Source organism: Chanodichthys erythropterus, chromosome 1 (assembly GCF_024489055.1).
Source record: "Chanodichthys erythropterus isolate Z2021 chromosome 1, ASM2448905v1, whole genome shotgun sequence".
Taxonomy (NCBI): Eukaryota; Metazoa; Chordata; class Actinopteri; order Cypriniformes; family Xenocyprididae; genus Chanodichthys; species Chanodichthys erythropterus.
Genome location: NC_090221.1, coordinates 26,664,220 through 26,806,412, shown reverse-complemented (window position 1 = coordinate 26,806,412; position 142,193 = coordinate 26,664,220). Strand labels below are relative to the sequence as shown.

At 37.2% G+C, this 142,193-nt stretch overlaps 4 protein-coding genes across 9 annotated transcripts; 1 reads left to right on the top strand and 3 right to left on the bottom strand.

The window, feature by feature from the left end:
* Positions 1 to 28,602: 28,602 nt before the first annotated feature.
* On the top strand, positions 28,603 to 68,363 carry myot (myotilin). Of its 2 annotated transcripts, none has more exons than XM_067391044.1 (17): positions 28,603 to 28,685; positions 31,283 to 31,335; positions 34,119 to 34,266; positions 35,689 to 35,745; positions 35,851 to 35,992; positions 36,518 to 36,541; positions 36,653 to 36,772; positions 42,352 to 42,508; positions 56,587 to 57,333; positions 59,606 to 59,750; positions 59,839 to 59,940; positions 61,093 to 61,130; positions 61,761 to 61,896; positions 61,970 to 62,177; positions 64,004 to 64,169; positions 64,654 to 64,787; positions 67,412 to 68,363. In XM_067391044.1, the coding sequence occupies exons 2-17, from the start codon at positions 31,328 to 31,330 to the stop codon at positions 67,540 to 67,542; spliced, it is 2,463 nt and encodes an 820-aa protein (XP_067247145.1). In that variant the 5' UTR covers positions 28,603 to 28,685; positions 31,283 to 31,327; the 3' UTR covers positions 67,543 to 68,363. The 2 variants fall into 2 exon arrangements, with proteins under 2 accessions (XP_067247145.1, XP_067247136.1); XM_067391035.1 differs by having other exon boundaries at positions 59,836 to 59,940; positions 67,412 to 68,360.
* Positions 68,364 to 68,454: 91 nt separating this feature from the next.
* hdac3 (histone deacetylase 3) lies at positions 68,455 to 84,962 on the bottom strand. Its single transcript, XM_067391055.1, has 15 exons — positions 84,766 to 84,962; positions 83,148 to 83,230; positions 82,919 to 83,061; positions 81,868 to 81,949; positions 79,910 to 79,966; positions 79,730 to 79,785; positions 78,963 to 79,096; positions 77,425 to 77,505; positions 76,738 to 76,811; positions 76,600 to 76,664; positions 76,387 to 76,476; positions 72,965 to 73,023; positions 71,584 to 71,663; positions 70,075 to 70,232; positions 68,455 to 68,833 (listed from the first exon to the last, which is right to left on the bottom strand). Exons 1-15 carry the CDS (start codon positions 84,818 to 84,820, stop codon positions 68,764 to 68,766), a joined length of 1,287 nt encoding a protein of 428 aa, XP_067247156.1. The 5' UTR covers positions 84,821 to 84,962; the 3' UTR covers positions 68,455 to 68,763.
* Positions 84,963 to 89,383: 4,421 nt separating this feature from the next.
* Positions 89,384 to 99,529, bottom strand: rell2 (RELT like 2). The gene is made up of 5 exons (XM_067382614.1): positions 99,143 to 99,529; positions 95,833 to 95,895; positions 95,665 to 95,728; positions 95,035 to 95,208; positions 89,384 to 91,446 (listed from the first exon to the last, which is right to left on the bottom strand). The coding sequence occupies exons 1-5, from the start codon at positions 99,339 to 99,341 to the stop codon at positions 90,756 to 90,758; spliced, it is 1,191 nt and encodes a 396-aa protein (XP_067238715.1). The 5' UTR covers positions 99,342 to 99,529; the 3' UTR covers positions 89,384 to 90,755.
* Positions 99,530 to 110,974: 11,445 nt separating this feature from the next.
* On the bottom strand, positions 110,975 to 132,593 carry LOC137017854 (RING finger protein 148). 5 transcript variants are annotated; one of them, XR_010894653.1, is made up of 8 exons: positions 132,139 to 132,593; positions 119,698 to 119,945; positions 119,484 to 119,555; positions 119,295 to 119,377; positions 119,036 to 119,123; positions 118,812 to 118,941; positions 111,698 to 113,274; positions 110,975 to 111,203 (listed from the first exon to the last, which is right to left on the bottom strand). XR_010894653.1 is itself a non-coding variant. In XM_067382570.1 (7 exons), exons 1-7 carry the CDS (start codon positions 132,563 to 132,565, stop codon positions 113,144 to 113,146), a joined length of 1,179 nt encoding a protein of 392 aa, XP_067238671.1. In that variant the 5' UTR covers positions 132,566 to 132,593; the 3' UTR covers positions 110,975 to 113,143. The 5 variants fall into 5 exon arrangements, 4 of the variants coding, with proteins under 4 accessions (XP_067238671.1, XP_067238684.1, XP_067238693.1 ...); XM_067382570.1 differs by having other exon boundaries at positions 110,975 to 113,274; XM_067382583.1 differs by having other exon boundaries at positions 110,975 to 113,271.
* Between the last annotated feature and the right edge of the window lie 9,600 nt (positions 132,594 to 142,193).

The following is a 142,193-nucleotide window of genomic DNA, read 5'->3' as shown; positions in this document are numbered from 1 at the left end:
ACATGACTTGAACGCACCATGATAGTGGCCTGTAACGTAAGTCTTTTTTTTTTTTTTTTTGGGCTAAATTTAATGTTTTACTAAACTTGTTAAGTAGGCACACGTTATTTTCTCGTTATTAAAGTTCAGGCATATGCTGGTTTGGCATTAATGGCATTTCATACGCTCAATTTTTCTACTATTATTATTATCATTATTAATATAGCCTTAGCCTTACTATAATATAATTTTTATTCACTTTCTGCTGAATGACAAGCTGTTTTCGATTATCCAGTTGAGCCAGTGATTCAGTAAGTTGCTTGTAACAGAAGATGCTTATTTGTCACGACTTACAGGTTTACATGTCATTCATTACTGAAAAAATCTGCTTTTTATTTTCAGTAGCAGAAGCAGAGACGGTTTGTGCAACAGCAACAAGGTGAGAATGATGAGACACTTTAAGAAGTAGATTTTTTTTTTTTTTAATTAAGCACTGTTAAGCAAATTATATTATTTTATTTGTGTAATTTATGGATTGATATGTTCTCTGCACTTGTGTTAATATCTGTTTCTGTCTGGAACAGGTGCGGGTCAAAACCCATCTGTCAAGACACTTGTCCACTTGCTGTCCGCCCCACCAGCCCAACGATTGTGCTGGAGAACCACAAGTCACAGGTACAGGATAATGTTCATAGTCAAGTCATCTTCATTTCTGTGGCACTTTATACAAAACAGCTTCACAGTAAAAAACATGAAATAGTCAACATGACCCTAGTTGAAGTGAAACACTAGGTGTGTGTTAGAAAAATACTAATATTTTAAAGTCTGTACATGCAAATGATTCCTCAAGCTTTAAAACGCATCACAAATTACAACATGTTGACTTTGAGCCCATATTGGACAGTTGGCAAATCTGTAATGTAACAAATTTAACATAACAGTATTTTCCAAAGACACACCTATTGTTTCACTTCAGAAGAAGTTGATTAATCAACTGAGGTCATGTGGATTACCGTCATGTTCACTTTGGTTTTTGACCTTCTTGCGTGAACACAAAGAGATGGATTATTTTTCACAGCCAAGAAGAGATTTCCAAATGTGTCCAAAGAGGCTTTGAGGATTTGACATGGGGAAAGTGAGACTTCTTGAAAGCAAAAAAGTTATATTTGTTTGAATATTGTAATTTTTTGAACATTGTAAAGTATGTTCCTTGCTGATTTTTATTCAAATGTTCACGTGTTATAGACAACAAATAAAATTTTTTTCAAATGTGACATGTGAATGTATTTTCTTGGGTTGAAATATATGTAGGGCAAAATATATTTTTAAATGCTTTTGTAAAATATATTTTGAAAATATATTTTAAAAAAATATACAAAACATGGCCAAAAAATACATTTTAGGAAATTATATTTATATGTGAAAATATATTTATAGCGAATATATTTTTTGGCCATTTTTTGTATATTTTGAAATATATTTAAAAATATATTTGAAAATATTTTTTTTACCGTATGGGTCAATTTATTGCACATTTATTGGAAAGTTTGAATTTATCATAAGTCCGAATGTGCGAATATAAAACCAACTTTACCGAAGTCGTGCCGTCGAACTGTTGTATAAACGCAATATCACACTCGTAGCCGTGCGATATGGCTGTATATCAGCACGCAGTGATTACCTACGGACGAATCACAGCGTGCTGATATACAGCCATATCGCACAGCTACGAGTGTGATATTGATCATATATCTATGGGTAAAACATGACTGTTTTGGATGTATTTTTTGGAGAGATGTTTTGTTTTCTTTTTTTCAGACATTTTTTTAAAAAAATATATTTTTTATTTATTTACCGGTACGTTGTAAAATTTTAATTGTTAAAGATTATGTTTGTTGTTCAATGTATTATATAATGAGTGTATTTTGTATTGTATTTTTGGAGGGTTTTTTTTTCAGAGATTTTTTTAAAATATATTTTTTAGTTTACCGTATGTTGTGACATTGTTTTTTAAAGATAATTTTTGTTGTTCAATTTAATATATTTCTTGCAGTTCAAAGCATCAAGTGTCTTGTATTTATCTTGTACTTACATTCATTCTTCATTTTTAATTTTTCTTAGATTGTTCCCTTAAATGAATGGTTGGGCTTACCTTGCATGAATTGCCCAGTTAGGACCAACATAAGATCCTTACAGAGCCCACTTTAAGCCCATATGGGCATTCACGGTTGAATCCTAGTGCAAACCCACTTTAAACCCCTTTAGGCAGGTGGGGCCCAAATGGGTCTGACACAAATTGCCCGGTTAAGACCCACATAAGACCCTTACAGATTCCACTTAAAACCCACCTGGGCATCCATGGCTGGCCCCCATGTGGATCCCGGGTGCAAACCCACTTTAAACCCCTTTAGGCAGATGGGGCCCAAATGGGTCTGTCATGAATTGCCCGGTTAAGACCCACACAAGACCCTTACAGATCCCACTTAAAACCCATCTGGGCATCCATGGCTGGCCCCCATGTGGATCCCGGGTGTAAGCCCACTTTAAACCCCTTTGGGCAGGTGGGGCCCAAATGGGTTTGGCATGAATTGCCCAGTTAGGACCCATGCAGTACCCTTACAGGTCCCACTTTTAGTACGTCTGGGCTTCCACGGCTTGCCCCAATGTGGATCCCGGGTGCAAGCCCATAATGGGGCCCACATTTGCCGCCCATGAAGCCCTCATCTGGGCCCCACATGTCATTGCTGGCTGGGTATATATACTGTTTTGAGGTAATTTATTTATTTAGTTTGTTTCAGACTAAAAAGACTAAAAGACATCAGGCATCAGGTTTCCTTAAAAAAATCATGCTACCCAGCAGTACTTCTACAGACAGTGTTTTGCACTTGATTATATGCATGAGAGTGAAAGATCAACTGAGAGTTGACACAGTGACATAGCCTAGGCCTAATTCTATGAGAAGACAGTGTTTAGCCACCTTGCAAAGCCATCTAGCCTAATTCATTTCTTTCTAGTTTCTCTCCTGTATTTCTGTACAGGAATTAGAACCATGACTTCATGTGATACTGGGCCCAAACAACATTCAGATGCTTGACCTTCTACATCCAGACATCATCACTGGAGGAACTGGAGGTATCATCTGTCACAAACTTCAGATAACACGTGTGGTTTTTGTATATAACAAGATGAAATTAATGAATGAAATGCACATTCAGACTCTGACAGTAGGTGGCGCTCACGGAAAAGCAGAAATGGTGACCCCTGAACACAAGCAGCTCTTCGCTACTTTCTGCTTCTGAGATCCTTTTGTTGTCAGTTGTCACAATTCTCAAGAAAGAAAAAAAAAGTCAGAGTATTTACAACAGCCCTTCAGATGTTTTGTATTCGCTATGGTGTTTGTCAAACAATATAGCCTATAGGCTACTGTAAGGCTTGATTTTCCTGCTAAACAAAAACTGAGATAAAGCGTCCTGCAATAAAGTAATAAAACTTTAATCTGGAAAGAAGATCTCAAAGAAGTAGCAATGGACAACACCTTGCCCCCACTCCAAAAGGACAACGCCTCCCCCCACCACACCCACACCCACACACACACTCTCCTTCCCCCTGCCTCAAGTCACTGAAAGTTATTCAAAACATATAATGTAACTTTTGTATCTATTGTTTTTCCCTTTTCATGTTTGGTATCATTTAATTTGTCTCAGTGCGATTGGTAAAACGGTCTCAATTTCATAGCAGTCACTAGAATTATGAAGAAGATGGAAAATTAAGGAAAATTCTGTCCTCTTTTTGGGTGGTGTCTCTTCTCCTCTCCCCCAAAACAGGTGTTGGTGTAATAAACATTTACGATCCTTTTGCTCTGGTTCTGGTATAAAAGGGTAAAGAGCAAAGCAGTCAGGTGGGATCATCTGTAGGAGAGGCCCCCCAGAGATGGGTGAATGTCTGAGGACATTCACCCATCCCTGTGTATATGCATTTCTTTGAGGAATCGATGTTATGCATTTATCATTTCTGAATTGGCTTCTAATTGTCTAATTGTAATGTAATCGGCATGATATATTTTTACTTGACAAATAAAATGTTATATTTGGTTGATTCTGTATTATTCTTAATCCATTATTTCTAGTAGATCAAAGCGAAGGTATTACCTCAAATCTGTGTTCAGGATTGTTCATACGAAAGGTTTAATAGATGGAGCATAGGGCACGTCAATTAAGTCCATTTCGATTTCTGACAATCACTGCCTTAAATAAGTTGCAGTTTTTGTAAATATATCAAAACTATGCTTTTTGTTACGAGTAAGCAGAGCGCGACCGACTTAAAGGTAGATATTTACCCTGCATCCAATGTTTAAGGTCAGACTGACGAGTTTGTGTCCGGGAAGAGTACTCAAATCGGCCGAAGTAACTCTTCTAAAGCGATACTGGGACTGCAGTGAACGAAATAATTTAAGATATAAGGTAATCAGAATAATCGAATATCTAAATTAATACATAACAAATGATTAATTTCTAATTGGAGACACAACCAATTAGAATAAGAATCATTTGAAATTGGAGTCAGATTAAACGAGTGAAATTAAGTGAACTTCACAGAGACGCTGAAAAGGCATACACGCTTAAACCTTCCCCGTCCTTTGGGAAACCGTCATTGGACCTATTAGGCGGGCCTTACAAAGTGGTGACATTCCCTCCGTGATCTCCCATCTTGTTGGCGAGTGTCTTTTCAGTGGAAAATTGGGATTTGCAACAAGTAAGGGGCTTGATCATCTTCTTTTTCTTCAGCTGTGGTAAGTCCATTCTTATTTGCCTTTTAGAAGTGTTGAGGGAAAGATAATTGCATCCTACACATTTGTAGAATGGGTCGGCATACCCATAGATTTAAGACCGGAGACCGAAATCCGGTGGGGCTGGAGAATTAGACAACCACATGTTATCAGGGACATGATAGCGGCAGCGTAGATGAGAAATGATATCCCTTGCTTTAAACTTTAAAGATCTCCTTGTTTGCTCACGCAACAAGAGATTAACCTTAAATTGGAATAACATCATCCACATTTTATTCTGGTATTCAACAGAGGACTGTAAATTGAAACCTAAAATCTGAGGTAAAGAATGCTCAGCTACATGTTTATTTGCCTTGCTGCAATGACGTTGCAACACTGAAAATAAGCAAATGGTCACGTTGTGAAAAAATCTTGTAATTGGATAAGCCAAAAGATAACAAGGGAGAAAAATCTCTCACTGAAATCCTTTGTGTGTGGAATGTAAAGCTGGACAAAACAATGTTGTAAAACTAAAAAGTTTTCAAAATATAAGATTTGGACATAATTCTGTCTCAGTCCTGGAGAACTGCTGCCATGCAGAAGTCCTAGAGACTGCAACTGGGAAAATACACTAAATGTTAAAATTGATGTGTATAATGATAATTATGATGTCACTGAGAGATTTGTAACCAAGCTTGAGGGTTTCACCCAATCAGAGGACATGCCCAGCTTGTCTTTGTTTCATAAAAGAAATTTCAAGAGGTGCTAAGAAAGTTTACAACTGATGTCACAAATGGTGTAAACAGCACTGGTTAAGGCTCAGTCTTATAAAACATATATTTTACCTTGGTCTTATCAGACCTTAAAATTACTGCACTCTTGTACGTTGTTCAGTGTCTCAAAAGAAACTGAAAAAACAAACAGACCAACAATTAATCTTTGTGCTCTCAATCAAACCTGTGTTTGTCCAACCTTTCTTTTCATATCCAAATAGATTCACAGAGGAGTGTAATTGATAACATCTTAGCCCAAAAATAAGAAAATTGTGTCCAATTCTATATTGTTGTCACAAAAATCTTAAAATGGAGCAAATGATTTGACCCAATATTCACAGCATCAAAGTCTATAACCGTTTCCAGTTTAGCCTGTTGCTGTGAACACAATGTAATGCCATCACAGCTGTAGCTGCAGGGCCAGATGCCTTCTAAAAGATCAGTGAGGTGATAACAAGTCACTCTTCACAAATTACTCAGCCAAGACCCTCTTGATACCAGCAAATAAAATTATTTTTAATTTATACTATTTTAATATAATATAATTTATATTATGATCACATCATGATATATTATATTATGATGGCCAGGGATGGCCTTTAATCTCATGATGATTCAAGCAATGGTTTGGAAGAAGAAAGGATTTTGGGGAGGAGCAGAAGAAATTAGAATGTAGTAAGATGGAACCAGAATGTAGACAGAAGTTGGAAGCACTATCAGTGCTGAGAGAATTATGAGGAATCAATGGAAGGATTCAAATTTGTAATTGTGTTAGACACATTGTTCTCACAGAACACACACTCTAGTTGTTTGTGCTACTACATGTGCACCTAGACTAGTTGAGTTTATTCTTTAAAACACATGACTGCCTTACTGTAAGTGATGCGTTGACACACTTAGGTTTGAGGTTAGATGCTATGCATTCTAGACCATGTGTCTTGTGTAAGTTGGAATAACTAGTACTGAAATTGTACAACATGTGTGTCTGTGTTAAATTTGTTTGTCTCCTAAATGGAACACTCAGCTATCTTCCATATAGCTGCAGTTAAACCATGCACAGGAGCATAGAATTGCCATAAGGCTACAATGTGCTTCACAATTGCATTAAATAAGTTGTAAAGAAAAATGGAAGGAAGGAATCAAATTAATGGAAAATAACTTCTTTATCTACTATCTGTGCAAGAATCTTTAATGAGAAAATTACAACGCCCAATATTTATTAACTAAAACAATCAACCCGATTGTCATATCTTGAATAGGCTAAATCCATTCAAGATCAAAACCTGAATTAAAAAAAAAAAAAAAAACGATTCTATTGATCTGTAACCCAGTGACAAGAGGAAGTATAAGTTTTGATTTTCCTTTGCAACAAAACCACAAACAAAGTGGACAAAGTGTTAGCAAACTCCTCTCTGGGAGCGCTAGATCATGTATGGGATCTGATCAGGGAAGTTATTTTACTGGACATGTAATTAAAGCTGTGTGAAATGTTAATATCAGGCAGAAACTCTTCTGTTTTTACAGACCACAGAGGTCCAAATGGTCAAGTATTTGAATGACACCATAAAAGCCAATTGCTAAACAAACAGCACAGCACCACAAAAGGTGATCTGGTGTCCTAATCACAGATCTGATAAGTGTGAGATTCCCCCAGGAAACCCGGGTGTGATAAAACTCACAACACAACAGTGTGTGTAAGCACAGCTGCAATAGCAGCTCAAGGTGTAAGATTCTCTGACAACGCTTAACACCAGCAGTCAGATCTGACCACTAACATTCAGTTTATCTGGCCTTTTCTTTGCAGAAACAAAATCATAATAATGATCTATGTCTCTGTAATCTAAAACACATTTTCTTCTAATGGCATACAATCTTAACAGATTAAAGCCATTTGCAACAATTGCCTGGATAAGACCATTTAAGAAAAATTAAGATAGCACCATCTATCTTAACATAATTTGTTTAAAGGTTCAAGATAAACTGTTTTTCCTGTGTGTCTGTTTCCTTTTCAGGATTGACAGCTGCCATTTTAAAGGCCATAATACACAACTTCACACACAGGAGATGGGGGGGTGAAACTTCAAGAGGCTATCCACACCTCATAACACTCATAGATACATGGCCTCCCAGTGTAAAACTGGAACTAAATTATGCAACACAAATTATGGTAGGATAGACACCACCCATCTACACAAACATACAGAACACACACTACAAACTCACAACATCTCTACCTGGCATTCACATAATGCAAATCTAACATACATAATTTACCTTCATACATATAGGACAAGGGAAATTATTGCCATCATTTCTTTTCCTTTTAATTGTGTCAATTCTGAGGTATACTGGAAACACTGTAATATGCAGGACATGTGCATGGTTTTAGTCACACATCAATTAATAGAATTTCTGATCATTCAAATTCCAAATTTAAAGGAGACCTATTCAGTGATGTAACTGGTCTCCTTGGACAAAGCGTTTTGGCATTGTTGCAAACTAGGAGGGCCCCCTAGTTTCCAACACATGACTAATGACAAATTGAACTAAACAGTTAGAACTGAAATGCAGGCATTTCTGTAAATCAGTTACTCAATTCCCAGACCTCTATTCTTGAGTGTGACCTAGCCTGTACATCAAATGCACAGATAATGGTTGTAAAAGCTAAACAAGAGATTTTAAATCCCTGTTTCTGTAAATTCCATTCTCTAATTGACTTGATTGAAGCCTAAGTTCTGCATCAAGGATGTGCAGTTAAAACAACTATTATAGACAGTTTTATAATTGTAATTATGAAATTGTGTATTTCTATGTTTAAGTATGTGATATATTTAATTATTTATACCACTGGTAATATACTGGTTATTTAGACTCTTTGCTAATTGCCTTTAATGCATCCAGACCAAGTCTAAATTCCACTATCATAGTGAAGAATCTGGTGATTAAATGAGACCTGCTCACTAAAGATAGTACTCTGAAAGGGAGACCTTCTTTACCACTCGCACTTCTGACATGTTCATCATGTGTTATTTTGTGTTATTATGTTTTTCCAACAACCCTTTTCCTCATCTTATGATAACACATATCATCAGTGTTCAAGTATTGAATGGTCACTCAGAGGTTGTTCAGGTGTCCTGCACGCAATGGAGCATCATCAGATAAATGAATCCTTCACCCATGGAGATTTGACCTGCCCGGCAAACTAGACCTTCTACTTGAAGGTAACCGAGGATTTCTCACAGGATCAATTAAACCTGGGGCGGACACAGGTGTTTCCGCAAAGTGTAATGAGACTTTCCTGACACGTTCTGCTCATGCTGACCAACACAACAGACTTGGTACAACCAGTCATTCTACAGACAGAAAACCACCACAGCCAAGTGCAGGTGGAAGCAAACCTGACCAAGAGGATCACAGACATGTCCAGCTGCTACAGCATCCAGTCAGCACAGTACACATCTGAAGGGACTGTGTGCCACAGAGATGCATCCTGCTGTACTTTCATCTTAATGTTCAACCTGCCTTAATGATGTTATTTCAGGTGACGACTTGACTCCTGCACCCATCGACTAATGAGCATATGAAAGCATGCACCCAACATGTGGAAGCAGGAAATGTCCAAAAGTGGCCCCTCAGGGACTCATTGAATTTGCCCCAAGGGGCCAGGGGCCATCTGTAAGGCTTGATTTTCCTGCTAAACAAAAACTGAGATAAAGCGTCCTGCAATAAAGTAATAAAACTTTAATCTGGAAAGAAGATCTCAAAGAAGTAGCAATGGACAACACCTTGCCCCCACTCCAAAAGGACAACGCCTCCCCCCACCACACCCACACCCACACACACACTCTCCTTCCCCCTGCCTCAAGTCACTGAAAGTTATTCAAAACATATAATGTAACTTTTGTATCTATTGTTTTTCCCTTTTCATGTTTGGTATCATTTAATTTGTCTCAGTGCGATTGGTAAAACGGTCTCAATTTCATAGCAGTCACTAGAATTATGAAGAAGATGGAAAATTAAGGAAAATTCTGTCCTCTTTTTTGGGTGGTGTCTCTTCTCCTCTCCCCCCAAAACAGGTGTTGGTGTAATAAACATTTACGATCCTTTTGCTCTGGTTCTGGTATAAAAGGGTAAAGAGCAAAGCAGTCAGGTGGGATCATCTGTAGGAGAGGCCCCCCAGAGATGGGTGAATGTCTGAGGACATTCACCCATCCCTGTGTATATGCATTTCTTTGAGGAATCGATGTTATGCATTTATCATTTCTGAATTGGCTTCTAATTGTCTAATTGTAATGTAATCGGCATGATATATTTTTACTTGACAAATAAAATGTTATATTTGGTTGATTCTGTATTATTCTTAATCCATTATTTCTAGTAGATCAAAGCGAAGGTATTACCTCAAATCTGTGTTCAGGATTGTTCATACGAAAGGTTTAATAGATGGAGCATAGGGCACGTCAATTAAGTCCATTTCGATTTCTGACAATCACTGCCTTAAATAAGTTGCAGTTTTTGTAAATATATCAAAACTATGCTTTTTGTTACGAGTAAGCAGAGCGCGACCGACTTAAAGGTAGATATTTACCCTGCATCCAATGTTTAAGGTCAGACTGACGAGTTTGTGTCCGGGAAGAGTACTCAAATCGGCCGAAGTAACTCTTCTAAAGCGATACTGGGACTGCAGTGAACGAAATAATTTAAGATATAAGGTAATCAGAATAATCGAATATCTAAATTAATACATAACAAATGATTAATTTCTAATTGGAGACACAACCAATTAGAATAAGAATCATTTGAAATTGGAGTCAGATTAAACGAGTGAAATTAAGTGAACTTCACAGAGACGCTGAAAAGGCATACACGCTTAAACCTTCCCCGTCCTTTGGGAAACCGTCATTGGACCTATTAGGCGGGCCTTACACTACCAAATACTACTTAAAGATTCCTTTTTGTTTGTCAAATATTTGTTTATGATTAGGCTAGTCTATAGCTACATTATTGCACTTTAATCCGGATTAAAACATGACAGCTCATAAAAATAGTTGTTAAATTTATTTATTTATTATTATTATTATTATTATTAGTTATGTTCATTTGCAAGTTACTGATAGACTAGGCCAGAGCTTCCCAAACTTCAGAATGGTAAGGCCCCCCAAAAAATATAGCAAAAGCTCCACGACCCCCCCGCCCCCGCCCATTATAAACAAATATATAGATCAATAGTATATATATATATTTGTATATTAGATATATTTAATAAAGTCTCTTTGCACAAAATTATCAACATTTATTAACCAGTTTTAACCAAGAATTTCTTGTGAATTACGAGAACTACCATAAAATGTAATATTTTTATATTCCTGTGAAAGATGACGTAAACATTCTTTACAAATATATTTGAAGAGTTCATTTGGAAAAACAGATAACTCTCACAAATTCTCACAAATCATGTTTTTTTTATCAATCACACTGCAGTTTTGTTGTTTTGATTAAGTAATAACTCCAAAAAATACAGGTAACTTACAAAATTAAAGTTCATTAAAAGTATGGGTTTTTAAAAAAAAAAAAAAAAAAAAAAGCAAAAGCAGATAACTCCAACAGTCGTTTTTTGGCAAAAGCAGATAACTCCACATTTCATGTTTCAGAGTTAAACAAAACCAAGTAATTTAAAAACACACTCAAACACACGTGCACACAAACACGCTAACGTTGCGCATCCACGCACTGCTGCATACACGCGCGCAAAAGGACAAACAAGGGTTCAGCATGTAAGTCGTGTATGGTGTACAAGGACTTGCAGGAGTCGAAATTATAAATCCTCGATCACTTTTAGTCAGCTTTGACTAAAATACCGGCTTTTTGACAAAACGGATTTTGAGTTCAGAACGTGCTAAATGTGGAGAATAACGCACACGCACAGCAGTCAGTTATTTATTTATTTATTTTAAAGTGGCGTTTATCGGTTTTTGCAAATGAACTTATCAGGTTCATACAGGATACAGGTACTCCTCGCTGTACTACGAGTTTTTCATTTACTTGAAATGCAGGTCTGTTATTGGGTTATTGTCATCCTCTGCTCTTCTGACGGCAGTTTGAAAATAAGTAGGCTAATGTATCTCACCTCGCTATAATGTGAAAAAATAATGTTTTTTATATGTTTTATGTTTGTGTAATAAGGAGGGAAGAAATCATATTTCAGAACAATTAGAATATTTTAATTTTTTAAATTATTTTAATATCTTGATTTAGCCTATCCACGGCCCCCCTGCAATACCGCGACGGCCCACCGCGGGGCCGCGGACCACAGTTTGGGAAGCACTGGACTAGGCTATGTTTTTACTATACATTTTTATTGTGTATTTGTTTTAGGGTTCATTTTGTTATTTGAAAAAAAAAAAAGTTAATTAACTTCTTATTCAGAGGAAATGAAAACACTTAAGTTTGGTTATCTTTTTATTTATTTATTTATTTATTTTTAATGTAATTCAATTCATTGCGGTAAAAGTTTCAGTAATTATTGTAACTATCACATGCCCATTGGACTTGTCTGCTTGAGATATATGTTTTTGTTATTTATATATCTCTCAGTAATTTTGACATGGTTCAAATTTGCTTCACACTTAAGAGGTGATGATGGAGAGACAGACCAGGGGGAGTGTGCAATGTGGTCTCCTTGAGACTGAGGGATATGCTGAATGCTCAGAATCAGTGGACGGGGCTATGGTGAAAAAGATGTTAGAGTGCTCTTCGCACTGCTTTACATACGCTATAGGGTATTGAGCATGTACATAGTGGAATTCCTTCTTAAAGCTGTACAAATAGTCAGAAACACACCTAGCTGTTCCACATAGCTGATCTTTAAAAAAAGGGGGGTGGGGGTATAATGATATTTCATGTATTCTGACTTATTTACACTGTTAAAGAGACTCTTTTTTGGTATGGGCCTGTGTGATGTCACCGGGGTCGGAATTCCTTGTACGGGCACTTCTCCCTGAAGAACGCACACGTCGACCAGAGCGAGAGAGCAAGAGCACGCCCATCAAAGCGTGTTAGGCTTTAGGGAAGTCGTTGACAGCGTTGCACGTCACAGGAATCAACAATGTCACCAAAGAAGTGTGTTTTTGGTTGTGAGGGAAAGATAACCTTGCTTCCCAAAGAATTTATGCACGTTTGATATTTGTTATTAAAATAACCATAGAAACTGATAGTTGCAATCACTTTTTTATTGGTTAAAATGAATGCAGAATATCTTGTGTTTTCCGTGGCTGCTTACGCCCTCAGGAACGGCGCTTATGGTTTCATAAACAAGGCCCAGTTCTACGCTGGATTTTACAGATCGTTTGAAACTGAAAGATGGAGCAGTCACAGCGGTAATGATCCCAGTCATGAGTCGGAACTGCAGGTGGTGAGTAAAACTGCTTTAAATGTCTGTTTTGTCGGCAATAGTCGCCTAAGTGCATATAATGTAAACAGCACAAACATAGTGAATTCATAAATTCATTATTCACGATGCGCTATATTCATTATAGTGATTCAGCAGTTATCCAGGGATAATGCAATGGTGTATTGTGTGCGTTGTGTGTATTGTGTGCGTCACACGGCATGCCTCCAGGCGCTCGGCTGTTTTCGGAAAGACTCGTTACATCGTATCTTTTATAAATATGATAAAACTAAAGACTTTTTGGAGATATGAAGGATGCACCACTACTCTATAGGTACTCGAGATTAACATGAGTGTGACGAGCAGGGCGGGCGAGAGCCGTGAGGGAACGGCGCGAGGCCGGTGACGCGAGTGATAATGAGCGTCACCTGCGAGGCGTGCCGGCCTCGAGTCTCTCACGGAGGAGCTCCGGAGGCATAAAAGGAGGAGCGACTACAAAGAGACTCGAGGCCGGCACGCCTCGCAGGTGACGCTCATTATCACTCGCGTCACTGGCCTCGCGCCGTTCCCTCACGGCTCTCGCCCACCATGCTCGTCACATACCCCCAACGCCCCTCGCAGGCCGGGGGGGTACTCCCGTGACTGCGCTTGACTCATCCGATTCGTTCAAAATGCTGAATCATAACGAAAGAAAACTGTGTTGTCATGAAATGCGCAATTGTTCTGCTGTGAACTTTGTTTGGAACTATTTTTGCTGCTGAAACAGCCTATTGTCTTGCGTCTAAAATGTAAGTGATTTAATTTTAACTACTTTTTATAGTTCATTGAACTGTTGTATGAAATCAGTGTTACATTTTCAGTCGTGGTGTTTTATTCAGGATATTCAGGAAAACTATAGGCTTACTCTTGGTCGTGTAATGTTGCTTAAAGGAACACTCCACTTTTTTTTGAAAATAGGCTCATTTTCCAACTCCCCTAGAGTTAAAACAGTTGAGTTTTACCGTTTTCGAATCCATGCAGCTGATCTCCGGTTCTGGCGGTACCACTTTTAGCATAGCTTAGCATAGTTCATTGAATCTGATTAGACCGTTAGCATCGCGCTTAAAAATGACCAAAGAGTTTTGATATTTTTCCTATTTAAAACTTGACTCTTCTGTAGTTAAATTGTGTACTAAGACCGGCGGAAAATGAAAAGTTGCGATTTTCTAGGCTGATATGGCTAGGAACTATACTCTCATTCCAGCGTAATAATCAAGGAACTTAGCTGCCGTTCCATGGCTGCAGCAGGCGGAATGATATTACGCAGCGTCTCTCACAAGCGTCTCCATGGTTGCAAGGCACGTTCCCTGTGCAAGCAGGGTCTCACAGGCGCTGCGTAATATCATTGCACTGCTGCAGCCATGGAACGGCAGCAAAGTTCCTTGATTATTACGCCTGAATGAGAGTATAGTTCCTAGCCATATAGGCCTAGAAAATCACAACTTTTTATTTTGCGTCGGTCTTAGTACACGATTTAACTACAGAAGAGTCAAGTTTTAAATAGGAAAAATATCAAAACTCTTTGGTCATTTTTAAGCGCGATGCTAACGGTCTAATCAGATTCAATGAACTATGCTAAGCTATGCTAAAAGTGGTACCGCCAGAACCGGAGATCGGCTGAATGGATTCGAAAACGGTAAAACTCAACTGTTTAACTCTAGGGGAGTTGGAAAATGAGTGTTCCTTTAACTATCATATGTTTTAAATATAAAAACTCAAGTGTTATGCCGCGTTGCAGGCAACCCGTAACCCGTGTTTTTCCCAACTTCTACCCGTGAAAGTACACTGGAATCGTAGTCAAAGCTGTGACTTCCCACCATCTGGAAACGGTGAACTCGTACTAGACCCAGTTCCGCGCTCTGACGTCACATTGCCCGCGAAACAACAATGCGGTGTTTTATGCAAGTGCATGGTAAAATAACGTAAAATAAAAGGTGTAACAGCTTCTCTTGCCTAATGCGCCGTTTTTCCTCCTCAGTTTCCCTCAAATAAGCAAAGAGTATGCACCTTTGGCGATAGAAATAATTGTAAATGAGCATAAGCCCCATACTGTCAGCCATGCTGGTTTGTTTACACAGGCAGTTTGCCGTGTCTTGCCTGGAACGCTACAAAGTCGAGAGTCGTGGTTTTAAGTCACGGGCTCAAAAACCTGCCTGGAACGCAGCATTAATGTTGAGTCGTGTGTAACGGTTCTTTTCATTTTCTATTTTCTCTTTATATTTTGCACACTAGCTCCCTATCACGTGACAATGAAGCGCAGTGAAAGGGAGTGATTGATGGCTACTATTAACCAACCTAAAATCTTCTTTAAACTTAAGAACATAGAGATGAAGTTTAATTAGTTGTGTGATAGAATGGTGGACCGGCAAATCAGGCCCATGCTATGCTGTAATTAGCGAACGTTTTGTAGAGAAATGAAAACAGGTCGCACCTCAACAATTATTTGTATCCACATAAATGCTCCCATATATATTTTTTCACACACTTTAAATTGTAAGGGAGCGTATGCAACTAAAATGGTCACACTTTCGAGCCTTGTTCGGTAAGTTCCATCTCAAAATAATCAAAAGTCATAAAATCCGACCAATCAGGTTGTGAATGTATCCCTAATACAGATAATAAAAAAGATTTTATGACATAGTGATTATTTTGAGATGGAACTTACCGAACAGCCAAAACAATGCTGTGTGCTGAGGTAAATGCGCTTGTTGTATCTGTGCAGCCTGCATATGATGATATTTTGGCCAGCTGGGAACTCGCTTATACAATTTGTAAAGGAGTCAAAACAGTGGTGGGAATCCATCTGTCATGCACACAAATGATCTGCTGTGTGGAGACGTGCGTCTAATGCCTGTGATGGGCAAACATGGACTATGATGAGAAAAACCAATATGCGTGAGGATTGTGTCCTTTTTAGGGTCTTATCTTCCTGTTTTTGGTTCGTTTATATGTCTTTGGTCTGTGTTGCATTCATATGTCATTCGAATCACACCAGAGTTCGTTTGGAAGCGGACAGAGACCCATCTTTTCAGCGGTCTCGGTCCGCTTGTTTGGTGCACATCAGGGTTCGGATGGCAGCGTTCACACGTTCGAATGAACCGCACTAACAGAGCAATCTTACCAGGGATCATTTTAATCGAACCAAACATGCCAAGTGTGAACGCACCCTATAAATCTTACTAAATGATTGTGGAAAGCAGGGTGGTGCCATATGAACGGAGCGAGTGTTAATTAGCGTCACCCGCATGCCACCCCAGTCTTGATTGCCATGGAGGAGCTCTGGAAGAATAAAAGGGCTGCGTCCGAAAACTGGAAAATGCTGCCTTCTGAGGACAAATTTCAAGGTAGTAAGGCATCAAGGCATGTCCGAATCCAATGTTAGCTTCACTTCCTGTCTCATGAGATACCTTCATCTGATCGATTTTTGAAGGAAACATAGATGTATCCTTAGCTGCCTTTGATATCCCACAATCCTGTGCTTTCCATTCTGTGACACTTGAGCTAGAAAAATAAAGATGGCGTCCGAAAGTTGCGTCTGCTGCTCAGTTTGAGTGTAAATGTACGATTTTGACCAACATATTTCAATTTTGATATAATTTCTATCGAGAAATTACTACTGTAGTAATTAAATATTTGTTTAGTTCTCACCAAAGCCCGCACTATATTGCTGTAGATCATTAAACTGTTACGCTGCCTCAGAAGTCTGTCTGAAATCAGTTTTGTGAGGTACCTTCATGCACAAACGCTGCCGTACAAGTCATTCTCTTATAAAACAGCAAGGCAGCAAGACAGCTAAATAGGTTTCCGGATGCAGCCAACGAGTGACGACAGTGGAGGACGACAGAGGACCTGGGGCCCGTTTCAGTAAGGAGGTTCAACCAACTCTGAGTTAAAACTTGAACCCTGAGTTGACTTACTCTGAAAAGTTTAAGAAAAGCTGAATTTAGTTAGTTCAGTCGACGCGGTGTAGGTTGACACTGAGTTAAGCGCATGCACCACGACTATGAAAAGCCATCATCTCCGATATTACGATTCACCATGGCAACAGCACATGACAAAAGGACGTCCGGATACTTCTGAGTCAATGCAAGTTTAATTCTTATCAATGTTATAATATCAAAGTGAAAACTGGTAGAATGGTAAGTTATTGAACTAAGATTAATTTTTATGGTATCCCACATGCAAAAAAAGAAGAAAAAAATAATTTAACTGGATGCAATAATAAGAGTGTAAATGATTTTATCATTATTAAACATGATAACCCTTGTGAAAAAGAAGTGCACTTAATTGTATTGAAAGTGTACTTTGTGTGTACTTAGTATACTTTTTAAAAAGTGCACTTGCAGATAATACAATATAATTAAAATTAAAGGACACTTAAGTGTACTTAAATAGAATATACTTTAATGGCAATATTTATTATCATGCTTAAGTGCACTTTTTAAAAATGCACTTTGTAATAATGTCAAATTAAGTTGTACTTAAAGACAGTACACTTAAATGACAATATTTATTATCATGCTTAAGTGCACTTTTTAAAAATGCACTTTGTAATAATGTCAAATTAAGTTGTACTTAAAGAAAGTACACTTTAATGACAATATTTATTAATATGCTCGAGTGCACTTTTTAAAAATGCCCTTTGTAATAATGTCAAATTAAGCTGTACTTAAAGAAAGTACACTTAAATGACAATATTTACTAACACACTTGAGTGCACTTTTTAAAAATACACTTTGTAATAATGACTTATTAATTGTACTTACAGAAAGTAAACTTTAATGACAATGTTTAATAACACACTTGAGTGCACTTTGTAACAATGACTTATTAAGTTGTACTTGAAGAAAGTACACTTTCATGACAATATTTCTAAACATGCTTAAGAGCACTTTTTAAAAATGCACTTAATTTTTACCTAATTATGACTTTATAGTGTTTTAAATAAGTAAACTTATTCTGATGTATTGACTTATATATTAAAGCACATAATATAAAATAAAATAATTTATTTTAATTTCAACTTAAGTGTGTTGTCCAAGATGACATTTGTTAATGTATTTTAAATGTGCTTAGTCTTTGATAAATACTGTGTGCATTAATACACTTGAAATTTATTTTTCTGAATTTCAAAACACTTGCTTATACAGTGTATAATCCTGTACAACTTATTGTTGAAATTTTTATCACCAGCTCCTGCTCTAAACTCGACTAGTGTCAGTTTTCTACATAATATTTGACATAAAAAATGTTTATTTTTATTTATTTATTTATTTGTTTTTTTTACGGAGTGCTGTATTTGTGATACTTAATGCAACAGTGCTGTACTTTACATATCTGTATAATACTTATAATATCATTGTTGTTCTAAGTTGATTAAACCTATTTAATTGCAAGCAAAAGTTTAACAGATCTAAAAAATAATTTGAATTCATATTCAGTAAAAATACATTTAATTTTAATCAGACTAAACTATAAAATTATTTAATTTCAGATAGGTGAATGAGTCACGTTCTGTAAACTTACAGTCTAACTACAACAATGAATTAGAAAAACTTAAAACTTGAACAAATTTAATCATGCGCATGCGCCACAATACTACGTCATGACGGCGCATTACTTCACCAGAGTTTGAAAAATGCACCTTCAGCCATCTTTCTGTGATCGCGATGCGCGAGGCAACTTTGCTGATCAAAGAAGAAAACAAAGGAGCGCACGTTTGGATGACTACAAATGAGACGTTATGTATTACAAATAAAGAAGCAAGTAAGTATCTTGATATATGCTCCCTTTATCTTTATTTTTTCACCGGAACATAGCAGTTCTTATGAGTGTAAATTATTTAGTTTAATCACAATATGGAGGTGAATTAATCATGTTTCCTGTAATTTATTTATGATTGCATTATAATATTTTCTTATACAATATGAACGTGGTCGCGTGTGTGGGCGTGTTTAAAGAACACTGAACTCTGACTTTTTAAATCATTTTAAATGACTTTAAGTTAAATTTGCAGAACTAAATTCAAAGATCTGATCTTGTAACATTTAAAGACAATTATATACATTTAATCGCTATTATAACCACCATTAATGCTTATAATCTATTTTTCTTTTTGCATTTGAAAAGTTAGTTGTTCAATTACTGTTTGTGTTTGTAATATGTAATATTTTTGTGCTTATCTGTTGTTTTATATATATTCATTTTGTAGGATCAGTACAGATTTGTTATTGGAGATACAGTGCAAGCTGTGTGGAATCAAAGACCTGTATTGATGAGGTGATGTTCCATGTTTTTCCATTAATTAAGCTAAAACACTGCCATCAACTGTCCTTATAGCTTTTAAATGCTTTGAATCTTTTCTGTTTGCAAGTAATAAATTCTCACCTGTGCACTTACAAATCCCCATCTAATCATTATATATTTATATTTATATAGAATGATATTATTATATAATTATTTTCAAAGCAAAACCCCTCAATTTGCTTGGGCCTTGGGTTATTTATCTATATTTGTGTAATTGATAAAGTTATGTTTAATTCCTTGTAAAGTATAAAAATGTTTATAAAAATGTTCTCTATTTTGAAAGGCCAGTGTCAGTGAAGATGGTGTGGTCACTGGAATCCTGGTGTTTGTGGGAAATGTGAAGGAGCTTCTCCCAGGATTCTACATCAGTGTTGTCCTGATGACTGAGGTAATTCATCTTGGGTGATGCAGTTGCGGTCAAAAGTTTACTTACACCTTGCAGAATAAACTGCTTCATCAGGGAAGTACTAAATAAAGAAACAAATACAATGCTAATTTGTATGATTTGTTTGTTTTATAATAAAGTTATGATTAAGAATTAGAAACTTTAGAATTACATAATCATTTCTACTCTAAATTGTTTTTTGAAATATAAACATTTAAATTGTAACTGTCATAAATTATGTATTCAATCATTAAATACATAAATTAATTATAAAAAAAAATATTTAAAATAAAATTATAATGAATATGTAACGTGGTGCATATAATTAGCAGAACGCTCCTCTCTATAGCTGACTAATGAGTTTATGCTGAATATGATTTTTCTGAAGTAAATGTGATGTTACATGACATTGTTTACAAGCTGTTTTATTGACGTCTTTCTACGCGTTGAAACACTGATTGAGTGATTAAATGTGACATGTTATGGATCAGTTGTACAGTATCTTGTAACATACCTTCAGATGTTCATTCATATTTATTTCACACTGTAACTGGTATTAAAGTGGAGGACATTATCAGTACACAGTAAACATCTTGGCCACAGGCTTCAATCACTATCAGCAACTCTTTGCCTTTAGGGAATACCAAATGGGTTTTTATTATTTTCAAACCAATATATTAGATAACATTATCTAACTATGTGCATTGACTTTTTTTTTACAGTATTTATCAATATTTGTTAACATTAGGCAATATATTTTTTTTTTCTCAAGTTAATAAAATGTATAGTTATTGTTCCTGTTAGTTTACAGTGCATTATCTATTAACATATGCAACTTTTGATTTTAATAATGCATACGTAATATTAACTAGGATTTATAAATGCTTAAAGTATTTTTCATTCATAGTTCATGTTAACTAAAGTAGTTAACTAATAGAAAATTATTGTAGTGTTACCCAAAGTTTTGAATCTTTTCTTTACATTTTGTTTGTATTAATTCATGGGTGTTATCTTATTTATCATCTTATACAGAATGATTTTATCTGAAAATGTAAAAATGCAGAAAGATTGTGATGGTAGGTTTAGGTACCTTTGTATGTGATGGAGAAAATTATAGTGCATATAAGCCTCACTGTCCTCCAGACTCTTTCTAAATAAGAGTTAAAGTGTTGTAATTGTTTGTGATTGTGTATAGTGTTTCTTGGGTTTTTCTTGTGCATCAACAAAAAGGTTTTTGTGCATTTGTTTTAGAGATTATTTTGTCAGTAAATGTAGAGGGTTTCAATTTGCATTTGTGTTGATTGTAATATTTTGAAATATACTAAATTGTAACTTCATTATTATATGTACAAAAAATGTAATTGCAAATGTATGAAATTATATAATACTGTACATGTAAATTACATTAAAGTATATTTAAGTTCGCATTAATTGCTTGTCAGTACATTCTGAAGTATACTTTTACCATATTTTGAAGTACATAAATTGTATTAAAGTCCTACTTAAGTGCTTTAAAAAATCACTCAGAAATTCAACTTATTGCATTTAATATGAACTTAATCTGTGATATATTTGAAATTAATTACAAATAGAATGCACTTAAGCGGCTGAAAACATTACATTTAATTCACACTTAAGTGTATTGATAACTGATATTAAAATATATTTTAGTTCACATTAATTGCTTGTTAGTACATTGGGCAGTGCACCTTAACTATATTTTAAAGGTACTAGAAGCAATTACGAAGGTTGTCATAAAGTTGTATTAAAGTACCACTTAAGTTGTTCAAAAAAATCACTCTTAAGTTCAACTTATTGCATTTAATATGAACTTAATCTGTGATATATTTGAAATTGATTACAAATAGATTGCACTTAAGCGGATGAAACATTACATTTAATTCACACTTAAGTGTATTGATATCTGATATTAAAATATATTTTAGTTCACATTAATTGCTTGTTAGTGCATTGGGCAGTGCACTTCAACTATATTTTAAAGGTACTAGAAGCAATTACGAAGGTTGTCATAAAGTTGTATTAAAGTACCACTTAAGTTGTTCAAAAAAATCACTCTTAAGTTCAACTTATTGCATTTAATATGAACTTAATATGTGATATATTTGAAATTAAGTACAGATATAATGCACTTAAGCGATGAAAACATTACATTTAATTCACACTTAAGTGTGTTCTTTTAAAGTATATTATTTTTGCAATAAGTACACTTTATAAAAGTATACTAAAGTGCACTTTTTTTCCACAAGGGAAAAACCTAAACCTAACTCGTTAGGCAATTTACTTCCACTTTTAGAACATTTTCTTAATTTTTATTGAAAATAAATGCCTTTCTTATGTGATGGGAAAAGGGAGAATAGCAAGCTTGCCAGAAGGCAGATTCAAACCCTGTCAATCGCATCACAAGTTAATTCTCCGCACTCAACACTGTAGCAAATTAGCTCAAAATAAGTATGAATAATTAATCATAACTAGTTATAATTAATTATTAATACTTTAATCAGTCAATAAAATTAACTTAATGTAATAAAATTAATATTACAATCAATTAACCTGTTGTTCAATGAACACACAGTGTTAATTGTTTATTAACTAAGAAATGTTCATTTCCAGGTTATGGGAAATAACAATCTTATTCTACTAAAAGCCTGTAGTCAGGACCGACATGAATAGGGACTCCCGTACATGAGCGCAAAACACGGACAACCTTACGTTTGACATGAACAAGACTTTATTAACTAGACTAAACACTTAAACTACTCTAACATTCACACACATACATGCATACAGTTTACCAAGAGAGAGAGAGAAAGCAGAGTACAGGAAGCAAGAAGTTACAGCATTGTTGGACATTCAGCAGATCAACAGCCTTGAGCAAACCATCAGTTTAGTTTTAACAGGCCCTTCTTTAAAAGGGGTAAGGATACTCAATGTATCCGATAATGAGACTAAGTTTGATACTTGCATGTCTCTCCAAGTTGAATTAAAACTGTCCTGATGCAATTTGTGGAGGCTCCTGTTGAATCTTTGCTGATATTTTCTTGACGAAAGAGAACCGGCTGGATTCAGAGGATCTTTGGTGAATGGAAGGTCTAGGCCGAGGCCTGGCACAAGCTTGGGGTTCCTTAGAAGCTTCTAGCTTCTTAAAGCATCATCTTGACGTCAGCATTCATCAGTAAAAGAGAAGAAGAGGAGGAAGAGAGGGGGTTCCTTGTGATCAGTGAATATAAGGGGTGAAGATGTCACACCCTCTTGAGGTGTCTGAGCCAATAAGGAGTTCCCCTTTCAGAGGGAAGTTTTACGAGTTTTTGTTCTGTAGCAAGATATTAGCATAAGACACTGGATTGGATGAATGAGAGAATAACCTTCTAGATTCTTATAATACTAATGTGTCACAGAGTTAGTAACATGTGACATAAATTACCAAATAGGAAATGAAAGTTGGAGTCCGTAGATACCAAGCATGCTGCCAATGTGATCTCAGTTAACTATACATTTGCAACTATGGAACATTAATACCAAAATAGTTCAAAAGAGAGAATTAATACATAGAATAAAGCCTATAAAAGGAAAGTCATGAGATGGGAAACTTGGATACATGTTTATACATTTCCCAAGTGGTTATATAGAGAATACATAGGATTAAGAGAGTTTATTTGTCCTTCTCAGGAAGAATGAGTCACTAGTCTCTCCAGAATTCTTCTGGATCATAAAAGTACCATATAACTGTAACAGGACACCTAGGTTGGCCTGTGTGCTAGCAACATTGGGATGCTGGTTACAGTTTTAGGGGGATGAGTTCAGAGAACTTTGATAGGGAGAGTGAGTTTATGGGTAATTCATTAAATACAATGAATAATTGTGTGGCTGATTGGTCCAGACGTTACAACACACTACAGCCTACACCACTGCAGCTACAAGAGAGTATGTCAATTTTAACTTGGTTTGACATTGATGGGCAGAGCTACTGTAAATTTGCACTTAGTATTAGACACTCCGAATAATCTTGTTTTCCGTTTTGCATTAAGATTATTTTTATTACCACACTGGCAGATATTGATAATTTTACTTAAGTAAAATGCACTCAATTTAGATCCTCCCAGGAAACAAGACTAAATATCTTATATAATTTTCTTAGATGCAAAATCCATCTTGATTTAAGAATTTTTAGATAATTGTACTTGAAATAGGACAAAAATATACTCGGTAAGAAAAGCATTTTTGCAGTGTGAATGAATGAATGAATGAACTATTTAAACATCACTTGCACTTTAAAAAGGGGGAGGAGACCAAAGGAAACTCTGGGTTTACCAAAGAAAACCTGCTCCTGACCAGGTTAGGTTCAACTTGTGATGCAATTGACAGGGTTCGAACCCGCCTTCTGCAAAGCTTGCTATTCTCCTTTTTCCCATCACATATCACATCAGAAAGGCATTTAATTTCAATGAAAATGAACAAAATGTTCTAAAAGTAGAAGTAAATTGCCTAACGAGTGTTTAATAATAATAAAATAATTTACACTCTTATTATTGCATCCTGTTAAATTTTTATTATTATATTATTATTATTATTTTCTCCTTCTTTTTTTGCATGTGGGATACCATGAAGATGAATATTAGTTCAATAACTTACCATTCTACCAGTTTTCACCTTTGATATTATAAGAGTGATAAGAATTAAACTTGTATTGACTCAGAAGTATGCGGACGTCATTTTGTCACGTGCTGTTGCCATGGTGAATCGTAATATCGGAGCTCCATTAAAGGTGCTAAAGAGGATCTTTTCGTCGACTGAGAAACCAAAGACTGTTACTGAGTTTTTGAAATGAGCGCATGCGCAAGAACAACCCCCCCCCCCGAAGGAACGCCTCCCAAAACTCGTAAACACTCGTATTGGAACACACGTGTTTACCACCGGCATTCATTGTTGTGTTAGTGGATTCATTATGTCGGACTCACCGCAGGTAACTCATAATCTGCAGTTGTTACTCCTGTCTCCTGACAAAAACATTACATGCAGCGCCTGTGGAATGTGGAAAGTTACTGGAGCGCGCAGCCGCGCTCGTCTCTCACAAGAAACGTCATGGCAGTGATTGACAAGCCAGAGGGCCAGTCCGCGCATGTCTCTCACAAGGAACGTCACGGCAGTGATTGACAAGCCAGATGGCCAATCGTTTATGCGATGATCGCGTAAACGATTGGCTGATGTTTTTAAGGCCCTACCTCATGCACAGATGATGTATATTAATATTATTCCTTTCAGTGCACCTAATAAATAGTCTTTTATCAGTTAGTAAAGACAGTTTCAAGTAATATTGCAAAAATGTATAAAACAAAACATCCTCTTTAGCACCTTTAATGATGGCTTGTCATAGTCGCAGGTGTAACACGCATAACTCCGAGTCAACCTACTCCGAGTCGATTGAACTAACTCAATTCAGCTGTTCTGTAACTGAAAACTGTTTCCCATCTCAGAGTAAATCAACTCAGAGTTGGTTGAACCTCCTTTCTGAAACGGGCCCCAGCTATAGGGAAAAAAAAATAAAAATAGGATCTGAGCAATAAATTAATAAAGCATTAAGACTTGCATTTTGTGAAATGCCTTAGATAATACAACTCAGACAAAAGCACAGAGGGAAGAGGGACAGAGGAAGGACTGTCCCAGACCAGGACTCTGGGCAAGGCAGATAGGGAAGACAACAATGACTCTGGTGGTGAATGGGGAGAAGCCAGAGGAATCAGAAACCAGACTGGATCTGGGCAGCAGATGACTCAGGCGTAGCCAGAAGAATTGTAGACCAGATCAGAGACATTGGAACTGGAGACTGGGGCAAAGCTGGTGTAAGAGTTGACCCCAGGTGGAACCAGAGGAACTGAAGACCAGAGCACCACAGGGAACCATCAGAGCAGGTGGAGCCACAGGGATTTTCAATGGATCAGTGGACACTACAGCCTCTGCCTGAAAAGAAGGTACAGTGGATACAGCTAGGAACACTAGGGTAGTCTTCAGGCCAGGACACATGGGATTGGTGAATGATGAAGGTCAATGATCCTGGATGAAGGCTGGAGAAGTCTCAGCAAATGCCTCTGGGGCTGGAGTGGATTGGAAGACTCTGGAGAGAAGCTGGATTGGCTGGGTTAAGATCCTCTTTAACTTCTTCCACCATGAAAGATGAACTACTGAGGAAGATGGCATAAAAGATGTACTGATCCTGGGAGCAATTTACAAAGAAATACATGAATAAATAGGTTTGTTTAAACCTGCATGAAACCATCAGTAAGTACTCTGTCATTAAACTTCACTAAATAATACAGTTCACAGAGCTCCTCCACATAGTTATTTTCCAGACCTCTGGAGTTGTTTAATCTTCTGAACAAGTCAACACGCAAAGGAAGAGGTTAAACCCACCTGCAGGATCTTTATTGACAGTAGTGGTAAACAGGTAGTGAACAGGTTTTTAAGCTTAACCACAATTTTTAAGCAGAGATTCATCCAACAGTGGAGTCTGTTGATTAAGATGGATACAGTAGGAATGAAGACGCTGTGCTGCATTCACCCCATGTTGTAATTACCCTAAATAAAGCTTGTTTGCTTACAAATACGGTACTTTGATGTCATACACCATTTGGTCTGCACAGTGCTGGTTCAAGTCGAACACACCTTTGGCATTTTTGCACCCTTGAAGGGCACACCATTTGTAGGGGTGTTCCAAATGAAAGTGAACAACTGATTCCCTTCACAAAGGTCCTTTCCACAAGGCCTTTAGTGAAGGTTACATGCGATGGTCACTTCAAGGAAATCATTTATTATTTATGGTCATGTTACCCAGCAAATACTTGTGATTCATTCATTTTAAAGGTGCCCTCAAATTAAAAATTGAATTTATCTTGGCATAGTTAAATAACAACAGTTCAGTACATGGTAATGACATACAGTGAGTTTCAAACTCCACTGTTTCCTCCTTCTTATATAAATCTCATGTTTAAAAGACCTCCAAAAAACAGGCGAATCTCAACATAACTTTGACTGTTACGTAACAGTCGGTGTGTACGCCCCCAATATTTGCATATGCCAGCCCATGTTCCCAACATTATGAAAGGCACAAGATAAGGGCAGGCATTAACGTCTGGAGCAGCACAGCCGAATCATCAGACTAGGTAAGCAAGAACAATAGTAAAAATGGCAGATGGAGTGATAATAACTGACATGATCCATGATATCATGATATTTTTAGTGATATTTGTAAACTGTCTTTCTAAATGTTTTGTTAGCATGTTGCTAATGTACTGTTAAATGTGGTTAAAGTTACCATTGTTTCTTACTGTATTCACGGAGACAAGAGCCGTCGCTATTTTCATTTTTAAACACTTGCAGTCTGTATAATTCATAAACACAACTTCATTCTTTATAAATCTCTCCAACAGTGTAGCATTAGCCGTTAGCCACGGAGCACAGCCTCAAATTCATTCAGAATCAAATGTAAACAATATAACAGTATACAATACTCACATAATCCGATGCATACTCACATGCATGCCGCATGCATGACTAACACTTTGTAAAGATCCATTTGAGGGTTATATTAGCTCTCTATATATACTATATAGCTCTGTGGGCAGAGAGCACGAGAATTAAAGGGGCAGCAGCATAAATCAGCTCATATTTAATGATGCCCCAAAATAGGCAGTTAAAAAAATTAATTAAAAAAAATCTATGGGGTATTTTGACACATTCAGGAGACACCTTAGACTTATATTACATCTTGTAAAAAAACACTGATGGCACTTTAAAGCTAGATGGTGATAGAGTTCCAGTTATCTTACAAACATAGCTATTCAAGTTGTTTTGTTTTTTCGTGATATATTTCACACATTTTTGTCATGTTTTGTTTAAATAACACATTTCTTACATATGAAACATATGAAAGTAAATTAAGTCCAAATTCCCCACTACATGGGCTCTTCCCTTCAAAGGGAGTAGGGCATATAGGGATGCTCCCTTCCGTTTGGAATATGCCCCTTAAATCTGCTGTGGTCAGGTGGTACAGTGGCCATGTAGTACAAGTTGTAGAGGTGCATTCAAGCCATATCATAATTGCTGTAACTGCAAGATTCTGGCTCGTAAAAAGCATTCACGTCCTCGTCACGTGTTGTCATCTCAAAATTCTGTTAAATACAAGGTGGCATGAATGCAGCATAGCTCTCAGAAAATTACTAGTTTACATATTGTAATTACAAGTTCTACAAGCACGTGAAGGCTTTTTACAGTTCTGAATCGTTACGGTAATTACAACATGGCAGGAACACAACTATAACCACAAGGAAGATTGAAGAAGATCTCAGTGTTTGAAGAAGTGTGTGACAGGGAGAAGTGAGTCTTTAGAGAGAGTTTATGGTGAGTATATGTGCAGCCCCTGATTAGCAAGTGATGAGAAACACTGTGTGTATGATTTGCAGTCCAAGGCAGAGTTTGCACAGAGAGTGAAATGAGGTGATGAGCCCAATTGGATGATCAACTATTGGAACACACCCCACACCCAGAGGGTTCAGGTTAAATGCCAAAAAGATGATCATAGGGGCTTGATGGTTCTGATATCATATTACATTTTTCTTTCATGATTTGTGATAGTGGTAACTAACCAACCTTACCAATCCCCCTAGAAGAGGGCTGGACAATGATTAATAGAAGAGCTTCTTGCATATGCTATTTCCATCCCTGAGGCCGAGTGCATGAGTGTGGTCTATATTTGACACCAAAGTGTTTGGTTCACCCGTTTACTGTGGAGTCAGCTGTGTCAGATGGACAGACTGTAATGTGAGATGAGATTTGAATGTACTTCCTTACTTTTCTCTGCACCTTATACCTACCCAGACAACCTGTAGTTAAGCTTGTGAATCTCTTTACCAATTGCCCAGTCTGGTTCCTGTCCCCACTTCTCCATTTCTTTTACCGGGTAGAAGACATCCTGTCAAAGAGGGGGGAGGCAAAAAGATTTAAGGTGCACTCTCTTTGAGAGGGGAAGAGGGCAACAAGGTGGGTTTTTCTGTTCTTAACTTCCTTTAGCATTGGTTTTGTCAGCCCAGTGGAATTTTCATTGGCTCCTCCACATTTACAGGATACAGCGGTAAGGCTCCAGCTTGTGAAACAGGTGCACTGGTGGCACACATGCAAATAATGTGTTTTTCTTAGCCTGAGAGGTGGCTAATTATTTGCTTTGACAGAATGGATGTTTGTTGTAGTTAGACATATATGTTGATTTGCTCCAAGATGATTGCTAATGTTTGACAGACAGACATTACATGGTTGTGAAAAAACTTAATTGCTGATACTGAAACATCTGTTCATAAGTGTTACACTAAAACTCCACTCCACTCTTCAAAAGGCTATCCAGATGATTTTTTAAGGAATTTTTTGAAAAATGTAGATTAATCTAGTTGGTTAAAGTACTAAACAGACAAAGTGTATTAGAATGCAGTCTTTGATGCTGGACTACATATGTTTGATTAACCAAAAGGAAAAATAATTTAAAGGAACACTCAGTTGAGATTTACCATTATTGAATCCATTCAGCCAATCTCCAGATCTGGCGGTACCACTTTTAGCATAGCTTAACATAGTTCATTGAATCTGATTAGATCATTAGCATCTCACTCAAAAATGACCAAAGAGTTTTGATATTTTTCCTATTTAAAACTTGACTCTTCTGTAGTTACATTGTGTGCTAAGACCAATGGTTGAATGATTCGAAAACAGTAAAACTCAACTGTTTAACTCTAAGGGAGTTGGAAATTGAGTCTATTTTCAAAAAAAGGGGGGAGTGTTCCTTTAATGTAATTTTAATATTTGTAATATCATCCCATCAGGATACTTCAATTGCCATTAAATTGTTCAGTGATTCTTTGCAAGACTTTAAGAACCCTGTTCTTTTCTGTCTGTATGGGATCAGGAGTTGCTATATGGTTCTTTGGAGTTCTAGATGTTTCATTCTAGATTCTCCAGTGGTATAAGTTTTTTTTGTTCTTTAAGGCACCAGTACATAGATGATTTTTAATAACTAAAAAATAAATTTAAAGTTCTTTATGGAAAAAAAGTCCCCCCCCCCCATGACTTCAGGTATTGTAACTGGAACCTTTATTTTTAAGGTTTACCTCACTATGGAATGAAGGATAATTCTTATTAGTATCCATTGAAACTGACAGATTTTTTTTTCTGATTATTTATTTAATAAATCCTCTCACTCAAAAAAATATTTGAGCTGTTTGCTCAGTTTACTTAATTAATGAGCTAAAGCAACACAAATGTTTTACTTAATTATCATTTGTATTCAATTTTACTACGTCAAATGAAATTAAATTTGTAAAATCTTAAATTAACTTAATTCATATGTGTTACTTGGGACACACATGAATGCTGCGTTGCATTGACTGAAACTGAGCAGTGGATTTCTAGTATCCAGCATGCTTTGCATAGGGCTGGATTAGGAGAGTAAAATTTGAAATTAACTGTTTAATGTTTAGTGTTTAGTCTTTAAAAGAGTTTCTGTTGTTGATTTGTGTGGTTACAATTGTGCTGAAGAGCTTGTGGTTAGGCTGTGGGTGGATGCTGTACTCAATGAGCCATAACTGTACTAATGCCAGTGACAAGTAATAAACAAGTAAAAAAAAAATAACATTTACTTGGTTTTTACAACTCATTTTAAGCACAAGCTCACCTTTCACCATAATGGTAACAAAACAAAACAACAACAACAAAAACGCATAACTTCTATAAGCTCTTTTAAATGTCTAATATAACATTAAACACTGACAACCCATTAAACGCAGAAAACTCTACATAGCACTGGTTGATCAACAACAAGAGTGCGTTATGTTCAGGGAAAGCTCACAGAATACATGAAAAATGAAATTGGTATGATCTCATTGAATTAAGATGAATCTTACACATCAGTACAACTACCCTAGTTTAAGTTCAAAATATATATTCAACTGTGATTTTTGTGTGTATGATTTGAGATGGCACTTTCAAATCCAAACCAGGGTGAAAGATTTATCCTACACCATGTGTTTCTAAATGCAACACACAGAAGGCACAACCAAATTAGCCCAGGAGCTGCTCAGGTTTCGTTGCTTCACTCTATTGAGTACCAGTGAAAGGGCAGTAAAGGGGTTAGACTCATACCATTGCTATGGATAAAGTCAACAATCTGTTTACAAACTTGTTCAAGTATTCTTAAAGCAGATGAAATTAAGAGTGCAGAAAAGAGAGAAATATTTTTCTGAAACAAAGTTGTTGTTTTTTTGGTTTATTTATATATTGTGGTGCTCACTTGCAACTTTATTGTAACTCTACACTACAGGATGGCTCTTCTTGGTATTATTTTATTTGACCACTTCAAGTTTTGTTTCTGCTCTATGCTTGCAATATAGAAGGTCTACTTTATGCCACTGATTATGTATTGGATTTGTATCAAGGGTGATGTGTGAGACTTTCTCAAAAACTTATTAAAAATTCCACCACTAGTGCAAATTGCAATTGTCCATTAAGACAAAAATCTTCTTTTTAACAAAAATAAACATGATAAACCCTTCATGCCCTGTTTAACTCAATATTTCTCTTCTTGAATTTTCAAGTGTCTCCTACTGGGATCATCAACACGCTTTGGAGATACTGGAAACATGGCACAGTAAGAGACAGACAGAAAAAAAAAAAGCTGTTTAAAAAAACCTGACAACTCTGTCCATATTTACTCACCCACAAAATCTGTGTGACTTTCTTTCTTCTTTCTTTAACTATAAGTTAAAAAATTATTAACTAAATTATGAACTAGTTATTAATTAGGTTACTTTTTTATGCAGTTACAACAGGTGAACATGAACAGGTATTAAAGCGTTCATAGCACCAGAAGTAATTCATGTATTTCAAGATTTAAATTAAGTGTATCTCTCACGCATATCACTACTGATTTGAAATACAGTGCACAAGTTGGATGATTTCACATTCATATACTTTTATGGTGTTTGTTTGAATTGTTTTGGAAAAAAAAAAAGTTTCAGTTACAGACCAGAACTTCTGCAACAGTACACATTAAAATGTACCGTTAAGTGGTTCCTCACTTTGCATCACCATTTATTATATATTTAGTTCTGTAGATTTCTCCATCTTAAAGCTTTAAAGGATTCACCCAAAAATGAAAATTTTGTCATTAATTACATCCCCTCATATCATTCCAATCCTGTAAGATTTGTTAATCTTCGGAACACAAATCTTTTTAATGAAATTTGAGAGCTTTCTGTCTCTCAATTGACAGCCTCTGTAACTACAACTTTCAAGCCCCAGAAAGGTAGTAAAGACATCATAAAAGTTATCCATGTGACTCCATTGGTTTAACCTTAGTTTTATGAAATGACACGAGTGCTTTATTCGCACCAAAAAAAAAAAAAAAACATAATTTGCCACTTTATTTTCAAAATATCAACACAACAAAACATTACAGAATATCAACACAACATGCATGCATCATGGTGCTCTCGCGAATGAGCGTTGAAGATTAATTTTTAGTAAACAAAATTTGGGCCAAAGCACTCACGTTGCTTTATAAAATTGAGGTTAAACCACTTGGGTTACATGGATTACTTTTATGATGTCTTTAACTTTCTGGGGCTTGAAAGTGGTAGTTGCAGATACTGTCAATGGAGAGACAGAAAGCACTCAGATTTCAGGGCAACAGGCAGGGCAAAAAATTCTAAAAGGAAGAGTGACTGTACACTGAAAGACTGTGAAGGAAGAACTAAAGTAGTGACTCAAACTAAAAGTCTGTGATAACTAAAATTCATTGAAAACTAAACATAAACCTCGTTCCGTAACAGATGATGAGCAGAAGGAGGGATGGTGGGGGCTTTGGGGGGGGGCGAGGAGATGGCAAAGGGATGGTGAGAGAAGACAATGCTGATGGGATGATGGTGAGTGGACGACAATCTCCTGACGGCAATGGTGGAAATAGTCCGCTGACACAGAACGAGAGCCAAACAGTGCTGACAACCCAAGGCAGAGTCGAGGGAGGGAGGAGCCAAGATGGTGTTGTGGCTGATGACAGCTGGGGGACGACTACAGCAGACAAGGCCGATGGATCCATAGGGGTGGAGAGATGGAGCACAGCAGACAGCCCGCAAGTCCGTGGCAGAAGTAGAGTGATGACTGACTAAGGGGGAGCTGGTGGGACAAGGGAACCCGGTGGAGCCGCAAGGCTTAGGGTCTCCGGTGGAGCCGAAGGTGGCAGGTTGACGGGCCGTGATGGAGCGAACATATCAGAGGCATGAGGAAGAGTGGCAGGATCCTCTAGCACAGACGCTGCTGGTGGAGGAATGACCTGCGGCTCGACTTCACAGCAGAGCATCCCCAGAGATGGCACAGGGCTGTAAACATCCAGCAGCTGCGGGGCTGGAGGACTGGCTGAACTTTGCGGTGGTGGTGGCGGCAATACGAATCTCGACTGGATAACGGCTAGTATAACACAGTCCATGCAGGTCAATGAAATTAATAAATCATATAGTCTTCAGTGCTGTCTAGAAACAACGGTTTATGAAGGTGCCAGATGAGATAGGGTGGGAGTCAGTACCTCCTCACTTACGTCTCTCAGCCAGTCTTCATTCTCCATATTCACTATTCTCTCATCTGCTGATGTCCCGGGCTCACACCCTGGTCAGACTCACCATAGAGCTCCAATTCTGGGGCGAAGGTCACCCCTTTCCTCTTCTCCTAGGGCTCTGGCTGACGTGTCATGGCGGACTGTAGCTCCCTGTCTGCAGGGGCTCACACAAATTCTCCACAGTCAATGGTGGTGATTCGGGCTCTGGGTCTAGCTGAGTTCTGGACAGGGACAAAACACTCTCCAGACACCTTATGATGGCATTCCTCCAATTAAGTCCAGAGGTGTCTGGGAGGTTGACAACATGGTAATTGGCCCCAATCCAAAAAAGGTTCTTCAGGGTTTCATCGTCGAAAGGGCTGGTGAGTGCAAGAAGTCTGAAGTTAATTGTGAAAAATTAATAATAATCCAAATAACGGGCAAAAGAGGCAGGGCAGCACACACTAAATGTAAGCGTGACTGGACACTGAAATACTGTGAATGAAGAACTTAAGTAGTGACTCAAACATAATTAATGATATGCACCTGAACAGAATGAATTAATAACAGTAACCATAGAAACAAAGGAGTGGTGGGAAAATCAAACAAAAGAAAACATGAGAAGAATGAAAACAAACTAAAAGTCCATGATAACTAAAAGTCTGAAAACTGAACATAACTGTGACAGGAAGTAATTAATGACAGAATTTTTTTATTTTTGGGTGAACTAACCCTTTAATGGTTATATGTGCATTTTAAATGTTTATATACTTATGAATGTCTTAGAACCATTATTTTATACTTGTTTTGTCGTTAATGACGTTATTTTCTAACTCTTTCAGGGTTCCCAAAAAAACATCAACTATGTCCCTAACTATATCATCATGTTCCCGTGAAACATCCTCCTCCTCTTCATCATCATCTTCCTCTACAGTGGTTCAGCAGAGGCACTCCACTTTAGTACAGCCTCTCTGCATTAGTCCTCAAATGGTAAGAACATAAATAGATACAATGATTTCTGTTTTTTATAGTTAATCATAGTTGTTGAAGGAACTTGAACTTGAAGCCTAAAAAGGACTGTAGGCAGTTGTAAATGGGGAAAAAGTTGACTTTAACCAATCTGCCATTTTAGGGATGACTACTCTAACCTGAAAATGCTGAGATTTCTTTAATCTTCACTGAAACCATCTGTCTTCAACAAAATGTTTTAATTGTTGTCTTTGCATGTGTGATCCTTAAATGCAACTGTCACAGTGTTCTTTTGAGGGTTTGCTCTTTTATGTAATCCTTTGTGCTTTATAAATGAATTGCTTGCTTACTAATGTTGTGCAGTAAATGTTTGATTTCAGATTTCTTTCCCCTGTGCTAGAGAAAGACAGATCAGGGTCTATAGGTCCACTGTCCTGTAAAGCTAAAAAAAAACTAACTTTGTTCTGAAACCCATTTTGCCTGCTCATGTAATTTTTTAATGAAGAAAAAATAAAGTATAATATTTAATTTGTAGTCATAAAATTACATCTTGAAACTACAAACCATTTTGTTGCATAGTTACTGTACATGCATCCTGTCATCGTTAACGTCACAGTTAACATCCTCGTTTACACATTTCAGTTCATTTTAAATTACACTACTCAATAATTCTTCCTGTCATATTAGAGTGAAAAGAAGCAGTATTTTTATCTGCTTGTGTATGAGCAGATGCATAATGATTTTTATAATGATGCATTTAATAGTTAATACCCAAATGTTAATACCCAAAAGTTCACAATGTTGTTACAGATGATAACATATCTTCACTCAAACCACTTTCTATTCCTGGTCACTCTCTACATCAGGGGTGTCAAACTCAGGGTACATTTTAACAACAACGATGTACTACAAATGGAATAGGTTTTCCTTTGTACATACAAAAACGTTGTCTAAACGATCCCCTTTCACACGGATCTGCGAAAATGACTACAAACACTGTATTTTGCTGGCAGGCCAGTAGCTGATGTCATTTTGTAAAGAAATACTATGCACCTATAGACTGAACATGTAGTATGCATGCGCATGATGTCATGTTTTCACAAATTCATGCACTTTCAAAAACTTGCACTTTAAAACCCATTTTCAGACGTTTATGTTTTCAGGCCCCCAAATCATTTAATTCTGTTCCTAATCAAAGTGTAGTTCCAGTCCTAATCAAACATAACTGCTTGTAATAACCAAGTTATCCTGAAGACCTTAATTAGCTGGTTTTGATGTGTTTAATCTGTTGAAACTAAATTATGCAGCTTATGGCCCTATCAAGCATGTTGTTTTTCAACTGGAGGAAGTAGAGAATGTAGGAGAAAGTATATATTATAAATCCGTAAAACCGTACTTCCAGCCTAACACAGATTGCTGATCTGTGTTTTTGTCATGTTTCAGGTTCAGAACACAAATCAGGGTTCAGGAAATTCTGGAGTTTCTCCAACATATGTCAAGGTAATAGACAATAACATAAACCTGAAGTTCACTGGATCAGTATCAAGTTGTTATTTGACATTTCATTACCATGCTGTGAGCTCTGACATGGTTGTGTCTTGACAGCGCCTCCATGACGTGAGCACCGTGAAGGGACAGCTGGTGGTTCTGGAGTGCAGGATCAGAGGAACTCCTCCACTGCAGATCTCCTGGTTCAGAGAGAATGAGCAAATCCTTGATTCTGCAGACTTCCGTATTCTTAGAAAGAGTCAGTGGAAGATGTAGCATTATTCAACATATTCTCTGTTGTTTAAAGGAATAGCTCACCCCAAAATCTAAACGTGGTCAACACACAAGTAGAAATTTCAGAAGAATCTTTACACCGCTCTTTTCATACAGTGACAGATCATAGTGACCATATCTGTTAAGCTCTAAATGGACACATATAAAAGCACCATAAAAGTAGTCCATATGACTCGTGTGCAATATTCCAAGCCTCCTGAACCTGTACAATAGCTTTGTGTGAAGACCAAAATTTAAGTTGTATCTTTTTCACTATTCAAAAAAAAAGGGGCAGAGACAGAGGTTTTTGCATCAGTGACATTTGTGGACTATTTTTAACCTGGATAGAAAAAATTGAAAATACCAACATATATATTTGGATTTTCAAGAAATTTCATTTTAGTACGAACTGTTCCTTTAAAGTAATAGACACAAATCATCTTACTAGTTTCTGTACAAGTCAATGTATTTTATTAATTTTTGTTTTGTTTTGTTTTTTTGTTCTTGTCAGAGGCAAGTTCAGCTTCTGTTCCTGGTAAGTAGGCATCTCAATTGGATGGTACATAAAGGGATGGACTTATTTGTCTTTTGAAACATAAACATATGTCAAAATTTTGGCTTTTAACTCTTCTTTGTTTTGTTGCAGAGGAATTGTGCACCCTAGTGATCACAGAGGCTTATCCAGAAGATTCTGGAATATTTAAATGCACAGCATCAAATCAGTTTGGAACAACAACATGCAGTGCCTTGCTTGAAGTATACACAGGTAAATTGATTGTTTGCTTAAAGAGCACCTATTATGCCCCTTTTTACAAGATGTAATATTGGTCTTGGGTGTCCCCAGAATGTATTTGTGAAGTTTCAACACAAAATACCCCACAGTTAATTTATTATAACCATTTGAAAATGTCATTTTGGGGCCTTTTTTAAAAAGAGCTGTTTTGGTGTGTACCACCTTAAATATAAATGAGTTGCATATCCCCGCCCTGCCTTTGGATGAGGGCGTAACTTGCATACCTATGGCAATAAACAATGGCTGAGAGTGAGAGACCCGCTGTTTTGTATGGCATTCAGCCGTACATGTTTGAACCGGAATCAGACCCAGATGATGAAGAGACTCCGGCAGAAGAAACATAATTGAGAATGGAGCAGGACGTCTCTGAATGGTTATTTGATTCATTTATGTACTTATAGAGTTTTAATCGCGTCCCCTTTGCAATTATGGATGTGCAACACACACACTGTGATAACGTTCGCCCAATTTTTTGAAACTACAAACACAAATACTGTGATAACGTTTGCTAAGTACGTTAGATACACACTATACAAACAAGGTTTAAATTATATACACAGACATTCTACGACGACGACAACAACTTTAGACGCATTTGTTATTGAATTGGCTGACATCGACTGAAATGACTATTTGCTCAAAAAACAATAAATACACTTACTTCTTCTGGAGGTGTCGTTGGATCGCGAACAGTAGGCAACGATCCACACTTGAGGATTAACTTTGAGCAAGACCTGCTTTGAATTGACCCTCGTTCTCAAAACAGTCAGTCAAAAAATGATTCGCGCAAACATAAACATATTTTGGAATTTTGAGTGGCGCCTTTCCTTCGTAAATAAAATCCATCCACTGCGTTTTCAGTGGCTCTGATGTCGGAAGTAAGTGAAAACTACTATGTTCATTATTACATCCCACAACAGAACACTTATGTTTCTTAGGAGACATACCGGCTGTCGTTGAAACAATGGAGGATGGTTGACAGATCACCGAGGGCGGGGTCTATGCCAAAACCAGATTGTCAATCAAACCACGTGGGTGGGGCTTAGCGCAATTCTACGTCACAGTGAGAGCAATCTTAGAACAGGGCGTTCTGAGACAGTGCTTATGAATCATTGAGATTGTAAAAAAAACACTGGGTGGATTTTTCTCATTCTAGGGTGGTTTTGCTCACACACTGCCAACACACATTTATGGTCAAACACCATGTAAAAGTGAATTTTGCATAATAGGTGCCCTTTAAATGCATGGTTACAAATTAATCTAAATGAATGTATAATTTATATAATTCAATGATTATGGCATACATTTTACAGAAGTATATTATAACAGAATGGAAAAAATCCTACATAAAAACAATAGGTTACTGTTTATAACCCTGTTCTCTGAAACATCAAGTGGAGAGATATTCGCTTCTCGTGCAGCAAGTGGTGCAAGCTTGGTGGATCTCTCCACTCAATGTTTCAGAGGACCGGGGTTTTGAACTGTAACTTATTGTTTTTATGTGTTTTTTTAACCATTGTGTTATAATATCATCTGTTCGAGATCCACCTATGGGAGATATAGATAGCTCCCCCATTGCACCCAATAAACTCACAGTGAGGCTCTGAAAGCCAGAGGGCGGTCAACTGGAAAGGTGGTGCATGACATGTCACAAAGTAGCACACCATACAAAGTGAGCCCTTCATAAATCTACGAATAAGAGGGTGTTGCCCCACCGTAGTACTGTCAAACCAGTGGCGTGCAGTGGTGTTCTGAAATGAGGAGGCAAATTTTTTTTTTATATATGAATCTGTAAATTCATGCATTACTCTTAACGTTGACACATCTTCCTTGTTAAATGAACATTACTTTACATTACATCGAAAAAGAAAAAAAAAAGAAACCAAATACAATTCTATTTTGTTATTTTACATTAACAATGTAATGTTCTATTTATCAAAACCAAGTCAGTCTCATCAAGTTAGTGTTTTAAGCATTTCTACATTTATTCCAAAATAATAACCAAAGGCAATAATAATTTACAATATATTTTATTTGTGTATTGATGTTTTTCTTTTTAATAGCCAACTTAGGCTATTTTGGATCATCAATCATGCTCCGTAAACACCGTCTGTCACAGACACGAATTGTATTTTTAATTTCACCAACTGATTGCACTAAAAAAAAACAACAAAAAAAACGCAGTCATCATGCTTTCAGTCCATTTCAAGTTTGATTTTGACGTGACATAAAGCAGTGATATCTAACTGGATGATCTGTTTACTTACTTTTCAATTAGTCTTCCGATTGACACCATCAGAACTGACATGCAACCATATTAACAGCTTGTGAGATGATGCTTGGAGGAGCGCATCCCCAAAATAACAAAAATTATTCAGAGTCTTCCACACAGTTAGGAGCTCCAAATCATTTACACTATATTGCCAAAAGTATTGGGACACCCAATACACCCACAGGTGTATAAAATCAAGCACCTAGGCATGCAGACTGCTTCTACAAACATTTGTGAAAGAATGGGTCACTCTCAGGACCTCAGTGAAAGTGTGGTACCGTGATACCTGTACAATAAGTCCATTCATGAAATTTCCTCACTACTAAATATTCCACGGTCAACTGTTAGTGGTATCATTACAAAGTTGAAGCAATTGGGAACAACAGCAACTCAGCCACGAAGTGATAGGCCACTGGACTCTAGAGCAGTGGAGACATGTTCTTTGAAGGGATGAATAATGCATCTCTGTCTGGGAATCCAATGGACGAGTCTGGGTATGGTGGTTGTTAGGAGAACGGTACTTGCCTGACTGCATTATGCCATTTGTAAAGTTTGGTGGAGGGGGGATTATGGTGTGGGGTTGTTTTTCAGGGGTTGGAATTGGCCCTTATTCTGGTGAAAGGAACTCTTGATGCTTCAGCATACCAATACATTCTGGACAATTACATGCTGCCAACTTTGTGGGAACAGTTTGGGGAAGCCCCCTTCCTGTTCCAACATGACTGCGCACCAGTGCACAAAGCAAGGTCCATAGAGACATGGATGAGCAAGTTTGGGGTGGAGGAACTTGACTGGCCTGTACAGAGTCCTGACCTCAACCCAATAGAACACCTTTGGGATGAATTATAGCGGAGACTGCGAGGCCAGGCCTTCTCGTCCAACATCAGTGCCTGACCTCACAAATGCGCTTCTAGAAGAATGGTCAAAAATTCCCGTAAACATACTCTTAAAACTTGTGGAAAGCCTTCCCAGAAGAGTTGAAGCTGTTATAGCTGTAAAGGGTGGGCCAACTCCATATTAAACCCTACAGATTAAGAATGGGATGTAATTAAAGTTCATGTGCACGTGAAGGCAGGCATCCCAAAACTTTTGGCAATATAGTGTATATGGGCTGAATGAGGTGTGCTTGGCCGCAACACATTCACTGTTCTGCCCTCCTGGACAGCTGAAGCCATAAGACCCTGTAGCCTGAGACATGCAATATTGTACCCTCAATCTTTCTCTGAATTGTGAGAGGCAATTCATTAAGGAGAGAATGTGTTCTTTTAAATAGATGTGCATGCATTGTAATTGAATTTATCTTCAGACCCAGAACATTCTGAGTGGGAGTGAAATAGATTTTGCTCACATTTACTCTGAAGCTGAGCACAGTGATATGTGTCTTGCATCACTTTCTCTCTCGAATCGACTATAATCAGCCAGTTGTCTATATACAGTGCCGGTCCTCTCTAATTGCAAAGTACACAAGGGCAACCTCCTTGCTCTCAAAGATGATTTAATGACTTTGAGAGTGAAATTAATAGAATTTTATTTTCATTTTTTATTTTGGCTTCCAACTGTTAACACAATGCTGCATTCCATTATTTTCCTTAAAAACAGTACACTGTTGCCCATCCTACATAACATCTAAAAAAGTCAAATCATCTAATGTGTCTGTCTTAATATACAGTCTCCTGTCAGATGTGCTTGATACTAAAAAAGAGTAGAGTAGGGTAGGTAGGGTAGGCAATTTTGGAGAGGCTAGCAATAGCAAGCTAGATTTGAAAGCATAAGATCCTACCCTCCCTTCAGATCTCTTTCCAAAGCCACACCTCCTCCAAAAGACATGAACATGCACAACAGTCTGCAAAGCATTTAAATGAATCACACAAGGTAATTTATTTAGATTTGTGCTTGTCTATTTACTGGTATTTGCACCAGTTACCTCCCCAAAAAGCATGTTTTAAACCAGATATTAATTTGTGCTGCTACGATGTGCAGAAGGCTGGTCGCCCGTGAGCATGGAATTTGAGCCCCCCGTGGCTGTGCATCAGGCTGGCTGCTTACGTTTAGGGGGTTTCTTGGCCATGACAGCGACCAAAGACATTTTCCCCAGGGCTTAGCAAGAGGTGGTTACTCTGCTGGGCCGGCGGCTTGCTACAGGATATATTAGCCCCGCCTTCATCATGGAAATGGAATCCAGTAGCAGGGGTGTTAGGTGGCCACACAGAGGGGGTCTGCTGTGGCTCAGGCTTTCTTAAAAGGCAAAATTTGAAAGACTCATCCTTCTCTTTTTCATCGCAGTGCTGTTGCATTAAGGCGACATCAGGACTAAAGAGATGCTTTTGACTATCAGGGAGACCAGATAGACTAAGCCAGAGTACATGTTTTCAGACTTCCCATGTCCTACCATGTCGACCATGGACTCAGCCTGGTAAGCGGAAAGCAGGGAGGAGACGTTGAGGGTTCTTACAGCCAAGGCCAAGGCTTTATTAGAGGTCTGGTGGATGGTGGTCTCGGTAGCTGGAGTCTGGTGGAGGCTGATCCAAAAATGTGTGTCCTCCTATAGACAATGGTGAAGTCTTTAAAACCACAAGCTAAGAGTATATATTCCAGAGGTCAAAAGAAGCAAATGAGAAATGAGGAAATGTAGTGCGTGCAGGTGCTTTATGCACTTTGGTATGGGGCGATCCCTTACCTGGCACTGGGCCAGACTGTCAAGCCAAGTCTGCAATTGGATGCTTCTGCAGAGGTCATATACGGATGCCCGTATATGGGAACATAGGTTGATCTCGAACACAAGATGATAAAAGAGAACACAAAGCTTAATTTACTTGACACAACATGATGATGATGATGATTCATGTAGGCATACAAAACAAACAATTTATCTCAATGGTCCCACACAAACATAACTAAAACAAACTGTGAACTGTTATTCATTAAATTCTTCATCCCCTGCCACACTGAAAAAATAAAGTTGTAAATATTTCTTTTTTTTCTTTTTTTTTTTTTTTTAAGCGTGTGTTTGTATATAAAATATTTTGGCCAACTTGATAAAACTTTTCATCACCAATAAGGTAATACTGTCCACACTGTTTAAAACAATGTACCAAGTGTAAATCCATTCCATGGAATCCAGCAGAAAAACAAGGCAGCAGATTCTATTTGGGCCTACTGATGAATTGATGTATTTGATTGATACATATGTATATACTGTAATCATTAAATTTGTCTGAAATGACAAGGGAAAGAAATATACTACATTTAATGTTTAATAATATAATTCTGTTATTTCAAGACCTGGAGGAGGTTTTGGCAGATGAGGATGAGCCTTCCTCTATAAGCTCAGCTGGACTGGAGCAAGATGACCATCCCTTGTTACTACAAGACACACTAATTCCTCCTCCAGAATGGCCTGACAGTTCTGAGGAAGAGACTGCGATCCCTGCAGCACGGTAGGATATTTTTTAAATCATTTGAGTCATTGCTAAAATTTTAAGATGTTGAAGTAAACATGTAATAAAGATCAGATTTAAAATCCAGACAGACATTCACAAAAAGCACACAAACACCACATTTGGAAAGTAAAGTAATGCTAAGACATCTGTTTAAAAAAAAAAAAGAGATGAACTCTATTCTTGGTGCCTTGCTGTCAGACTGTGCCTTGTTGTCAAACAATGAGCACAGACAGTCAAGAAGTCCAGAAGAAAAAGCCTTGCAACCACTGTTCCCTGTAAGCTGCCTGTGTGCCTGGCTGCACACTTTAAAAAAAAAAAAAAAAAGAAAGTTCAGAGGGCAGACACAAAATGTGTTTGAAAAGCCATTTGATTGCATTCTAGTGAATGACAAATAACTGCAGTGTTAGTGATAATTTCATTATTATTTCATAGAAGGAGAATGATGTCAGCCAAATCAGTTGCTGTTGGAATACTTTATTGGTTAGAGTGCAAAAGAGCTCAATAGGAGAGGCAGGGCAAAGACATGAGGGAATTTTTTTTTTTTTTTTCAGGGTACGTAACATCTATGCAACAATGTACTTAAAAACGGAATACTTTGCCTTTTTGAAAAGTTTCATGTACAGATGACAACGTTGTTAAAATGATCCCCTTTCACACAAACTCACAAATACGATAAAAAACACTGTATTATGCATGCCAGGCCAGTAGTTGGCAAGGTCAGAATTAGAGTTAGTTGGCGACGAGAATTAGATTTCGGCCTATGTAAATAATGTGTCTCCGGTGGTCATAGTAGTGGTGCAGTAACTCTACACTTTGCTCGAGAAGCTTTAATAAACTCAGTATCTTGAGCAGCACAGACACAGTCCTGTAGTCTGCCGTTATTGTTTTGGTTGTCAAGTTGTGCATGCCTATTGACTGAACTCTAAATACGCATGTGCATGATGTCACTGTTTTCACAAAATCACGTTTTTGTAATTTACATCAAGATGATAACAGTATGTTTTTTTTTTTTGTTTGTTTTTTTGTTTTTTTAAATGTGCACTTTGGAACCCATTTTACCCAGTCAAAGTCCAACTGGATGCATATCAGGCAGAGGGGTCATTTTACAGATGTTACAGAGCCGACAGATTGGATCAGCAACATAGTTATTGTAAAGAGAAACAGACATGCTGAGGATTTGTTTGGACCCAAAATTCCTAAACGAAGCTCTGAAAAGCTATTAACGAAAATAGCATGAATTTTGGTGCTCAGTTTGGTGTTCTGTTTAGGCATTTTGCCTCCAGCTGGGAATTTGAGCATGTCACTCGTCCAAGCCACCTAAGAGGCTTGATTTGTAGCAAGTCAGGAATGCTACTGTGGCAGTTTAGGGAAAAAGAAAAGAACTGCTAATCTAACAAAGACTCAACACTCAGTAACACTTCAGGTCATTAGTGCCTGGAATTTGAGGTTTATTGCAGTTGCATTAAATGTTATGCAGCCTAAAGTTTATATTATAGTTTATATATTATTTTGTTATAACCCTTTAGTTCTTACTTGTTATTATTGTTGGTGTTCATGTTATGGAATATAATAGATCATGGGATCAACAGTCGATTGCTTTTGACATTTTATTCCTGGCTGCTTTGTTACTAAAATCTTCACTCGCGTGTTTGCCTTTTATTTTATTCTTAAAGTGCTGCATAAACAATGTTCTTTTAGCGCCTTCATGAGTGGCTGATTTATCTGACTCACATCTGCTGTAGATGAATAATGTATATGCCAACTGAGTCTTGTAACTTTAAAATGCTATTTCTATTTTATTTGACCCTTGATGTAACTTAGTGTCATTAAATCATATTTCTGAAGAAAAAAAAAAAAACTGTTAATTCAGAAGTTACTAAATATGAAGCACATTTTTATGCCAATTTTAGCCAATTTGCCTAAAATCATTATTAATTGTCTGTAACACTTTAGATTACAGCCCGGAAAGTACTGCGTAATTACAACAAATTTACAGCGTAACTTTCAATAATTATAGTTTAACTATACAGTAAGTATGTGTAAGTATTGGGGAACAATATGTGAAGTATTGGGAATAAAGGGGTAACAACCAGGAAAAATAACAAATTATTCATACTTTTAATATTTTATAACTAAGGGGTACGTATGACATAACTAAGGGGTAAATATGACATTACGGGCCGTAAATTAAAGTGGAGCTTGTTACCCTCTTATTTCATGTAGTTACAGGGTAAGTAATTAATAAAAATAAATAAATAAAAACGCAAACAGTCATATCACTTGGAAAACTTTATTTGAAAAACAACTTATTTCAAAACAGATTTAAAGTTACAACACTTCTTATTTGTTTCTCTTGCTTGGCTTCCTCCTCCTCTTGTTCCTCTTTTTCTTTCTTTCCACTGATGAATCTTAATAGCACTGTAAAAAAATTCCTGTAGAAATTACAGTAACTTACTGGCAGCAGGTTGCCAGTAACTTACTGTCAATTGAACTTACAGTAAAAATACTGTATTAATATTTACAGTACCATTTAACTTGCTGTAAACATATTTACAGTACACAGGGGCGTAGGGGCGCCAGAAAATGTCCGTTTAAAAACAGAAAAATACTGTCAGAAAAAAGCATAGATAAACTGTAAAAAAGATCCTGTGGAAAGACAGTACTTTACTGGCAGCAGGAGCGCCAGAAAATAATGTCAAATATCTGTTATTTTAAAACATTTAATAAGATATTTATTTTCCATTAGTTTACAGTATTTTTCAGACATCCCTGCTGTGCAGGGTTTATAATGTAGATGAATCAATAGCACAACACAGTTGTTAGATTCAAATGATGGTCCAGTTCATGATGCCCACAAAGCAATCAACAGACAGCCATCATCACCTGAAGTTATTTTGTTTAGCTTTCATTACTACTGCAAATGTGTTTAACAAACACACTGTCACAACAGTCAGAAAAAAACAAGTGAACATTAAGAGTGAAGAGCCCAACTAATGGAACAACTATTCACCATTATGGTGACTTCAAATGAAACAGAGTTAAAACCTCTGCTAATTCTCAATAACAACCTTTGTTGATGTCTAACATAAATCAAGTCAATCTGGTTAGTAATAAGTGAAGCTGGGGATTCTGTTTGCAGTGGCGTAAATTAATATGATAGTTTTTTCCTTACATCTGCTATAATACAATATGCCATTAGTCCCGAGAGTATGTACATTAGTTAATAAATACGAGGATCCGCAATTCTTATAAGGTTGTCCTGATAGACTCGTGGCAGCATTTTCATTTAGCATGCAAGAGTTTCTGGGTTCTAACCCAACCATGTATTTTTTTTTGCTCATTAAAACCAAAGATGTTCATTAAGATTGTATATCAAGAACAGGGATACGTTTATGTGTAGCTATTTTGTTTTGTGATTTCAACCTAACAAATAGAGAGTCTCTGCAACAGAGCGATAGATTGAAGCGCTCGTCTGTGTGAACACGGCTCAGTGTGCACGAGCGCCAAGAGAACACTATTGCGCCTCTGATAGCAGCGATAACGAGCACTCAACATGATTTCAAAAACAACACATTCTAGCGCCAGATCGCCTATTATTAACTCAAATTGATAACCAACTAGAGCTGTTTCTTTTGTATTACATATCCGTGCCGCGAGAGGTTTCAAAACGTGGTCGGGACAATATCGACCCTTTCAAAAAGTGGTACACTGTAAAAAACTTCCTGTAGAAATTACAGTAACTTACTGGCAGCAGGTTGCAAGTAACTTACTGTAAATTGAACTTACAGTAAAAATACTGTATTAATACAGTATTTACAGTACCATTTAACTTGCTGTAAACATATTTACAGTATAGTATTTTTTTGCTGTAAAAAATACAATAATTTTAAGGTCTTTTCTCTAGAAATATATTTTAATACAATCAAAAACATATAACTTTACACTGTAAAATTTCCTGTAATTCATTGTCCACTGTTTCTATTTACTATAAAGCTGTACAAATTGTAAATTACTGTATTTTAACAGGTCTCAGTAAACAATAAAAAGACAATGACAACTGTATAATGTTTATAATTTAGTTCAGGGATGGACAACTCCGGTCCTGGAGGGCCAGTGTCCAGCAGAGTTTAGCTCCAACCCTAATCAAACACACCTGAACCAGCTAATCAAGGTCTTTAGGATTAGTACACAGCAAAAACAGCAGTGTTAAATGAACTCTCCTGGGAGTACATGTGAGACCATACTCAAGAGTGTTAAAGTGTTAAAATAAGAGTGTTAAAAGAACACTGAAAAGTGTTAAAGTTAATGAGATAATTAAGTGATTAATTGAGTGATGATTGAGCATTATTGAAGACACCTGATGATAACAAGCAGAATCACCAAAGGAGAAAATCACAATTTTAAGCCACCATCGTGGAGATGAGGGTTTGCTTTAGTTGGGCTCTTGACCCTTGACTTTTTAAAATAATGTTTTGTTTGGACTGTTTTAACTGAGTTATAACATCCAGACAAACAAATGGAAAAGATGATCAGGTGATGTTGGTTATGTTTTCACACGATCATTGCTTGATCTGAATCATTGAACTCATTTAGAGCCCAATCTCTGAATTAGATTTACATTATTGATTACAGCAGAACTGTGATTCTACAGCAGAAGATCAGCTTTATCAATATAATCTGAAGGATTTCACAAACCGTTGTTCTGAGCAAAAAAAACAAAATCTTTCTCTTAGGCACACACAGACATCAAGAATCAGCCTGTGAAGCACAATGATGGTGACAAGCAACATATTCTGATCAACAGATCAACTCTGAACATTAGAAAACAACTACTAAAAAGTCACATAAACGGAACAAAATAAAATATGACAATAAAGGAAATTACTAAAACAATTCAGCTCATAATTTATTCATGCAGCAATGCATGATGGGAGCCATGGATAAATTTTGATTGGTGGCTCCCAGAATGCACTGCAACATGCTTTATGATGGGATTCACAGGCTGATTCTTGATGTCTGTGTGTGCCTAAGAGAAAGATTTTTTTTTTTTGCTCAGAACAACTGTTTGTGAAATCCTTCAGATTATATTGATAAAGCTGATCTTGTGCTGTAGAATCACAGTTCTGCTGTAATCAATAATGTAAATCTAACTCAAGAGATTGGGCTCTAGATGAGTTCAGTGATTCAGATCAAATAATGATTATGTGAAAACATAACCAACAACCCCTGATCATCTTTTCTCTTTGTTTGTCTGGATGTTGTAACTCAGTTAAAACAGCCCAAACAAAATTTTATTTTAAGAAGTCAAGGGTCAAGAGCCCAACTAAAACAAACCCTCATCTCCACGATGGTGGCTTAAAAATTGTGATTTTCTCCTTTGGTGATTCTGCTTGTTATCATCAGGTGTCTTCAATAATGCTCAATCATCACTCAATTAATCACTTAATTAACTCATTAACTTTAACACCGCTTCAGTGTTCTTTTAACACTGTTATTTTAACACTTTAACACTCTTGAGTATGGTCTCACATGTACTCCCAGGAGAGTTCATTTAACACTGCAGTTTTTGCTGTGTACTAAGACCTTGATTAGCTGGTTTAGGTGTGTTTGATTAGGGTTGGAGCTATATTCTGCTGGACACTGGCCCTCCAGGACCGGAGTTGTCCATCCCTGATTTAGTTTTTAATTGTTTAATTGTAATACTTGAAATAACATTTTAATATTCTTGCAGACTGAACTTTCAGTTTTCTTCACAAAATCTGATTTTACCAAGCCTGCAGTAACATTTATACATAAACGTTTAACATTACAGCATTTTAAAACAATTAATGAACAAATTCAGTTATAAGAACAATCTTAAAAACTTACAAATTTAAAATAACTCTCCACAGTGGAATGTGTTTGCTCTCATACACTGAAGCAGTGTTAAAGTTAATGAGATAATTAATTGATGATTGAGTGGTGATTGACAATTAGTGGAGACACCTGATGATAATAAGCAGAATCATTGAAGAAACAACAAGAGAAAAAGAGAGAGACACAACAACTACAACTGACTTCCAGCCATTAAACATTATTACACTTATTATTAACCAGTTTGATTTGATTTCTGTCATACATCAACAAAAGTTCTTACTGAGAATGAACAGATGTTTAGATGTTAATGTTTGAATGAAAGTTTAGTTTGAAGTCACCATGATGGTGAAAAGCATTTCCTATAGCTGGACTCTTGACTCTATTCATTAACATTAATTTATTTCTGGCTGCTCCAACTTTGTGTTTGTAAAGCACATTTATTATGGCCAGAGAAACTAGACTTCGTTTCCCAAAAGTGCTGTGAGCCAAAATGTATCAATTTAGGTTTACAATGCTTTGAGAAGCACAGTCATAATGGTTGTGTTTTGATGATGACATTCTCATTGTGAAATGGCCAGATTCATTGGTGACATCCAGTATTACCCGGTTACATAGATTTTTATATTATTTATTTACAGTACATCACTGTTACCGCTTGAGATCCAGCAGAGCTTTTATAATCAGAAAGGTTTTTTTTTTAACACACACAGACATCAAGAATCAGCACATGACCCTCAACAATGGTGACAATCAAACAAAGTGCTTCATGTTGCAGTGCATGATGGGAGCTACCAATCAAAACTCATCCATGGCTCCCATCATGCATTGCTGCATGAATAAATTATGCAGCTGAATTGTCCTGTAATTTGCATAGATTGTTCATGTTTGCTTTTATTTTTCTGTTGTTTTGTTGTGACAGTAGCTTGTTTTGTGATGTTCAGAGTTGATCTGTTTGTCAGTATTTTGTATTTATTTATCGTCACCGTTCTTGAGAATCGTATGCTGATTCTTGATGTCTGTGTGTGTTTAAACACTGAAGCTTCAGGGTGTAATGTAGTTTTCTTTTAAAAAAAAAAAGAAAGTTTCTACTTGGATCTCAAGCTTTAAAATCACAGAACTACAATCATTAATACTAAAGATACACATCAAGCATATGGTCAGAGATTTCGACACTAAACGACATCAGGCCATCACATGATGATAATATCATCACCAAAACATATTGTGACCAGATAATATTTTCTCTGACCATAACAAATGTGCTTTACAAACACGATGGAAAATTAATAATAAAAGGTAAAGAGTCAAGAGCCCAACTAAAGCAAACGCTGACCTCTTTCATGGTTACTTGAAATGAAACTCCATAAAACATTAACACCTTTTTCTCTCTTTCCTTCAGTGATTCTGCTTATTAACATCAGGTGTCTCCACTAATTGTCAATCATCACTCAATCATCAATCAATTATCTCATTAACTTTAACACTGATTCAATGTTACTTTTTAACACCCGGCAAGATGGACTCATATATGTACACTTTTAGTTAAACCAAGAATACAAATTATTTTAATAAAAATATTTGTACACAGGAATATTTGTACACACCTTTGCTGCTGCCTGGTTCTTGCATCGGTGTCTTACTTTTCTTCTTTCTCCAAGCGGAAAAACAAGCCTCTCTGTGATTGGTCAGTTTTCACGCTCATTTGTTTTTACTGTATTTCAGTTTACAGTAAATGAAAAATACTGTATTTTATTGACGCCAATGGGATATTTCCCATAATGCAACTTTTAAATACAGTAACATACTGTATAACTGTTTTACAGTAAAATACAGTTCATATTACAGTAAAATACTGTGTAATTTACAGAAATTGCTAACAGTGAGGGAATCCCATTTGCTATTCTGTATTTAAAAAATACAGAACACCCGGAAATGTGCTCACCATTTACTCATCTTTTACCCTCATGCCATCTGAGATGTATATGACTTTCCTTCTTAAGATGAACACAAAAAGGATTTTAGGAAAAAAAATAAATCATCTGGGAACGCTTTATAATGCAAGCTCACGTGTTCCTAAAAGTCGAAAGCATCAAACAGCAATAACTACAGTAATCCATACGACCCTAATGGATGAATAGATGTCTTCTGAAGTGAAACGATACGTATTTGTAAGAAAAATACCAAATATTTGAATATTTTTAAAACTTTCGACCAGCTGTCTTCTGTGCGTGCATGCGAGGGTTGAGAGTTCATGCTTGACGTAACTTGAAGCGTGACGTAGGCGTGCCGAGAAACTCACGCAGATGTTGGATGCCGTCAGTTTTTTTTTTTTTTTATTATTTTTTTAGTAATGCTCACAACAAAATACACAGAATAACAGATAATGAGAATGAGAAACAAACAAGACAGAATAACAGAGACGGCAGTTCTCGCGTGAGTTTCACGCGAATCTCCCGCGAGAACGTCATGAAAGCTTCACGTTGCTCATTACAATGTGCTTCATCGAACGCGAAGTCGACTCTCATGCAGGCGCTGGTGACAGTTGGTCGGAAGCGAAAAGATGAATAGCCTAAACCATGAGAAAATTTTGGGGTGTACTGTATTTTCTTATAATACAGAATAGCAACGGGATTCCTTCTTAAGATTCATCAGGTGAGAAACAAGAGCAGGAGGAAGCCAAGTGAGAAACAACAACAACCAAAAAACGGACAAAACTTGTTACTTTCTGTCAGGACTTTAGAGTTTGAAATGAAAAGTTGATTTAAAAAAAATGAATAATAAGTGCTGTAGACCTGTTTTTAATAAAGTTGTTTTTCAAATAAAGGTTTCGGAGTCAGTGATATCAGATTGTTTGCATTTTATTAATTACTTACCCTGTAACTACATGACATAAGAGGGTAACAAGCACCGCTTTAATTTACGGCCTGTAATGTCATATTTACCCTGTAACTACATGAAATAAGAGGGTAACAAGCTCCACTTTAATTTACGGCCTGTAATGTCATACTTACCCCTTAGTTATATGTCATAAGTATGCCTTAGATATAAAATATTTACAGTATAAATAATTTGTTATTTTCCTGGTTGTTACCCCTTTATTCCCAATACTTCACATATTGTTCCCCTATACTTACACATACTTACTGTATAGTTACACTATAATTATTGAAAGTTATGCTGTAAATTCGTTGTAATTACGCAGTACTTTCCGGGCTGTAATCTAAAGCGTTACCTAATTGTCATTACTTGCTTCTTGTTGCAGCTGGTCTGATGCTCCCAGCCATATTGGCATGGCTTATCGTGCTCTTTGTGCTTGACCCCAATAATTGCTGCTTGCAGCTATATTTATTTATTAATTTCTTCAACAACATAAGGGCAGATCATTTGAGTGCAACTGATGATGCTTCGAAAGGATGCTCAAGAGATCCAAACTATTCCACTATACGAATAAATTTCCTTCGATTCCTCTGTCCTCATTTTCTTTTCTTACATCCTTCCCTCACATTCTACAGGGGGTGTAGCTGAGACATGAGAAAAGGAAAAGAGGATGCACAAATAAGAAATGAGAAGAACCCATTTCTTCCCATTTCTTATTTGTGCATGCTTGTTTTCATTTCCTCACTTTCTTTACTTGCATCTCAGCTCCACCCCCTTACGATGTGAGGGAAGGATACAGCTGTGTATCCTTGCTCATGACTCCTTAGGATGCTTCCTCATTTCTCATTCCTCACCTCCTCTTGGTGTAATTAGAGAAATGAGTCAGTTTCCAGGTCACAGGCTTGAGGATGTAGGAGTGAGGAAACTAGGAAACATCAATCTGAGTATTGAGAATCACCTTTAGTAGACTCGCTTCCTCTGTCAAAATTGAGGGGTTGAGTGTCTGTCCAAATAAACTTCCAATAAACTTCCCTCGTCCACTTGACGAAGTTGAACGCACTTCAAAATTGTGGTGGGGATTACCCCAAGGGGAAGTGTTTAGGGAAGTTTGCGAGTGTATGTCTAAAAGTGGAGTTAAACACAGCCCCATTCGTTTGAGTTATCCACCTTTTTCCTACGCCCCATGACACTTTGCATGAATAATAGGAGTAATTTTCATTAAACTGTAAACAATCAGCGAAAGGTTTGCTTTATGAATGCAATAATAAGCATTTTCAAAAATTGGGTACAATGAGATGACATTACTCACCCTTCAACCATCGTACATTAAAAGGAAATTTAAAAGTGTAAAAGCATTAAAGGCTTAGTTCACCCAAAAATGAAATTAATATAATTTATTACTCACCCTCATGCCGTTCCACACCCGTAAGACCTTCGTTTAGCTTCGGAACACAAATTAAGATATTTTTTGATAAAATCCGATGGCTCAGTGAGGCCTCCATAGCCAGCAATGACATTTCCTCTCTCAAGATCCATTAATGTACTAAAAACATATTTAAATCAGTTCATGTGAGTACAGTGGTTCAATATGAATATTATAAAGCGACAAGAATATTTTTGGTTTGCAAAAAACAAAATAACGACTTATATAGTGATGGCCGACTTCAAAACACTGCTTCAGGAAGCTTCAGAGCATTATGAATCTTTCGTGTCGAATCATGATTCCGATCGCGTGCCTCACTGAGCAATCGGATTTGATCAAAAATATCTTAATTTGTGTTCCGAAGATCAATGAAGGTCTTGAGGGTGAGTAATAAATTACATTAATTTCATTTTTGGGTAAACTAACCCTTTAACAAAACAAAAAGTGAGAGTTACGAGTGTTTTGCGTTTTACCCAGAGTTTTCAATTCCCATGGACAAAAATAAAATCAAATCAATTAAAATCGACAAGCACCCATCCAAACTTATCTTCCAAGCACTAGTAGTCCCTGAGGTATGTCAGAGCTTGAGTTGAAGCTGCTTCCTCAAGCCTCTGCACTGTGACAGCAAGCCAAATATGTTTAACAAAAATAGATTAAGATGACTTATATGGGCAAACAAACTTGTGAAATATTATTATGGTACATAGAGTTATCAAAATTCAGAGTTTTGGTTTGGTTCTGTTCCTGTTTGCCTTTGTTCCCGATACTTGTTTGTTTCTATGGTTACTGATTGTTATGCATCTGTGTCTAGTTCTGTTGATTAGTCTCATTGTGTATTTAAGCCCTGAGTTTTCCTTAGTTCCTTGTCTAGTTTTAACTTTGTTATAGCATGTAGTTCTTGGTTTTCCCTGGTGTTCATTAAAAGTCAGTTGAATCGTCTCTCTTAGATTACTGCTTATTTAAGTAGCTTTTATAAATGTTCACTAGAAAAAAAAAAAATATATATATATATATATATATATATATATATTACTGGTGTGCATCTTAAGACAAAACAATGGCACTGGCATACTTTAAGATTATGTCAGTTTAAGTTGTTTTCAGATAAAGCAGCTCAAACATGCATTTTAGTCTAGGGCTAGCTTAAGCCTTGTCTGTGAAACCGGGGGTACGTCTATGCATTATTCTTGTGTTGAATGGGTGGTTGTTCAGGAATGGAGTGGGCGTGTGTCTGCTGCTCACATAGTTTTCTATAGATAAACAGCCCAACAGTGTCTCATTGAGTGAACAGATGCCAAAGAATCACAGTACACCTTCAACCTTTCAAACCAACTTCACTGGCTAGCAAAATCATTTCAAAGGTTAGGTAAGCACACGATTTCTAATCTGAATTATAGTCTTTTACGCTTTCTTACAGTCAGAATAACCAGAAAATCTGTTACACTATAACAACTTTATTTTTCCAATATTTCAATTTAATCATTCTGTTAATGCATAACCAGTCTTTATTTTTCCTCCCTTGTTCAGTATAAATGTGTTCTTTGCTTTATAAACTGTAAGTTTGACCCCTGTAGGTCATACAGTATAATGACTCTGTTCATTGCTGAAGCTTTTTGACCTTTAACTCATTGCTGTGTGTTTGTGTATAGAATATATTGTTAGTTTAGAAACTAATTAATATTTTTTTGTTGAGCAATTGGCTTTTTGTGTTGTGATAATGAATGTTTTTTTGTTTTGCTTTGTTTTGTTTTAATCCCGTACATAAGGCTCACATTTTAATTTAAACATGCAAGTGATTAAAATAGATAAATAAAAACTTGTATTCTTCAAAAAATACAGCAAAGAAAGTTTTTAGATTTTATAAAGAGATCTGCACTCATTTCTAAGTCACTAATAAAAAATAATAAAGCAAATTTGTCACTGACTCTATGTGGAACTCATAGTTTTTTTGAGCAAGATGCTCTTTTGAATATTCTCAAACCATGCTGGATAACATGATCATCAAGTTTTGTTCATGCCAGCTTAAGTCTGCTGTCAATAAAGCAAAAGGGACATGCCAAATTCTAAGTCATTCTTAAATTCATGGTCACATTCAAGTTGTTATGATGATAATTTAATTAATTTAGAAAAAGAAAAATGTATATTATATATACATTGAACTGAATAATATATTATTGAACTGAAGTGAATGTCATTTAGTGTGCTTGGACCCTTATTCACAATGACCTCCAAACAGGGTAACTGAGTGCCAGTGTAGCTGTAAATGAACTGCACCTGGCACGTCTGTCAGTTTCTGCCCCATGACACTTTTTTTTAGCCACATAGCTTCCTCACAGAGACACACCAGCACCAGCAGTATGGCATGTTCATTATAGGGTAAAAAAGATGAACAATTTATACATTTGTACTTTAGTCAGCATTAAACAGAAGTTGCAATAGTCTTTTCTCCACTATTGTAAAGTATGACTTCTGGAATAAGAACAAATGTAGCGTGGGGCTTGATTTTTCCATATGGAATTGATTGGATGGTTGAGGTTTGCTATTGGTTGATCTCATGTGAGTGACAGGTTGTCCCGCCCCTTTTGATTAAAGATTATGAGTGCACATAAATTAAAAAAAAATGATATGCACTGATAATATTTATAATAAAATAGTAATTATAATAATCACTGCATTATCCCTCAAATAACAAGAATTATCTTTTTGGATTTCATGGTAACCTTTATTCAGAAATAATTTCAGACATTTAAGATGACTCAGGTCCACGGTTATTATTATTATTATTATTATTTTACTTGTAAACATGGCAGAGTCAGGCCAGCATTTAAGGTCTGTCTTGACAAACATAACTTTTTCTTGCAAAATCACACTTATTTGGCCTGCTTACATTTCTTTGAATGGGGGTTATGAGCAACAAACTTCTGTACCCTTTTCAGGTCTTTTGTATCTGTCTGTTTAACGGAGACCAGAAAGTAACAGTTAAACCTCATTCCCTTGGCCTCAAGAGGTGCACTAGTGACTGATACTAGAGGTTGCAATCTTTTAACTCGCGTACTGCCCATGCTGATCAAATTGGTTGCATTCTAACGGTTGCTAGTAGGATAGTCTCGCGTAGCCATACCTTCAGACTAACAGCAGAAGGTCTGGACTCTATTGCAGCTTTCATTGGCCAAGGACCGCCAAAAAGGACGTTTGACTAACATGTAATGCAACCAATTACAGTTTGTTTTGTTCTGTGTCATGTTTAGGGGCATGAAATGTAAAGTCGATGTCCCTACAATAACAGACCAGTGTGCAAAATGATTAATTTAAGAACGTTGTGCAAGTTTACTGCAACAATGGAGCTGCGAATGTAACATACTTTTGAAAATCCAGCATTTAGTTGATCCTGGTAAGCGCACAAGCGCACAGTTGTAAACATGACAGCGTTCTTCTTCCATGAGGGGGTTTGGCCTCATGGCATTTGTTTCCAGGGTACCGTTAAAGAATGTGACACACACATCTCCCGGACATTCTGTAGAATACAACCAACCAAATGATGACCAAGAAAATCCTGAAGTGTTTCCAGTTAAGTGTGCCATATACATCAGACGTTCAGCCAAAGGTCTGTGGGCATGACGTCTGAGGCTGAGATTATTAGTAGGAGGTCTTAGTCCACTAATGTAGGCTACAGAGCTGCTAATCATGAGGGATTCACTGTTTACACTCCTTTTTGTAGTCAACACATGGCAACACCATTCATTTACATTCAAATTACTATACTTATATATATATTTATATTATATTATATATTATATATTTAAACTATACTAAACTTTGCTATACTAAGGTCTCTGTCGCTTTTGTTTGAATTAGGTCACATGGCTGCAAATCATCAGTGTGAACTGCATTTTTGAAACACATATTTCTTTCCAAACAGGCTGCCAGAGTCTGGCATCAAAAAGGTTAAGTCTCTTGAGGACACAGAGAGCAAACAGAGTTCTGCCAGTCAGGTGACTGAAGCTACACAGCTCTCCTCAATGATCAAACTTGATCCTCCACCGAAGGGGGTTAAAAACAGTGTTCCACATCCATTCCTTCCCACCAGCAAGCTGAGTAATCCAGTGGAGCCAAGAGCCAGTGCCATGAATGTGGCTGACTTGCCCACCTTCTCGCCATCACTTTACCCTCCCAGCGCCTTCAATTATGAGCGTCCTCGTCATTTCATTCAGTCCCTGCCCAGTTTCCACACACCCGACAATGAGACCAGCAAGCCGAACAATCTTAGCTGCTCAGCTTCAACCGTTGCGCCATTAGTGAGCCCTCCTCAGCCTGCAGCCACTCACACATCAATGTGCTCCAGCATGACTTTGATTCCTAAAGCACGGGCTGCTCCAAACAGTGAGAATATGTCACCAGCAGCTTTTCTATCATCTGTCCTGCCTTCACTGCCGAGCTCCCAGGCAAAATGCATTTCCATACCACAATCGCCCTCTCCCAGGCGCTCCCCTAGGTCACACAGCCCATCGCCAAAGGCCCAAGAACAACCTGTGTCTCCTCCAGTCAGTCGATCACTGAATCATGCTCCTTCAACTGTCCTGCCCCAGATTTCTCCAGATTCCCTGAAAACTCCTGCTCCACCTCTACAGCCCCCACCTGTGTCTCAGATTACCTACACACCCAACACGTAAGTGTGTTATCACTGAAATCCTACAACACTGTAATGTATGGTCATATCCTCCTATAAAAATATTCACAAATAAGATCTTTTGAATACAACTCCAATTCCAGAAGAGTTGGGATATTTTGTAAAATGCAATAAAATTAAGAATATGTGATTTGTTAATTCTCTCGAACCTCTATTTAACTGACAAAAGTACAAAGAAAAGATTTCCGATGTTTTCACTGAACAACTTTATTGTATTTTGCAAGTATAAACAAATTTGGATTTTGATGGCTGCAACATGCACGTCCTGATTTTGCTGAGTTAGAAGCGTTCCTGGGTCAACATATTTTGTTGATCCTGGAACAACATTCCAGTCTGAAAATTTAGTCTTAACCATATTCCTACCCCATAAGTTATCCCAAAAATCAGAGGGAAATGATAGATGAATAACACTGATGTAGAAGCACCAATTCATGATTTTAAGCCTAAACTTGACATAATCTGTAAACTTGTCCCTCAAATCTGATTGGTTGATTTGAATGTTGTTCCAGGATCAACAAAAATGTTGACCCAGGAACATGTTGAACTCAGCAAAATCAGGTTATGCGCTGCAACACACTCCAAAAAAGTTGGGACAGAGACATGTTTTCCACTGTCACCTCACCTTTCCTTTTCATTACAATTTTTAATCAGTTGGGAATTGAGGATACTAATTGTTGCAGTTTTGCAAGTGGAATATTTACCCAATCTCGCCTGATACAAAACATCTGCACAACAGTCTGTGGTCATTGTTGTCTGATTCTCCTTTTCATGATGGGCCATACATTTTCAATTAGAGTCAGATCTGGACTGTAGTCAGGCAGTTCGGCACATCTACTCTACAGTGTAGAAATGTCTAGAAATGTCTCTGATGTAGCACGTGCAGAATGAGGCCTGGCTTTGTCTTGCTACCCAGGAAAGATGTCATCTTGATGGCAGATTATGTCTCTGTACAATTCAAATATAAGCCTCCATGTCAATGGTGTCTTCACACAAATGCAAGTCACTCATGCCGTTTGCACTGATGCACCCCAATACCATGACAGATGTTTTCTTTTGCACCTGTATAGCTAATAAAAGTCTGGATGGTGCCTTTCGTCTTTGGGACTGAGAACTCGATGTAAGTTTTTTCCAAAAACACAAGCTGAAACATGGACTTATGTGTGCTGTGGTCAGATTTCCACTGTTTTTTAGGCCATCTGAGATGAGCTCAGGCCCAGAGAACTTGGCACCATCTCTGCATAGAACAGATGTGTAGCTTTCTCCTTGTGTAACAGAGAAACAAGTTGCATTTCAGACTGTTAAGTGACAATGTTTTCCAAAGTACTCCTGAGTCCATGTTGCTTTATTTAACACAGTAGCATGATGGTTTCTAACGCAATGCCATCTGAGGGCTAAAAGATACACATTCAACTGAGGTGTCCTATACCTTGCCCTATACAGACTTAGATTTCTCTGGATTCAATGAATCTTGCACAATATTATGTATGGCAGATGGTGAAAGACATAAATTCTTTGCAATCTTTTATTGAGAAATGTGATTTTTGAATTGTTAGACAATTCTCTCATGACATTTGGCACAAAGTGGTGAGCCATGACCCATCTTTTCTTGCAAAGACTGAGAAGCTCTTTTACACCCAAACACGATACACTCACCTATTACCACTTCACCTGCTAATTGTGGACTGTTTAAAAACTGTTTAACTTGGATATTTTATCTTTTCACTTTAATTTTGCTTTGGTCCCAACTTTTTTGGAGTGTGTTGCAAAATTTGTTTATATTCACAAAATACAGTTATGTTGGTCAGTGAAAAGATTGGAAATATTTTCTTTGTACTTTTGTCAGTTAAAAAAAAGGTTCAAGAGAATTAACAAATAACAGATTGTGGTTTTTATCACATTTTACTAAATGTTCCAAATCTTTTGGAATTGGGGTTGTATATTAGTTGTTTCTTCTAGAAAGAGGAGAGATTTTTACTTACATTGAGGATCTGAACAATATTTCAAAATGTGCTAGCATATGCCAAGATGCCAAAGTTTGTAATCAAAACTCAAACAGTTCTCATCCAAATACTTCCAAGACCATATTATCTAAGTGATGTTATCCACATAAAATTTGTAGCTCTCTGTAAAAATTAGTTTTTATTTTACTTTTGCTAGGTTTTAAGAGTAACATCTGAAAAGGAATTATAAAGTTGATACTTTAAAATAGGAAATATAACTAAATACAATTTTCCTATGGGTTGTTTCATAGCTTGCCAAAGCCAATCTTGAAGAAGACTGTTTCCCGTCCAGTGTCTCGTGCCACAGATGAAGACATTCAGGGTTCAAAAGATGCTCTTATTCAAGACCTTGAAAAGAAACTACGAAACAAAGTTCCTCAACAAAGGAACAGTCAGGTATCTAAAGATTTTCCTGAGTTCTTGATCTGACTATTGGTGCTCCACTGAAAATCTTAGAATAAATGTATTTTTGTCCCAACAGCAGAAGATGTCTTATGAGGAGCGGATGGCTAGAAGATTGTTGGGTGCAGATAATGCTGCCTCAGTATTTGATCTTGAAAACCCTTTCAGTTCACAGCCTGCACAGGTATTGTTATTTTAAGTTATTTGATGTTTAACATAATTGACAAATACCAAGTTTCTGTGCAATCCAGTATGATTGCTCTATGGCTATATTCACACAGCATCATGTTTGTATCACTAAATACTGTGTTCATACACAGTTTGATTAGGAAATATATTGACAACCACATCAACTGAAGAGACTCCCTCAAATCTTTTCAATTCATTTGATATTTTCTTTATGAATGGACCTGCAACTTGACAGCTAGTTGTATTTTTTTTTTTTTTACTATTTAATTGACGTGTGGCATCTGGCATGCTTCATGCGTAATTCAAATCGCTTATGTTAGAGCTGTTAACCTCTCTTGGTGATAGACGATTGACCTCTACTTTGGCCTTCCTCAATGAAAGGAGAGCAGGAAAGCAGATCACCTGATTGAAGTGGACAGGATTAAGGCAAATGATAAAGACCTGAGTATACTTAATTTTTCATGTTCAATCATTTGTATTACTTTCAAAGTATACTCTATTGACAGTGAGAGCAGATGGATGAGGCACCTGCACATAACGAGTCAGTGTCGTAAACAGTTTTATTACATTAATATAAATAAATGGAAGTCCAAGCACAAGCCAATAATCAATATAATATTCCAGGACTCAAAGACTCAGGTAACAAGCACAGACTTAAAGACAAACAGACCAATCCAAACAACACTGTAACATGGTGTCAAAAGACAAAATGCTATGCAGTGATCATGGCTTTATACCCAAGTGCTCATGATCTGCTCATGTGTGAACAAGCTAGAGTGTCTTACAGAGAATCCATGTTACATGATATGATATTATACTTAAGTAATGCCACAAGTGAAGCTAAAACCCCTGGTATTCAAGAGTAGCAGTTTATGCAGCTATACTTTATTCACATTTGTTGCTATCACTCTACTTGTCTACAACAGGAATTTTCAAAGCCAAACCAACAGATAACAGCCTCTCCATGGGCCTAAAATAGCATGTGTAAAATCCATGTGCTCTTCAGCTATCCTGTTCATCATGATGCTATTATTAAAATAAAATGTGTACATACACCACACGTTCTCAATTCCCTTAGTTTGTCTATTTGTCTATCATATTTTTAAAGTTATTCAAAATATGTTATTTTTATGCAATATTCTAACAGCCAGGCTCTCCAGAAGATCATCACCCTGGAGGAATATGGTAAATGTCATTTTGCATTAGCAGTGTCAGTTTAGAGTTTGTATCTGATGTGCTTTCATCTAATTAGAGCGCACGTACCAACAGTTTTGATGCCTGAATGAACACTGGCTGACATTTGTGAATGCATGAGATATTGAATTACGGTAACACTTGATGGTTTCCTTAAGACATTCTGTTGACTGTAAGTAACATTGCACCTACAAGTCAACTATCATTACAGAATTGTTGGTGTATTAGTAGACTGTCTGCTTGATATCTGCTGACACATGTTGATGCTCCCCACAGACATTCTACTGACTAGAAGTAACTTTGCAAGTACGTCAACTTATACTACTAACCCTGACAGTCTACTAATAATCTAAAAAGAGTTAGTTGACATGTAGGTACAATGTTACTTATAGTCAGCAGAATGTCTAAAGGGGACCATCAAAATAAAGTGTAACATGATTGACTTTTCTAGTACAAGCTTTGCAATGTGTATGACTTTTTATCATTTAAGAAGGCTTTATACAAGCTATAAGCCTAAAATATTTCAGAAATAAGAATGACATTTTTATATTTGTCAATTTATTAATTTAGTTTTGTTGAATTTCTGATTCATTCAGTTAATATCCACATTTTCTTGAGCAGGTTCAGAAAAAATCGTCCTGGAGGGGACAGTACCGAGGCTTCGACCATCCAAGAGAAGTGTTTTGCTCCTCGTTTTATACAAGTGCCGCAAGATCTAACGGTTGAAGAGGGACGATTCTGCAGGATTGATTTTAAGGTAGGGATGAATCGAGATGTGAATGCAGCATTTGTACACCAACATTTAGCTTTTCCTTCTTTTTTTCCTGCAGGTTGTAGGTTTGCCAACCCCAGATATTTCTTGGTATCTGGATGGGAAACCCATCCGACCTGATGACTACCATAAGATGCTGGTGTGTGAGAAAAGTGTCCACTCTTTCATTATTGAGATAGTTACCATTCATCATGCAGGTGTATATGAATGTGTAGCAAAGAACCGTGCTGGAGAGAACCACTTCTCCCTGCGCTTGGATGTGATTGGTGAGCAGTTCTTTCTTACCTGTATAACGTTAAGAGCAAAGTTATAATTTCTGTAATGATGTGCTTGTGTTGTAATTGAAGTGTTTTTTTCTTTTCTTTTGAAATACAGTGCCTTGTGAAAGTATTCATACCCTTTCATTTTTTTCACATTTTGTCATGTTGCAACCTTATGCTAAAATGCTTTTTTTTTCTTCATATATGCACTTCAGACCCTATAATGCAAAAAAACAGATTTGTGATAACTCTAAATTTATTAAAAAGCAAACACTGCATTTCCAAATCATGTCCAGTAAATTGAATTTGTCACAGGTATAGAAACATCTCAAATATGATCCAGAGAAGTTGGAATGCTGTTTTGTTAAATTCAAACAGAAAAGGGTTTGAATGCTTATTCAATATAATTATTTTAGATGTTTTATTTGATACAATTTAAAGCATTATAGAATCAGGTTGCAACCTCAGAATAATGTGGAAACTGAGGGGAAAAATACTTTTGCAGGGCAAACAGTTTCCAGTCATTTTATCATATTTTGGAATGTTTGATCATTTTGATCATGATTTGTTTTTCCACTTCATTTGTGCATTGGTAACTACACTGAATACTAAACAATACCCACTGTCTTGCCTAATACAACATAATTTCATGCTGAACAATACCAGCAGAATTTGACATTTTTGGAAGATGATTTAGAATCCAGTGATAAGTGGATGCTTCACAAGTTCTTAGCATTTTATTAGTCATCCATGAGCATATGTGCAGAAAAAGTATTATTTTCAATCCTCATTCTTACCCTCTGTCTAAAATTATCAATTTTTAAGTGGTAAATGACCAATTTTATGAATGGTTAATGTCATTGCATAGGAAACAGTATCACTGCAAGTAAGTGTTTTGAAAACCTAAAATCTATATAAACCCATAATTTACAGGCAAAGCATTATGAAATAATTTACTTATGGTTTGTGATGCAGCTGCTGTCAGATGCCATACAGTTGGCTGCTTCATCTGTCAACAAAAGTTTCTTTGTGAACTCTCCAATACACTGTGCCTCATTGACAAAACAAAATGCTCCGGACAAACATATGATCCTCTGACGCAATCTGGGATGCCATTAAATGAAACCATCCACTTGTTTCCCAAGCTGGAATCCTTCTGAAGTCTGTACAGAGATACAAACGAGCTGTTTAAACTGAACATGATCGCGAACATTCCTTTACTTTTCCATTTGTCCTGTTTTCGGCAGACTCAAGCTTTTGATGCGATGCGGCACTCGCATCCAGAGTACATATCCAAATGTCAGCCGTTAAGCTTTAAGAGAGTACTTTGTATCTAAATTTAGATGTAAAAAGATTTGCATCTGTAAATCCTTGATGTGATGGGTTTGTTGATAGAATGACAGTTACAGTATTGTACATAGAGTCATGGATTGGGGATGATATTTTTAACTAGTGATTTAAAACAGAAGTGTTCATTAATTTTGATTCGTTCTGAGCACAAACAGTATTTTTACATTCTGACTCTATCATTCTGTGGTCTCCTTTCCAAATGACAGCTAGCTACAAAGAAATAATTTAAAACATGGTTAATAATGTTAAAATGCATGAATAAGGATGACTGATGTTGGATAAAACATCTTATCACATCATATCCATCTAATAATGTTATTAATTGGTTATTTTTTTCATTCCAAAATGACGAATTGTGTGAATTACTGGCCCTGTCTCAAATACCCTACTCTACTGCAGTCACATTAGTGACCACCGTTCCACTAACATTATATGACACAATGATTCTGACATAAATGTAACAGTTCAATCTGTCTCCTCAGCTCAGGAACAGTTGTGTCCTCCCACATTTGTGGTGAAGATGAGGAACTCTCGAGCTCTGGAGGGAGACAGCATCAGGTTAGAATGTAAGGTGACTGCGTCTCCAACCCCTCAGCTGTACTGGAAGAAAGACAAGGAAATGTTGCGGATTGACCCTATGAGAATGAGGTCTGTGTCATGATTATGGACACTTGTTGACACTTGATAACCTGTTTTGTTTCCCTTAGTTCTTGTTTCCCTGCTCTGTTTAGTTTTAGTTTCATTCATTTTTGATGTATGTCCTCGTTTGTTCCTATGGTTACATATTATCTGCACTCATTATGTCATTTTGTTTGCCTTGTATGTATACTCTGTTATGTTTAGCCCCTTGTCGGTTCTCATTTCAGTTTGCGTGGTTCTTGATTTATTTCCTGAGCATTGTGTTTAAAGCCTGTTCTTTCTGATACCCTTGTTTGTCATGCAATTGTTACAGACACTACACATTACAGTCGGAAACAGTTTTATACACTTAAATGACTATTTTGTTCCATTTTGTAGTCATAATGTTATAGATGCTTCAATGAACTTTTAACCAATTTGGTTTACAGTAAATGGTAGTATTTAGATGAAAGCTTCAGAGTCTCTGTTGACATTTGCATGTTTGGTGTGTCAGTCTTTCTCAGGACAATTCAGGAAAGCAGTGCCTGATCATCGATCCGGTGATGAAGTCTGACGCAGGCTGGTATACTGTTTCTGCCATTAATGAAGCAGGCATGTCTACATGCAATGCCAGACTAGATGTGGCCAGTAAGTGCACTTACTCTATTTACTTTTCTCACTTTGTTTTGAGACTTGTTTGAACATTGTGAGTGAAGATTATTTTGCTTAGGCTGAAATCTGAAAGTTTTGCTTGGCATTGGCATTATAAAACATTTTTATTGATAAAGTTAAAATCTGTATAGATGTGTAAATTCTGTAAAGGATGTGTAAAGATCTGTAAAGTGTGTAGTAAGGTGCTGTAAATGCTCACCCTTTCTTTTCCCCATTTTTACATAGCCCCGTTTGACAAATTAATTTATAAAAGTATAAACATTCCAAGTAGTCTCTCAATTAAAGGTGCAGTAAGTGATTTCTGAGAAACACTCTTGATATTTGAAATCAACACCCCAACAAACACACCCCTATAAGAAACACACTCCTCCCTTCATTGCACTGGCTCTGAAAAAAAAAGAATAGAGCGGGATATACTTCATTTTCCACGTTCCACTCCTTTCAGAGTATACTTCTTTGGCTGCGAGCACAGCAAGACGCAAGTGGTGCTCACTGCAGAGGTGAATGATGTCCAGCTCCCTCTCTCTGGATGTTAATGAGTGGAGATTGACTTAGTCCAGCTCTACCGCTGTGGACCTAATGTGTGGGGTTATGTTTAGCGATAGGGTTAAGGGTAGGGTTAGGGCGTGGTTGGGCCATCTAGCTCCACCCATTACATCCAGCAAGGGGAAACTGGACACTCAGTACCACTCATTGGCTCTACAGTGAGCAGCCTCATGAAAGACACGTTCAGCGCATGTTTCAAGCATTCAAGTCACTCGCACATGTGGTGCTGTACACAGACCATTCACGAAAACTGGGTTGCACACGGGCGGTGTGCGTAGACATCCATGGACCTTCCTGATGATGAAAACCGTAAAAAATTACGTCACACGTACAGTGTGCGGACCATCCAAGTAGATATAGCCGCAGACCAGAGAAATCCAAAATGGCGCGTGAACTCCAAAAGTAAAAGGTACCTCCAAAAAGGCGCGGAGTCTCAAGTCAAGTCACCTTTATTTATATAGTGCTTTTTACAATGCACACTGTGTCAAAGCAGCTTTACAGTGATAACTGGCGTATAATTTTGGCTGCACAGCAGCAATTTGGTGTCAATGAAGGCAGATCAAAGCACTGTTGAATATCAAATGTCAAGTGTCCCCAACTAAGCAAGTCAAAGATTTTCTCCACATGCAAAGTCTTTTGCTTCTGCCAAATGTTATTGACTTATATTTCAAAATAAAAGTTCGTAAATTAAACACTGTTTCTCGCTGAAAGATGAATTGACATACAATTTAGGCATATGTTAAATAAATATATAATACATAATATAAATAAATATGCCTTTATAAATAAATATTTATTATTGACATATAGCCGATCGAATATTCATCTTTGGGGGGATGATAGAGGGTATGCCTTAGCGTCTCTTTCCCTTCGGAAGACACCCTTTCTGCCGGACTGAGTGGCAAAAGAGCCTGCTGCATTACTGGATTTAATAGGGAAACTGCAAAAATGTGAGTAAATCAAATGATTAAACTAAAGGTTGGACTCGATAGTCTTTCTGTTACAACTTACCAAAGATATAGTAATCCATAGATATTGATATGCAGCCAGGAATCATGTTTCCAAACATTTATATGTGCCTGATTTTGACGCCGGGGAAATACATAAATGAAATTTGCCTGTGAACACTGTATATAAAAAACAATATAGGTAGGTCTAAATCCGAGTGATCACTTATATCAATGTTCATCCGATTGCATCCAATTATGCAGAATATAAGATGGTAAATATTTAATTGATGAGTTGTCAATACAATACTACAATATATAGGGAATGATTTTACCCCAAAATTCAACATATTGACAAAACGATAACTGCAAATTCATGTTTCTCTGCCTGGAATCCAGTTATTTCTATGAATCGCAGCGATCCATTTGCTTCTCTTTTCTTTAGCTTTCGGCAGTCTGTAAAAATATACCTCAGATTTCTTGTCAAATCTATTTGTATAGTCAATCGTAAAACTCTTTCTCGTTTTGAACGTGTTTTGTGTTTTTTTTTTCCAAAATTTTCCAATATTAATGCAGGTCCTAGCACTCTTATTTTTCCAGTTATGTTCCTCTGACCTTTTCCTCTTTGGTAATATCTCAGCCATCTCTCTTTCTACAGTCTTTCTACAAATGTACTGCTTGCTCACGCTCTCTCCTCCCCTATCATAAGTTTATATGCCTCCTACTGCTGATTGGCTACATTGTTTTGGAGCTCAGTCTGATCATCTCTGTTTGTTCTCCTATTTACACAGCCAGGACTTTATACAAACACAATATTTTTTCAGCACACACACAGAACAGACATCTAGCAAATTTTTAAAAAATTGTTTGTTTGGGTGTTGATTTCAGTTTTCAATTGCATCTCTCAAAAATTGCTTACTGAACCTTTAATGTGATGTCATAAGACTGCATGTTTAAAATGAATAAAATATTTTAGATACATGTCATAATGCAGGATAGTGATATCACTGATTAATATGTTATATCATCTACTCAAATATTGAATTATTCAGTTAACCTGAATTTGCCTGTGTATTGCCCTAAATACCAATTCCCATTTTCTTCTAGCTCGAATGAACAAGACTACCCCTCCTGCCAGGTCGATGAAAGGCCTTCCCATCTTAAGCCAGTTTTCCACATTAAGCACCGAGCCTCGTCCTCACCACACCGCCCCCCTATACGAGAGTGAAGAACTGTAGACACTAATCAGACTCATGCACCTGGTCATCTGGAGACTGGCATTATTCAGTAGTGATGTAGTATATTTCTCTGTAAATGAGCCAGGTAAATAGTGTTTTTGCTCATTTTATTGGTCAAATTCGCTTTAGTCAGTGCCTCTGATGTTTTCCCAAGGAATGATTAGGAATTAGTTTACTATTACAGTGGAATCAATAGCCTCACCCTGGCACATGATTTTACTGTTACACTAGTTCAAACAGTTTGCTTGGTTAGAAATGGGTGCCCAGTCTCATGTAAAGCTACATATTTATGAACCCCTATACAAGGAAACATGTATCTTATTTTTTTTTTTTTTGTTTATTTAGTTTTACATGAATTAGAATAATGCCTTGACTGTTTTATGCAACAGCTGTAATGTGTGTTGATGATGATGTAATGTCTGTCAGCTATGGAAGCAGAATATATTATGTGTGCAAGCGTCATCATGACACACTCTGACGTACACTATGATGTTATATGTTTTGAAAAGGGTATTTGTTGGAATTTTTGCTACTAGAACAAAGGATTTGGTAAAATGTATAATGTTGGTAAAATGTTGATTACAGTCCAGAACACATATCATTTGTGTTATATGTAATGTGACATGAACATTTGAGTAAACTTCTTTGTGAGAATACTATAAATTTATCTCTGAGGTGTTTTTTTTTATGACAAAATACTGTAACTATGAGAGAATACAATAAAAACATGAAACAACTGCATAAAAAACAAATGAACTAATGGGATTGAGGAGGATCCAGCACACTTATGGACAGTTCTTCAGGTCTGACTGTGTAGACAGAAGTTTAAGAAGTTAGAAAGGCTCTTTTCCAACAGATTTATTACAGAAACATTCTATAAACAAATTATGAAAAAGCCAAGGCAAAAATATTCAGTTAATCATAACGACTTGGATATTAGGCATACAATACAATGCAATCATTCATCACATGATTTCTGATCCTTTTCAAAACAAATGCAGTATCTGTAGTACACAGGACTACAGGCTAAACTTTGATAAAAAGGAAATACTGTTGTGACAAAAAGTTCTACACAAGGGCCAAAAACACAGTTACAGTGCACATAATGAAAAACTATTCAAATTGGCCTTAACACACTCATCACAATGCAGTCAAGTACTGTAGATATGGCAAGGAATGGACACCATTGTAGCTAAAGACCCATGTCAGATCCATTCTTCATCAGATCTCCACATCACTTTCTTTATCATTATCATGGTCACCATCATAAAATTCATTTGCAGCTTCAGGCCTGTGAGAAAACAGACATAGTTGGTCAGGATATAGTCAAGATATTTATTATGCAGTCAAGCAGCTGACATTTGTTATTGTTATTCTCTTCTGGAAAAATGAAAGAGACCACTGCAAAATGAGCAAACCTTGGACTTATTATGTATGTGTTTTTGTAAAATGATGTTTGTTTTATTTTATAATCTACTGACGTTTCTTGTAAATTTGAAAAACATTGTCATTTAGAGCATTTATTTGCATAAAATCGACTAATACTAATGTTTTAACTTCTGAAGAGTTCAGAAAACAATATTTGGTGGAACAACCCTGATTTCCATTCACAGCTTTCATGCATCTTGGTATGCGCTCTACCAGTCGGTCACATTGCTTTTGGGTGACTTTCTGCCACTTTATGCCTGATTCCAGCCCTACAGAAGAACCCCCAGATCATCACCAATCATCCACCAAATTTTACAGTGGGTGTGAGACTACTGTGAGTTGTAGGCCTCTCTAGGTCCCTGTCCAACCATTAGAAGACCAGGTGTTAGGCAAAGCTGAAAACTGCAGGAATCAGGAAGATTCCTTCTGGAGGACCACCAGATCAAGACCCCGTCATGGCCAGCTCAAACTCCATATCTGAACCCCACTGAAAACCTCTGGAATGTGATCAAGAGGATGATTAAAGTTCTCAAACCATCAAACAAAGCCGAGCTACTTGAATTTTTTGCGCCAGGAGTGGCATAAAGTCACCCAACAGCAATGTGACTGACTGGCAGAGAGCCTGTACATAAAAAAGCTGTGATTGGAAAATCAGGGTTATTTCACCAAATACTAATTTCTGAAAACTTCTGAAGTTAAAACATTAGTATCTTGTATTTTTATTTTTATTTTTTTAAATATATAAATTTTGCATTATTCAAGGTCTAAAAAAATGGCATCTTTTTTTGTTCTGACAAGTTGTTTTTTTGCTGCATTAAATTGTCTAACATAATGTAATAACATTTTTTATATTGGTAGTAATATATATGTATATATATTATATTTATTAAATTGATTTGGCTCACAGTGCAGTCGTACCAACGTACCAGCTGTTTATCAGGTTAACTGACTTGAAATGGCTCATGGCCTCCAATTTTATATGTTTTTAAACTTGAAATAAACTTGAAAATAAAGACTTTTACATTGTAAAAAAACAGAAAACAAAAAAACCCCTTAAGACTTTAGAACATTAGTGTTAGTCACTAGTTACAGCCTTATAATCACCTAGAGAAGTTCTCTTCTGATCCTCTTTCATCAGGATCAGCTTCATCCGGTCGCTCATAGCTCAGCAAATCAGAGGGAACGTCATGGATCTGAACACTTGGTGCATGATTCAACATCTTCAAGTTCTCAAACACAGTTTGACGAATCTGCTCCAAATACTACAAACAGAGGTAAAGTACTGATTAATGTCTGCACTGCTGAATACGGCATCCTGAACACCAGTGAAACATTTAAACAAATGCTCTAACCTTAATAAATACTTTTGTATATGAAATCAGAAATGTTACATTTTGACAAACTACAATTTTAATTTAAAACATGTCCTAGAAAATATTCAAATGACATTGATGTAAAACACCTACAGTTCAAAGCGTGTCACTGTCAAAAAGGCTATATTCCCAAACTTTATTAGTTCATCCAAACATTAAAATTGCAGTGTTTCACATACATTGATTTATTTGTGGACGCCTGCCACAAATAGATTTCAGTGCTCCCCATTCATTAACTAGACCCGGCCCGAAAATATATTTAAACTTCTCAAAATAACATAAAAGGTCTTTAATGTCGTATTTTGCGCATTGTCAAACAAACTAAACTCAAAAGCGTAATAAGGCTTTGTGTCCTTATCAAATCGCAAAAGTCTGTCTGTTTGCGCTGTGCAAAGAGAAGTGCGCAATGAACTCCATTTGTGCATGTGCTGAGTTTAGCGTACATTTGGGAACGTACAGGACACCACTTACGCATTATTTTCACATTTGCATAGTTGACGATTACAGCAATTGCCACTGGCTGGCAGTGCAGTACAGTCGTACCATGTACCAGCTGGTTATCAGGTTAACTGACTCATGGCCTCTCGAGTGTCCAAACTCGCACAGAGTACGCCCGCCTTAATGTAGACTGAGACACTATATCACAACTAAATGAGGGCTGAGTCCGCTTTAAAGTTCAGGTACAAGTCAATGCAGTACCTTTTTTCTTTGTTCAACTTGCACAAACACTGAATTATCTCTTCATTTACTCACCCTCATGTCGTTTTCGTGCGTCACGCACACACATACAATTAAACGCCCATTTTTACTACAGTAAACATCTTGTCTCTTTAGAAGACTTGGATTTGGATTAGACCACTTGATTAATTATTTTTAGGATGCCTATGACATTTTTGGGATCTTTTAAGTTTTAGGGGAATGGACTTTAAATGGAGGTACAAAAATCTAAAAAAAAATTAATTAAAAATATTGTCATTTGTGTTTGGAAGATGAACAAAAATCTTATAGGTTTTAAATGACATGAGGGTGAGTACAAGAATTTACATATTTGGGTGAATTATGCTTTATAAATACAGTAAGCTGAGTCTTGGATAAAACTAACTGTATAATCGCAAATCATTGTTTACATCACTGATACATACTGTCGCATTTTATATCGCAATGTCTCGATATAACAATGTATTGTTAAACACCTGGTTTGTATACACAAACAAACAATATATGTAAGGAAAATGCTTACTTGTCTGGAATTTTGGTTTTCTATTCTTGTGCTGACATCTGGATGAAGTGTGAAGTCTGGAGCAAAATATTCAAAGTATTCTGTGTAGAGGACAAATACAGACATGAGAAAACATTTTAAAAACATCATCATCAACATCATCATCAACAACAACAACATCAACAGTGCATTGTAACCTAGATCATGGGTTCTCAAAGTGGGGTCCGAGACCAATAGCCAGAGTAATAATTTGCTAAATTGTATTTTACAGATTATAGGTCACATTTTTTATCATCTGGAACATGCTGCGACTTATATTCCATAGTGACTTATTTAATGCATTTAACATAGCAAACTTAAGACACATAAAGGTTTTTATAGACATAATTCTCATGTCTGTGAGGCAAGTAAATACTGAGTTTCGGTTCATTTTTGTGATGTGCTCCAGAAAAGAGTTCACAGAGCCAGAGAGCCTTAGATGGCAGAAGGTGTATCTGGTTTGTTTTCTTTATTTTACAAAAGCAAAACGTTTTGCTGTTTTGAATGTACACAAAAAATAGACCCTTTACAGTTCTGAATATCTTCTTGCATCTGTATGCTCATAAATATGTTGTTTCCACTGCTAGAAGGAAAAAAATCCAAATGATCCACACACAACATATCAGTTAGTGTTGCTAACTGAACATCACAGTCTATTCAAACTAAAAATGCAGTCAGCCAAAAATAGAAAGTTATTCGGCTCAATTTGTAGACAGCATTGGTCAGTGTGAACACCACCTTACACTGGTCACACTGGTGTTACTCAAACACATTTCTGCACATGTGAAGGATGGCGTTTTATGTGGATATTGGGACACGAATGAAGTACAAAGCATTATTGACATAATAAATATTAGCTTAGCAATGACGGATCCAGTTTCAGTTTAAATAAATTTGTTTAGGCTGTAAAATAATCCCACTATAATTTATGTTTATTCTATAGGTTACTATAAAATAAACATAAGGGAGATTAAAATACATGTTTATAAATGTTTGTAAACACGTTTTATTTACTGTCATTTCACATTATTTTTGAATGTAATAAAATGTGACCAATTCACATGGTGCTGCTGTTTTATTAAAAAGTCCACATTTACAGATCAGAGCCATTTGCACCAATAAAACAACCATGTGTGTTCATTACTCCCACCCACATTAACTTTTTTAATCACTTAGTTATAAATATGAGGGGGTCCTAGGAAAATGTTCCACCCTATAAGGGGTCCTTGGCCCCAAAAAGATCGAGAACCCCTGACCTAGAGGACACTTATTCACACAACCACTAGATAATATGTAACAGAAGAACAGAAACATAAAATCATTCTAGACGTCTTTTCCTCATGTGGCACAGTTGTTGTCTTACCACTATATGGTAGTTCATCACTTATGGACTCCTCAACTAGCAAGGATGTTTCAAATGTCCTAAAAATGAAAGCTATAATGCATTAATGAAAATATCAGAAAGAGAACAGTCAAAGATAGCAAAGATATTATATACTCAAGAGATTAAAGGGGTCATATTTTTTTTAGTACTTTGAAAACTAGGGCTATCAATTGAACAATTGTCAATTTTTGTGTGTATGTGTATGTGTTTATACAGTACTGTGCAAAAGGCCACCACCAGCTTTGTTGTTTTAGCAATATTTTACCATCCATATTTATTTTTTGACTTAATTATGATACAAACAGAAAATACAGGAAATATGTACACAAAAAAATAATTAAGAATAAAATGGCTTCTTTAAGCAAAAATCAGTATTTAGTGTAACCTCCTGGACTTCTTCCATTTTCTCAAAGAAGAAAATCTGAGAAACTTTTGAAAGATTTCTTGGCCTTCCAGTACTTTTCCATTCCATTTGGGATTAAGAAAGCCAGGTTCCTGCTATTGCTCAAGTATAAGGGAAGGTCACTAATTACTAGCCACTTTAGCCTATAGAACGGGTCAGCATGGGCACCCTGACTGGTCCACATCTATACTAGATACTATACCATACTAGATGGTAGTGACTTTTTCCAATAAGCAGAGGCAGATGGCTATGGCAGTACAAGTATTTGGGTACAAAATTTGATAACCTGTTGAAATTTACTTCCAACACAGAGGAGATACTTCGGAAATGTCAGCAGCGGCAGTATCTTTTAAGGAAGCTCAATTCTTTTGGGGTCAGTAAGAATATTCTCTCTTTGTCCTATTACTCTTATATTGAAAGTGTCATTACATTCTCTATTGTTTGCTGGTTTCATTCTATTAGGCTTCAGAACAGAAATCGCCTGGAGCGTACAGTTAAAGTTTGTTCGAAAATTATTGGACTTCCTATTAGGACTCTTTCCGCTATAAGTGAACAGCAAATGCTGAAGTTGGCTATTAGGATTTTAAATGACCTATCACACGCCTTGTTTTCTGAATTTGAGTGGCTCCCTTCAGGGCGACGGCTTCGTTTTCCAGGTTGTAGGACACAAAGGAGGAAGGCAACCTTCATTCCTAAAGTGGTTCAGATTTTAAATTCTCAATCATTTTTGACCCCCAGGTTTACTATGTTGTGATTACATATTTATTTTATTTTTTTAAGGGGTCTGGACTTGTTTTTTAGATGTTTATATGTCATATCATAGAATACACATACGTTGTGTATATTGTGTTATTTATTTATTTATTGTGTTGTGTTTTGACGTACATTGCTTGTTACTCTGCGTGACCTTGTGAATTGCCCTTCGGGGATAAATAAAGTATTTGAAATTGAAATCTATGCAGCCCCGTATGCAACAAACTGCAATGCACTCTGTCATTCTGACATCTTTCTATCAGAACCAGCATTAACTTCTTGAGCAGTTTGAGCTACAGTAGCTCATCTGTTGGATCGGACCACACAGGCCAGCCTTTGCTCCCAACGTGCATCAATGAGCCTTGGCCGGCCATGACCCTGTCGCTGGTTCACCACTGCTCCTTCCTTGGACCACTTTTGATAAATACTGACCACTGCAGACCGGGAACACCCCACAAGAGCTGCAGTTTTGGAGATGCTCTGACTCAGTCGTCTAGCCATCACTCGCTTAAATCCTTACGCCCAAACTTTGAGGACAAAATATATGCCTAATATATCCCACCCACTAACAGATGCTGTGATGAAGAGCTAATAAGTGTTATTCACCTGTCAGCGGTCATAATGTTATGCCTGATTGGTGTATGATCTCCCCGACGATCAGAGACTTGATAGAGGTGAGATATGAACTACATGTTCTTCTGAAGAACCCCAAAGTTAGAAAGGAATAGCTGGGAATGGCACGTTTCAGTGCAGACTATTTTAAAAACCAGGGATGCACCGACACGTTGGCCTCTGAAATTTTCAGCCATTGCTTCTGGCCAAAAGAGCTTAATTGAATATGAATATGTGTTGTACATGTACATATCAGTATTGCTTCATTCTGAGATTTAAATGTTAATATTGTTCTATTTAGAGATTTAAATATTGGTTGGTTTTTGTTCAAAGCAAGAGTAAGTGATTATCAAGAAGTATTGGTGAAAACATGACCATTGTTGAAGGTGAAAAGTCTGATGCTTGTACACACGCCTGAGTGTTAAAATGTAATTAAGGGATTTATAGATAATTGTCAGTTTTGTTGTAAGTGAGAGTAAACAATTCTCAGAAAAGATCAATTAAGATACAATTCAGTTGTTTTAAGTGAAACATAGGTGGCTGTCAAAGAGTCTGATGAGAGTTTAAAGGGATAGTTCGACACATTGATGTCCTAAGACACGAAACGATCGGTTTGTGTGAGAAACCAACAGTATTTATATTTATATATAATTTTTTTTTTTTTTAAACCTCTAAAACAACACTATGTCCAACTTCCTTGCACATCCGGTTGGTGAAGTCTGAAAAGGCCTTCTGATGACGGAAGTGATCTCTCGCGCTTATACTTCAATGAGTGCGAGAGATCACTTCCGTTGTCAGAGCGTGTTCAGACCTCACCAACCAGATGCGCAAGGCAGTTGGTCATAGTGGTGTTTAAGAGGTAAAAAAATATATAAATACTGTTCGGTTTCTCGCACAAACCAATCGATTCATGTCTTAGGACATCAATGTGCCGTCAAGAGCAGCAGGGTTTAATTTGGATTTGTCTGTGCTTGTTTTTTTGACTCTTATATACTGTGTTGCCATTGACATGTTTTATAGGACTGACAGACGGCAACGGTTGGAGTTAAAAATCATCATTTGTGTTCTACTGAAGAAACAAAGTCACCTACATCTTGGATGCCATGGGGGTAAGCAGATAAATATCAAATTTTCATTTTTGGGTGAACTATCCCTTAAACATTTTCCAAATTTAATTTGCAGTCATTTAAGCAACAAAATCGAGAAATATAGGGTATGGCTTTAATTATAATAAGTAGCATCTATATAGTGACAGTGTTCCTTACTGTGATTGAAAATTACTTATATCATGGTAAAGATTTTATTAAAAATGACTAATTTTTGAATTACTAAATCTTCTAAATTACTAATTTCACCCAACTCAGGAACAGGAAGTTTAAATTTTTATTGGACTTGACAGCAAACCCAGAGCTTATGTATTAGCAAAAGAAGGCACTATTGCTCATTTCACATTTTGAAGATGCAGCAGCAAAAGGACTTTGGTGAAAATACATTGTAAGTGGACCTCAGAGAGAGAGAGAGAGAGAGAGAGAAAAAAAGAGAGAAAATAAAATATGACCCCTTTAAAGTTTACTTTTTTCTCTTTTGATGATTTATACTAAATTGAGATAAAATGATGAAATAATGAACGCACCAACATCTGGCAACGTTTCGCACCGTGTAGCCTCCTCCACCCAGCACAAGCAGCGGAATTTTGAAGCTCTTCACAAACTCCACACATTCTCTTCAAATACAAGTGTTTTAAATAAGATTATCAAAGAGTTTTAAATTCAAGGTTTCAAAATACTGTGTGTATTTCAAGAAAAGATGTGAGAAGATGATGATGTGAAAGTATGGCGTCTCTTACCCATGGCCCCGTATGCTGAGATTGAAGCATCCTAATCGATCACATCCCAAAGAATCTGCTCCACACTGCAGACAAAACCAGAGAGATGAGCAACAAATACAACACAATATTATGATTGACTGAGAGATCAGCTCTCACCTGAAGAACGATACAAGTTGGCTGATAGAAGTCCACCACTTGCTTGATAACTGGCTGAAACAGCTGTCTATAGCCTGAGAATATGAAAGCAAAAACTGCTTAAATCATTGCTGTATGTTTGCATAAAATCAACACTAGGTAGAGGTTTTACCCACAAGTTGAGTCTGTTTTTGTACAGTTAGATTCAACATTCCCATTTACTATGCTATGAAGTCAAGAATGTTGGACTCTGAAATATCTTGATTTTTTTAATAAAATACTTGATGTAACAGGTGGAAAAATGTTTACATTGCTCAGAGAGCGCAGGTCATGGTTATATTTTTGGAACCAAAGTTGAGGTTCTCAGTTTACCCTCTGCACATTCTCTCAGCCTACTCTATGAGGTGCATCCTGGGATTTTTTTAAACAGCAATGAAGTAGCTCCCATGTATGCCATAAGACTCCTTTTTCTTTACTGCTTTCTTTACTTTATATCTTTACTTTATCTGCCCAAAACTGTAGTTTATTTATTCACAGATTTAATGTGGTTGATTATATGATATCTTTGTCCCTATACCACCCAGTAGTCTGCAGTCTATGGCTTTGCTATTACAACTACATGATCTGAGTGAAACTACGCTCTTTCAGACTTGTAAGTTTAATTGTTTAATGACTCAAATATGAATTTTAGACCATAAATCAACTCACTCTGGTCATCAATGCCATCTCGCAGTGGGACATTGAGGCAGTAGTAGCGGCCGCTCTCAGCTCCCACCTCATACATATCACCTTAACACATACAACAAAAACATAGTACATTATTATTATTACAGTGTTTCAACAGCAGTCTGTGTGTTTGTGTAGATTAAGATGATCAGTCATGCTTTTTAAAAAATGAATTTATGTTTCCATATGAATGTGCTAATAACAGCTAAAACCAGGGCTCTGAACTGGTTTAAGAAACGAAAACAAAAACAAATGGAAATAAACTAAATTAACAGGAACAAACAAAAATGAAATCAAGTTTATTCATTCTGAACAGAAATGTTTATTTGAAATTACTATTAGCAGGTTAATAACGTTATTTTATTATTCTGTTTAATATTTTAATTTGTCAGTCAACCAATCATGAATTGCAAATGTGACGTTGACGCATTCAACGTGATTGAAATGTCCACGCTCAGTTGTCAAGTCATCATAGGTAAGTCGCAATGGCAATGTGCCATTAGTTGTTGGATCGCAGTAGTTTTTCCAAGGATATGTCACCAACTGTTAAAGCATTACATTTAAGTGAAAATGAATGGCAGGTAATAGAAATCAGCGAAAATTACAAGTTAGCGTAGAACTGCTAAAATAATTAAGTTAGTATTGTAGCTTTATGTATGGTCAGACAGATATGGGCACACTTGCCTCGTGTCATCATATTAACATTTTACCAAAATCAAGCTCAGTGCAGTTAAAAGGTTTCTCACCAACAAATGTCTGAGGTTTGTGTTTTGTCAGTTATTAAAATGGCAGCATCTGAGACAGTAAGTGCACACTAGACTTGCAAAATTTCTTCAGACACTACAACGGTCGTGATATGACGTCATGCTCTGCAGCGTCTTTTTTATAAACATGAATTCAACATATAACAAATAGTAATACATTCAAAATGTACAAATATACAATCTACTCAACTTTTTTTTTTAAATCAGCCAACAGGTCACGCCATGACGTACAGTATCGATCTTCTACTGGTCACACATCTTCACATGATGCAAATTTGGTCATAATCTTGTGTTATAAATGATGAAGTGCTATGCACAAGCTGTATAGCCTATGACTAGACGGAAAATACCATACTAAGACACTAAGAACCAGTACTTTTTTTACCCTTGCACTGCAAACAAACAGAGATGGTCCAAAATGCACGCAGCACTTCATTCACGATTGAGGCAGGTGGAGCTACTGTATGAGGTTTTGCCGACAGTTTGAGCTACAAGGTTTATTCAAGCTCTTGTATAAAGTATAGGCACACTAAATAAAAATTAATTAATTAAAACGTTATTAACTGGTATTTTTTTCTAATCAAACCGTTTTCGGAACGATAATGGTTACAGAAGGAACACATGAACAAAACTGTTAAAATACTAATTCTGTTCGGAGTGAACCGATTGATTTCTTTCCCTGTTTTTAAGCCCTGGCTAAAACAATGTGGATGACACTGTATAGATAACTCATATCAGAAAGTTAGAATATCATACCAGTTCCTGGGAAAAAGTAGTTCCCATATTTGTGGAAGGATACAGTCATGACCCTGTCTGTGAGATAAAATGCTTCCTGTACACCATCACCATGATGAATATCAATGTCAATGTAGAGCACACGTGGATGATACCTATCAGAGACAGAAACAGTAAAGATATGTATAGATAAGTTGTAGCCCACATGTCCATTCTATACTCCATCTAAACTGTGTCAAAAAACATTTAGCTAATTCTATCATTATGGATGCAGCTTTTACATTGACACACTTTTAATACATATTAAAAGTGTGTCATTTCTACACCAAAAAACAACTGCAATCATACAATTACTCTTGTCAGGATTCAGACACCAACACAGGTCAAATAAACAGGTACTGCTGCCCCAAACTCATGTCATTAGTTGAGCCAATGTTGTTATGTCTGCCCTATTTGCTACAAAAAATTTCATTTGATACTCCGAGCAGTGCAGAAATTACATTTTTAATTGAGAAACTACTTGGAAAATCTGTATTTTTAATTTATTTGCCACACCTGCAAGACTATTTAAGGTTAATTACAAAAAACTTCGTGATTAAAAGTTTGACTTATTCATTCATAAATATGTCTGTATGCCTCAATCATTTTAAATGCTGCATTTTAGAATAAGCATTAATGATAGGTGTGAACAGCATAAGTGAACAGCAAAAACTATCAAATTAAATGCAAAATATCACAAGTATCTAGTTATTTAGTGTGATGTCATGTCCTCTCCATATCTCACTTACTTCAGGAGTTCGAGAATACTGATGACAATGTCATTCACATAGCAAAATCCTGACGCCTGAAAATAGAAAACAAAATTATATAGATTTGCACACATGATTTGCTTGCTAAAGTGCAGGTAATTGTATGTTTTTTCCCCCTTCACCTTTGTATTAATTTGTGAAAAGAAGTCATATGCTTACCTCAAACTTTTTTGCATGATGTAAACCTCCAGCCCAGTTAATAGCAATGTCACATATCTATGCAATGAACAACTGAATTAGTCTTCATCAAAAACAATGTAGGAATTCAAAGAGTTCAATATCTGTAAGTTTCAAGTTTTCTTCTTTTTATTTCTGAGTTAAAAAAATACTCTTTTCAATGACACGTTTTAGATTTCGAATACAGGAGATTTGCAGGGTTTTGAAATCAAATTAAAGTCTTTTAAAGGCCTGCACAAATAAAATGAATACCGTATAAGCAGGGTATAGCAATATCTAGGTTAACATACTAAACCGTAAAATGACTGTAAAAACAAACAAATTTACAGTTCAAATACAGGTATTGACAAAGTTTCATCAAATGAAAAACCTCACCTTTTTGCATTTTTTTAAAGAACAATTTTTAAGAAAAGGAATGATAAATGATCACTTATATATATATATATGAGCCATTACATTATGACCACCTGTCTAATAACATGTAGGATCACCACAAAACAGTGGTGGTGAAGTAGCGTGAACCCGCTTTTCCAAGTTAGACCACAAATGTTTGACTGGGTTTATGTTAGGCCAAGGCATTAACAGAAATTTACCATCATGTTCCTCGAAACACTCCTTGACGATTCTGGCAGTGTGGCCATCACCAGCAAGTAACATGAACTGGTGCACTTGGTCCGCAACCATGTTTAGATGCCTAAGAGCTGTCAGGGATTGTGCTATTGGGATAATGGGGCCTAAAGTGTCCCAAGAAAACATGCCATCCAGGTGCCATGGCCTCTGTTGGTAATCGGCGAATCTACGCTTGACCCTCAACGTGATGCACCTGGAATCTTGATTCATTAGACCACTTTCTTCAAATCATCGTGCGATTAGCCTGGGGACCCGACTGGGTCATCGGCTACGCAGGCCCAAACGCAGAAGTCTGCAATGAGCTGAAAGCCGGTCCTCGGGTGGTATATATTGTATACTACTCTGTGAACTGCACCTGTGGCACCATTCGGTTTCCAGGCGCACTCATTGCTCTAAGCTGGGGGTGGTCATAGTGTAATGACTCATCTGTGTATATACACCTTATTATTCTAATTGTTTAGAATTCTTTAGAATGCAGTTTTGTTAGGTTAACGTTTATAACATTACGTGTATGCTGCGTAAAATCATGGGTCAATTTTCACATTAGCAAATTCATTCTCTGCCAGTATATGGTGCTTATGAAAAGGCAGAAATATAGCTGTTACCTCAATAACCCATGAACACAAAGCAGTGCTGTGCTTTTAATCAGCACTTTATAGGCATTATACAACAACAGCATTTGAAAAGTGCAGCATTCACATTTAATTAAATCATCGCCTGTTTTGAAGTAATAATTAATCACATTCAGCCATACTGTGATTCCTGTATTCCCATCCCAAAAAATTAAAGACCTTGTGAAATGATAATTAAGATTTTTCTTATACTATGTAAGATATTTAAGACTATTTATGGCCTTAAATTTCGATAAAACTGAATTTAAAGACTTTAAGAATCCACGGGGAGCCTGGAACACGTTTTATTTTCAGTAAGCTGAAATAAATTTTCAAGTACAAAATTTTGTAAACTTAGATTTTTTTTTTTTCAGACAAATTGTTAGCATCAGTTGTTTTAAGGGATGAGAATATGAAACCTGTGGCAAAGCTGTGCAACAGTACAGAACAATGTAACAGTGAAAAACAAGTAGTTTAAGAAGGCACTACACAAAGAATGAGATGTACAGTGCTCAGGCAGTTAGTTAAGACCCTTCACCTTTAAAAAACATTGCTGGCTGAGCTGACCAATCCTACCTTAACTTACGCAAGGCAAACTTTTCTGTTTATAGAATTTAACAATTTTTATGTCAGGTTAAAAAAAAAAAGGGTTTCCCAATGTACAATGCATGTGTAAGGGGAACATTTCCACAATCTGACCTTGTGATTTAACTGAGTTGCTCCTTGCAAAGAAGCACCTGTGTATCTCGAACAAAACTCAAACAGACCTGGAAAGACAGGACTAAAAACAAAAAAAGGACAAATTATTAGAAAAGTCTTAATTACACATTTAAAAGCAGAACAATATTTTAGGGCTGGGACAATAAAATCAATGCATCGTGATTCTCCAAGTGATTCTGGATTGATTTTGAGCTTTTAACAACTGATGGAGCACGCAGCTTTAGAAACAGCTGTGCTCTTCTTGCTTGCTTCTAATTCCTTATAAACACCACTTGAATATTCCATAAAATAATCTTCAAGTCCAAAAAGATTGAAGCGAATTACAAGGGCGTTTGCAGTGGGCTGTGTTTACATGAATTTCACGTCATAAAAAGCATTCTGAGGTACAAGTACATTTAACCACTTACGTGGATTCACACACGTTATTCTTCATAAGCATTTCAGTGTGCAGTTAAAAACTAGCCTAGAGCTCCATCTGCTGTTGAAAACTAAACTCGGAATTGATTGGAGAGAGAATCGCGATGCATACTGAAAACCTTAGAAATTGGTCCACGAATTGTGATGCATCGATTTATTGTCCCAGCCCTACTATATATAATACCAAGCAGATTTGCTACTTAGGGTGCATTCACACTGGCTGTTTAGTTCGAAACGGTTCACATGAAAAATTTTAAATGTGAAAAATGAATAAAAAACATACGTTCTGTACTTATCATATGCCGTGCATGTTTGTGATGACGTAAGAGGAGCGCAAATGTACCAGAGTTCGACAGAATCAAGTTGAGTGTGAAACCAGACCAATGCTGTGGGGGGCACTGGGAACAATCACGATCAGACTCGGACTGCAGCAAACGTACCCGGTGTGAAAGCCCCCTTCCTTACTCTCACATTCATTAAAACACATTTGGTTTGTAACCTCAAACTTAACATAAAATCTTATAAAAGCCAATATTTTAATCAAGACTTCGACAACAAGAATGATTTAAAACAATTATATATATATATATATATATATATAAAGAAAACTTACCAGTCGTCTCCTACATTGAAGGCGTTGAGACTCTTGGTGAAGCCCTGCATGTTGTTTGGACTGACCTTCTGCAGGAAGTCAATGTAATCTTCCGAGTGGAACCTGCACATGTCATGCTGGGATGCCTTGTATGGTTTGAAAACCTGTACAGAGAGCTTTGCTTATGAGCATCTGATGTTGTCAGAGAAATGTGATTGGACTAAAGAAGTGCTGAACAGACTGATCATACCATCATCTTCTTGTATAGTCCATAATGCAGCACAAGACTGTGTGTGAGAGACAGTCGGTGAGGTTTCATTGGGTGTCCTGCTCCTGGAGTGTAAAAAAAAATAAAAAATACAGAGGTGAGAATAATAATAATAATAAAAAGTCCTTTCTGTAGTTCACCTTATGTTCTGCCCCTTAATATCACATTTATATCTAATGATGTTGCCCAGCTGGGGTTGTCTATTATGATTTCTCTTTACACTTGTCTTTTTGGTGTATCTTACAAAAAAAAAAAAAAAAAACTCTGTTGATGTTGTATTGCAAAACACATATGATAATGAACCTCATTGGTTCTCGCATGTCAAGCGAGCATGCTTGAGCTTCTGTTTACTACAACTAATGTGTGAGTTGATGAATGTTTATGTGAATAAAAGCCTAAATTAAATCTCTTCATCATATAAGGTGATTGAGTCTCTTCAGAAAATTTGGACTAAACCGCTCAATGGATTAGTTTTACGATCTATGAATTTTTACACTATTATAAGCAAGACAAGTGTCTACTTTAGTGTTTCAAATATCTTTTGTTAAAATAGAATTTCAAAATATGGGTGAAATAACTGGTCCAAACTGCAAAATTGTCATTCGATGTAATGGTCCACACTTTTTATTTGTATAACTGTAATGAAAGCATGAGATCAAGTTTTTAAAGAATGACTAACTGTGTTGCAAGTGTGATCAGCTGGATTTTTCTACTAAGAGTTTTAAAAATTTACCGTTTACTTGTGAAAATAGTACCAAAGTGAATAATTAAAAAAAAAAAAAAAAAAAAAAAACTGTAAGCTTTTATTTTTTAATGCTTGAAAACCAAATTTCACCCAATTATAGATGCAATTACATAAATGAATTACATCTGTAATTACATGTGCAGGGATACACTGACAAAACATGTATGTACACAATTAGTGCACTGTATCAAATGACTCACTTAAATGTTAGTACATAGAAGTTAAAGACACCTAATATAAAGTTTGACCGGATTTGATTAATTGTTGGTAAATGTGATCACACAGTTATGGATTCTTCTAGGCCTAAACAATATATTACATGTCCTACAAGACACTACAGGTTTAAAAGCGGTTTAAAGCGGTTAACTATGTGCTCAATAATATTACTCATCTTAACACTGAAGTATTAGGTGAATCACATACAACCTTTCTTATTTTATGTGGAAAAATGCATTTCAACATTTTTCTAAAAGCCCATAACTATATTTATCAGTGACTGTGAATACATACATACAGATGTATTTCATTTCAAGCTCATGATGCTCTTTTTAATATTCTCAAATCATGATGATTTGAACATGATCACCAGGTTATGTTCATGTCAGCTTTAGTGTTGCAACGCAACACTGACATGTCTATGTTAATGAATATTATATTCTACTTAATTAGATGAAATGCACAATAAAAGCTTTTTTATTTTTTGACTTTTGGTTCCTACTGTACAGTCTGATGCTTAGGCATACCAGTTTAAGATCAAATCAAGCAAACGCCTGTCACTTATAAAAGTAAACAGTGAGTATTTGCAGTGTGATCATTGATTAGCCACATCTGCTAACAGACACAAATGAATCTTACCATAGTGAAAATTCCCCACGTCTGGGTCGTAGAAATACGCCGTTCGGTTCGACATTTCGTCGCAGAGTCTGAATAAAATTTGTGGTTTCTACCACAATGAAAGAAAAAGGTTTTTTTATTTTTTATTATTTATTTATTTACTTTCTGCAGCTTACTGTCGCCATCTTCATTACAGAACCGGAAGGTCTCACTTAGACTTCTTCGTGGTTCCTGCTGCTGTGAGGAGATTACGGAGCACAGCGCCACCTGACAGCTAGTAGAGCAAATACACATTTCAATTCGTTGTAATAGCAACATACATTTTTTTTTAAACTTTGATTATTATTATTATTATTTATTTATTACTGATCAAAAGGTCGAGTTTTGGCTGGCTAGAATGGTCCGATTAACCCTTGCTGACCTTTCACTTCCATCACTCACTGTGCCCCTATCAGGGCTTCTCAAACTTTTATGTCAGCTGAACCTGAAAATGTCTCTTATTGATGCTGTTGAAACTTCCGAGCAAAAAGGAAAGAGTCCACACTCAGATGCCAATGGAAATACTTGCTTTTTAAGGATTTTCACACTTCAGTTCAATCTTTACATGAACCGAATAAAACTTCTTTCAGTGATCAACTTGAACAGTGTTCAAACTGAATATAATTTGAATACATTTGGATGTGGGGATTTTCTGCCATTCTTCTCAGCTGATCCTCTTAGTCTTTGTCAGGTTGGATGGGGACAGTGGACAGACATTTTCAGATTTCTTCTTGGCTGTGTGCTTTGTCATTGTCCTGTTGTAAAGTGAACCTTTAGGCCAGTCTGAGGTCCTGAGCTCTCTGGACCATGTTTTACCCTGATGAGTCCCCCAGTCCCTGCTTCTGAAAAACACCTTCACAGCATGATACCAGCCAGGGCCAGAGTTAAGGTGTCCAGGGCCTCAGTGCAGTTTTTGCTGTGGGCCTCCCTCGATTGAAATCGTCATTACCTTTCTCTGCTCTAGGGACGGCCCTGATCCCAGCTGCCAAAAATAGGTTCTAAAAATGTTTGGCTTATATTCCCATTAAGTTAAGAAAACATTATTTCTCAAAACGTCCAGTTTTTTAAAGGTTTTAAGGCCAATTCAAACTGCATCCACAGAAGGCAGGGATGTAAACAGGTAAGGGGGATAAAAGGTGAGAACATTGCGTGGGGTGGGGACATGCTTTGCACAGAATTTTTTATAAAAGTTATTTACTTTATATACTAATTTCTAGTTACTTTAAGGGATTTTTTATTTATTTTTTATTACTTTATATGTCCAAAACGGTAATTTCTCAAGAAAAAAATAACGTTGCAACATTTTACCAAAATCAAGATTGAATACATTTGGTCAAAATCTCATGTTAAAATGAAGTATTATGCAGGCTGTTTAAGATAATATTGGCTGATTAGACGGCACTACTGAGTACAGTACCCTAAGGAGTTTGCATGAACAGATACATTGTTTGTAGGCATTGGTTGGCTCTTTTTTCTCTGATTGAACATGTTGAATCGACATTTGTCAGGTTGTGGAATGTCTGAGAAGTGACATACTGTAATCTGGTGATTGTTGACATTGGTCGGCGTCTGACGATGCAGTGTGAATTGGCCTAACATTTTTTCAGTGTGACAGCTAATCTTTAAAAAAACTTTCTTTAGCCCATTGAAGTTAGTGCACGGAGATGCAGTTGTAACAAGAAAAAAAAATTAGTTTATTAATCACAATCTCCGGTTTACTTTCCAAAGAAAAAATACAAAACGAAACTTCCAAAATTGCGAAATACAAGTGTGAGCATGCGATTAAAGAAACTGTTGCTCTCCACCCTATTCCCGCCAAACAATTCTAGCTGGCTATTAAGACTTAAACTTTCGCGCCGTAGTGATGCGTCAAGGAGGAGTAGCATTCATATGAACAGGTTAGTCCAAGTATTAAACAATAATCATGACATTTCTTTAAATCGTAATGTTTTGAAATAGAAAATAAATCAATTAAACTTAATCTATTTGGTCTAGTGCACAAGAATCTATATATGGCTCCTACATCCTGACCCCTAATTGTAAATGTTAGGTGAACGTTAAGAAAATATTCCATGTTATCACTTTGCCTACATTATGGCAATGTTACTTATGAATATTCTCTGAACATTCTGAACAAGTCCAAGTCCAACTAAAAGAAAAAAAGTTACATGAACAATGTATAATGTTTTTATGCTAACGTTTTGAGAACAATACTAATGATCAGATAACTTTGTTCATTCTAAACCATGCCAGAAAGTTCTGAGATCGTTCCCTGCTCCACCACATGCTTCACCGTCAGGATGGTATTGTGCAGTTGATGAGCAGTGCCTGTTCCTCCAGAAATGATGCTTGGTTCATGACTGAGGTTCATTAGGTTCATCCTTTAGGTACTTTTTCTTCAGATTTACAGCAGGTGTTTATGTCTCTTCACTAAGGAGATGGAAATCCAGCATTGCTGGTCACCCGCATAAGGCATGTTTTGCAAGCTGGGACCAGCATGGGATGCTGGTGTGCTGGTGGACCAGCATATGTTGTCTTTTGGGTGCTAGTATGATCTGAGGAAGGCCAAAACAAAACTTGCATACATGTTGCACATCACGTTTCTTAGTGTGTGTTCATAGTTAAATAAAGACCAAGACCATTAATTTTTATAAATCATTTAATAAAGAAAAATGCATGTTGCTGGTAGTGGTACACAGTAAAGTCCTATTAAGTATTAAGTTCATTGTTCAGTGTCATCAATGTTAAGGTTTGCATCTGTTTCCTGAGAGTTTCCTGTGGATATTTGGATTAAAGAGTATTTCGTTTTAATCTTCATCTTTGTGTGCTTCCTTTTAGCGGCACCCATGACAACATTACTGACATTACTGACAGATGTAATAAGTACAAATTTCATACACTCATTAATTTATAAAACTTATTTTTTTAATGTTGTGTCTAATGTTGTGTCTAAGGGGCGGTTTACATGACACTGTTTTTTTTAACTAAAACCAGAAAACGTTTCATGCGTTCAGTTAATTTATATGACAACAGCATTTTGGGGGCCTGAAAATGCAAACTTTTGAAAATGGGCTTCAAATTGTATCTTTTTGAAAAGGATACTGCTCTTGTCTCAATCTAAACTACAAAAACGAGAAATTTGTTAAATCAGTGAAAGCCAATTACATGTTCAGTCTACAGGTGCCCAGTGTTTGTTTACAAAGTGCCATCGCCAACTACTGGCCCGGCAGCAGAATACAGCATTTTTAGTTGTTTTCATGAATCCGTGTGAACAGGGATTGTTTTGACTTTGTCATCTGCACACAAAAAACAAAGGAAAAACTTTTTTTTGTCTTTAGTACAGTGTTGTTGTGTAAATGTTCCCTAAAATGTAAATGTAACTCACAATACAAACGTCTTGTTTATTAAACTGTTTTATACAGAAATGCAGAAAGTGTTTAGCACCAACATAAACCAAACACGTCCAAACAAGTGTAGTGCCTGAGACAGATCAGACACACAATTATTTGTTAAATGAGTTGAGAAACTAATTGCAGACTTATTTATTAAACAAAAATGGAGATGGAATATATTAAGAAAAACAGGGTAATGGAAGACACACAATATTTAAAGCAGAGAAATAACCTATTCTGAGGTAGTTTATGTTCTGGGTAAGAGATCTCAAACCAAAATCAGCCGTGAGCAAAGTGACATATTTTATGAAATAAAACCACTTCCCCACGGCATGTGATTGGCTGTTTGCTGCTGACGTCACACTTCATGTGGAAGAGCTCCATGAATTTGGGATTAAGAACTGATTGTTTAAAAAATGCAATAACAAACATATTTGTGCTATTTTCCCAAAAAAAAAAAAAAAAAAAAAAAAAAAAAAAGCACGTAGAGGAAAATTATTTTGGAACTCTATTATTTATAATATTAATTGGAAGACTGATTGGTTAATCCCCTTTAAATATTGTATTAATGATATAACTGAAGGAATACATTTTAAATTTTGAATACCATCAACCCTGTTAAATTATTAATTTCAAGATAGTCTGATATTGATGATTTATGCTCCTTCTGTAAAAGTGAGAAAGCTTTGTTGACTCATTTGTATTTTGATTGTAAAATTACCCAAAGTATTTGGAGGGAATTGGCAGAATTTATTTTTAATTTAGTAAAGGTTAAATACTGTTTTTCATTAAAGGATATTATTGTGTATTATGAAAACAATGTTAACAAAGGTCTTGAATACATTGTTAATTTATATCGCTGGCAAAAATGTAAAGAAAAAAATTTAAATGTATCACAAATGTTTAAGGTGGAATTTGATTGTTTTATGTCTTCTCTGAAATTGTACAAAAAAAAAAAATAACATGTTTAAAATATTAAGATTATTTGTTCTATCTTCCTTAAAAAAAAAAAAAAAAAAAAAAAATCATGGTAGCAACAAAGCTTGATTGGATTTGGTTTTGTCAATTCAAAACTAATCACATAATCCTGACTTTGTTCAACAACTGATGTTGTTCAACATCTTGGTACAGGCCCCTGCATCTCTGCCAGGGATGCCATCTATTTAGCTCCCTTGTGTCATGTGACTGAATTTGGAATATGTGTGTGTTTAAAAGTTTGGAGAGGATCTTCTAGGTAATGTAGTGTGAAGAGGGACTGAAGACAAAAAGACAGAAAGAGTGATATGTTTGCAAAATATTTAAAATTCTGATGCACTAATTCTAGGTCATCGAATGTCAGTAAATTTTTACCATTGAGCATATAACAGGGCTGACTGACATGGATGGTGTAAAAACTTTTTCAACCTTTATTTTAATATTTTATTTTCTATTCTCAAAAACATACATAGGTATACAAAAATTGTACTGAAATGGAAAAAAATGGACTCAATGGAAACCAAGGAAAGATGTCATACATGGGGTAAACTGAGTACAGTTGTAGCAATTTTTGCTTTTTACTGCACAAAAAGTGATTTTTGTCATGAGATGAATTAATCTCTGTCCCCAACATATGTCAAAAACCTGCATATATAGTTCTTATTTAGCACTATTAATGTTTGAAGACAAGGAGCACTTTTGTCACATCTATCAGCTGTAACACTACCTCAGGACTTGCTACTAGTCATGTAATGGTACGGCAATCTTAAACAAATAACATTTTTTAAAAGATTTTGTTTCCATCTTTGCAAAACTTCGGCAAATCCAGTGATTACTTCATCCTCAAAAATTAACTGATAAAAACACCTATGTGCAGACATAATGATAGACTGAAAAGTGTTTTCCAGTCTTATGTGCAATATGCATCAGATTGTTATAGCGAGACGGTAACATCTGAGGCTGAGACTACTTCTCCATACTGTATCTCTTGCTCCAAATTAAAATGTACTTCACAGAGAAAGAATTTAAGAGGTAAGTAGTTAATAAGTAATGTTTGTCCCTCTTCTTTTCAGTGATGACTTTTCAAACTTTCAAAACCCAGAAATTTCAGCTAATCACACAATTGCCCATGACATCAAATGTATTTTGGCAGCGGATGAGTGGTGCCAAGCCATCTGGATGAGTGGTGAAATGTCTTTAAATAGAAATGTTCATATTTCTATTCATTGATGACCTGCATAACTGACAATCTTGGTTTTGCAGTCATATATACATGACACAAGTTTAAATAGTTCATGTATATTCCCCTATAACTCAACTGAGTACAGTGTTATTTTAATATGAGCTATGATTGCACTGAATTAAGCTGCATTCTAAAGATGAGAACAGAAAACACCAAATTGTCAATATATTTTAGTGCCATTGCTTTTTGATTAGGCCCATCATATTTATAGATTTAATATGCAATTAATTGAGAACAAAGTGTATTTTTGGTAAAAGCAGTGTTGTGGCAAATTACAAGTTTTCAGTTTTCTAAGTCTCGCTCTCAATAAACAATTGTCTGACCATCTTATAATTTTATTATGTTATGCTTGTGGGGCTGAATCATATCTGCTGATTGTCTGTACTCTCCTGACTAACTTGGCCAGTCTTAACGTCCTTGTGTTTTGTTGCATCATCTCCTCTATAGTCAGCAGCAGCTGCAGGTGGGATGACAGTCTCTTCCGTAGTTCGTACCACCGAAAATCTAGAGCAGCCATTAGAACTATTGGGAACAATCTCTGTTGTGTTTGTGCTTAATTTGTCTTGCGATTTCACACATGAAGTCGCTTCATCAGCCTTTTCATTCTCTAGGCTGGTCTCCTCTAATTTACTACCAGAGCCTTTATTTGATTTTTCATCTACAGCTGTTTCATCAGTGGGAGACAGCGCAACTGAGCTCAAGCCTTCTTCTAGAGAGAAAGAAAACTGATCAGCAGTGGTTGACGCCTCTTTGTCCTCCTCAAACACTTCCTGTCCCCCTTTGGTCTCCACAGGATTACCAGCCTTATAGAAGCCGAGCAATGTGACACTCTTCTTCCGTTTGCCTCCATTTGGGACTTTGCCGTTGGTTGCTCCAGTGTCTTTGAACATGTTGCGGATGTTGTATTCCTCTTGATGTTTTTTTGAAGTGTCTTTCAATCCCGCCCTGCCATCAGAGAGGGTTGTGTCAGTTGATGCGTTTCCTGCCTTAGAGGTAGGAAGATTCTGTGAACCTTGAAGGCTGTTTCTTTTCTCCATGTGGGTGACACGAAATCTGTGAATTTGAAGTAAGTGTTTGTTAAGTCAGCTTGACTGTATTCTGTCAATTTTGCAAATAATGCAAATATTAATTTTAGTCAAAAGTCTGGACACACTTGACAGTTTATGTTTCTCATTATCTCAGAATGACCTAAAGGATAATGCCTAAATGCTTAAAATTATAAATTTTAATCATGCTTACACATGAATTTATTTACAAACCTGGATCAACATTATCATGTTCAATTTTTTTGTTCATATTCATTCAAAATACATTAAAATGCAATTCATACATTCACTGACTTGAATACTTTCATTTTGATATTCATTTTGATTCATATTTAGTGTATAAATTAAAAAATGTTAGGGTGTCCTGTTCCAATATTATAATAATAAAAAACCTTCATTAAAGGTGCCCTAGAATTGAAAATTGAATTTATCTCAGCATAGATAAATAATTAGAGTTCTGTACATGGAAATGACATACAGTGAGTCTCAAACACCATTGTTTCCTCTTTCTTATGTAAATTTGATTTGTGCAAAAGACCAGTGAAGAACAGGCAAATCTCAACATAACACCAACTGTGACGCAACGGTCGGGATCATTAATATGTACGCCCTCAACTTTTGCATATACCAGCCCATGTTCAAGGCATTAGACAAGCCCGTATTAAAGTCTGGAGCAGCACAGCTGACACAGCACAGACTTTATGCAGGTAAGCAAGCAAGGACAACAGCGAAAAATGGCAGATGGAGCAATAATAACTGACATGATACATGATATCATGATATTTTTAGTGATATTTGTAAACTGTCTTTCTAAATGTTTTGTTAGCATGTTGCTAATGTATTGTTAAATATGGTTAAAGTTACCATCGTTTCTTACTGTATTCACAGAGACGAGCCGTCGTTATTTCCATTATTAAACTGTATAATTTATAAACACAACTTCATTCTTTATAAATCTCTCCAACAGTGTGTAATGTTAGCTTCAGCCACGGAGCATAGTCTCAAACTCATTCAGAATCAAATGTAAACATCCAAATAAATACTATACTTACATGATCCGATATGCTGCATGACGAATGTTTTGTAAAGATCCATTTTGAGGGTTATATTAGCTGTGTGAACTTTGCTTATGCAATGTATTATAGAGTTGCGAGCTTGGGGGAGGGGAGCGCGAGCGTTTAAAGGGGATGCGCGCTGAATCGCCACATTTATAATTATGCCCCAAAATAGGCAGTTAAAAAACTGAATAAATAAATAAATAAATAAATAAAAATTTATGGGGTATTTTAAGCTGAAACTTCACAGACACATTCAGGGGACACCTTAGACTTATATTACATCTTGTGAAAAAGCGTTCTATGGCACCTTTAAAAGAAAACCTAAGTGGTAGGCTATAGCATATTTATGGCATCTTTTATTATTATTATTAGAGGGGAGAAAAAATAAAAAAGGAAAGGAAAAAAGAAAATGGAAAAATGAATCTTTTGCCCACCAAATCAAAATCACATGGTGCAACCAACATAAAACATGCTGGCCCTTGTGATTTTCTATCAAGGTCAATAAGTCTCTTAAAATAACAGATAAATTTATCTTTTATGAGAAGGTGGAGCAGTTCAGTGGTAAAAGCCAGGTGTGTCTCCCCACACATATAATTATATATCTATATTTCGAAAAATAAATTCTATTTATAAATGTATAAATTCATATTATTTGTAAAAAAAAACAACCTTTTATTAGGGTCAAGTCATTTATTTATATAGCCCTTTATACCGTTTAGATTCAGAGCAGCTTCGCAGTACCAAAAGGAAATAACTGTCACGTGTCTGATCCGTTTCCCTCCATTGTGTTTTTGGTTCAGTCCTGTGACTTAGTTTCCCTCTGTCTGTTTTATATGTCATTATAGTCACCTGTGTCCTGTTAATTAACTCACTAGTCGCTTTGTTTGCCCTGTGTACTTGAGCCTTCTGTTCTCCCTTTGTCTCTGTCCATTCTCGATTGTAGTACTGTGGTTTCTGAGTAAGTACATAAGATTCTGAATATTTTGTGATTAAAGTCTGCCTTATAGAATTATTCCTTGTTGTGAGAGTTCCTAAAATACAACATAACGTAACAATAACAGTGTTAATGTTGTAGAATTGATCAGCTATGATATTACCTTAATTTTAGCTGTAAAGCAGCTCTAAAGGAGAAAATAGTGTCATTATAATAGTGTCAGGAGCACAAATTCTATCAAGTGACAGAATGGACAAAAGAAAAAGAAAAAACTTTTGGAGAAACCAAGCTCAGTCTGTTGGTCAGTTCTACTCTAGCCTTTGTAGGGAGGGAAAATATATTATTGCTTTTTCATTTTACTTAAACCTTTTGAAATTAATTTAAAGGCATAGTTCACCCAAAAATGAAAATTTGATGTTTATCTGCTTACCAACATTGGCATCTAACATGTGGTGACTTATTTTCAGTAGAACACAAATGATGATTTTTAACTCCAACCGTTGTGGTCTGTCAGTCCTATAATGCGTGCCAGTGGGAACTTTGTCTATAAGAGTCAAAAAAACATGCACAGACAAATCCAAACTAAACCCTGCGGCTCATGACGACACATTGATGTCCTAAGACACGAAATGATTGATTTGTGCGAGAAACCAAACAGTATTTATATAATTTTTTACCTCTAAAACAACACTATGTCCAACTGCCCTCCACGTCCGGTGTGTGAGGTCTGAACATGCTCTGACAATGGAAGTGATCTGTCGCACTCATTGAAGCAAAGCGCGAGAGATCACTTCCGTCATCAGAACGCGTTTTTTACCTCAATAACCGGATGTGCAGGGCAGTTGGACATAATGGTGTTTTAGAGATAAAAAATGATATAAATACTGTTCAGTTTCTCGCATAAACTGATCATTTCGTGTCTTAGGACATCAATGTGTCGTCACGAGCCGCAGGGTTTAGTTTGGATTTGTCTGTGCTTGTTTTTTTGACTCTTATAGACGAAGTTCCCACTGACACACATTATACGACTGATAGACGGCAACAATTGGAGTTAAAAATCATAATTTGTGTTCTACTGAAGAAACAAAGTCATCTACATCTTGGATGCCCTGGGGGTAAGCAGATAAAGATCAAATTTTCATTTATGGGTGAACTATCCCTTTAAACTTTTTCAAAACCATATGAAACATTAATACAAAGAGAACATGTATTTTAAACAAAATATTGTAAAGAATTTCCCTTTCTTTATCACTGATACGCTTGCCATATATCTAATAATTTTTTTTTTTAGTCCCAGTGTCCATTATACATGTGAACTCCTGTAATGCTGTTTTAAAAAAAATGTACAAACTATGCACCTCTAGAATTTAGGATTCTATTTTTTTTTTTTTTTTTTTTTTTTTAAGAAGCTATTGTACTATATTGTTATAGCTACTATATTATACCGTTTCGCTTCCACATTTTTGGTCATGTTCAAACTTGTGTTTGTGGTATTTCATGTTTTTGAAGACTTTAGCATTATTCTAAAATGTGGAGCAGTAATAAAGAATGAGTGTGTCCATTACTGTACCTTTTTGAATGATAACAGATAACAGAGTCTCACCTTCCCACAGAAAACACAGTCTGCTCCGCTGGTCGAGCTTTGCTTCTAGCCACACGGCTTCTGCGTCGTGTTTTTAATATATGTCCTTGCATACAGTGGACACAAGAGCTAATTTCACCACCCAGATGAACTGTATGATGGTGAAGGGGAAGACCACTATCTTTGTGATGTAACCTGGTTAGAAAAAAAAAAATTACTTTAGTAAAACTGAAATGGCTACTGTTCCTCTATTACATTTGCATTAGTTCATTTCATTCAGTGTGTAAACTAAGTGACACATCTACATGTCTTTGCTTGGCCTACATCATTGTGAGGTATGTAGGGCCAATGTACTAAAAAAATAAATTTTTAAACAAATATCTGAAAACAAACTGGAAGTGAAAGACCTTATATAATCTCAGTGTATGCAGTTCACATTATATCAAACATACACACACACACACACACACACACACACACACACACACACACACACACACACACACACACACACACACACACACACATATATATGTTTATATGCAAAGTTGATATCTCATCTTTGAGTCCACCAAAATGTAGTGGTTGGTGTTTTTTATCAGACTATTGAACAAAATAAATATTTAAAAATCACAAATATAATGATTATACCGTGGATCGTGATGCTCACAAACATTTTGGCCAACCAACATGTCTTTGAAGGCCTCCATATTTGCTGTGACAAAAAATAGCAAAACAAGTGGTGAAAATCATTTAAATACTTAAATACCAAATAAAATAGTAAATTCTGCAGAATAGAAAATAACAAATTATCTGTACCTTCATTCTCAATGATGCATTTCAGAATTTGTTCCACAGTGTCTTGACTGTCTTCTGATTCATCTGGGCAAAAACAGTTTTCTGATATTTAATTATGGTAATGATTACATTACAAATTGGATGAACTGAGCAAAAACATACTGTGTATTTGTTCAGTTTAAAGGGGCTATATGTAAGAATTTTCACATATTTTCAGTTTTTGTAATGTCAATGTGTGTACATCTTGTAATGAAACTTAAAAAACGAGACCATCCCTGACTTCCTAGGTTGTCTATTAAAGCCTGTAGAATGATTCCTATTGTGAAGTACTCGGGCTGGTTTCCCTGGGAAAATTCAAAGGATTTGACAGTTATGCTCCCAAGAGACTCTCTTCCGTTCTATGACATGTGAAAGGAATGCTTATAGAATATTCAGGATAATGCCGAAAGAGCTATTCTGTACTAAAATGTCAATGTGTCATGCAAAGTGATTATTTCAAACTATAATCTCATATAGCAAGATCTATAGATCTAGTCTCAAGTATACTTTTTAATCAAACCAGGGCCGGCCCAAGCCTTTATGGGGCCCTAAGCAGAATTTTATTTGGGGGCCCCTTAGTTAAAACAACTTATAAATAGTATCTTCTTATATAAAAAATAATTGTAAATGTACAAAACGCACAATATTAAATTAAATACTTAAATAATGCCATAAAATGAACAGATCAGATGGACCTGTAACAAGATAACAATAATAAATGTATTAACATGTATAACATACTATTATATAAAATGATTAACCCAAAAATGAAAATTCTGTCATTTACTCACTCTCAAGTTGTTTTAAACCTGAATGAGTTTCTTTCTTCTGTGGCACATAAAAGTTTTTTTGAAGAATGTGGGTAACCAAACAGTTGCTGGTCACCAGTGACTTCCATAGTATATATATATATATATATATTTTTTTTTTTTTTTTTTTTTTTAAGTCAATGGGGACCAGCAACTGTTTGGTTATCCACATTCTTCAAAATGTTCATCATAAGAAAGAAATCAATATAGGTTTGCAACAACATGAGAAAGAGTGAATAATGACAGGATTTTCATTTTTGGGTGAACTATTCCTTTAAGAACTGCACGCATCTAATAAAAAGACAAACATACAATTTTCTCTCAAATGGTTACTTTCAGTTTAGACATAACCAACTGTGTTTATGTAAACCTCGTGTGTATTTGACAGTATTGGTGCAATCAGACGTAATCGGGCACTGTTTGGCAGGCTTTTAGTGTGAGCGTGCTTCGGGTATATGCACTCAGAACAGTACGTAAATGAAATGTTTAACCGGCAAGGCTTTAAAGCACATGCATATAATGAATTTTTGTCATTACGAATAAGTGCAGTGTCCTGTGAGTGCATCTCTACCGCTGTGTTAAAGGGTTAGTTCACCCAAAAATGAAAATTATGTCATTAATTACTCAACCTTATGTCGTTCCACACCCGTCAGACCTTAGTTCATCTTCGGAACACAAATCAAGATATTTTTGATAAAGTAAGATGGCTCAGGCCTGCTTTTCCAGCAATAACACTCCCTTTTTCAATGCCCAGAAAACTACTAAAAACATATTTAAAACGATTCATGTGACTACAGTGGTTCAACCTTAATATTATAAAGCGACTAGAATACTTTTTGTGCGCCAAAAATAACAAAATACAACTTTATTCAACAATATAGTGATGGGAGATTTCAAAACACTGCTTCATGAAGCTTCGAAGCTTAACGAATCACTTGTTTTGAATCAGTGGTTCACGTATTTACATTAAGACCCTTATCAAACTGTCAAAGTCACATGAACTACTGAAGTTTCAAAACACTCATGACGTAATGAAGCCTCGTTTACTGAAATCTTGGGGTTTTGGTGCTCTGGACCACTGATTCAAAACAAATGAATCGTTAAGCTTCAAAGCTTTATGAAGCAGTGTTTGGAATTCACCCATCACTAGATATTGTGGAATAAAGTTGCTATTTTGTTATTTTTGGCGCACAAAAATATTCTTGTCACTTTATAATATTAAGGTTGAACCACTGTAGTAACATGAACTATTTTAAATATGTTTTTAGTAGCTTTCTGGGCATGAAAAAGGGAGTGTTATTGCTGGCAACGCAGGCCTCACTGAGCCATCAGATTTTTATCAAAAATATCTTAATTTGTGTACTGAAGATGAACATATGTCAAAAAGACATTCTATATATAGCCCCTTTAAAGGGTTAGTTCACCCAAAAATGTGAATTCTCTCATCAGTTACTCACTCCCATGTTGTTTTAAACCCATAAGACATTCATTCATCTTTGAAACTCAAATGAAGTTCTTTATAATGAAATCTGAGAGCTTTCTGTCCCACCATTGACAGTGTACACAACTACCACTTTTAAGCCTCAGAAAGGTGGTAAAGACATCATTAAAGTAATCCATGTGACTCCAGTGGTTTAACCTCAATTTTATGAAGCGACGCTAGTGCTTTGTTTGTGCAAAAAAACATAATTTACCGTTTTATTTACAAAATATTAATATCCAACATGTGTTCACGCAACAACGTCTGCTTTTGCGTCAACAACACACATGCATTGTTGTGCTCTCGTGAACGCACAAAAAACAAAAACAAAAATTTACCACTTTATTTAAAAGATATTAATCTCTAACACGTTCACGAGAGCATAACAATACAAACAAAGCACTCGCGGCACTTCATAAAATTGCACATAAGGTTAATCATGCCATGGATCAAGCCGACTAAATTAACTCCCAAATTAACTGTGTCAAAATTGGCTTTTTGAGTGCTGAGGATTTATATCCCTTATACTGTTAATAAAGTGACTATTAAAGTGACTATTGTGCAATCGTGCTACTGTGTTTGCAATCTCTTGTCTTATGGAAGTGTCTGTTTAATGTGATTGATGATAAACCTTGTTGGCAAAGGTCATGTTCACTAATTTCACTCACCATTTATTTTTGTGAAAACAGTAAATATCACTATTTATATAAATAGCATCTACCTATTTTACACCACCATGTTTTATTAAAGGGGGGTTGTGGAAAAAATACTGCTTTTTTGATCATATTACTAGATTATACAAGCAAATAATTAAAAAAAAAGTGATTATGAGGCTCTGAGGGATGTCTTGGTATTAAGCCAAGGAATTTGGAGAGAAATAAAACCTCCATGGGAAACCTCCAAAGATACCGAAAATAAAAAGACAAGAAACTATGATCTTTAAACAGTGTGGATTTTGTATAAAACTGCATATTTTTCTAAAACAAAGGTTGAAATTACTTGCCATCTTTGTCTGTCCCCAGTTTGTCTTCACAATCTTCTTCATCCTCTTCCAGTTGACAGCGGTAGCCCTTCGTCTTCAATAAGTGACAGATTAGGAAACCCAGAAGGCCAGTGATGAAGAAGAAAAAGACAAGGAGGAAGATTATGTATGTTGGAGGGGGATCGGGATCACCCACAATGGGTGTCTCTTGGTCAGTCATCCCACTATCTTCTTTGCAAAGGCAGTTAGCTGCAAATTGGACAAAAGGATGGCAGTTACATTTATACAGCAGGTAATGCTCACACAACCTAAAACTATTTTCTCTCCAGCATTGAGAAAGTCGTCTTTGTCACGCCATCTAACTCTCTTGGCTCAGAGAGATAATCAGCTGCTCAGATCCAACGGGGTATATTTCCTGTTAGCAAGTACCTTTATCTTGCCATCCAGGCATGTGGTGAGAGGAGCTCAGCCCACACCCTCTGTTTTCACTCAGCGACCGATATACATTGCAACTTCAAAAGCCTGCAAAACATTTCTCATTCTGTTGTTTTAACATTCGAATTTTATAGCTGATAACATAAAAAATATTCCTGAATGACTGCCATAAAAGCCAATGGAGTAACTTTTGGAGTACAGTATATTTTCCACCCTTTCCCATGTCTATTCACAAAAACAACAGTTTAAATGAGGCAACTGGATTGATATTGGGCTTGCTAGTTTACCTGCGTTTTACCAAATCTACCACCCCTATACAAGGTCCACCCCTATACATACCAGTCAGGGGTGTTAGGCAGAAAATTCATATGAATTAGCCACCTATTTTCCAAAACGTAAAATAGTTATGCAATTATATAGTGCCATGAGATTGTGTTGGGGTCTACAAATAACAGCCCTTTTTTCACTGCAGCATATAAGTAGAGCAACAGTATAACTGCAACAGCATTGACAGTGCTGTGGATCGTATTGTGTATTTCCTTTAAAGGGTTAGTTCACCCAAAAATTCTGTCATTTATTACTCACCCTCATGCCGTTCCACACCCATAAGACCTTTGTTAATCTCGTAACACAAATTAAGATATTTCAGTTGAAATCTGATGGCTCAGTGAGGCCTCCATAGGGAGCAATGACATCTCCTCTCTCAAGATCCGTTAATGTACTAAAAACATATTTAAATCAGTTCATGAGAGTACAGTGGTTCAATATTAATATTATAAAGCGACGAGAATATTTTTGGTGCGCCAAAAAAAATAAAAATAAATAACGACTTATTTAGTGATGGCCGATTTCAAAACACTGCTTCAGGAAGATTTGGAGCATAAATGAATCAGTGTATCGAAGAATTTTATATTGAAAAGACTGAATTGTTTTGAAAACGGAACAAGACGCAACTGACAAATGCTTTGACTAGCGCTGTTAGTCATGTGAAAACCCCTTAAATGTTCATAGGACATTTATACATCAGACATTTAAACAGATTTTTTATTATTTGTTTTTATTATTATTATTATTATTATTATGAACTTAGGACTGACCTGAGGAAAAATGCTAAATCTGAATGCAGCTAATAAACTCGCTCAGTCGATCTCTGTCTCACAATACTACTACATAATACAGTAAGCTTCAATGAACAATATCAACTGAGAACATACAGTTTATGTTGCTAAGAGTGGTTGCTAAGGGTGTTGTGTAGCGATACACAGAACCGTTGGGTGAAGCGGTCATAGCCGTGTTTTATCGTGAATAAAACACAGCTATTGACCAATCAGAATCAAGGACAGGAACTAACTGTTTTATAAAAGCTGCTTAAATGTTTCAGATTCAGTCAGATTTACCTGTGTGCCTGTTTCAAGCCTGACAGATGTCCTTTTTTTTTTTTTCAAAGAATGAGTAGCTTACCCCTTTATTTTGTGTTTCTCCATTAACGGCTACATTTCAAAACATAAAATAACAAAGATAACTTTGTTAATAACAAAATAGCAGAGAATGATATGAGACACAAACTGGCACATCTATCTGGAAAAATAGTCAATTAACCAGTTTAGTGCTCATTAAAGGGATAGTTCAACCAAACATGAAAATGTAAAAGAAGATATTTTAAAGAATGTTGGTAATCAAACAGTTGATGGTAACCACTGAATTTGCTAGTATCAATGGCTACCATCAACTGTCTCATTACCAACATTCTTTAAAATATCTTCTTTTGTGTTCAACATAAGAAAGAAACTCATACAGGTTTGGGATAACATGAGGGTGAGAATGGTAAAAATGGTTCTAAGAATGGTAAGGAACGGTTCCAATTATGTTTCCACTTGAGCTTGTATTGGCCCAGTACAATTACAAACCGTTCTCGGCCCAGAATTCTCAGCATTGTTGGCTAACCGTAGAATGCATTGTGACGTCCACAGTGTGAAATGAAACCATATCTGGAATAGAACGGATTAGCAAAGAAAGCTGTTTGGCTCGATGGTGGAAAAGTGGCTTAGGATAATATGTTATATATTATCTTTAGTCACATGACATCACAGTAGTTGGGGAGTCACTGCGGTTACACCCAGCGAGTTGCATAAAGACAGCATTAGTTTTCAGCTTGAATGCCATAGAAACACATTTAAAATGTTAAAGAGCTGTTGTCTGTTTCACTGTACAAATAGGTGTAAAAAAAAAAAAAGAAGAAGAAGAAGAAATCATGGCTATCCTTTTTCAGATTATCAAAAGCTACAGAAACAAATGGATCACTGCAATTTGCAGAAACAGCTGGAATCCAGACACAACCAAATGTGGATTTGCAGTTGCTGTTTTATGTCATGTATGTTGAATTATTGGGTAAAATCATACCCTAGGTTATATATTGTATTGGTTAATCATCAATCAAATATATTTTATGTAACCGTAAAGTTTTTGTCAGAATTTATTAAAAAAAAACATCTTACACTGCTAAGCTCTATATAGTCTAACTCATGGTAACAGCTGACCATTATCCAGATAACTTTACAGTTTCTACAAAATATATTGAGGAAACAAATGGATATTCTGGTTGTTTTGTGACTTTAATTTCATCAAAAAATCCCACCTTGAAATATGACCAAGGATCGAGTCAAATTTATTTGTTTAGCACTTCACAATACACATTGTTCAAACTTTTTTTTTTTTTTTTACATAGTCATAATATTATGTCTATAATGCCTGGGCTGGGTGATATGATTATAAAAATGATATGTGATCCTTTGTATTTAGATCTAGCTATACTGTATTTTTAGTGTTACCAAGCAGATAAAGCATTCAGGCTTTGCTGTGCATATTTTTCTCTGCATCAAAATCATTTACATATAAACGTAAGAAAACCTGATTCCTAGCCACATGTCGATGTCCACTAGTTCTTTGGTAAGTTGTTAAGATAACTGTCTCGTTCAACTGCCTTTAATTTAAGCAGGTAATCATTTGTTTTACTCTACAGTTCTTTCATTTCCCCTTACTAGCGCCAGCCAAGTTGTCGGATGTTTTGCCATTCAGTTCGACTGAGAGGGCATATTCTGGCGGGAAAGTGATATCAGTGCATAACCTCTATTGATGACTTTAGCATCAGGTAAATAAAATAGTGTTTTTGTGTGTTTAAGTATCCAGCTTGTCTGACCCAAAGTCATTCTGTGGAAATTGCTGAATTAGTTATGACATTGGATTCATTTACAAAGCATGGCCACTATTCAATATAGAGGAAAGCTGGTAAACATGAGAGAGCTACTCTGCAGTATGACTCAGCATTCTCATGACCTCTACAACCAAACACACACTGATGACACTGCATGGGTTATTCTCATCCTCAAATCATTGAAACCTGATCTGATCATAAACCTAATCTGTTTTAGCCTAGTCTATGTAGCCTCTATTCCCAACTGTAATTCATTATTCAAATGCAATGCATTCAGTCTTTTCACTTTGGTTTACCTAGAACAGTTGTAGACAAAATGGCTACAAATGATGTACATATCCTGCCTGCAGGAATGTAATCTAATTTCCTGACATACAAAAAAATAGTGACAACTGCTCAGCTACTGATGACAAAATGTACCATGCATGAAACAACAAGGATAGAAATGTTTTATATTCATGAAATGCTTGGAAATTAAAGTAGATCAGAGGCACCATATAGACCTGCATACACGAAGAGTTCAACTTTATGATAAACTACTAAATGAACTTATGAAAACTTTGACAATTTCAAAATAGCCTACTGTATTTAAGAGTCTTAACTTGTAAATGCAATTTATTATAATACTATCTATTAAACTGTAAATACTTATATCAATTTAATAAAACAGACAAAATGAGAATATTTTCGATGCAATCAGCCAATACTTCAAGGAAACAACGCTTTATAATTTCGTCTCACCTTGAGCGCTTTTGTCGATGTTTCCACGCGTAGTGGATGATCCCGCATCTATCAGCTATTCAGACTATCAAGAAATTGAAACTATCGTTGTTTTGAGGGGAAAAAAAGATTGATCTATTCAATGCAACTTAGGTAGTAAATATAGCCTACCGACAAAGACTGTCAAATGCGTCATTATCACAACTATTCTGTGTAATATTATTTGGACTGTTATTATTATTAGGCCTCATAGTTCCCACGTTTTTTACATTTTTATTCTTTTTTGCTGGTCTATGCGCATTTTCGGCGTGCCATAAATAGTTCAGACAAGATCGAGTCTCGGGAGACTTGAGTTCTGTTGCATTCCGTTGTCTTCCCGTGTGAACTGCTTCTGACTGATGCTGACACGCTCGGTTAAACACCTTAACAAAATCAGTGCGATGATTTAGATTTATGTTTACTGGTTACATGAAACTATTATTGTGACATGAATTCTGAGTGTCACATAAATATCTTTACTAGCTAATATGCTACATTTCCTAATAACCTTTAAAACTGAGAAAAGTCAGAGACCACATGACATAAAACAGATAGCTACTGCTACAGTTAAAATCCCGATATTTTCGAAACAAGAATATTATAATCATATTAACCTCAAGTACTCACCGAAGCTTTCAACCACCAAGGGATGAGCTTATGATGCTGCCTTCATGACATTGACGCTGTAACAGCAGCAGCTGCTCAAGCTGCAGTCCGCTACATATTTAAAGGTAGATGACACGTGGGTACACGTGAAATGCTCTCTGGAGCAGGTCTTTAACTTTTGCAAGGATTGAATACATTAAAGGGGTCCGTGTAACGCTTCACAATTCAGTTTTTAAACCATACCTACAGTGTAAATGCAAAAAAAATTGTTTTATACTTTATAAAAGCGAACTGTTTTATACCGCGTGGACATTGAGAAGTAGTTTATAAGGTTAACACAGAATATGTTATCTGAAACAAAAATATCGAAAATACATACAATAGCAATAGCAGCTGACCGTCTGCCAAGATCCTAAAAGTTCTGCAAAAGTAGGGTAGACTATATGGCTACATTCAGACTGTCAGTCCAAATCCGATTTTTGTGCATATCCAATTGAAATCCGATCAGATTTAGCAAGTGTGAACGGCCAAAAATCATATGAAATGCGATTTTTGCATATCCATATCAGTATGACTGCGTACATGATTTATGTGACTTTCTCATTCTCAGACAACATTGCAATCCCCTCCATGTTGCGGCTGTTGTTTTTGTTTTGGTATATTTACCAAAGCAATGTTATTGCCATAGAAACCAGTGCAAATATTTCACACAAATCAGATCTGAACAGTTTCGATACACAATGTGGAAAGTCAATAATTTTAGATTAGATTCTAATCAGATAAACGTAATCGGATTTGGACAGTGGGAATGTAGCCTAACTACAATCGTCATGCTGTGAACATTTCCGCTCTCATGCAAGTAGGCTACGAACTCTTTCTCAATAACTGTCATCATTCATGTGCAATTCCACATTAAATATGAGAGAAAGATTTTATAGGGGGTAAGTTTTTCATTTTCTTGGAACATACTGACATCCAAGGTCACTGAGGAAATCATCCAAAGTAGTCCGTGTGTCCACCTCGGAGGGTCCCATAAAACTTTTAATATCTAATTTTGCACATAAAAAACTTCTGGCCATATGGCCAGTTATAACAAAACATTAGTGTACTAGCATAGTAACATACTACGTAATAGTACTCGCTGTGCAGATTACTGATGCATAATCTATTACATTACACTTTGAGGTAATGTATTCAGACTACTTTTTTGATTACATTTGACCCAACTCGTTTATCACATAGATTTGAGAAAGATAATCTTGTACCATGTTGATATAAAAAATAATCAATTTAACCAAGAAGTCCTTTGAGATTAAATCTCTCTTTTTTTTTGAAGGAGACCTGGCAGAGAAGGCACACCATTTCACCTAAACACATCAAAAACCGATGACATAAAAATTAAATACGTTATGATAAACAAAAATACTAAAAATACATTCTACAAAATCCAGGCTATGAATAACATTTACACTCTTCAGTCACATAATTTCTCATCAATACTTTAAACTCCTCATGGTAACAAATTGATTAAGCTATAGCATGTTCTGAAGGTATTCCATGACCAGGGTGCAAAATAAGCAAAAGCCATTGTACTAAGTTGAGTTAAGCAGCTACCATCAGCTATCCTGAAAAGTAGACATTGAGAGAAACAAGAATCACAGCTACTACTTTAAGAAAAGATTATGCAGATAAGGAAGTTTACCCAGAATGGCTTTGTAAATAAAATGCTTCTGTCTTCTCAAGTTTAATGAAGGCCAACAAACCCAAATCATAAAGTACGCAATGAAATGTACTAGACAATGTATTGGTTATAAAATATAGTTATAAAATACAAAGAATCTAAACAGCAAAGCACAGAGGAAGCAGCATACATGTAAACAAAGTCATAAAATTCAAGAACATTTAAGAATGTATAACATTATACTAACAGCAGGATAAAGAAAAACTAGGGTAATAAAATCCCAACCAAACCTTCAGCTTCTTCACTAAGTCAATTCAATTAACATTTGTATAGCGCATTTCACAATGCATATTGTTTCAAATAAAATGTTTCTATTACATTCTATGTTAAAATGCATATTTCTACATTACAGTTTAGAGTAATCTGTTATCAGAGGTGACTGTGTCCAAATAATATTCATATGTGTTACATGGTAGGGAAGAAGAAAGATGAGAATCCAGTTGGAGCAGTATTTATTGAAAACAAAAACATAGATAATCCAAACAGAGGGAAAAAACCAGGAACATAATCCAAAAAGCAAGCAGCTTCTCACAAATTGAAAAGACAAAAACTGACGAACCAAAACTGAAACACAGGAAATATATACACAGGATAACCAAGGGGTTAACAAGGCACACCTGAAACTGATTAATCACTGGTACCAAAAAAGACATCTACAGAAACAATAGCAAACAGGAACTAAACAGGAATGGGGAAGCAATGATACAAGGAGAAAATACACTTCAAAATCAAAATAAGTGTCCACAAGGGACCATGATACAGGGATTATGACAATATATCAAAAATGTACACTCAAAAAATATTTCAGGCTAAACATAAGTTTTATGTAATTGAATTACATATAAAATTTCCATCCATTTGGATTACATAGTTTTTACATAAACAAACTAATAAACTTAATGTGATTCATATTTGTAAGTCATATGCAAATGAAATAGGTAAGATTTATCTAATAGTATGCCCAGGTTATATAACACTGCTTAGTGTTCATGTGTTTGCGCACTACTGATGCTGCATCCCAATTCGCCTACTTATACTACGCCCTAAAAGTATGTACTCTTTCTGTGAACAAAAAGTACTTACTTTTGAGTGTGTAGCAAAAGAGTAGACAAGCTTTGGGACATATATCACGTCATACAATTGCGTCTTTGCTCTCTGTCGCATCCAGTCACCGTAAACTGCCCTGTTAATCATCTTACATCCTCCACATTTCATTTAGCTAATTTCGTACCGTGTCAGAGAGAAATGCAGCACGTTGATCTGCAGTCGCGAATCTTTCATGTGGAGAACTCTCCTCATATTAATGCATAATGATGCATTTAAAGGGGTGGTTACGTGGTTTTTTTTCTAGGCTTGATTGTGTTTTTGGGGCACAGTATAACATGTCTTAATGCTTCGTTTTTTTGAAAACGCTGTATTTATCATATATTTTATCTTTATTCTACACCTCTGTTTCCACTGTCATATGAACGGCTCGTTTGACTTCCTGCTTCTATGAAGCCACTCCCTCCGACATGCGCAATGTGCTCAGATTGGTTAGCAGGTTGGTAACTGGCCCAGTCTATCGTGATTCGCTGAAGCGTCTGGAAACGCCACGCCCCTTACCATCCGTTATTACGCGCTTAGGTGGAAAGTAAATAAAAGCGCCTATATTGCTGTATCAAATTGAGCCGAATCAGACCCAGATGAAGAGGATAAAGCAGAACCTCTCCAATCGCGGCTTTTAAAGGACGTTTATGAATGGTATTTCATTTAGTATTTGTGTCAAAGTGTTTAGATATGCTGTCACTGCTGTTTGTTAGCTTTCAATATAAATCTATATATTATCCTGATTAAAGCTTTCCTGTAGTAAATACATGCCTGAGTAGTCGCATTTTTGTAAAGGTATCTTTTAATTTATAGCATGAACAACTGTTTGTCTATGAACATAGACGTTTGTTAGTGTTTGTTGCACTAGAATTTAGCTAACTGGCTAGCAAAAACGAGTTGCTCTTTGTACGTTATATGTCCTAGATGCATTAAAAACAGCAACAGAACTATAACATTACGTTTAAAAGACATGTAAGTTACAAACAATAAAATGTACTTACAGTTTGAAGACAATAACAGCAGCTTCTGCTTTTAAAGTAGGAACTGCTTCATCTTTCAGTAAAAGCCTTTGTGTAAATCCAGCATTGAACTCGTGTAGATTATGGAATCTGTCTTCAGCACCGCATCCAGTGTAGAAAATATCACAGATTATAATGGGTTCTATATCTTTTGACGCGTCGCGTCGCGCAGCTCGTGTTCGGTGTAAACAACTCTTCTGCTTTCATTATGCTGCCACATGGCCTCGCCCACTTTGTTGCGTGTTCCCGGGGCAGTGTTTATGTTAATAGCAAGGGTTTATGATGTCACCAACCCGGGAAGAAGCTCGTTGTAGTCCAAACCGCCCGTTTTTGTAGGCAATAAAATGCCATAACTTTAAAAGACAATATCTCCGTGTGCATTGAACTTTCAGCGCTGTAACTTTGCAGATACTGTTTATGCTCAAGCAGCAACATTACACACTAACTAAAGTTAAAAAAGTGAAATCGCATGTAGCCACCCCTTTAAAAGTTAATGGCCAATCAGATCTTTATAAAAGTCCACATTGGTAGGCTATGTGCAGATGAAAAATAACATGTATAACATTAAATAAATATTTTCTATCAGTTTGAACTGATTATTAGTCACTCAAACCTCTCAGCATCGATCGCGCATATCCGCCATGTTTTGTAGTTTTTAACACTTTTTTACTCGTGTTTGTAGTTCTGAACTCAATCCTCATACAATGCACAATGGGTTGTGTGGGCAATAATTGTGCACGGATCCGCACTTCGAAAATCTACCGGAAACATACTTTTTTCTTCTACTTTTGGCATACTCTTTTCAACATACTATGCTTTGGGACACGCTTATTTTAATCTCACATACTATTTAGGATGGATAGTACGGACATTGGGACGCAGGGACAGTTAAAGTACCATTGAAGCAGTGTCAGAGTTAAAGGGATACTCCACCGTTTTTTCATATCAAACTATGTTATTCCCTTAACTAAGACGAGTTGATACATACCTCTCTCGTCTCAGTGCGTGCACTAAATCGCTCTGTGTTGTGACGAAACTTTGTTAGCACTTAGCTTAGCCCAGTTCATTCAATAGGGGCCAAGCAGAGAAGCTACCAAACACCTCCACGTTTTCCCTATTTAAATACAGTTACCCGAGTAGTGTAACTCGACCTAGGACGGTGACACAAAACAAAACGTTGCGCTTTTCTAAGCGTGTAAAATGGATAACTATATTGTATGGCGGAATACCATAGCAAGTGCTCGGGAGCACCTTGACTTGGCGCAGTAATATCTTCACTCGTGAAAAGTCCTCTCACCGGCCCCCGCTCCCTCTCCTCCTCCCTCTCATTTCCGTCAATAGAACCAACGTGACTTTTACAGGAGAAGGAGCGGGGGCCAGTATTTAAATAGGGAAAATGTGGAGGTGTTTGGTAGCTTCTCTGCTTGGCCCCTATTGAATGAACTGGGCTAAGCTAAGTGCTAACAAAGTTTCGCCGCAAGACAGAGCGATTTAGTGCACGCACTGAGACGAGAGAGGTATGTACCAACTCGTCTTAGTTAAGGGAATAACATAGTTTAATATGAAAAAACGGTGGAGTATCCCCTTAATGAGATAATTAAGTGATTAATTGAGTGATGATTGACCATTATTGAAGACACCTGATGATAACAAGCAGAATCACCAAAGGAGAAAATAACAATTTTTAAGCCACCATCGTGGAAATGAGTGTTTGCTTTAGTTGGGCTCTTGACCCTTGACTTTTTAATATTAAATTTTGTTTGGCCTGTTATAACAGCTAGTCAAACAAACAGAAAGATGATCAGGTGGTGTTGGTTATGTTTTCACATGATCATTATTTGTGTGAATAACTGAACTAATTTAGAGCCCAATCTCTGAGATAATTTTATATGATTGATTGCAGCAGCACTGTGATTCAATATAATCCAAAGTTATTCTCAAAAGTTGTTCTGAATTTAAAAAAAAAAAAAGTTTCTTTTAGGCTCACACAGACATCAAGAATCAGCCTGTGAATCTCAACAACGGTGACAAGCAACATATTCTGATAAACAGATCAACTTTGAACTTTAGAAAACAAGCTACTAAAAAGTCACAAAAAAACAGAAAAAAAAATTGTGACAATAAAGGAAATTAATAAGACAATTCAGAACATAATTTATTCATGCAGCAATGCATGATGGGAGCCATGGATGAATTTTGATTGATGACTCCTAGTATGCACTGCAAAATGCTTTTTGATGGTCACCACTGTTGAGATTCACAGACTGATTCTTAATGTCTGTGTCTCTAAATGCATTACCTTTATTTTTATCAGAACTTTTGAGATTTTTCAGATTATATTGATAAAGCTGATCTTATGCTGTAATCACAGTGCTGCTGTAATCAGTAATGTAAATCTAACTTAGAGATTGGGCTCTAAATGAGTTCAGTGACTCAAGACAAATATTGATTATGTGAAAACATAACCAACACCACCTGATCATCTTTTTTTCATTTCTTGACTAGCTGTTACAACAGCCCAAACAAAATCTAATATGATATAGTCAAGGGTCAAGAGCCCAACTAAAGCAAATACTCATCTCCACGATGGTGGCTTAAAAATTGTGATTTTCTCCTTTGGTGATTCTGCTTGTTATCATCAAGTGTCTTCAATAATGGTCAATCATCACTCAATTAATCACTTAATTATCTCATTAACTCTGACACTGCTTCAATGGTACTTTAACTCAGTAGTGCGCAAACACATGAACACTAAGCAGTGTTATATATCTTGGGCATACTATTAGATAAATCTTACTTATTTCATTTACATATGACTTACAAATATGAATCACATTAAGTATATTAGTTTGTTTATGTAAAAACTATGTAATCCAAATGGATGGAAATTTTATATGTAATTCAATTACATAAAACTTTGTTTAGTCTGACTCTGAAATATTTTTTTGAGTGAAGATAATACAAATCATGTAGTTTGCAAACATCATGTATTTATTTAGGTAGAAACAATGAGTTCTTTAATGCAATTATTAATTTTTGATCTTAATGATTACAATATATAGAAATTTGGCAGTTTTGGATGTTGATTCAGAGTTGGCATCATCTGAAGTCCTCGCAAGGGTTGGTGTCATCTCTTAACAGGTGTTGGGTCATCTGAAATCTTCATAAGAGGCAGGATCCACTGGAGCTGGCATAATATTTAATTACCTTAAGATGGGCATCCTGAGGTAGAAACAGAAAGCAAATGGAAAATAATCAGTATAGCTGTTCATAACATTTCAAGCAATAGATAGTCATGTGCTTTTGATCTGATATAACTGGAGTACACATTTATGAGATCCATGACAATGATCTTTCCAAAGTGTTCAGCGTGTGGGAATATCTTATCTGTATCCATAAACCGATGACGCAACAAGACATTGAAATACGCTTCACAGGATGATGTACTATGTCATCAGTGTAAATCTGCTGGCTCAGGGGAGCTAAACTCAATGGAAGATGTTCGCAACAACAACAAAGAAAGCAGAGAACATATTACTAGTGAAATTCAGTTGTAAAGCTCTGTAAATGGATGTATTTTACTAGTAAAAATTCAATTGTAGATCTCACCAATCTTAATTTGGTAACACTTTACAATAAGGGTACATGAATATTCATGTACCTGAATTAAAGGGATAGTTCACACACAAATTAAATTTCTGTAATTAATTACTCACCATCATGTCGTTCCACACCCGTAAGACCTTTGTTCATCTTCAGAACACAAATTAAGATAATTTTGATGAAATCCAAGCAATATATGACTAGGATCAAGGATCAAGGAGAATAGAAGCAGTGAGGGTGATACCAAAGATGAAGAATATAAGTCTAACCCTGCGTTCCAATGTCCATACTATCCATCCTAAATAGTATGTGAGATTAAAATAAGTGTGTCCCAAAGCATAGTATGTTGAAAAGAGTATGCCAAAAGTCCCCGGATGGTCTACTATTTCCGGTAGATTTTCGAAGTGTGGATCCGTGCACACTATAGAGGCTAATATTGCCCACAACCCATTGCGCATTGGATGAGGATTCAGTTCAGAACTACAAACACGAGTAAAAAGTGTTAAAAAACTACAAAACTTGGCGGATACGCGCGATCGACGCTGAGAGATTTGAGTGACTAATAATCAGTTTAACCTGATAGAAAATATATATTTAATGTTACCCGTGTTATTTTTCATCTGCAAATACCAATGTGGACTTTTATAAAGATCCGAATGGCCCCTAACTTTTAAATGCATCATTATGCATTAATATGAGGAGAGTTCTCCACATGAAAGACCCGCGACTGCAGATCAACGTGCTGTATTTCTCTCCGATACGGTAGGAAATTAACTAAATGAAATGTGGAGGATGTAAGATGATTGATAGGCCAGTTTACGGTGACAGGATGCGACAGAGAGAATTGACGCGATTGTATGACATGTTAGTATGTCCCAAAGCTTGTCTACTCTTTTGCTACACACTCAAAAGTAAGTACTTTTTGTTCACAGAAAGAGTACATACTTTTAGGGCGTAGTATAAGTAGGCGTATTGGAACGCAGCAATAGATTGCTGTAGAAGTCATGCATTTTTGGCAAATTATCCTATGCCAGTTTGGAAGATGTGATCCCTACTACAACCAGAGGTCAGGAAAGATGCCACTGCCTGTTGGCCTCACTACATTGACAAGCAAATGCTTGAAAAAATAAAATAAAAAATGAAATATAATATATAGCCTTATATATGAAATACAATAAGATATTAAAAACAAGATATTAATGAATACCTGAAATAAATAAATGCTAAAATACATTTCTTTCAAATATTCAGCAAAGAAACACTCAGCCATGATTGAAATAACATAGGAAATGAATACGGGTCATTTTTGACCCATGTTGTGCATTAGAAGGGTAGTGATATAAAAATGATTTTTATTCAAAAAGTAAGAAAGAAAAAATGAAAATGAGGATTTGTGATGATCAAAAACAAGTTAATTGAGGAATACCTGCAATACTGAATGACTAAATTAATTTCTTGCAAAGATGTATGTAATTCTATTTGACACATTTCACACACTTTTTTTTTTTTTTTGGCTGTTTGTGATATTCATACTGTATTTGAATTATATTACAGTAGTATTAATCTTGGCTGTTGATGTCCTGCTGCTCCATTATCTCTGGTTCTTCTTCAAATGCTTGGTTCTCATAAATGTGTTGTGTCTGCATATCCGGGTCACAGTACACACAGTCTGATGTGTGTTCAAGAGCTGCTGTAAAAAAAAAAAAAAATCAATAACTATGAGTCATCAGTATACACCATATACAGATTAATTCAGCATGATATTGATAATGGCAAAGGCTTATCAGGTTACTGCTGAATTTATGTTGATTGAAGTTATATTTATATATTGTGTTTATTTTATTCATTATTCTGATAACCATTACAAATCTATGTTTTAGGATTACTGCAGAATTTTATGTTTTTTCTGGAATTATATTTTATTTTTTATTGGTTTTTATTATATTTGGTCACTGTTTGGGTTCATGCACAGTCCTTGGATCCACGCATCAGTACTCAATAGTTGAGTCTCCAGCTGAGTAGATAAGATGTCAATATTGGATTGGTAAAACTTTATGAGTCCATTGTTGAGATTAAAAATGTAGGACTGATATTAATCAATATTTTGAATGATACCAATCCACAATCTGACTTCTGACTTGTGATGCATCCTGGAATCATAAGTTCATCCATTGGCCTTTTTTTTTTTTCCTTCTCTTTTTTTCTCCTCTGTCATAAATGTAATTTGGGTTTCTTGCCACTGACGCCTCTGGCTTGCTTAGTCGGGAACACTTAATATTCAACAATATTTTTGATCTGACTGCACTGACACTATTTGATCTGAACTGACCTGGACAATGACATCACTGTTCTTTTTCTAAGGAACGCTATAGGAACACTCCTCATGAACCAATGTCAAATGTCAATCTTGATTGGCTACTGCCGTCAGATGATGTCACAGGTGCGCCAGCTGGCAATATAAGAGGCACCTAGAGAACACGTCATCAGCTTCTTTGTCTTCAGTAAGCCGTTTGTTTGTGTGTGCGTGTGTGCACAGAAAATTAGTGAATTCATGTTTAAAAAATGTGTGAGAGATATATCACACCAAAGACACGCATGATTTGTGTGATATGCCCAGGAACAGAGCATGCACGGGCAGCCCTCAAAGGGGCTGGCTGTGCTCACTGTGATAACTTCACAGTGAAGAAGCTTCATTCCCGACTGGCTCTATTTACGGGGTAAGGGAGCCAGGTGTCTGCACCCCGTGATTCAGGACCCGCTGCTGCCGAGGCAGTGCAGTGTTTATGATCATGAGGCTCGCAGATAGATCTGGCTGACGAGCTTGGGATGGGTCTTTCCCAATCCTATGTTGCCAGTACCGAGGCTCTCACAGCGAATCCAGAAGCCAGCTTGCCGTCTTCTTCCGGTTTGGCAGAGAGTGTGCTACTTGGCCTCTCTAGTTCTGCGGGATTAGATGCGACTGGAGTTTAGGCGGATGTATTATATGAGCCTGTCTCCTCATCGTCACCTGCATACAAGGAATTACTGGATGTGATAACCTGCGCCATTGCCAGATTAAGTACAGACGCGATCGAGGAGCTCCACTGTAAGACCAACCTTGTGCCACCGACTGCTTGCTTGCTGCTTTTCACAACGGAGAGGCATTTAGGGCTTAACCTGTCAGAGCTAAAGGAGAAGTAGAGATCATTTCTCCTTGACCCCCCCGGTTTCGCCTTCCAGACTTTTCAGCACTGATGTGGAGACAGTGGTCCAGAAGTTTAGGGAGGTGAGGGTTAAGTCAGTGGTGTTTGAGTGCTACATTCTCAGCCGCAGACAACGTCCTTCAGTCCCCCATTCTGATCCTGTCACTGGGCCCAGCTGGCGACAGGAGCAGAAAGTGATTGTGGCCACTAGGGCTCTGCCTCAGAGAGGTCTGGGATCCAGGCGACAACCTTGCTCAAGACCAAGAGGACCTCGGGGAGACAATCGACTCCAAGAAGCAAGAAGGAAAGAGATAAAAAGATAGGGGTGCCTGTGTTGGTGCTGGGTAGAGTTCACATACAGGTTTATTTTGCATCCATCCCAAGACAATGCAGTATGTTCAGGGAAATGATACAAGGTTATTGGCGATTGTAATGTTTTTGCTGTCACTCCTCAGTAGGGGGTCGGATTCTATTTCATATACAATAGAAACACGATTGCACTTATGATGCAGTGACAAGGTTGTATGCTTCCCCTGCACTTCTACTATAATGATTATAAGCAGGGCTTTACATTAACATTTTTGCTCACCAGCCACTGTGGCTAGTGGTTTTCCAAAGTTACTACCCACTCAGCATTTTCACTGGCCACAATTTTGACATCGATACCATGGGGAAAAAATGCATATATTTATTTTTAATATCATCTCATAATTTGGCAGTGCCACCATTATGTTCTGTTAGTTTTATTATCAGGGACTTTTTAGTTTGCTTTCATTCTCATCATGTATTCCTTGTTCTGTTTTCCCACTCCTCAATATTAGTTCATATGTATCAGCTGTGTTCCTGTAATCATCCTCATTTGTGTTTGCTATATATGTTGGTTTCTCACATTCATTCTCTGCCCTGATCACCGTTATGCTTAGTGTGTTTTACATTTTTCTGTCTGCCTGCCTATTTGGATTTATTACTAAACTTTGTCAAGTTGAACTTTATTAATCTGCCTTCACCTGTATCCCTGCAACCATGGCAGATGATCAGACTATCCCAAATGGACAATAGGGCTAAGTTTATTGTCATGGCTCAGGAGAGCCCTGAATTATTTTCTTTTAGAAAGAATTTTTGTTTTTTGGCCAGCAACTGCCCTCTGGGCGACGAGACCCTAAAGAGGTATGTTTTCTCCTGCTCTCGTATAGGCTTAAATAACATGAGATGAGAAGATAGGCAATACCACTTCTCGCATTCCACTTCTTCATTTCCTGCCTTCTGGAACTGTGTGTGCGGAAATTAAAGTGATATGCTTATGTAATGGCATTGACGAGAGCGAACGAGACTCCCTTGCATGTGGCTTTATTTGCACAACATGCTCAGTTTACATGTGCAGATGATGAATATGGGCTATTCCACTTCTAGAGTCCCACTTCATCCACTGTTATGTCCCAGTGAATACGGAGATAGAAGTAACATGCTCTCTCTGTTGTTGGGATCTGTGGTTGGGATCAGGAGGATAGGCAATGCTGCCTCTTGTGTCCCACCTCCTTTCCTAACACTTGTTAGGGATGAACACAGAATGATATACTTCTGCATTCATATATGTAATTGGAAGTAGAAATGTTATGTTCTAGGGCATAGCTGGGGAAGATGGGCTATTCCGCTACTCATATCCCACTTCCTCATGTCATCTTTTTTTTTTATATCACAGAGATGAAAGTGTACACTTCCTTCATGGGAGCATATGTAGGGTTGCCAGATGCAGTTGAAAGAAGATGGGCTATTCTGCTTCATCCGTCCTACTTCTTTAGCCATTGTCTCCTCAGTGGGGCCAATTGGAAGAAGCATAGTGGATATTGGTGAGAAGTGGTAATTCTGCATCTTGTGTCCCACTTCTTCACATGCAGCTTCTCTGTAAAAAAAAAAAAAAAAACAAAAAAAACAAAGGAGATAGAAATGTATGCTCCTTTAATATAGGAGGGTAGTTGCATCCCACTTCATCAGCCATTGTCTCCCCAGCGTTGCAAATTCTGAAGTAGTAACAATATGCCCTTTATACTTGTGCACTGGCTGGCAATGCTGAAGAAACGATGGGCAGTTCTGCTTCCCACTTTCTCACGTGTCACTTCTCCTTAACAAATACAAAATATAAAAGTGTATGGTCCTTTCGTATTCGCATAGGAGGGTCACCAGACATAGCTGAAAGAAGATGGGCTATTCCGCTTCTCGTGTCCCACTTCATTAGCTGATACTATATCCCAGGCATTATGAATTTGCAAGTAGTCCTTTCCAAGCTATATACGGATGAGCATCAGTGAGGAAAGATGGGCAGTTCTGCAAAATACAAAATGAATAAATACGAAGATAGAAGTATGCATAGGAGGTCAGACATAGCTGAAAGAGTATGGGCTATTCTGATTCCCGCGTCCCACTTCATTAGCCATTGTCTCCCCAGTGTTGCAAATGTATACAATTCTATATCTTTGATGCGCTATACTGCCTCACATCACACTTCTCCACTGGCTGCAGGTACAGAAGGTATACCGGTAGGCTGGGTAAGAAGTTGGTATCGCTTCATATTTATTGAGTTGAAATTTATTTATTTATTTCGGATTTTGCAGAACTGCTTCTATCACCACCTCATCGGTTGTCTCACCAAGCTGAGCTCCCTTATTAGGGAAAAGTCAAGTTAACCCTTCACATGGTCAGAAGGGCCATATGTGCTCATTGGCAAAGAGAAAGAGGATGTGGAAGTTACGGAGGTACTCCAACATATATTTGCGAGTTCTCTTGTAAGTTATTTGGTTGAGCGAGTACCACTCTCCTCTCCTGGTCTCACCGCAGGAAGCTAAATCTCTTCGCCAAGCTTCATTGACAAAGTTACCCTTCTGGGGCTGGTGCCTTGGGTTTACTAGTTGTGAACCATTAGTGCTCCCCCTGTTGGGGGTGGTAATATTGGAGGGGTCGACTTGAGTGCACCAGGGGCACTTAACTCTCTGGTCAGCATGTGCGTTGTGTGGCAACGTCTCGGCTACTGCCAAGAGTTTGCTGAGACACTTTTAGCACAGTGGGCAGGTGTTTTGTCAACACCATGACGCAGTCGTTTTCCTTCAGACAATATGAAGCTGATGACAAATTCTCTAGGCACCCATTATATAGCTAGCCAGTGCGTCTGTGATGTCACCTGATCAAGACTGGCATTTAGCACACGTGCTTCAGACACTGGAGCGTTCTCGTAGTATCATCACCATGACACAGTGTCTCCTTCCCCTTCTCAGGGACCCATGGGTACTGTCGTGACCCAAGATGTTTTCTAATGTCTAATTTAATAGTTGATGATCTTTATAATGGAACAGATTCAACACTGAACTAACTTCAGCTGAATGACAATTTTTTTTAGAGCTGCTTTACAGCTGAATTGAACTCTGTTTGCATCATTTCCTGTCCATAAAACTGCTTTGAAACAATCTGTATTTTATAAAGTGCTTTAAAAATAAAGATGACTTGACATGACTTGACTTTTTAACCAGCAAGTCCTGAAAGGCTATTCACAACAATGTTAATTTTGAAGTACCAGTCAGCAGGTAATAATTTAAAAGAGACCAAGGAAATAACATTATGTATTGTAATTTATGTTATAAAATCTATAAATCATAAAAATGTATTTCATTATATAAATTGACATATTCACTTTAACAATCACTCAAAATTATATTTATATTTAATTAATGGTTAGTTTTAAAATGGCCTCACTCTAGACATATGTATCATGAATTATTATACATTAATTCCTTGTTTGCATTTTAAACAGCTGTGACAATCAATCATAGAGGAAAAAAGTCAATAGGAAACCAACAAAAATGTACCACAATGTAATAAAAGTAAATATTTGCTATAAAAATAAGTATAATTTTAATGTGCATATGAAGAAAAAAAAAAAAAAAAAAAAAACTTTTGTTAACATTTGGGAGATTTTGTTGTTCATTTCTAACACCTACACCTATGGAAGAGCACAATTTAAAGGACAGCAAATGTTTTTGTGGTAGCCTTAACTCACTTTCTGCTGTTTGAATGTTTGAGCCTAATGTGTTGTGTTGGTCTGCTGATGTGACTGTCATTACTGCAGCTAAATAGAATGAGTCGTTTGATGGTGATGATGAGGGCTGCTCATCACTCTCCTCATCAATCTAAACACATACAGCAACAAAGAATCTCATGTTAGTAATTAAAACAGCATCTATGCCTGAATTAAGATGGCTCAGTATGTGTTGGCAAACTGACCTTGGATTTGAGGATATTAAATTTACACATGGGACAGGTGGGGTGTTCCAGGAGCCATGGCTCAATGCATTTCTTATGGTATAAATGTCTGTAAAAACAGAATGTACCTCACATTATCCATTTATTTCATATTTACAGAAAAAAAAAAAATGAAAAGAGCTATGTTAAAAGTCAATTGAACACGCTATACTGACACTACTATGAAGTTAGAAAACATCTGTAATGTTGAACTAAAATCATATATGGATTTATACTGCACCTGCAGGGTAGAACTGTGACCTGTTCATTACGTGCGAATGAGTCAGTGCACACCACACAGCTAATGTCCTCTGATTCAACCTCCTACAGGCACAAAGGCATGATGCTTTTACTCACTGCAGTTTAAATGCTTTCTGAATTTATTTTACTGAACAGTTATTTATTTTATGACTTAGCAATGGTACAATACCGGGTCACCTGTCCGCAAAGTCCGCACTTGCAACTTTGCTATTGCTTTTTCAGTCACTTTTTTCATCTCCCTCTGCATAGAAATGAATGACAGAACAGAATGAATGACAGAACAGAACAGAATGTCTGGAATATATCTGAGTATTTGAATACTATTTGAGTAGATTTGACTCCTACATGAACTTAACCATCCTTTGAGTGGCTGAATACTTTACCTGTTGCATACGAAGTTGTCGGTTTATGTACATCCGTTTGATGAACAGGAAAACAAAGTAGAACATAATGATGGCTGTTATTCCAATGAAGGTGAAAGATAGTGCATATGCCCATGTAGCGCTGTACCACAGGCCATACTCCTTGCCTACAGTAATCTGCATATAGACATCTGAGCCATTCTTGGTCAGTTTAGTGATTTCTGTGCCTAGAATATTGCCAAGCGTGATGGCAACTATGTCATCAGCATCTGTAGAAAAAAAAAATTTGCCATGATTTATTAGTTATTAAGATAAACAGCATAGCATACAAAAATATTACTGGATAAGAGGGAATATAGTTATCCATCGCTTTGACAAATTTCCATCAGTTGGACTGCAGCAATGTTATGTTAATTATTTGCGTGACTATAAAAAGTGCCAAGTATGCAAAAAGTATCATAGATTAAAATCTTTGAAATCAAGTATAGGCTGTTGTAAAACAACTTCCCTTTTTTTTAGTCCTTGTGACTTGGTGATATACATCTTCAACTATGTTTAACCGCCTCAGGCGGTCTTGAACTATGAAATTGAACCACGGTTACTGATGTAAACATGGTTCTATGAACAGTGGAAGTCTGGTCACTCTGGTCACTCAAACTGACAAGAATGACTGCAGAGACAGCATGGTGTAAACAGAAGCTTATATGGACTCCGATATGTCATTGGTCAAGGTCATGTGTGACTGAATCATTACGAGATTCTCGTATAATACGCAAGTTAATGACCCTTTTTCACTATGTTTAACCATCTCTGGCAGTCTTCCAATATTTATAGAACCACTTGTTATCCAAATATATCTACATACACAATCCTTTCAGTTAATTCATTTTTGACAAGTTGTGCATATCAAATATCAAGCATATCGAAATTATCAAGATCTGAGCTCCATCTATTCCATCCAACACCCTGATACTAGTGAGCTTTAGAGAGTAGTCTACACAATAATTAGTTCCCTTACCTGTACATAATTTAGATGACTCTTCACAAAAACACAACTTGTTTCTTAAAGTGTAAAACCTTTTAAATTAGCATCAAACTACTAAATGCACTTTTAAGGCGATAAAGGAAATTGTATATTGGTGTAGGGTGAATTCACACTTTGCCATTGAGATGACTTGGAAAAAGTGTCAAAAGTGAATTCACACTATCATTTTGTAATTATGACATTGGGGAAGATGTGGGAATGCCCCCCTTAAGAACAAAGCACATTTACTTTTAAACATAGATAAAAGTTTAGCATGTGCAGGGTGATGATGATGTGTTATTAAGGGAAATAAATAGACACATTTGGTAATTGAGCTGTCATAGCACAATATGTACAAACCCAATTCCAAAAAAGTTGGGACACTGTACAAATTGTGAATAAAAAAGGAATGCAATAATTTACAAATCTCAACTTATATTTTATTCATAATAGAATATAGATTACATATCAAATGTTGAAAGTGAGACATTTTGAAATGTCATGCCAAATATTGGCTCATTTTGGATTTCATGAGAGCTACACATTCCATAAAAGTTGGGACAGGTAGCAATAAGAGGCTGGAAAAGTTAAATGTACATATAAGGAACAGCTGGTGGACCACTTTGCTGATTAGGTCAATTGGCAACATGATTGGGTATAAAAAGAGGAAAACCATACTGGATGCTCATGATCTTCGGGCCCTTAGATGCACTGCATCACATACAGGAATGCTACTGTAATGGAAATCACAACATGGGCTCAGGAATACTTCCAGAAAACATTGTCGGTGAACACAATCCACCGTGCCATTCGCCGTTGCCGGCTAAAACTCTATAGGTCAAAAAAGAAGCCATATCTAAACGTGATCCAGAAGCGCAGGCGTTTTCTCTGGGCCAAGGCTCATTTAAAATGGACTGTGGCAAAGTGGAAAACTGTTCTGTGGTCAGACGATTCAAAATTTTAAGTTATTTTTGGAAAACTGAGACGCCATGTCATCCGGACTAAAAAGGACAAGGACAACCCAAGTTGTTATCAGCGCTCAGTTCAGAAGCCTGCATCTCTGATGGTATGGGGTTGCATGAGTGCGTGTGGCATGGGCAGCTTACACATCTGGAAAGGCACCATCAATGCTGAAAGGTATATCCAAGTTCTAGAGCAACATATGCTCCCATCCAGACATCATCTCTTTCAGGGAAGACCTTGCATTTTCCAACATGACAATGCCAGACCACATACTTCATCAATTACACCATCATGGCTGCTTAGAAGAAGGATCTGGGTACTGAAATGGCAAGCCTGCAGTCCAAATCTTTCACCCATAGAAAACATTTGGGGCATCATAAAGAGGAAGATGCAAAAAAGATGACCTAAGTCAGTTGAGCAACTAGAAGCCTGTATTAGACAAGAATGGGACAACATTCCTATTCCTAAACTTGAGCAACTTGAGTCTCAGTCCCCAGACATTTGCAGACTGTTATAAAAAGAAGAGGGGATGCCATTGGTAAACATGGCCTTGTCCCAACTTTTTTGATATGTGTTGATGCCATGAAATTTAAAATCAACTTATTTTTCCCTTAAAATGATACATTGTTTTTCTCAGTTTAAACATTTGATATGTCATCTATGTTGTATTCTGAATAAAACATTGAAATTTGAAACTTTCACATCATTGCATTCTTTTTTTATGCACAATTTGTACAGTGTCCAACTTTTTTGGAATCAGGTTTGTATATAAAACATTTAATAATATTCATTTATTCTCCAAATCGCTTATCCTCTGTAGAGATGTGGCTGTGGAGATGCTGGAGTCTATTATAGCATTTTGGGCCATATGCCAGTCCAAAATGCAAACTTTTGAAAACGGGTTTCAAAGTGCAAGTTTTTGAAAATGATACCATTCTTGTCTCTGTAAACTATAAAACTGTGAATTTATTCATATAAATAATTAATTAATATTTATTTATATAATTAATTTCCACCTGTGTTCATTTACTCCCTCATTAGTTTCTTTGTTTGGTCAGTGTATTTATATCCTCAATTCTGGCTTAGTTTTTGTCCATTCTCACCAATGTATGTGTCTCAGTTATAGTGTTTGTAAAGAGTTTCCTGAGTTTAGTTACTAAAAGATCCTGTTCCTTATTCATCCTCATCTTCGTGAGATTCTACTAACACGTGTTACGTCTGTATAAGTGTATACATTAGCCTATGGTAATGTAGAATGTGATCTTGTAACTGTGCACGCTGTTGCTTTGTCTTTCTCTCTTTCTCTCTCTCCTCTCTCTCTCGCTCTCTGGTAGCGCCGCTTGATCGGGACCAGGTGTTGCGAGTCAGGTGGAAGGGCGGGAGCGCTTAAAGGCAGCAAACAAGGACGGTGGAGTGAGCCGTGTTGCCGCGTCGTGAAGCTCCACGCGTGGTTTTTTTTTTTATCCTGTTTCCTGCCCCAGACAACTAAAAGGGTTATTGTGCTGCTGTGTGACCAGCGTTATTGTCAATTTAGTAAGCATTATCTTCTAAAATTGCTGTGTGACGGAGATCACTTACTTAATTTATCACTTAAGAGTTGAGACCTTCTGCTGTTTTTCCTTTGTGTAATCCGTTCTGAAAAAGCGTAGTTTTGTTATTCATTATTTGGTTACGTTTGGGTCGGGGAGTGCCACTTTTACTTTGTGCAATCTAGTTTTCTCCTGTTTACGTTTAGTTAGGGAGCCAGGGTAAATTCTTTGTATTTTATTTGTTGTTTTCTTTGTACAGGTAAGTTAGTATTTTCGAAATCCTTAGTGAGCTCTCCTTTTGTTTGTTGTTTTGGCCTGTAACCCCTCCCGATGAAACTCTGAGAATATTATTGTTTCATACAAAATGATCATAATAAAAAGAACTGTGATTTGAGAAATTTGTGGTTATTGTGAGCTGGGACAGGAGACCAGGAACCGTTGCCCGCTTGAGGTTTTTTTTTACTTTTGTCTCCGGTCCGACCGAGCCCTAGACGGCCGGATCGTGACAATTGGGGGCTCGTCCGCTCGTTTTTTTTTTTTTTTTTTTCTTCGCTCCCGTATGTTAGCAACGTTGCTTGGCTGCTTTGAATTTTCGGTGGGGAAGGAAGTGTAGGATTTAAGATGGAGTTCGATTTAATTAAATTTACTCTTTCGCCCACGCTGGAGGGATTCGACCGCTGCAGAAAAAAAGACTTGATCGTGATAGCTGAGTTTTTTAATATCTTGGTTTCTAAAGAGCAAAGGAAGCATGTCATAAAAGACGAGTTGTATGCCAAGTTAGTCGAAATGGGTATTTTGCCTGAACGTGTAGCAGGAGGTTCCGAGGCGGAAACTGAGGGTGAAATCGCGTCTGATGGTGCAGATTCGGTAAGTGATAGAAAGTCTTCTCAGTTTGTAGATCCGGTGGTGACTGTTCGTCTGAAGGAATTAGATCTTGCGTTAAAAAAACAGGAGCACGAAACGCAAATACTCCGACTGAAAGAGCTAGAATTAAAAACTGATCGGGATGTTAAATTACGTAAACTGGAGTTGGAGGTCCAAAGGCTGCGTAACCAGCCAGTTCCATCACCGCGCGTCAGACCCCCTTCCAGTACTTCTGAGGTTGGGCAACCTGACTTCGATGTAGGTAAGTACATTAAGTTGGTACCTCCTTTTCGTGAAACCGAAGTAGACTCATACTTCGTAGCCTTTGAACGCGTCGCTGCTAAATTAAAATGGCCTAGAGACATGTGGGCATTACTGTTGCAATGTAATCTTGTTGGCAAAGCCCAGGAGGTGTGCGTGGCTTTGCCAGTGGAGGATTCATTGAATTATGACATTGTTAAATTGGCTGTTTTGCGAGCTTACGAATTAGTACCGGAGGCGTATAGGCAAAGGTTTAGGAATTGTTCAAAGACAGCCAAGCAAACGTTCGTGGAGTTTGCGCGTGAAAAGAGAGCGCTGTTTGAAAAATGGTGTCTTTCTACCAAAATTACTAAGTTTGAGGAATTGCAAGAACTAATTTTGCTCGAAGATTTTAAGAACTCGCTACCGGAAGGTATTGTGGTGCATTTAAATGAGCAAAAAGTTTCCAAATTATCAGATGCTGCAATCCTAGCAGACGAATTTGTGCTCACGCACAAAACCGTATTTTCTCCCATACGCGCGCCTAAATTATTCTCTGCCGCGGATTTAGGGAAGGAAAAAGATAACCATTCTCCCCGGTCTTCTAATGCGTCTAGAAACGCTCCAAAACGGTCCGATCAAAAGGGAGTATGTTTCTATTGTCTTGACCCTGGCCACTTAATTTCAAATTGCAAAGCGTGGCAGCAGAAAGCGAAGTCAAAAGGAGTAGCGCTTATGTCGGTTTCTGAGTGCGTGAATTCAAAATCAGATGATTCACCTTTTAAATCGTTCCTGCAGATGGGAACAATATCACTTGTTGATGATGCTAATCCTAAGCCGGTCGTAATGTTACGAGACACGGGGTCTGCTCAATCATTGATTCTAGAGGGTACGCTGCCGTTCTCGTCAAAGTCTTATACGGGTACTAACATGCTCATCCGTGGTGTGGGAATGGGCTGTACTTCAGTGCCGTTGCACACGATTTATCTGGAGTCTGAACTGATTTCTGGTCCTGTCAGCGTTGGTGTTTATTCACAATTGCCAGTGGAAGGTGTGAGTCTGATCTTAGGGAATGATCTGGCTGGAACCAAAGTTTTCCCGTATCCGATTGTCTCAGCAGAGCCTGCTGCTGACGACCAAAATGACCCCCTTGTAAATCTATCCTCTGTTTTTCCGTCATGCGCTGTGACGCGCGCGCAAGAAAAGAAATTCAGAGATGTAGTTGATCTTTCTAGCTCATTCCTGGTTTCGTCGCCGGAGAACACAGAATGTAAATTGCTTGTTCAGCCGCAACCACACTCAAATGACGCTGAAAATGAAACTTCCTTGAAAGTAGGCCGAGAACAGTTAATTGTTGCGCAAAAACTTGATGTAACATTGAATAAGTGTATTAATGCTGCAGTTGACAAGGCACAGGTTTTAAAATCGACGGTGGGTTATTTTTGGGACGAGGGTGTGCTGATGCGCTGGTGGAAACCGTTAGATTCTGAACTTGATGGGGTTTATCAGATCGTTCTTCCTTCCGGTTATAGAACCCAAATAATGAAGCTGGCCCACGAGCATATTTGTTCGGGACATCTTGGTGTTACGAAAACTTATGACCGTATCGCTAGACACTTTTTCTGGCCCAACATGAAGTCCTCCGTGTCTGCATTTATTCGATCTTGTCACATCTGCCAACTTGCTGGTAAACCTAATCAGGTGATTCCCCAAGCGCCACTGCAACCCATTCCAGTGATGGGAGAGCCTTTTGAAAGACTCATACTCGATTGTGTAGGTCCCTTGCCTAAGGCAAAATCGGGTCATCAATATATTCTCACTATAATGTGTGCAGCTACACGCTACCCAGAAGCCGTGCCCTTGCGTTCTATCACGACGAAGGTGATCGTTAAAGAACTAGTAAAGTTCTGTTCCATGTTCGGTCTGCCAAAAACGATTCAAACGGATCGGGGTACAAATTTCACATCGCATCTGTTCGAACAGCTTGTTAAAGAACTACGAGTTGAACATCAGTTATCAAGCGCCTCACATCCCGAGTCCCAGGGAGCACTCAAGCGTTTTCATCAGATGCTGAAGTCAATGTTGCGCACTTACTGCGTCGAAACTGGTAAAGACTGGGTAGATGGCTTACCCCTGTTAATGTTGGCCATAAGGAGTACAGTACAGGAGTCGTTGGGGTTCAGCCCTGCTGAACTTGTGTTTGGGCATACCGTCCGAGGTCCTTTGAAGCTACTTAGTGAACAGTTCCTTTCTAAAGATCCTCTCCGCATGCCAGTATTTGAGTATGTGAGTACGTTGCGTGAGCATCTCCATAAAGCTTGGGAGATCGCTAAACAGCATCTGTCCGATTCCCAGTCTAAAATGAAAACTAGGTATGATAAAAAGAGTGTCGTTCGCAGTTTTCAACCTGGGGACTCTGTACTCGTGTTACTGCCTGTACCAAACTCTCCTCTGCAAGCTCGCTTCTCTGGTCCATATAGAATAGAAAAGAAACTTAGTGAGACCAATTACACAGTTTTAACTCCTGATCGGCGGCGCAAAAGCAGAGTTTGCCATGTGAATATGCTCAAAGCATACTTTGCCAGAGATGAGTGTAACAGAAATTCTGTGATCAAAGATGTGTCTGTTGTAACTTCTGTCAATCTGCCCTCTAGTGATGTGTCTGAAGATGATGTGATCGACAAAGATGTTCAAATAACTTGCGGAAGGCTTTTAAATTCTGCCATTCTGTCCACCCTGTCGTCTCATCTCTCATACTTGTCTGAGGAGCAACGCGATGATATCACTGCTCTGATCAGGAAATACCCAGCATTATTCAACGATGTTCCCTCACAAACTAATGTGCTGCTACACGACATCGATGTAGGTCAAAGCACGCCCGTTAAACAGCACGCTTATCGAGTTAACCCATACAAACGCCAAGTTATGAAAGATGAAGTTGAATATCTGGTGCGTAACGGTTTTGCTGTAGACAGTCAAAGCCCATGGAGTTCGCCCTGTATACTTGTGCCCAAGTCTGACGGCTCGCTCCGATTCTGTACTGATTTTCGCAAGGTAAATAGTTTGACTAAACCTGACTCCTTTCCGCTTCCTAGGATAGAAGATTGTGTTGACCGAGTGGGTTCTTCACGTTATGTTACCAAACTAGATCTTCTGAAAGGATATTGGCAGGTGCCGTTGACACCGCGCGCATCTGAGATCTCTGCCTTTGTGACACCTGATGCGTTTGTGCAATATTTGGTAATGGCCTTCGGGATGCGTAACGCACCTGCCACATTCCAAAGATTGATGCGAACAGTATTGTCTGGAGTACAGAATTGTGAAGTGTATCTTGATGACATGGTGGTGTACTCCATGTCGTGGGAGGACCACTTACATACCCTTGAGCTTGTCCTTCAACGTTTGGCTGACGCGTCTTTAACGCTGAACCTAAGTAAATGTAAATTCGCCAAGGCTGTTGTTACGTACCTTGGAAAATTGGTTGGGCGGGGGCAAGTTAAGCCGATAAATGCAAAAATCGAAGCCATTGTCGAATTTCCTGCGCCTACCAATAAACGTGAATTACGACGTTTTTTGGGAATGGCCGGATATTACAGAGGGTTCTGTAAGAACTTTGCCATGGTGGTCGCCCCGCTTACTGATCTTTTAAGAACGGAACGAAAATTTACATGGAGTGATGAATGTGAATCCGCTTTTTGTTCTGCAAAAGATTTGCTGTGTAACGCTCCAATCCTGTCTGCCCCAAACTTTGATTTGCCATTCAGCGTACAGGTTGACGCAAGTGCTCGTGGTGCCGGTGCAGTCCTGCTGCAAACTGATGATGCTGGTATTGAACATCCCGTCAGTTACTTCTCGAAGAAGTTCACCAGATGTCAGCAGAAATATAGTACCATCGAAAAAGAAGCATTGGCACTACTATTAGCTCTTCAACACTTTGAAGTCTACCTTAACTCTGGTGATCGAGTAATGGTGTACACCGATCATAATCCCCTTATCTTTCTGTCTCGTATGTCAAACTCCAATCAGCGATTAATGAGGTGGGCGCTGACCTTGCAAGAATTTAACGTAGACATACGGTACAAAAAGGGTGCAGAAAACATCGTAGCCGATGCGTTATCCAGGGCGTATGCTGGTGATGACTAAACTGTTGTTGTATCTTAACTAAAGTTGTTACAAATTAGTTTTTGTAACTAAGGGTGGGGGTGTTACGTCTGTATAAGTGTATACATTAGCCTATGGTAATGTAGAATGTGATCTTGTAACTGTGCACGCTGTTGCTTTGTCTTTCTCTCTTTCTCTCTCTCCTCTCTCTCTCGCTCTCTGGTAGCGCCGCTTGATCGGGACCAGGTGTTGCGAGTCAGGTGGAAGGGCGGGAGCGCTTAAAGGCAGCAAACAAGGACGGTGGAGTGAGCCGTGTTGCCGCGTCGTGAAGCTCCACGCGTGTTTTTTTTTTTTTTATCCTGTTTCCTGCCCCAGACAACTAAAAGGGTTATTGTGCTGCTGTGTGACCAGCGTTATTGTCAATTTAGTAAGCATTATCTCCTAAAATTGCTGTGTGACGGAGATCACTTACTTAATTTATCACTTAAGAGTTGAGACCTTCTGCTGTTTTTCCTTTGTGTAATCCGTTCTGAAAAAGCGTAGTTTTGTTATTCATTATTTGGTTACGTTTGGGTCGGGGAGTGCCACTTTTACTTTGTGCAATCTAGTTTTCTCCTGTTTACGTTTAGTTAGGGAGCCAGGGTAAATTCTTTGTATTTTATTTGTTGTTTTCTTTGTACAGGTAAGTTAGTATTTTCGAAATCCTTAGTGAGCTCTCCTTTTGTTTGTTGTTTTGGCCTGTAACCCCTCCCGATGAAACTCTGAGAATATTATTGTTTCATACAAAATGATCATAATAAAAAGAACTGTGATTTGAGAAATTTGTGGTTATTGTGAGCTGGGACAGGAGACCAGGAACCGTTGCCCGCTTGAGGTTTTTTTTTACTTTTGTCTCCGGTCCGACCGAGCCCTAGACGGCCGGATCGTGACACACGTTACGTGACAGGAGAACGGACCTAAACTGTAGACAGCATGAACTCATCTGCTGTATTACTACTATCCCTGGAACAGGAGCAGAATAGCCTCAATGCCCACACCTGTGCGTTTCTCTATCTGGCGAGCCTTAAGGACTTTCCCGATCATTCCCTGTGCGCATTCTACCTGGCCAGTTTGAACGAATGCACAAAGGCTCACCTGTGAAAGATCCCAGAGGAGGTGCTGGTGAGCAACATGTCACCGTTCACCGTCTGCTCCGCCGAGGATGAACTCACCAGCCCTGCTCCGACTCCAGTGCTGCCAGAGACCAGTCAACCACCACCGGATGGAGATGTTTCATGAGCCCACCGCAGACCGAGGAGGTATGCCTGCCGCAATGGATGAGCCAGGACCGAGGACAAGGTCGAATGGTAACATCACCCTGGAGCCCACTTCATTGCAAGAGCCTGATCAGGTGTGCAAGCCGGTAACATCATTCGTCGATGAAGGAGTGCTTGTGGAGCTCGAGGGCTGGGAGAAAAGCCCCTCCCACAACTCCACCATGGTGAATGAGATTTGTTTGTTCTCTGGCAACTAAAGGACATCTTTGATGAGGACCTTATTGATTATTGTGGAGAGGTTTTTCCTAATCCCCCAGTATCTCCAGCATCTTCTGATTCTCCAGCATCCCTAGTATCTCTAGAATTCCCTCCCAGCCTCCCTCTCCCACCTCTTCAGTCAGCCAGTTCCTCAGCCCAATCACCGCTGATGTCCTTTAGCCCCTCTACATCTCCTACATGCCATGTAGAGCTGCCTAGAGTCTTCAGGAAATCTTCTCCGTCCAGCACAGAGGATCCCCTGTCTCCGCCTCCAGCCTCTGTGCCCCCTGTTCCGTCACGGCCCGTAGACACGTCGGATCCACCTTGGTTCCTCCCTCATTCTGCTCCATCGGAAATCATACGGCCTCTCCGGGCCCCCTTGTCTCTCTGGCTCTGTTGGGTCAGCCGTCGACCTGCCTGCGCCTTCATTTGCATATGGTTCCGCCTTCCCCCAGCTCCGCCTTCATCCTCTGTCCCACCGCCCCAGCCTCTGCCCTCTGTACTTCAACTTCCACCATGGCTCCTCCTCAGTCTCCTGGACCATCAGCTCATGTGGGCTCATTGGCTCCATCTGGGTCTCCATCTTTGGCTGCATCTTTGTTGGTCATCCCCAGGGTGTTGTCTTCCACCAAGTTGACACAACCAAGGCTCCTCCCACCTTCCACACCTCCATGGACAGTTTCATGTTCCCAAGACTGTTTTATTTTCTTTTGCTCCACGCCCTCCTCCAGAACTTCCTCCCTCCTCAGTTGGACTATATACTGCACGAGGTTGCGCTTCCAGGCAGGGGGTGAACTATCACATGTCTGCTGTGTTATGTTTCTCAGTTTGACCTAGTTTCTGTCTGTCAGTCTGTTAATTATGCATTAGCTGGTCAGTATTCATATCCTCAGTTCTGGCTTAGTCTTTGTCCGTTCTCGTTAATGTATGTGTATAAGTTATGGTGTTTGTAAAGAGTTTCCTGAGTTTAGTTATTAAAGATCCTGTTTCCTATTCATCCTCGTCTTCGTGAGCTTCTACTAACACGTTATGTGATGTGTAGTTTTTTTTTTTTTTTTTTTTTTTACAAAGTGACATCACCAACTACTGGCCTTGGCAGCAGAATACAGCTTTTTCAGCTGTTTTCGCAGATCCATATGGGGATCATTTTGACAACATTGTCATCTGTACGTGAAAAACGCCTACATTGTTGCCATGTAAACGTGCCTTTAGATATTCCAGACATAGGATAGAGACTTTTGTGACCTGGATGCACCAATATGGTAAGAAATTTTGCTAATAAAATGATCATGCCAGAAGAATAGCGTGAGAACTGTACTATCTCTGGTCTCTTTGTATCATCTCAGTAAGCTTTTGTTAAGTTTTACGCATGCACAGTAAGATGATTTAAGCATTTTCAGACGTTTCAGTGTGGACAGGAAACTTTTTTTGACAGAAAATTCTAGTGTGGACAGAGAATGTTTTGAAACACAATTTTCATGTATCAAGGTTAATGTAGATGAAGCCAGAGAAAACCCACACAGACACAGGGAGAACATGCAACTCGACAAAACATTAATGTGTCCACAAATCACTGATAGCCACAAAAGTCAATAAAATAATTTAATGTCACAGATAGGCTAATTTAGATCAATTAATCATTGCCCCAGGGAACATCTTACCACATTTTACCCTTTGGTTTGTGGTATGATTTTCATTTTGAACAGTCAAAATAAATTCAATTACATTGTACTTTTAAGCAACTTTTTGCAATAACTGTACTTTTATCTGCCTTTTATATGCATGTGTTTCATATTGTTGAAAAGTGGTTAGGATTAGGGTAGTGGTGTTAGGTGCTCAAAAATGTTCATGGGAAAAAAAAAAATTATATATATATATATAGGCCTAATTGTTTTAACCAGCAAAATTAAAAAGATAAGAGACATTTATTTACAAAGATAAGGCAAGCAGTTAAAAGCAATGAAGTTCCAAGTTCATTGACAGTGAAACCTAGAAGTGCTATTCGCAGTTTAATAGTCACATGCAAGGTGCTTGACCATGCTTTGACACCTTGGCTTTCGGAACAAGTTGTTCCTCTCGAGGTTTGTCCCTTCTATACCTAAACATCTTGTGGAGTTGTTTCTTTGTCACAATTACTTTAGCCTTGCTCACTATGTATTTTCTGTAAAGCTGCTTTGAAACAAATTTACTTGTCTTGCGACAGAGACAAGTAGAGAAACTGTCATACCTGAATGGGGGATAAAGTTAGTGTAATTTCCTGTTCCATCTATATTGTAAATAACCACAGCAGAGGCTCCATCTTGCTGGGCAGCCTTTATCTTCCGTGAATAGGTACAGTTTCCATTTTTTATTAGGGCAATCCATGGCTGGTGACTTGCGGTGAAAGTAGTGTTCCTTGAGCATGCCAGGTGATCCATATTTGGAAGCACTATTAGTCCAGAAGCTGATTCCAAGGGTGAGTTTGCTCCAAACACACCACACTCACATTCACTGCTTGTAGTTTCATTAGATTCTCTGTCAAAGTATCTAACGTCCACATTGGCTGTCCAGTAAATCAAGGAAGCACTTTGTTGGAAACAGTACTGGAAAATCAATACTGTCATCCAGATACATGAATGGCCATGTCCATGCATTGCTCTAAGCATTGCTTTCATTGCATCAGGTAAACACTCCTGTGTCTTGGCATTACTCTGTGGACATCAATAGTAATCAGATGCTTCTAGGTGGTAATTTAAGATGGTTTTTACGTCAGGTGAGGTGTTCTTATCACAGTGGACCTTGGACATTGGTTAAGATAATATTCATTTAAAAGGGTTGGGCTTAAGTATTTTCTTTTCAGGAATCTGCTGCCACTTTAAGCCCTCTGTGGAACTCAGGGTCAGTTTTACCCTTTTGAATTTTAACGCTAATTTACATCAGCTTAACTTAGTGTTTGGCATGAATTTCATTTTATCCGGATGATCTTAATGTGGCAAAGTAATAATATTTTTAATTTTTCCTCATTTTGGAAGCAAAAATCGGGAAAAAATGTCCCTAACACCTTCTATCAAGAAAAGCAAAAGCTACAATAATATGTTTTGTGAAAATGCATTAAAACAGCCCTGTCTTTCCGTTATATGTACCTTGGACTCTTATGTTGTTCTGTTCCTGTTTCCTGTTCATGGTGCCATCTATATTTTTATTTTTTTTAAGTTTTCCCCATTAAATAGTCTTGATCGTTCCCAGGTGTGTCTTGTGCCTTTTTTTCCTAGTCACTCATTGTATGTTCTTGGTTGCAGTTCCTTGTTTCTCAGTTCTCCGTGTCTCTATTGACACCAGCTCCTCTGGTTACTGTAGTTTTGGAGCTATATTAAAGAGTGACAGTGTTTACAAAGCTGGACTTTTTTTGTGACCCCGACTAGCCATTATGAATATCATTTTGTCATAATTTACTCTGACAACATCCTCATCTATTCCCAGAACAAGAACAAACATTGTTAACATGGCACTTCTGCTGAAAAAGCATCCGTAATATTATCTGTTCCTCAAACTAAAGAAGTGTGAGTTCCACCTACCATCAATCCAGTTTTTTAGATATAATATCAGGCCTGAGGGTGTACAAATTAAAGAGCTGCAATGTTTTGATGCTTCTGCCTCAGGCACAGGAGTCCTACTCTCTCAGCACCATTGAAGCCCACCTAAATTAAACCCATGTGCATTCTTCAATTCTTCAATTCTCCCTGGTGGATCAAAAATATGACATCAGCAAGCAGGAGCTTCTTGCGATCAAGCTGGCGTTAGCAGAGTGGCATCACTGGTTGGAAGGTTCCACTTTCGGTTTCTCCAAGGCTGTCATGACTGTGCCATCTCCAAGTCTCCTCGCCACCTTCTAGCAAGCAAACTTCTTTTGCTGTTGTTCCTCATCAACCCTGGTCGCCCCTGGTCTGATGTAATATGTGTTTCAGGACACAGCTTGGCACTGGTCATTTACACGCAAGCACCTCATGATTGGAAAGTGCACCAGGATCACTTCCAGCAAACGCAAATCTTTTTTACAACTTTTTGTAGCATGCCAGAGCTTCTGCGTCGTGGCTATGCGTCAGTTTTCGTTTATACTTCTGCATTGTTGTCCTCATCGAAATGCAACATGCAGACCGCTGGTAGGGAGTGTCCGTGGTCATGTTATGTATCAAGGCAAAAGTCGAAGAAGAAGCAGCTTGTCATGTACATTGTCAGAAAACTTCGGCAGTGATGGCAGCAAATAGACAACTTTTGTTGCAGTTTGACAGCGCGTGTCCCGTTTTTTCATTCCTATGGAGGTTGAAAACGCTCGCTCTTCTTCGCTTGCTCCGCACCAGTTTTTTTGACCTGAGAGTGGAGTTCTAGCTGATCAATCACAGCGCTTGTGGTCCACAAAGAACTGATGCTTTGTTACATTTTTGCTGAGGTGCACATCAGGCTACGCTGTAGATTACACTGCGCTGTTAACAAACACAAGTAAACGGACGAGTTTACATTTATCAACCAGTTTCAGTGGTTTATAATGTACGTGGTGTACAAAAAGTTCTAGTTACTTAAAATCTCTGTAGTTAGGCATATAAAATATTTATTTTAATAAGAAATAGTCAAAGCTCAGGCTAGTCATGTATTTGGTTGCTTTATTCTTGCATAAGAATTGTGAAAACGCCCATACTGAGAGATAACTTTATTTCATTTAATGTGAAAATTAAATTTTCTTATTGTGAAAAAGAGATTTTCTGTCTTTAACGCAATTTTAGCTTTTCTTGAGCTTAATTGACCACCATTGATAAAATTAAACAAATCATCAAATACAAATCACACAGCTGCTTTCTGTATTTTTATAGCACTAAAATGATACCGATATTTACAGATAAATACTCCAAAAACATACAACAACAAAGATAACTGATGGATGCTTTATGGTAATATATATGGTGCAACTACAGTGCAATGCAAATAGTAAATATAAGAAAGTGAGGATGGTAAATAGTTTGTTATACACTAAAAGAAATAGTTTATGTAGTTTATAATATAATATAATAATATAGTCAATAATAAAGTATATAATATTGTCAATAAACAAACAGTATACAGCAAATAAAATAGTAATGAAGAGAACATTTATATAATTGTCATGATCACAGTCTGCTCCTGTCAGTTCCCGGACTACACTTCCCAAAATTCTCCCTGCCAGTCACATGTTCACTCTACACCAATCTCCTGTCGCCACATACAGCCATGCACACACTCCTCACTAATCACTACACCCAGCTGCAGCTTGTTACCTGGACTATAAAAGGACTCTCACTCACACCATCCAATCGCGAAGTCTTGATTACCCAGTGTATCATTTCCGAGCGTTTCCCTGTGTTTATTGTCTGCCTGTTTATTGTTACTGATCCTGCCTGTTTCCTGTTTATTGACCCGTTGCTGCTTGTCCTGACCCTTGCTTTGTATACCGACCTGTGAGTGATATCTGCCTGTCCTGATCATTGCTTGTTCCTTGACCACGATTCTGCCTGTCCCTTGCTGTTCCTGTTTGCTCCTGTTTGACCCTGCCTGTACGACCACTCTCACTTTAATAAAAGCTGCAAATGGATCTCTGCTTCAGTCCCGCTTCGTTACAATAATAGTATAAGTACAATAATATAATATTATCATAATAATATATTGATAATAGCATATAGCATGATAATACTATAATAATAGCAATATAATATGTAGTATCAGTTACAGAATATAAGATGGCGGCTCCCATAACAGCAACACCAGTCAACGTCTCCGCTGATCGCCCAGAGTCACGTCACGTCGCTGGTCCTGCCCGAGAGCGGAGAGGATTGCGATCCAGCACGAATGATCCTCCACTGACTACAGCACGAGCAGCTGGCATTCCGAAACTCTCAAGCCAGCCGGCCGCTACGCTCTCAACTTCGTCTGTTTCAACGCTCTCAACTTCGACTGTTTCTACGCTCTCAAGTTCAACTCTTGCAACGCTCTCAAGTTTGCCGGTTGCTATGAACTCAAGCGCCCTGGATGCGATGGACAAGATGGCTGCTTTGCCAGTGCCCACGGGCAAGATGGCCGCCCCTGCGGTGCGTAAGGCAAGGCAAGGCAAGGCAATTTTATTTGTATAGCACATTTCATACACAATGGTAATTCAAAGTGCTTTACATAAAAAAGAATAATAAAAAAAGAACATAAGGAATAGAAATAACAGTAAAAACAGAGAATTTTGCTATCTGGATGGAAGAGCTAGGAAGTCTCAGGGAGTTTGTTGTTGTTGTTGTTGTCGTCCATCAGAGTTGGATCTAAACTACTCCACACCAAAGGGGTCTTTTTATAATTCTTTAATTATAATTATTCAGCCAATTTTATTAATTTATCAACCGGAATATTCCCATCAACACTTTATTTTCCGTCAGAGCGGATCTAAACGGATATCCGTCAGAGCGGATCTGCACGGATCTTCCTCGCACCGGAGGGATTACCAAAATATTTGCCAGGTAGCTGTGCATTTAAACAGTACCCTTCCAGACAAATCTTCCTGGACTAACTCTTTAGAGCTGCATCCAAGGATAACATGGGATGAGTTCAATCAATCCTACCACCACAGGAAATTATTAAAAAACAACTTACCTGTGATGAAGGATGACCTCTCAGTCCCCCAGTCCCGTGTTTCTTGGGAATATCCTGGACGAGCCAGTGATCAGTTAAGAAACAGGCCTAATCAATTTCTTCCTAATTCTCCCAGCTCTTTCAACCAGACAGCAATAATGCATTAAAAGTCAGAATAACAAGATGATACATAAAAGATATAAAATACATTAAAAATGTAATAAAAACAGGAAAAGGAATTAAAAGAATAAAAAGATAATATGTATACAATAAAGTGCAAACAGTTCGGATGCAGGGGAAGTTCCAGCCACTGAGTTCGCTCCAGAACCCGCTCCAACCAGTGAACCATCGCCTCACCCTCAGAAAAGGAGGAGGAGGAGGAGGAGGAGAAAGGCATCCTCCTCTCCTCAAGATGCGGACGCCCTTCAAGAGGCCGCTGTGGGCCTGGAGACCACTGCAGAGGTCTCTCCTGCTCCGCCCCGGCCGGCGCCACCTGTGCTCCTTGCCCTGCCGGCACCACCTGTGCTCCTTGCCCTGCCTGCGCCACCTGTGCTTCTTGCCCTGCCTGCGCCACCTGTGCTTCTTGCCCTGCCGGCGCCACCTGTGCTTCTTGCCCTGTCTGCGCCACCTGTGCTTCTTGCCCTGCCGGCGCCACCTGTGCTCCTTGCCCTGCCTGCACCCAAGCCACCTGACCTGCCGTGGCTGCCCGAGCCACCTGACCTGCCGTGGCTCTCCGTGGCACCTGACCCACCATGGCTGCCCGTGGCACCTGACCCTCCATGGACTCCTGGACTACACTTCCCACAATCCTCCCTGCCAGTCACATGTTCACTCTACACCAATCACCTGTTGCCACATACAGCCATGCACACACTCCTCACTAATCACTACACCCAGCTGCAGCTTGTTACCTGGACTATAAAAGGACTCTCACTCACACCATCCAATCGCGAAGTCTTGATTACCCAGTGTATCATTTCCGAGCGTTTCCTTGTGTTTATTGTCTGCCTGTTTATTGTTACTGATCCTGCCTGTTTCCTGTTTATTGACCCGTTGCTGCCTGTCCTGACCCTTGCTTTGTATACCAACCTGTGAGTGATATCTGCCTGTCCTGATCATTGCTTGTTCCTTGACCACGATTCTGCCTGTCCCTTGCTGTTCCTGTTTGCTCCTGTTTGACCCTGCCTGTACGACCACTCTCACTTTAATAAAAGCTGCAAATGGATCTCTGCCTCAGTCCCGCTTCGTTACAATAATAGTATAAGTACAATAATATAATAATATAATATTATCATAATAATATATTAATAATAGCATATAGCATGATAATACTATAATAATAGCAATATAATATGTAGTATCAGTTACAGAATATAGACAATAATATAACATCATAACTATAATAGATTGATAATCTCAAATGGTATAATAATAATATTTTTGGTATAATAATAATCGCAAATACAATGTAATATCAACTGCAGAATAATATAGACAATAATAAAAAATAGTAAATAGTGACTAGTACAATAATATAGTATTGGTATAATAATAATAATAACAATAAAAAGCTATATATTTTCCATCAGTCTCTTGGAAATGGTGAGAACAGTGCACTGATAGGCTCTCCTCAGCTTTCCTTGAGGCTTGTGTAGCCCTGGTTGCAACGGGCTGCAAAAGAAATAAAAATATAGGCCTAAACAAATCACCATTTAATGGCAAACTTTTAAATAATGTAGATGAGTCTGGAAATTTCCCTTCTAGCTACTTCCCACTGTCACCTCAACTCGTTGTCTTTGTGAAATATTAAATGTGTGAAAAGCTAAACTAACTAACATTACAGTAAGATTAACAAAATATCAGTCACCTAGCCAAAATGAGTACTTGTCATAAAAGTCAGTTTTAATTTAAACTTTAGGAAATTTAGTTTATAAAATGACATATAAGCTAAAACTATATTAGAAATCATGTAAACTCTTGTCTCAACTTTCAGCTAACTATAGCGACATCACTATCTATCTAATCTTTACAATTAAGTAATGTTGCAGTATAACATTTTAAAAATGTTACCAATCACGGAAAGTAGGGACACAAGTCGGTTCTGGAGCATTTTGAGTTATTCACAGATTCTGAAAGTGTAGTCTCAAAGCTTTCCAACAATGTGTAACACATGGAAATCACATGATCATATTTGGAGAAGTTGTGGCCATTTGAAGGTAGGCACTCAAAAAAGCTCTAAAGAGAGAAATTGGCCTCTAAAGTTGCAGTTCTCACCTATTCTCACCTGCTGGGAGTGACAATAGGGCTCATTTACATCTCATTTAGATAAGCCATACCCCCTGTAAAGCTCCCCTCTGTAAAGCTGAAATATGTGAGTTTTATCTTTTAAACCTTTTTTGTCAAAACTCTATTTGAACTTGTACATTATAGATAACATGGTGCAAGACACTCCTTTAAAATCTGGCCATCATTTTTGATGTTATTAATTTAATGTTTATGTAAACAAAAAGTACATACTGATGCTAATTTTATTTGTTATTTGCTGGTTTTCAACATAAAACTTGGTGAATTGATTTCATTGTGTAGGATTAGGACTTTTTGAACAGGATTCTGTGACAACCGTGATCATTTTGGTCACTATAGTCCTGGTTTGGACCTCAGTTCGTGGTTAAGCTGGTTTGAGTCAAAGGATTAAAAAAATCCTGTACATTAAATACTTTTACTTTTGACTTATAACACACATTTTACGGCTACGGATACTTTATACTTTTACTTAAGTAGGAATTTAATCTGATACATTTACTATTATGTTAGTAAATCCTTGTTAAGAATATTAAGTTGCACTTCCTCCACCACTGGCTAAAATTATTAGCATCACATTCAATTCAAGAATGCTAACAGGCAGGTTTACGTGGGCTAAGTCATTCACACCAGTCACTTCAAGCAATTGAATCGTTATTCAAATTAATAGCAGATGCTAATATTACCATCTAAAAGCACATTAAGTAATTAAATTAAAACGACAGTCCTGAGCTAGCTAATAACAATAGACACATGAGAAAACATGTACATGTTCTTAGAATGAACACAAAACAACAAACTTTGATGTTTATGGAAACTCATTCCATAAGAAACAGAAAAGTATTCTTGCAGATATTCTTGCCTCCAATGAAATAAGTCGTTTGGGCACACTTTCTCTTTGTCAGGGTCTTCTTCGTGGATGTAACCGTCTGTTTGCCCCTATATGTCCAATAATTTGCCACTCTTTTTCCGCAGCTAAAGAATCCAGCCAGAGCCGTGCTGCATACTAAGTAGCCACACTTCCCTTGGAGGGCAGGGGCAATAACAAATGAAACATCCGATTCCAGTATGGAAATACAAACAGACAATGACACGCCCCTACTGCGAGATAGAATCTCAGAAAAACAAGCCGATTTCAAATTTAAAATGTACGCTTTTAAATATACCAATCTCAAACATGGAGAGGCTTCTTCGTGATCTCAACTAACAGATTCTGCAAAAAAATGAAAATCACCAATTTTGAAGAAAAAAAAAACCCGCTTCTTTCTCATTTTGCGCGAATGTTGTGCTGCCGACTTGTGTCCCTGGTTTCCGTGACGGGTCACAAATGTTCTAGAAACCTCACATGAAATTAAAAGGGATGGCAGTTGACACATGAACAGGGATGATGGGTAAATGTTTAGAAAATATTACAAATTATTTCTTGGATGCTTTTCAAACACCAAATTTTAAAGAGGGGGAATGTTAAGATGATTCTAGGGGGCGTGGTGAGAGAGGGCCCTAGACACACGTATCATTTTACTCCAAAAGACATTGATTCATTAACTGGGATCCTATAGACTGCTGTCATGTTCACTTTGTGTGGTTTTTGAAGCGTCGACTTTGGCAGGTCTCATAGGCTTACATTATATGAAATCACAGATATGGATTATTTTTCTAAAAATCTCTGTGTTAATCTGAAGAAAGAAAGTCATATAAATCTCAGATTGCATGAGGGTGAGTAAATGAGATTTACAAATTCACACAAATAATCAGATAGAGCAAATAATATGCATATTTGGCGTGGTGTCCAAGGAGAGGGCTCCGAGCTCGGTATTTGGCCTGAACCTAGAGTACTGCCCCCGTATTTCTGGTTAGGAAAGTAACCAGGCGAGTGTGAGGAGACGGGGTGGTGGAGGGATGCTGAAAACTGTCGAGAAACATAGGTGAGTTGACTGCGTATATAGGTCTCCACTCATGCTGATTGGGTAGACATGTTAATTGCTGACTGCTGGTTGGAGTGATGTGATGATTAGTTGAATGTGTTCCTCTCGAACTTTGTTAGTAAAACACTATTTATTTTAGGGTGAAATATACATTAGGGCGGATTATCCCTAATGTTATTATCCACTTGTACTTTATAAATGAATCCTTTTACACATCCGCCCTGCACGTTTGAGAGTTTATCAGCATAATGCGGTGCCTGGTTTGTTACTTGAAATGCATGTGTTGGAGTCATAGGCATAACTTTTTGCCAGGGTCGAAATTGTTCTCACCACTTTTTGAAACATCTCGCCACACGGATGCATCTAAAACAAAAGAAACATAGTTGATTAGCAATTAGTTCATTTGTGTTAAATAATAGGTGATCTGGTGCTGGGATGTGATGTTTTTGAAATCAAGTTGAGTGCTCGTTGCCGCTGTTATCAGTGGCGAAACAGTGTTCTCTTGGCGCTCGTGCACACTGCTTAACGCCATTGTGTAGACTCTCTTCATTCCAGTGAAATCACAAAACAAAATGTACATAAACGTGTCCCTGCTCTTGATATACATTCGCCGATAAACATCAAGGGCGGATTAGAACTCAGAACCTCTGGCACGCTTGACAAAAATTCCATATTTGGACAATTAGTCCATTAAGACAACCTAATACACAATGCGGATCCACGTATTTATTGACTAATAGGAATATCCTAACAATATATCGTATTATAGTAGATGTAAGGTTGAAACTATCACATGAGGTCTATGTCAGTACATTTTGTGCATTTATTATTGAAATAATACAATTACAATACCAGAACTTGCTCAAACATAATTAAAGGGTTAGTTCACCCAAACATGAAAAAAATGTCATTTATTACTCACCCTAATGTTGTTCCACACATTTCCTCTGTCAAGATCCATTAATGTACTAAAAACATATTTAAATAAGTTCATGTGAGTACAGTGGTTCGATATTAATATTATAAAGAGACAAGAATATTTTTGGTGCACCAAAAAAAACAAAATAACGACTTATTTAGTGATGGACTATTTCAAAACACTGCTTCATGAAGCTTCGGAGCTTTATGAATCAGCATGTTGAATCATGATTCGGATCACGTGTCAAACTGCTGAAATCACATGACTTTGGCACTCTGAACCTCTGATTCGACACGTTGATTCATAACACTCCGAAGTTTTATGAAACTGTTTTGAAATCGGCCATCACTATATCAGTCAATTAATATTGAACCACTGTACTCACATGAACTGATTTAAATATGTTTTTAGTACATTAATGGATCTTGAGAGAGGAAATGTCATTGCTGGCTATGCAGGCTTCAATGAGCCATCGGATTTAATCCAAAATATCTTAATTTGCATTCCAAAGATTAACGAAGG

What these genes read in the sequence shown, in the direction of transcription:
- hdac3 (XM_067391055.1), bottom strand. Translation starts at nt 84,820, where the DNA reads ATGTCGAACCGAACGGCGTATTTCTACGACCCAGACGTGGGGAATTTT. An exon ending in ATCATGCAAAAAAGTTTGAG is followed by an intron (nt 79,786 to 79,909) that starts GTAAGCATATGA and finishes TTCTATTTTCAG; the next exon opens with GCGTCAGGATTTTGCTATGT. An exon ending in CGAAACGTTGCCAGATGTTG is followed by an intron (nt 73,024 to 76,386) that starts GTGCGTTCATTA and finishes TTTCATTTTTAG; the next exon opens with GACATTTGAAACATCCTTGC.
- rell2 (XM_067382614.1), bottom strand. Translation starts at nt 99,341, where the DNA reads ATGACTGACCAAGAGACACCCATTGTGGGTGATCCCGATCCCCCTCCA. An exon ending in ACTGGGGACAGACAAAGATG is followed by an intron (nt 95,896 to 99,142) that starts GCAAGTAATTTC and finishes GTTTTTGCCCAG; the next exon opens with ATGAATCAGAAGACAGTCAA. An exon ending in ACTGTGTTTTCTGTGGGAAG is followed by an intron (nt 91,447 to 95,034) that starts GTGAGACTCTGT and finishes TCAAATTCACAG; the next exon opens with ATTTCGTGTCACCCACATGG.
- LOC137017854 (XM_067382570.1), bottom strand. Translation starts at nt 132,565, where the DNA reads ATGAAAGCAATGCTTAGAGCAATGCATGGACATGGCCATTCATGTATC. An exon ending in TAACTTTATCCCCCATTCAG is followed by an intron (nt 119,946 to 132,138) that starts GTATGACAGTTT and finishes TTTTTTCTACAG; the next exon opens with ATGCTGATGACATAGTTGCC. An exon ending in AAACATTCAAACAGCAGAAA is followed by an intron (nt 113,275 to 118,811) that starts GTGAGTTAAGGC and finishes TTTTTTTTACAG; the next exon opens with CAGCTCTTGAACACACATCA.
- myot (XM_067391035.1), top strand. An exon ending in TTTCTCCAACATATGTCAAG is followed by an intron (nt 35,746 to 35,850) that starts GTAATAGACAAT and finishes GTGTCTTGACAG; the next exon opens with CGCCTCCATGACGTGAGCAC. An exon ending in ACTGCGATCCCTGCAGCACG is followed by an intron (nt 42,509 to 56,586) that starts GTAGGATATTTT and finishes CTTTCCAAACAG; the next exon opens with GCTGCCAGAGTCTGGCATCA.